The sequence below is a fragment of the Emys orbicularis genome, chromosome 14 (genome assembly GCF_028017835.1).
Source record: "Emys orbicularis isolate rEmyOrb1 chromosome 14, rEmyOrb1.hap1, whole genome shotgun sequence".
Classification (NCBI taxonomy): domain Eukaryota; kingdom Metazoa; phylum Chordata; order Testudines; family Emydidae; genus Emys; species Emys orbicularis.
In genome coordinates, this window is record NC_088696.1 from 8147666 (window position 1) to 8291844 (window position 144179).

The 144179-nt window shown below is 43.5% G+C and overlaps 2 protein-coding genes across 2 annotated transcripts; one reads left to right on the forward strand and one right to left on the reverse strand.

Moving 5' to 3' along the window:
• Positions 1-37942: 37942 nt before the first annotated feature.
• Positions 37943-59237, forward strand: ZDHHC7 (zinc finger DHHC-type palmitoyltransferase 7). The gene is made up of 7 exons (XM_065416723.1): positions 37943-37965; positions 42995-43317; positions 47312-47436; positions 50535-50631; positions 55812-55893; positions 56736-56866; positions 59061-59237. Exons 2-7 carry the CDS (start codon positions 43012-43014, stop codon positions 59235-59237), a joined length of 918 nt encoding a protein of 305 aa, XP_065272795.1. The 5' UTR covers positions 37943-37965; positions 42995-43011.
• A 12809-nt stretch (positions 59238-72046) lies between these two features.
• On the reverse strand, positions 72047-116246 carry LOC135888755 (hepatocyte nuclear factor 4-beta-like). Its single transcript, XM_065416534.1, has 10 exons — positions 116132-116246; positions 107448-107619; positions 104008-104102; positions 83882-83988; positions 82055-82210; positions 81328-81415; positions 78721-78873; positions 74877-75161; positions 74112-74225; positions 72047-72183 (listed from the first exon to the last, which is right to left on the reverse strand). The coding sequence occupies exons 1-10, from the start codon at positions 116244-116246 to the stop codon at positions 72047-72049; spliced, it is 1422 nt and encodes a 473-aa protein (XP_065272606.1).
• Between the last annotated feature and the right edge of the window lie 27933 nt (positions 116247-144179).

A 144179-nucleotide genomic window follows, 5' to 3' on the forward strand; every position in this document is an offset into this window, starting at 1 on the left:
CCCCTTAGCCAGACATTAACACCATTTCAGAGCTGTCAGCTGGCTCCGACTGTGGGGTTGGACAAAGAATGAGTCTTCAGTCTCTCAGATTGTCTCAGCCATATGGGCCATGGAGAGGGATGAAGTTTTAGGCACTCCCTCTGCTAGAGGAATGCGGCTGGGTGGTCACAAGACAGCTTGTTCTTCCAGCACAAGCTTTGTTTGGCATTTAAAGTGAGAAAGCATGAATGAGCTTGCAGTGGGAAGATTCTGATCATTGCATATCATAAATTCAGCTGCAAAACGTTTTTTTGTTAAACAATTTTAGATCTAATCATGAAACAGATCATTTTACGAGTCACACTTAAGAGTGATCATGCCGCAGTACTTAATAGCCAAAGTGATAACCTCTAAGTTGTCACGTAATTGAATCGTTCAGGATATTGTTACCATAAGAGTGGCTCCGAACACCTCTCAGAGAGACCTCTTTCTTCCCATGACCTTCAATTTCAATTTCTCCTATAGACTGGCCCCATTGTTCATAACGAGAATGTTGTTCCCCATCTCTGGAAAAAAAGGTGTGTGGGGGGGTAAAGATCATGCAGTTAAGAAACAAAGCTTCTTATTCAAACACACTCCCCAAACCCCAGTCAGAAAAGGGTTAATTCTGTTATGAAAGACACACAGATTTCAGAACATCTGGATCCCAGCTGCAAGTTGTCAGATATATTTTTGAGTTTTAAGAATATTGCTACGAACTGTTTAGCCTATAAACAGGTTAGACAAAAAGACACCCTGAGGCTATAAGACGTTCTTCCCCTCCTAAAATAATTGCCCTCTTTTTTTCCCTACAAAAGCGACAGTTCAGTAGTTGCCACTTAAAAGTCAGCATACGTCAACAACGATCTCACTGTTTTTCCCTGTACTTAGAATAAGAGAGACAGTTTTCTTAGGCCTATTCTTCTCTGCCTCATCTGCTATGTCTACGGTGTGAGCGAGGGTTGTGATTCCCCTGCTCATGTACACGTGCATGGGTATAAATACTGTGTAGCCACAGTAGCATGGGTAGCAGCAGCGGCGGCACGGCTGAGCAGAGCACCAGTTTCAGGCAAGTTTGTACTTGGCACGGCTCAGCCATGCTCCGCTGCCGCTCCCACGACTACATTGCTATTTATACTCTTCGGAGCTAGGGCGAGTGTGTGCACACGAGCAGGCGAATCACCCCCCCTAGCTCACGGTGTAGACATTGCCTCGGTGTAATGGTGTAGTAATTTATGCCTGCACAAAGTGGGTGCAAAACGCTGCCATGTCCGAAGAGACAGAGTAGCATTTTTTACTCATTTCACAGACACACACTTGCCTACACCAGGTGCCAGGCAGTCGAGAAAAAGGAGTCAAATCAGGATCAGAATCCCACTGTGCTAAATGTTGTAAAAAACACCAAGAATGAAATGGTCCCTGCCCCAAAGAACTTGCTGCCGAAGGCCCTGTTCTTACAAAGGGCAGATCCTGCACTCATATGAAGCCCCACTAAAGCCAATGGGATCCCAGGTGAGTGAGGTGCCTGCACAGAATGCATGCCAGGATCGGGGTCTAAATTATGTGCATAGCAACTGTTGGCAAATACTGACTCCTTACTGGCGTATTTTGCAATAAAAATGTACCTTATGTATTCATCTAGGCCAGGAGGTAGCTGTGAGGAGCAAAGTTCTTTAATGTACGGATTTAAATTAAATTATTCTTATAAAATAATAAAAAATACACACAACCTTCAGAACAATGGCGGAAACTTACACAGACGTTGACTGTATCTGATCAGCTCTATTATGAATTGGTCTGCGGCAAAACTAGCTGGCAATACTAGCTGGGCTAGTAAAACAAAAGTTACCATCAACCCCAGAAGAGTTAAAACTGTCTCTCACTCTTTGACTCTCCGGAAGAACTCTGCACTCCACTTTTCCAAAGCAAAGGCATGTGCAAACACTTTAGGGTGACTGTCAAGGTTAAAGTCGAATATATCTGAAAAGGAAGTCCAGCTACAAAAGAAGAGAAAGCAAAATCTCATCAGTTTTCAGTTTGTATTGAGTCAAACCCTGCAATCGTGACTCAGACAAAGCTTCAGTTTGTCTGCAGGATTTGTGCCTTCATATTTCTCATGCTTGGAATCGTCTGATTTTTACAATATTTCTAGATATTACAGTTCTCTAGGGAAATGAACAAGGGATCAATGGAGCAACCATGATGCAATTATTGCATAGCAGCACAGGACATGTCAGCTAATTACTCATCAAGTTGGATTGGCAGTGGGGATAGCAAAAGATTCTAATCTGCGATACTGCTGCCTCGTTTTCTCTCATTGTGATCTATTGTAACTTACACGCTCCATGTTGTAGCACAAATGCCATGTACTTTTGTCAGCAGAATATTAATTTGGATGGAAAGTGAGTAGCCACACCCTATAGATCAGGAGGAGTAGTGAACCACAAATCAAACACAGGCCAACTCTACACTACAAAAAGCCATGATGTCTGGGGTATGAAGACATACGATCCCTAATTGACATGTATGTGCTGGCAAAAGTCCATAGTGAAGATACAGTTATATCTGCCTATAGTTTCTGTGCTGTGGTCACTTCCTAGCAGCATATCAGAGCAGGCAGACAGTTACATGAAGAGTTGGCTCTGTGCACTATTTGAATGCACGTATAATCAAAGTCAGGGCCGGCTCCAGGCACCAGCCCAGCAATGCTTGGGGTGGCCAAGGGGAAGGGCCGGCACGTTGGGCTGTTCAGCGGCAATTCGGCGGCGGGTCCCTCTCAGAGGGAAGCACCTGCCGCTGAAGAAGAAAGCGGCGCGGTGGAGCTGCCGCCGGAGTGCCGCCGATCGCAATTGCAATCACGGCTTTTTTTTTTTTTTTTTTTCTTCACCGCTTGGGGCGGCAAAAACCCTGGAGCCAGTGCTGATCAAAGTACTCTGGAGAATACAGCCCTTAGAAAAAAATTGTTCTGAAAATATAATCTTAATTAGGGTGACCACATAGCAAGTGTGAAAAATCGAGACGGGGGTGGGGGGTAATAGGCACCTATATAAGAAAAAGCCCCAAATATCAGGACTGTCCCTATAAAATCAGGACATCTGGTCACCCTAATCTTAATAAACTAAAAAAATTCTAAATATTACTCAAGATCATTTTTAATAAGCTTGATTTTTCCCAGTTTACAGATTGCTTAAGGGAGATGGAAAGTTGTGGGTTTTTTTAAGGGATACTATAAAAATGCGCTTCTAATTCTAGATTAAAACATTCCATGCCCCACCAGTTTTGACCCTTGCTATGATGCAGACATTGGATTTGTTTCTTACACAATCCATCACGGAGCTCCTCAGTTTCATCCCTTGTGTATATATTTCTGTCATTGATGCAATGCGTCAAATCCCGCCCTTGGATATGCATGCAAAATTTCAAGTCCATAAATAGGCAAAAGCAGACTGTGGCTCTGTTAGTTCGCTTGTATTCTCTTTCCTAACTAGATGATTATAGCCACAACAGCCTTACTATAAACCAGGGGTTGGCAACGTTTGGCACGCGGCTCGCCAGGGTAAGCACCCTGGCGGGCCGGGCCAGTTTATTTACCTGCTGACGTGGCAGGTTCAGCCGATCGCGGCCCCCACAGGCCGCGGTTTGCCGTCCCAGGCCAATGGGGGCGGCGGAAAGCAGCGCGGGCGAGGGATGTGCTGGCCACGGCTTCCCGCCGCCCCCATTGGCCCAGGACGGCGAACCGCAGCCAGTGGGGGCCACGATCGGCCGAACCTGCCACGTCAGCAGGTAAATAAACAGGCCCGGCCTGCCAGGGTGCTTACCCTGGCGAGCCGCGTGCCGAACGTTGCCGACCCCTGCTATAAACTATGGTTCTTCATTACTCTTTTTTTTTTAACCCACCACTTTTGCACAAATACAGAAAATATATGAATAGTGGCACCTAGATGCCCTATGAGACTATAAAACTTTTTTAAGAAGGCCTAACTTTGACAATTAAGCATATGGCAGCTTTCCTTTAAATTAAAAGTTCCAAAATATAAGTAAAGTTTTTGCTGTAGTGAGTTAATAAAATGACAAATCACTTAACAGAACACTCAGGCAACGATTAGGTAATAGATTTGTATTTATCAGGCCAATCCTCAATAAATTATTTTAGTAATTTAAACGGGAATTTTTTTATACATACAGGAGAATATTCACCCTGAGTTCAAGGACAAAACAAGGTCCATGCACAACTTAAGCAGAATTAGAATGGGTCAAGATCTGGCCCACAACTTATTATTTGTACTCTTACAAAAAAAAAATGGATGCATGCATCAAACTGCCATGCTCTTACTGGAAAGAGAATTTAACGTGGACAAGTTCGCCCTCCTCTTCATTCCACTGATGCCGATACGGTCCTTTTCTGGAAGATCAGACGTGTTGTTATCTTTCCTTGTTTCTGTATCAGCAGCAGCATTTACCAACATTCCTTACATTTTTTTTCACTTCTCCCTTTTCATTTACTGAGCTGTTGTGTAACCCATATGCTTTTATATCACAACATTTAATTAGTTTAAGTCCAACGAACGGGAAAGCAACAATGGAGAGGGAAGAAGGACTTTGTTAAAATCACCTGTTTCTGTACGTGGGCAGGGCAGGTAAACCAGAAAAATCTAAAGAGAAGAGTTGTAGGTACTAAGCATGCTTGATAGCTTTCGTGAAGCCAACATAGGTAGCCAACTTTTATAGGCTGACACTTCTGCAAGTCATATCCTCATTGTGAGAGCTGAGCCAATCTGATCTTGTGGAGGATGGAGAATTATTTTATATAGTTGCTACAAGATGTTCTCAGGGGACTTGGCTAAATGATAGTGCAAAGCCAAAATATGTGTCTGGTGTTGTGGCTTGGAGTAAAATTTTCAAGAGCCCCTAAGTGACTTAGGAGCCTTAGCTCCATTTTCAAAAGTGATTTAGGTGTGTAGTCCATGAAAGTCAGACTCCTAGGCCCAGATCCTCACAGCTATTTGGGGGCCTAAAGATGCAAATAGGCAACTAACATGCTCAAGTGCATTTGTAAATTCCAGTAGGGGTCTAGCTACATCTTGAGGCACCTAAACACCCTGTGAAAACACCTCCAGGAGCCTACATCTCTTTCTAAAATGGAAGTCACTTACACACTTTTGAACATTTCAGCCATAGCCTCAAAACCTATAACATTTTAGCTACAGATTTCCCATCTGAAACACAATCTCGAGAGAGCAAGTCATGTGTCAACAAAGGACTGAGTACGGCTAGCAGAAGGATCTCCCCCAAACCACATTTTTTTCTGTTTCCTGGCTAGGCAGAAGTGTTTGGATATGGACAAGATAAGAAACACTTCAGTTCTTGCTGTTGCCTGAAATTTTTATCATTGACACTGTACATTTTAGATCACACCAGAAGTTATCTCTGAAGAAGATCAGAGGGGAAAGAATGAGTGTATGTGTGCTAAAGTAAAATGTCAATGTTAGGCTGAAACCCTTCATTGTGATGCAGATGTTACAAACTCTACTTGCATGATATCAACAGCAGAGTTTGTTAAAGTTGGTATCAGAAGACTTCACTGCTAGACTTATTACCTAATAGAAAATTATTTAAATATATTTCCAAGTACTGGTTAAAATGCTTGAGCTGTTTGTATTAAATGTAAACATTTGTACACTAAGCTACTGCGTGGTATGGTGCTGTCTTCGAATAGGATTTGAAGGTGATAATAAGAAATGGAATTCACTGTTTCGAACTTTGTGTTATGCTTTCTAAATTATCCTGATCAGACAGCACTCTAGCTTGTGCTTCAGCAGAATTTAGCTGAGGCTCGGGGAAAAGGCTACTGTAAGTGTTTGTACACAACCTGTCCTGAAACCTCTTTTGTAGTTGCATGATTCATCCCATGTAACCATTCTAACTAAACAGATCCAGGTCCTATTGTGCAGGGCACTTTCTGACCACGTAAGTAACTTACCTAAATAGATAATACAGACAAAAGGCGGTAAAAAATGATGCATTATCATCATCCCCATTTTACAGATGGGAACTGAGGCAGAAAGAGAGGAAATGACTTTTCCAAGGTGACACAGCAAGTCTCTGGTAGATCTGAGAACTGACCCAGTTTTCCTGAGTCAGAGTCCAGTGTCTTAGCAATCCTCTCCCCCCCCCCCACCAGAGGTGATATGATAATACCTGAGTCGTCCATTGAATTTTATTTTCCAGCGTCTGTATGGCTCTAAGCACTCAATCATCAGCCCTCTGCCACGCCAGCATTTTTCAGATTCATCACTCACCATCATGTCCGGATGTACTGGGTGCTAAGAGACAATTCAGTAAAACATTCATTGAATTAAAGTGTGGGGGTAAGGCAGAGGTGGGGTCATAATTTATTCATCTGTTGTGGGAGGAACATTGACAGCGATAGCTTTTTGATTCCACATATTTCACAGAGGAGAAAACTGCATGTAAAACACCCGAGTTGATGAATATCAAGTAATTACTGCAGACAGCACAAGTGGTAAATGGAATGAAATCATAAATTACTATTCTAGGACCTCATGATGCAAACACTGTCAAGAGTAACCGCAGGGCCGGTACTACCATTAAGGTGAACTAGGCGGTTGCCTAGGGCGCCAAGATAGAGCGGGGGGAGCTGCTGCGGAGGGGGGGGCCCTCAGGGCGGAGGGGGGCGGGGAGCTGCCGTAGGGCTGGGGTGGGGCGCAAGGTGGAAGTTTCACCTAGGGCGCAAAATTTCCTTGCACCGGCCCTGAGTAACCATTACTACCACACTGTTCTTAGGGTTTGTCTACATGGGAAAATTGACCGGCGTGATTATACCAGGATAAAACCACTTTTATTCCATCATCCATCCATCCATCCATCATTATTCCTATCATTCTGCCAGTCAGTTTCCCTATGTAGACTTCAATGGACTGCTCACAGTTGTAAACTTAATGGAGGAAATCCCTGGCCCCATTGAAGTCAATGGCAAAATAATAATACCTAGCTTTTGTATAGCGCTTTTCACCACTGGATCTCAAAGAATGTTACAAAAAACTCCTATTGATGTCAATGGAGAGATGATTTCACCCTATGCAGTTATTCTGCACAACTTTTTAAATGTAAACTGCATTATGAAAGGCTTTACGGGGTTAAATATATGACAGCATATATCATATAAGTTAGAGGAAGTAGTGCTGTAAAAAAGCAATAGATGGTGAATCCACTCTAATACATACACTCATACACGCATACACTCATGGGAGTTGATAATAGAGGGGTACAGAAAAATGAAATAGCATGGGAAAGGGAGAAAAATGTGTTTTATCATGAAATTTGGAAAGAGATGATATTACGACAGTGGTAAAGGAAGGGGAATGTTGCAGATGGCAGGAGCTGTAGAGGACCATGCAGCTGGTAAAGAAAGGTAAAGAAATTATTATTATTTGAAATTACTCATGCAGAACACATCAAACAGAATCCTTACCAACCCAGGGGCCTGATTCTGCAGTTACTGCACATTAGTAACACCTCTTGGTGTCAATGGGATTTGCATCTGTTGTGAGTCCCTCCCCTTGTCACTCTCTCTTGTAAAAATAGCTTTATATGCAATATTTTGGCAGAGCTTTGGTTTACGAAAGAATGGGGTTTCTGTCAATTGCATACATATGGTCCCAGCCACGAGCCAGTTTTGCCTACTCATTCTAATACTCAGCAGTTTTCAATCACTGTTTTAAGACTTCAGTTTCATCTGCCATAACGGAATCTGAAATACCATCCTGTTCAAATCACCAAGTATTTACTGCAGGTAATACTACCCAGGTAACAGATAATGAAACTGAACTGCCTAGCAACTGCTAAACTCAGAGCAGTGAGTCCAGGTTATACACACATCTCCCTAACTGCAGCTAGGCAAACAGTGGGAAAATATATCGGCATGTTTGCTAAATGTCACTTATGATTCAATTCAATTAAACTACTTAATCTCCCTCTGCCTCAATTCCAAATTTGCAAAATGGGGATGATAATACTTCCTTGCTCTCACCCTGTGTCCATCTCATCTATTTAGACCAGGGGTCGGCAACATTTGGCACGCGGCTCGCCAGGGTAAGCACCCTGGCAGGCCAGGCCAGTTTATTTACCTGCTGACGCGGCAGGTTCGGCCGATCGCAGCCCCCACTGGCCACGGTTCGCCGTCCCAGGCCAATGGGGGCGGCGGGAAGCCGCAGCCAGCACATCCCTTGCCCGCGCTGCTTCTCGTCGCCCCCATTGGCCCAGGACGGCAAACCGCAGCAAGTGTGGGCCGCGATCGGCAGAACCTGCCGCGTCAGCAAGTAAATAAACTGGCCCGGTCCGCTAGGGTGCTTACCCTGGCGAGCCGCGTGCCAAACGTTGCCGACCCCTGATTTAGACTGTAAGCTCTTCTAGCTTTTGGTGATTCTAGGTGTTACTATAATGAAAATAAGTGTATTTAGCTCCTAACTTGTTTTCTGCAAACATTTAGACTGTTGCTTTTTAGTCCCATTAATGTTTAGAGAAGAACTTTTATTCATGTGCATATAATTCTTTACCTGCAAATGACTGCATTTGTGCCAGAAGTACTCAAATTTACTCAAGAGAAACTAAAATATGTAGTCTACTAGACAGCCAAAAAATCTGTTATATTTTTCTCTATTCCACAGTCAGGAAAGAATCCATCCATTTACAAAACCAAAAACCAACCCCAAAACACACCTCAGAATAGATTTAATGGTTTTTAGCAAGAAATAAGTAGCCCTACATGTGTCTCCCTAAAATGCTCCTTGTCCTTGTCCTAAATATTCAACACCTTACGGATTTCTTGACGCACTTGTTTATAAAATGTAGGTTGTCCAATGACAGAACGGTAACCTTACCATGTCACTTAGGTGAGCAACCGCTCAGATTAAATAGGATCATGCAGCTCACAGCACAAATATGTTCCTAAGAATCTTACAAGCACAATTTTAAGTCACAATCAGTGTGTGGACAATTTGTGAACAGTAAAAAGGTCAAATCCACCAAAGACATTAGTTCAAACAGCTCTCACTAATCCAAAATCACACACTACTTCAGGGTCATGGCAACAGCTACATTCAGTGCAGGAACATGGAAAGAATGCATTTTCCTTGTCCTCCTGCATATTGCCCTACAGCTGAGTGAATCATTTATGACCCAGTAATGGATGAACTAGGATCACGATTGTCTTTTGCTTCACGCTGCTGCTGCCAGAGCCCTGGAAAAAGAGCTACTGTGGAGTAGAGGCATGTTGAGCTAGTAAGACCTCCTTTGCTGCTGAAAGATAATGGAGAAACAAGAGGATGGGGAAAGAGACTGAAACATGGTGAGGGGAAAGAAAGGGACAGACACGTTACCTGTAGGTTTCAGAGTAGCAGCAATTACGTTACCTGTAATTGACCTTCGTCATAGCACTGCGGTCTTGCACAGAATTCCAGATGTTGATGTTTATGAAGAGGCAGAAAACTTTAGTCTCTGCTTGAGTTACTTTGTATCCATTCTTTGAGCAGTCTCTCGGGGATCCATATTGGCCACTAAATCGACCATCACATTATTCACACTGCTTGTATGTTATACCCCATCTTTCACCCTGTGTCTGTCTTGTGTATTTAGATTGTCAACTTTTGGGGGCAAGGACTGTCTACTCTCCATTTGTCCAGTGTCTGGTACAATGGAGCCCCATTCTGGGTTGGTCATTAGGCATTACCATTGATAACAGAATAATAATCTTGGGGTCATACCTCAGTGTTAAATTTCAGATGGGTAATGAACATCACCCTTGAATGTTATCCCCAAACTCCAGCCACGTACTTTCCTCTCACCCTCCACTTACTTCAAACTCTCCAATTCCATCCACGCGGAGAAAGAGCCACATTTCACAGAGCCCATTCGGACGTCTTCCGAGACGTGTGATCACAAAAGTCTTGTCGGTTTCTGTAAACCCAGTGAAGTAAACTGAATCCAGGGCCTACAGAAAGGTAAAGGGAAAAAATGCTTTAGCATTGAGAGAGAGAACAAAGAACAAATGGGAAGTGAGGTGTGTGGGGAAGAGTGATTATGCATGTCAAAAATCATCAGGCCAGCTAAGTTTCCCCTCTATTCAAAGGATGTAGGATGTTCTTTCTTCCTAATGTGAGTCCTTTGTAGAATGACACTAGTGGACTTGATCCAGAGACTGCTTTTAGTCAACAACTGCAATCCCCACCCCCAAGTCCCTTCCAACCAAGCATCTCAAAGTGTTTTACAAATAGCAGTGTATTATATTAAGCCTCACAATACTTCAGGCAAGTATGTAAGTATTCTCATTTCTATTTATACAGGACTGCCAAGAGGTTAAAAGATTTGCCCAAGGTCATACTTGGTCAGTGGGTGCACTCCCAGTCCACTATTTTTAATCAGCTGTCAATACTTCTTCCTCTTTTAATATTTGTACGACCACATGTCTCTTTAAGAAATGGACAGAAAATAATCTCTTCATTCCACAGCAATGACTTTAACAACTGATCGTGCAATGGTTCCATTTATTTGCTCGTTAGGCTTTGATAATTTTTTTTTCCTGTTTGCTGACTTCGGAGTTGAGAAACAATGAGAGGAAGTTGTAGGAGAAGGAAAATATGATTGAAAACCCTGGCATTGTGGTCTGTTGGAACAAGCCTGATATTGTCCTAAATCAACCAGGTTGCTAGTTTTGCAATGAATAGTGTCACATCTCCCCCTAAAAGAAATGGGTATAACTAGAGTGCTTGACCCTGGGGAAACCCATTGATGTATTTCCTGCCCAGAGCATCCACAACCAAATTTTCATTCCTTTTAATATTGATCACTTCCATCTGGGAGCACCTGTGCCTTTCCTTTGATGTAGCCTGGTGAGTGGGGACTGGTCACCTAGAGCTGGCCAGAAGATGGAATTTATGACTCACAAAAAAACTTTACAATTTTGACATTTTGCTTTGTCCCAAACAGGGACAAAAAAAGACAAGTTTTCAAAAATTTTAACCAGATCAAAATGCTGGGAAAATTTTGTTTTAGAAACATCAAAACTTTTCGTTTTGGTGATTTTTGACACATTTCAAGTCCAAATGATTATTTATTGTATGTATTATTGTAGGCCTCGTCATGGGCCTTCTTGTGCTTCATGTGTTTTAGCATGCCTGATGTCCCCAGGCATTTGGAGTCACAATCCAGACTGACTTTACATCTGCCCAGCTGGCAAATAGCACTGCTCTTAGCCCCAGCATCCAGTGTGAAGTGGTTCCAAACCCAGGTGCTACACTTGTTACACCAGAGTCAAGCTGAGATAGTAGCTCAAAATTGTATGCAGAATATTCAGATTTACAGGGAAGATAGAATTTTATTTCAGTAAAATCCAATCACAGTCCTAATCAGCTAGTTAAGGGTCCAAATGATAAATGTTAATGCCTTTGTTATGTGCTTAGACCCAAATTTTCAAATTCAGCTGTCTACATGCACAAATTATGCAACCCCTCACCAGATGCAGTTTCAAAAATCAGGTTTGCACATGCATAACCTGACTTCTTTGTGCATTTTGGGTGTGGATAAATTCCTGCCTCTGAAAAATGTACTCAGAATAATGCTCAAAAATACTTACTTCAGGTGACTAAGTGCCCATCTAAGCACCTAAATATGCATATATGTGCCTGACTTGAGGTAGCCAAGTTTGATAATTGGGTCCTTTATTGAGCAAAGCAGAGTGCATTGGACTGTCAAAATAGATATTTGGAGAGAGAGTTTCAGGACCATTGTTGGGATTTTCTGGAAGCATTCTAGAAGAGGTGCTCCATTGCTCTCAGTTTGAAGAGGAAAAGGGTAACGCTGGGTGGCAGGTGAAGGTTACAGTTTGAACCACTTTTCAGACCACTCTGGTGTAGGAGTGTTGTCTGGTCATAGAGTGACTACAGTTTTGGAAGGTGATCTCTGTCCTTGCCACAGAAAGGGCTTTCAAAGAACTGGAATGGAAAAAACCACGAAGAGTTCTTCCAGCCCTACTTTAAGATGCACATCCAATATCACTTATTACAATTGTCATGACTTGCTTTGTGTCCCGGCTTTAAAAACAGCCTTTTATTTAAAAAATAAAACAAAACAAAACATAAAAATGGCCATACTGGGTCAGACCAAAGGTCCATCTAGCCCAGTATCCTGTCTTCCGACAGTGGCCAATGCCAGGTGCCCCAGAGGGAATGAACAGAATGGGTGGATCAAGTGATCCATCCCGTCGCCCATTCCCAGCTTCTGGCAAACAGAAGCTAGGGACACCATCCCTGTCCATCAAAACCACACACAACGCCAATGTGATGATAATCAGCTTGAAAAAGAGAGGAAATTCTGGATTCCTCAAAACCTTTAGAAAATGTCGCAAATTGGTAGGCATTTCACAAAAAATGACAGTAGGCCAAATCCTCAGCTGGTGTAAATCAACTTGACTTCAATGAAGCGATGCCCATTTACAGCAGATGAAGATGTGGCCCTATATCTTTAGCTATTTTGCATCTTCCGCCTTGCCCGCTTACCAGCACTTTCTCACCTCTAGCTTCTTGGCCCTGCAATGTTATTCTGGTTCAAGTTCCTGCAACAGTGGTTTTGTAAGTCGGGGAGCCCCAACTGAGATCAGATGCCCACTGCACAGACACACAGAAGCATCCCTGCCACGGGGAACTTACAAAGACAAGACAGGACAAGAGGGTAAAACAATCAGAAGGAAGAGGAGCAGGACTCAGGTAATGACCAACATGTTTTTGCATGAAATGGCTGTACCCAAAGCGAGATGGTTCATTTCTTTGCCCTAACCCGGCCAGCTTCTAGTGGGAAGCCCAGGTGTATAAATGGAGCTATGGGGCCTTACACGGTTACACGAGCCAAGAATCTGCCCCTAAGATCGCCACAAATCTGCCGGGAGGAGGCGCTGGTCCCAGTCCTGCTCATCTCCCTGATCCCCGGAGAGGTGCCGGGCTCCAGCCCCCTGGGGACACCCTAGCACTAGCAGGCGGGGATATAAGGGACGCACTCACATGGGCATCGCAGACCAGTCCCTGCAGCCGCTCCAGCTCCTCCGCCCCACGGCCGGGCTGCCCGCCCGGGGTAGCCGAGAATACCGCCTCCTTGCCGGCTCCTGTGTCCATCTGCTCCAACCGGGCGGCGGCGCTGCCGCGCTCTCTCCGGCGCCGGCGGAACGCGAAGGAGAGAATCCCGCACATGGCCCATTTCTTCAGCTGGAAGCAGCTCCCCGGCACCGAGTAGGGGCGGCAGCTGCCGCCCGGCCCGGCCGCGGGACAGCGCTGGTTCCGCAGCAGGCACCCGGCCAGGAAAAGGCACAGCGCGGCCAGCAGCAGGCTGAGGAGATCGGGCATTGTCCCGGGGATGCAGCGCTGGGTCCCTCCTCCTCCCGGGGCAGCTTCTGAGCCTGTGTGTGTGTGCACTATCCAGCCCCTGGCTACACACAAACACACACACACCCTCCTTCACAGCACGATCCAGCTCCTGTCTACACACACACTCCCCGCTACACAATCAAGCCCCTGGCTACACACACACACTCCCCGCTGCACGATCCAGCTACACCCCACTCCCCACTTCACTGCACGATCCAGCCCCTGGCTACATACACACAGTCCCCACTGCACGATCCAGCCCCTGGCTACATACACACAGTCCCCACTGCACGATCCAGCCCCTGGCTACAAACACAGTCCCCCTGCACTATCCAGCCACACCCCACTCCCCACTTCACTGCACGATCCAGCCCCTGGCTACATACACACAGTCCCCACTGCACGATCCAGCCCCTGGCTACAAACACAGTCCCCGCTGCAGGATCCAGCCACACCCCACTCCCCACTTCACTGCACGATCCAGGCCCTGGCTACACACACACACCCCATTGCAGGATCCAGCTACACACACACACACTTCACTGTAGGATCCAGCCCCTGGCTACACACACACACACACACACTTACTTCACTGCAGGATCCAGCCCCTGGATACTCACTAGTACCACCGCAAGCTCCTGGCTACACTCGTTGTGCCCTCAGCCCCTGGCTACACTTCACCCTCTTGCTACACACTTGGTCCCAATCTATAGTCTTTTGTCCCTTTTCCTTGCGCACATGCTGTGCAGAGTCCTCCAGCCCCTCGATGCCAAATCCTAGCTCACAACGTCCCTCTCTGCAGCTACTCACCACTACTAAGGAGTCCTGAAACCCAGCCCTGCCCACTCTTGGCAGCTTTTGGATTTGGATTGATTTCCCTGCTGGTTTCTCTTTTTTTTTTTACTTTCCTTAATGCTTGAAAAGCTACTTTCTCCTTCATGCCCCATTCTCCCCCCTTCCAAATTCTTAGGAGCTGGTATGAATAGGGGTCTACTCTCAACATTAACCCTAGTCTAGGATAACCATTGGTCTCCAGCCATAGCCTGGGTCCACCAGCTGGCCCCAACCTTAGCCCTAACCTGGGGCCACCATCCAGTCTGAATTGTAGTCCAGGGCTACCCACCAGCCCCACACATAAACCTAACTTGTGGGCACTAATAGGTTCCATCCCTAGCCTGATGTCACCAACTGCCCCTAAGCCTAACCTTATGTTGGGGCCACCAGCCACCCCAGACTCTAGCCTGGGGCTACCAACCAGCCCCAATCCTAACACTAGTCCATTCATGGTCAGCAGCTTTTCCTGAACTCTAGGTCCATCCTGGGGGCACCTACCAGAGGCACAAATTTCACATGTTTCAGAGGGGTAGCCGTGTTAGTCTGTATCAGCAAAAACAACGAGGAGTCCTTGTGGCACCTTAGAGACTAACAAATTTATTTGGGCATAAGCTTTCGTGGGCTAAAACCCACTTCATCAGATGCATGGAGTGAAAAATACAGTATTGAAATACATGATATTTTACTGTTTATTTTACTCATCTCCCTTATGGGGCTGTTTAGCTGTTTTATTTGTTCCCAGATGCTTGATTCAGTGTCAGAACTATTTTTCCTAAAGGAATTCTTCCCAGAAAGGATATGTATGCATATGCAGAAATTTAGAAGGGGAATTCCAGGCTTCTCTGGCTGCCTGGACGACAAACTTGATTTCCCAATGTCATAAGAGCTTCTCTGGCAGTTAAGTTGAAGCTGTCCTGGTTAGCTTTGCTGGTGCAATAGTACTATCTTGTTCTTGTGATATATAATACAGTGGACCCTGGGGCTGGTGGTGCTTGTGAAAGTGTCATTTGGAGGAGGTAGAGCAGAATTCCTCTAGTGCCTTCTTTATTGTCACAAAGCGGCTGGCTCTTTAAGGGGATATGAGTTTCAGCCTCACCTGTGACACAGCCAATCCCTCCTTCCCAAGTGGGAAAAATTAAGGTCATGTGACCCAATCAGGCTTCTGGTTGTAGATAAGACAGGCCTGGGGAAACCTGTAGATATAGAAGGGGTGGGAGTTGTTGCTTGGTAAAAAGTAGTAAAGTGGGTTTACTGATGGCTTCTCTGACACAGATAGGAAATGGCCCAAGGAAAGTTTTGGATCCTCTCCTGGGGGAAGAAAGGACTCTAGGTACTGGTAGGAAGGCCTGAGTGAGAGGGACTGATTGAAGAGTAGCTAGTATGGGTTGGGAGATGCTGCTTGATGAAGAGTGTTGATAAATTGTATAGTCAATTGCATGACCACATGTTGGTTTGTTGTTTGAGTATGTAATATACTCAAGAGACCAAATAACCGGTGTCAGTCAGGTGTATTAATATGGTACAAGGGAAAAAAAGTTCTACATGATACCAATCTCTGAAGAGCAGTCCTGTGCAGTGATGTTACATTCACCTTATCCAGAAGGTGTGCTCCCCAAGTTACACATTTCAGCTGGTATTATTTATATGATTTTACAAGTGATGCATTTCTTTACATGTCACTAAAATCTAATCTATCAGGTTGTTCTAGTTCCCTAACTTGTTCTGTTCCTCCTTATCTTTGTCTTGATACTAGCATTCCAGGTGCTGGTCCATGAAGCTACTTCCTCGTCTTCTATTAAGACATAGAATGAACGCATAAGCATAGTTTGACTTACTTGGGGGAGCAGTGCTAGTCAGGCCAATGGGGCTGTGGGGGGGGATTCTGCACCTGCTTGCAGTTTTGGGGGGGCAATGCCCCTCCTGTGCCCCACAAACTATGCCCATGATTCTTGATTATTATTTTTTGGCACGTTTCCTATCTGCTTATGCCAAATCCTTACTTGAGCAAATGCAAGGAGTTATGGAATACTTGGCATATGTGAACAGGATTATGGTATAGGCCATTTTAGGCTATATCACTTACAAGATTTGTACTCAAAGGTATTGGTGCTTGATGGTCACTAATGTATAGTATATCTATGGTGCAGATAATGCATGATATTAATATGGTCTATATTTATATGCTAGCCAACATATATTGCTCAACAGGAGCAGACTGGGACTGAAGAGGAGCCCCAGGATGTATTGAAGATGCCAGAGCTGACTATGAACTCCTGTGTTGTGTTGGAGTTCATTTTGGGACTTTGTGGATTGCTTTGAACTAGTTATGATAACAAACCAGCCCCAGGCAGTGGTGGTATTGGTAATAAGAGAGCCACTAGTGGAGTTTTCAAGGAACCTGAGGGGGAACTGAGGCAGGGTTGCTGCAGGACCAAACTAGGTCACAGTAGAACCCTGTTACCTTTCTTATAAACCTGGGAATGGTTTCAGTCACTACTAGTTCCATATATGGTGTTTACCTGGTCTATTGTATCTCTGATCTTTGAGCAGAGATAGGCAGAAGAGGCCATGCTTTATTTGTCTTATAAAGTCTCAGCAGCTGGATTTTTGCCTTTGGAAAACCCAAGTCAGTGGTGGTTGGGACGTGGATTCCATTTGATTGAAGCCACCGATGTTCAACAGGGTTCAAATGACAGATTCCAGTTTGGGCTTAGCTCTCTAGCTCCATTTCCAGGATGGACACCAGCAATGTCCTTCAAGACAACTCTTTTAGGAATGATAGCTCAAGGGGGCTGCTGTTTTTATTCTTTTCTAACCGGTAAGACTCAACTCCCTAAACAAACTAAACGTCTCATATCCATGAAGAATTTCTGTGCAACATGGAACATTTAACATTTCTGAAGGGTCTAGCTCCCCCTTCTTTTTTTCTGGATTATTTTCTTTTCTTAAATAACTATAATCATTTTTGAGGGGAGGTGGGGTGAAATTACTGCTGGTAAAGAGTGCTTGCCTATTGATGTTCTGGAAAGGTGGGCAGAGCCTATCTAAAATTAAAGGCCTGCCCCCTCACCTGACCACAGAAGCAGATACAACTAATTTCTTGGGACAGCAAATGGAAGGGAAAAAAACCAGAGATGGGAGTGAGGGTAAGAACCAGGGCACCGGATGGGGACACCAAGCAGAAAACCCCACACGGCACCCACTGCTCTATGAAGGAGTCAGTAGATGCCAGATTGAGGTTCTCTGTTGTACTAATCTGAAGATAAACAGAGAGCTGCCCCACCAACAGGCTTAAACCTTAACCTGAAAAGGGCCTTTAATACTTGTTTAATCTCCATTGCCCATTTAGTCCTTCATGAAATTGATAACTCATACTTACATGGCTTTAATAACCATAGTATCTGTACCTCACAATCTTTAATATACTAATCCACCTGCTTATGAGGTAGGGTAGTGCCATTATCCCTATGACTGTAAGAGGCTAAATGACTTAGTTTAGGTCACAGGCAAAAGTCTGTGGAGGAACAGAGAATTGAGCCCATATCTCGCAAGTCATAGGTTAATGCTGTAACCACTGGACCAACCTTTCTGCCACTGGTGAGAGTAACAAAGGTGCCAGTGGTGCTGGCCCTGTGATGTGGACAACTGTCCAATGGGCGCTGGGCTGAGACTACTAGATCAGTTCACATGGGATATGATAACAGAATTAGGCCTTTAAAGCTGTTATTTCTTACACTGATTTTACAGCAGTGTGACTCCATTGGCTTCAGTAGAATGACTCCTGTTTCTACACCTGTGTAAGTAAGAACAGAATCAGGCCCTTCATATCTTTCTTCACTAAACTTTCCCTCCTAAAAAATGAATGCAGCCACCCTTATCCGTATAAACATTGGGCAGGGTCTCAGCCCATGAAGGTATCACAGCCCAATGAACATTGATCTGCTACTGCCATAGCACTTTAAGACCCCACTGCAGAAGGTGTGAGAGAAGGATTGCCGATTCTTATTGGGATTAGAAAACTAGACAAATACTTAACACAACTTGCCCAGAAAAAGATCAGACTCTTAGTCACTGTTGAGATGGGGTCATAATTGGCAGCCTAGGAACAAAAAGCTCTCTGAGGCAAATCGTCAGTGGTGCCAAACTCACATTTCTAACAGAGGTAGGGGGAGATAGTAGCTCTGAGACCCCTTTCCACTTCCCTTAATCCTGGAGCTGTGGGGGCCAAAGTGGCCTCTGGCATAGCTTAGACCAGCCCTTAGGTTGCAGTTACCAGTGTGGGTCTGTTAATTGTTGTCATGGGCAGGGCCGGCTCTACCTTTTTTGCCGCCCCAAGTAGCGAAGGTGGGGGGGGGAGGGGGAAAGCTGCCGCCGTCATGCCGCCGCCGAGGGAACCGCCGGAGGAGCTGCCGCCGAAAGCTGCCACAGTGCTGCCCTAAGACCGCCCGGGAAGCCGCCCTTTCCCATTTGCCGCCCCAGGCGCATGCTTGCTAGGCTGGTGCCTAGAGCCGGCCCTGGACATGGGGCCACTTTACATCAGTTAGGCTGTTGCCCAAGAGCTGTAGGGCAAGGCTAGTTTCTTCTCCCTTCTCCCTCTGCCTCCCACATGAAATATCCCCATCACAGAGTGGCCCCCTGGGCCTGGAGGCATTTTGGAATGCTCTGGAGGAGTGTGGGAAAGGCCACAGCCAGAATGAAGCTGCAATTCTGCATCCCTTCAAAGCCCCAGAGGGCCCCTCACAGCAGGGAGCACAAGTTAAAGCCATTCTCAAGACTTATCTTGTCTGTGACAAAGCCCTGGCTGGGATGATTTAGTTGTGGTTGGTCGTGCTTTGAGCAGGGGTTTGGACTTGATGACTTCCTGAGGTCTCTTCCAACCCTAATCTTCTATAAGTCTATGATCAGGCACCCCCCCGGCCCTGAATAGGAGAACCACTATTTCCCCTCTGTCAACATGTAAGCTCCTGCAAGCAGCCAAGCAGGGATGAATGATCTCTTATTTCCAAATAAGTGAGCCTGGGAGTTTTGTTTGACCTTTTTGCTACAGAGTAGCAAATAAGGCAAAGCACAGTACCCAGTATATCGCCACTAATGAGAAGTGATTGCCACCTGCGAGGTCTTCTTTATTAGGGCCTGCTCCTGCTCAAGTCACTGATTGTCCTGCCATCCTCTTCACTAAGAGCTCCAGCAAGCCCTGACTGCATAATAATCCTCTGGCGCCCTTACAAATGGGAAGATGTGCATGGAATAGATCAAATCAAAGGTGAAAGGCCAGGAACTAAAGAGTAGTAAGAACAATTGAGTGTAAATGTGGGTTTAGAGCCTTTGCTAGTGTAAACTTCATTGCACCACGACTCCCTTCTGACAACAAAAATTACTACACAACCCCAGGAGGGGGGACTGAAGCCTGAGCCCACATGACCCCCACTGCCTGGGGGGGGGGGAACGACAAAGCCTGAGCCCCACCACTCCAGGCAGGGGGGCCAAAGCTGAAGCCCAAGGGTTTTGGCCCCAGGCAGGGGGCCTGTAACCTGAGCCCCGCTGCCCAGGACTGAAGCCCTCAAGCTTCTGCTTTGGCCCCCAAGTCTAAGCTAGTCCTGGCGACCCTATTTGGAGAACCACTGGCATAGCTCCATTAACAACAACGAAGCTGTACTGACTTGACTTTGAACCATACACTTGACATATGATGATTATATGTGGCGAGAGGGCAGCAGCACAAAGGTTGTTTTCTCACCTTCAGACTTGGCTAAAAAGAGAGTCTCTTCCAGGAAGTCAGACAATGAAATGATTCACGATTGTACCTTTCTGATATCCTGTATCAGAGCAGCCACGATTCACTACAGAAAAAAACCCTATAACTGAGAGCACTATGAATAACAGCTCTGATTATTTTTGTTCGTAGTTATGCACAAATCAATAGTAACCAGAAAAACATACATTCTGCTGTAACATACATTCTGGACTTCACAAACATATATAATTAAACTCTCAGTTACATTGAATTTCCACAGATATAAAGGTCTAAGAAATAAGGTCATGTTCCCTTAAAATGTTAATACAAACTTATTACCATTTGCCAAACCATTGATCCCTTTATATAAATTCAACACTATTCACTGATTTCCAGTTTCTAACAATTGCTCTTTTGTCACCATCACTACCCTAGGCCTGAATGCTTCACAAGTCTCATTGATCCCTGAAATGCTCTCTGTATCCCTTAGTCCCAAAAGTGTTGATTTCTATTAACTATCATATGCATGTATCAATACATCATAAAGATAGACACCAACCCTTGCTAGTATATTTAGACGTGCTGGAAACTGACAACAGAAATAATTGAACTGTTCTGCTTTATGCAGTGATGTTGGATATGTTTCTGGATTTCTTAGGTTGCTTGTTCCAGGAACTGAAGACATTGTTTCTGAATGATTTAGTTATCAATATGGTATCACATGAAAATCAGTTCCAACTAACAAGACTTGTCAGAGAATATAATCAAGGTCATGACACCACTGTTACTGCTTATAAAGAGGCAGAAGAATGGTATGTACACAAAGCCCAGCACACCAGGCACCAGTTCCAATAAAAAAGATTGTGCAACAGGCACTTTTATTACCACAGATGCTTCATTCTGAATTTGTGTGTTGCTATTTAAATATTAAATACTGTAACCTATCCCACTTGTGCCTGCAAGTTTTGTGAGTACATGAGATGTGGATTCTTAATGTTAGGTATCTAACTGCCTAACTTACACACCCAAACAGCTCTCATTAAAGTCCATGGAAAGACATTCATTAACCTTGGGGGAGGGATAGCTGAGTGGTTTGCGCATTAGCCTGCTAAATCCACGGTTATGAGTTCAATCCTTGAGAGGGCCACTTAGAGATCTCAGGCAAAATCAGTACTTGGTCCTGCTAGTGAAGGGAGGGGGCTGGACTCAATGACCTTCCAGCTCTATGAGATAGGTATATCTCCATAAGTGAAATTCATTGGGCAGGGCCTGAAGTGCCTCCACACTCAGGTCCATGTCTTCCGCCTCCAGGCCCTGCAGAGGCTCCTTGATGGTGCAGGTAGTCTGGCGTGGAGAGTACTGGCACGTGCCTTCCTGCACCGCTTCCGAGGGCTCCGATACGACCGGCAGCTCCTTTATCTCGATCCGAGAGGTCTTCCGCGAGACCTCTCCGGTCTGCCGGTCTTCTACCAGGACCTTCTCCGGACCTGGAAACTGTTCTCAGCAACCAGGTCTGTGGCGGCCACCGAGGGGGCTGATCTCCTCGCGGAGCCCCTGCTACACAATCCCCAGCTCCGTGTACAGGTGGCGGAGTCCCCCTCGGTGCACCAGAGGTTGGTCCTGATGGAAATCACCAGAGTCGGAGACCTCCTGGATTATGACTGGGGAGACTGGCTGGATCCCCTGACGCTTGCTTGGTGTATGGGGCTCTCCAGGCCTTGTACTCCCCAGCGCGTACTTCAGGAGGTGAGGGCCGCTTTGCTGCCCACTGCTCGGGCCCACCTCGACCGGGTCCTGCACGAGGGTGAGCCCCGCCCACCCTCCACCCCGGGCCCTCCGGACATTTTCATCGGGCCCCCTGCCCCTTCTCCGTGAGCCGGCTGCACGATTTGCAGCCAGACCGCTTCCAGACCGCGCCAAGGAAACACCTATACACGCTCATGCTCCACACCCTTCACTTCCTCACCCTCGTGCCCCGCCCCGACACAAAGTCTCTTCTCCCCCCCCACACACAGTGTTTGTACAGCACCTAGCATGGGGGGGGGGTACAAGTCTGTAGACTAGAGCTCTTAGGCACTATGATAATACAAATAATAACGTTTTGGGGCCTCCTGTTGATTCAGGTGTAAAGAAAATGTGAGGCAGATAGGCCTGCATATAAAAATTGAACACCTAAATAGTGTGTGTTTTTAAGGAGAAAAAGACTTTACTCTGACCACCCAGATTCAAAAAATGTGTGCCAAAAAATGCTGTTCAAAGTCTGCTGCTTAGTATTGAAATATAAAGGGGGAAGTTAAAAGCATCTGTCCTTAAAAGAGGAACTGTCCCTCTCTGTGCATGGCTGAATGCATGTATGATCAGCATCTTCATAGGATTTCCAACTTTTTGCTACCTTTAGGATGGTTGAGATAATGCCTTGGGACTGACCCATGACCTCAAATGTCTCAAACTACCTCCGGATCTACTGACCAAGTATATTTTTGGATCTATGGACTTTCTTACTCCAAATTTACTGGAGCAGGAAGGTTCTTCCTTTGTATAAAGGTGACCTAATCAGCCCCCATTTGATGATGCCAGTTGTCACAGTTGTTAACTGCACTTCTGAACCCTCCTGGGCAATTCAAGTACACCCCTTTCAGGTCTTGGGCCTCAAGCTGTCACCTCTCTTTTAGGATGGAATCACATGATTCTTCCACTCTGACCATGCCTTGGGCTGCAGAGCAGTCCCCTGTGATCAACCGTGATGACCTCATCAGGTCTGATTTATGTTCAGCACCTGCAGTCTTCCTGTCTTGAAGAGCAATGATGTTGGTATTCAGGAACCAAGCAGTCTTCTTAAAGCAATGTTTGATTTATTTTGGAACAAAAGCATTTAAGAGAAAACAGATCTTAAAAAATAAGCCAGTCTCTACTCATGCCTGCTTTTCCTTAAGCCTTACCGTTCCCTAGATCTGGGAAAGCCCAGCTTTTTCAGACTCCCTCTCCAGAGCCTCTGGCTATATCAGGAAGTCTCCTTGGACCGTTCTTGACAATTGACACCCCATCCACAAGTGTTTTTTTAAACAGTTTATAGTCTTTCATCTTAGTTCCCAGCACTGGCAGAACAGCTGTGTCACTTTGGCCTGGACCATGGAAGGATGCCATTGTCCTGTAACTGCTTCCCTGGTATTAGCTGAGAAGTTGCTTTTCAATAGCTATTGTGTTATTTTACTGCTTGTTTTTCCCATAGCCCCCTATAAAGCTAGGTCAATATGCTGATATACAACAACTTCACTTCACTGGCCAGGTCACATACAGTGTTTTCATAAAATTATCACATCTCCACATTGTTGGATTGTTACAGAGCATCTCCTCATCTGTCACACCAGCAACCTCAGAAGTGGAGTGACACGTTCTGATTTGCCTAGAACAGGGGTCGGCAACGTTTGGCATGCGGCTCGCCAGGGTAAGCACCCTAGCGGGCCGGGCCAGTTTATTTACCTGCTGACGTGGCAGGTTCGGCCGATCGCGGCCCCCACTGGCCGCGGTTCGCCGTCCCGGGCCAATGGGGGCGGCGGGAAGCGGCACGGGTGAGGGATGTGCTGGCCGCGGCTTCCCGCCACCCCCATTGGCCCGGGACAGCGAACCGCGGCCAGTGGGGGCCGCGATCGGCCGAACCTGCCACGTCAGCGGGTAAATAAACTGGCCCGGCCCGCTAGGGTGCTTACCCTGGCGAGCCGCGTGCCAAACGTTGCCGACCCCTGGCCTAGAAGCTCCTGAGAGAAGTTCCAAAAGGAGGAGCTAGCCAATACACTATCATCAAAAAGCTGAAGGAAAGGAAGAAGCCTTACTGTTGGCTTGCTTTTTTCCCCTGCACTAGCTGCTGCTGCAGCTATAGATTCATAGATTCATAGATTCTAGGACTGGAAGGGACCTCGAGAGGTCATCGAGTCCAGTCCCCTGCCCGCATGGCAGGACCAAATACTGTCTAGACCATCCCTGATAGACATTTATCTAACCTACTCTTAAATATCTCCAGAGATGGAGATTCCACAACCTCCCTAGGCAATTTATTCCAGTGTTTAACCACCCTGACAGTTAGGAACTTTTTCCTAATGTACAACCTAGACCTCCCTTGCTGCAGTTTAAGCCCATTGTTTCTTGTTCTATCCTTAGAGGCTAAGGTGAACAAGTTTTCTCCCTCCTCCTTATGACACCCTTTTAGATACCTGAAAACTGCTATCATGTCCCCTCTCAGTCTTCTCTTTTCCAAACTAAACAAACCCAATTCTTTCAGTCTTCCTTCATAGGTCATGTTCTCAAGACCTTTAATCATTCTTGTTGCTCTTCTCTGGACCCTTTCCAATTTCTCCACATCTTTCTTGAAATGCGGTGCCCAAAACTGGACACAATACTCCAGCTGAGGCCTAACCAGAGCAGAGTAGAGCGGAAGAATGACTTCTCGTGTCTTGCTCACAACACACCTGTTAATACATCCCAGAATCATGTTTGCTTTTTTTGCAACAGCATCACACTGTTGACTCATATTTAGCTTGTGGTCCACTATAACCCCTAGATCCCTTTCTGCCGTACTCCTTCCTAGACAGTCTCTTCCCATTCTGTATGAGTGAAACTGATTTTTTCTTCCTAAGTGGAGCACTTTGCATTTGTCTTTGTTAAACTTCATCCTGTTTAACTCAGACCATTTCTCCAATTTGTCCAGATCATTTTGAATTATGAACCTGTCCTCCAAAGCAGTTGCAATCCCTCCCAGTTTGGTATCATCCGCAAACTTAATAAGCGTACTTTCTATGCCAATATCTAAGTTGTTAATGAAGATATTGAACAGAGCCGGTCCCAAAACAGACCCCTGCGGAACCCCACTCGTTATGCCTTTCCAGCAGGATTGGGAACCATTAATAACAACTCTCTGAGTACGGTTATCCAGCCAGATATGCACCCACCTTATAGTAGCTCCATCTAAATTGTATTTGCCTAGTTTATCGATAAGAATATCATGCAAGACCGTATCAAATGCCTTACTAAAGTCTAGGTATTCCACAGCTTCTCCCTTATCCACAAAACTCGTTATCCTATCGAAGAAAGCTATCAGATTGGTTTGACATGATTTGTTCTTTACAAATCCATGCTGGCTGTTCCCTATCACCTTACCACCTTCCAAGTGTTTGCAGATGATTTCCTTAATTACTTGCTCCATTATCTTCCCTGGCACAGAAGTTAAACTAACTGGTCTGTAGTTTCCTGGGTTGTTTTTATTTCCCTTTTTATAGATGGGCACTATATTTGCCCTTTTCCAGTCTTCTGGAATCTCTCCCGTCTCCCATGATTTTCCAAAGATAATAGCTAGAGGCTCAGATACCTCCTCTATTAGCTCCTTGAGTATTCTAGGATGCATTTCATCAGGCCCTGGTGACTTGCAGGCATCTAACTTTTCTAAGTGATTTTTAACTTGTTCTTTTTTTATTTTATCTGCTAAACCTACCCCCTTCCCATTAGCATTCACTATGTTAGGCATTCCTTCAGACTTCTCGGTGAAGACCGAAACAAAGAAGTCATTAAGCATCTCTGCCATTTCCAAGTTTCCTGTTACTGTTTCTCCCTCTTCACTAAGCAGTGGGCCTACCCTGTCTTTGGTCTTCCTCTTCTAATGTATTGATAAAAAGTCTTCTTGTTTCCCTTTATTCCCGTAGCTAGTTTGAGCTTATTTTGTGCCTTTGCCTTTCTAATCTTGCCCCTGCATTCCTGTGTTGTTTGCCTATATTCATCCTTTGTAATCTGTCCTAGTTTCCATTTTTTATATGACTCCTTTTTATTTTTTAGATCATGCAAGATCTCGTGGTTAAGCCAAGGTGGTCTTTTGCCACATTTTCTATCTTTCCTAACCAGCGGAATAGCTTGCTTTTGGGCCCTTAATAGTGTCCCTTTGAAAAACTGCCAACTCTCCTCAGTTGTTTTTCCCCTCAGTCTTGATTCCCATGGGACCTTACCTATCAGCTCTCTGAGCTTACCTATCAGCTGCTGGTCTCTGGTTATGCAATGCCGCCATGCCTGGCAAATCAGTCTGTGCTTCCTACACAGTTCCCACTGGCCACTGAGGAATAGGAGTCCAGCAACAGGCAATATCTAAGATTTGACAGCTACAAGCAAGTAACTTTAACCAGCTAGCATGTTAGTTGATGCTAAACATCAGCAACATTAAGACCACCAGTTCATCTTTTCAACCCTGTACCAGCTTCCTGAAGCTGAATGAAACAACAGTGGTTGTGACAACCATCCTTCATAAATATCAACCGGTTTGGTTGGGTTCTGTTTTCCATTCTGTATTAGTAGAGGGACTCATCTATCTCAGCATTTTGCGCTTGATTTTAACTCCAGCAGCTGCCTTGTAGTGTGAATGGGTGGGAGTGCAGATGCTTGTGGCTAGAACCCACAGAATGTATTTGAGAATGGTACCTATAGATTAATACCTCAAATAGCTAAATGAGTCCTAATTTAAACAGCCTTTCTCTCTAAAAGATCACACATAAGCGTTGCATGTTAATCCTGAGAAATAATGTTTTCACTTAAATTTATCATTTGACCATTTAATGTAACAAGCTGTATCACCTTGTATTGTATTGGAATGTTTCATTGTAACGCTGTGATGGAAGAGGAAAAATAGCTGATAAAGTAATAGCCAATAATCTCTTAGTTGGCGTCAGAGGGGTAGTCTCGACATTACCTTCAGCAGGGGAATGATTTGGCTGGAACTGAAATGTGTCCATTGGCATTTAGATTGATAATGCTCTATTACTTTTGGGGGTGGGAGAAAAGAGACGGCAGGGGTTGCAGGAGCGGGGTATCTAGCACAACTCCTACCCCATGCCGTGAGTGCAGTGGAGAGGCACAGGGGTAGGGCACTGCCCATAGCTCTTGATAAGCAGTAGCGGCTCAGGCATTTGTACCTAGATCCAGCTGTTTAGACTGGGCAGCTGGGGCGCATGCGCAATGCCTAACTCTCGCCTATCGCGGCCTCAGGAGGCGCACACACGCCGCTTCCCAGCCAGCCAGGGGGCGCACGCGCACTTCCGAGACGCTGCTGGAAACCGGCCGCATTACGCATGCGTCTTCCCGTGAGCGCCGCGCGGCCGAGGCGCAGGCGCAATGCGGGGAATCTCGCTTCCGGCGCGGGGCAGCGCCGCCCTCTCTCCTCGTTTCCGGGATTCGCTGATCCTGTTGCTCAGATCCGCGCTGTCGCTGCCCGCAGAGCCAGGGGCGCCCGCCGGGATGGGCTCGGCCCTGGCGCGTGCCGCCCCGCGCCAGCAGGACCGGGGGGCCGGGCTCCGCGCTGCTCTCTGAGCCGCCGGGGGCCCGGCGCTGAGGGCCCGGCTGCGGTAAGTGCGGGGCCGGGGCGGTACCGCGCCCCGGGGCCTCCCCCACGGACCCTCCCGGCTTCCGTCCTGCCCACCTAGAGTCCCTCCCCCCGCCTTGCTCTGCCCCCCAGCTCAGCCTCCTGCCCCCGCCGCCTCCCTCTTCTCGCCCATCTGCCCCGGTCTTGTTCCGCTCCCTCGCCATCCGCTCCTCCTGCCCCCAACCCCCAGTCTGGGTTCCTTCTCCCGCTGCCCCCCCTTCTCCCGCTCCCTCAGCCCCTCCCCTTGTCCCCTCCCTGCTGTGCTCTGCTCCCCTTTACTCTGCTCCCCAACCCCTCCCTCTTGTTCCCTCCCTGCTGTGCTCTGCCCCCCAATCCTTCCTCTTGTTCCCTCCCTGCTGTGCTCTGCCCCCCAATCCTTCCTCTTGTTCCCTCCCTGCTGTGCTCTGCCCCCCCTTTGCTCTGCTCCCCCAGCCCCTTCTCTTGTCCCCTCCCTGCTGTGCTCTGCTCCCCCAGTCCCTTCTCTTGTTCCCTCCCTTTGTGCTCTGCTGTCGCAACCCCCCACCTATCAACCCCCCCTTGCTCTGCTCCCCCAGCCCCCCCTTTGTCCCCTCTTTGTTGTGCTCTGCCCCCCAATCCTTCCTCTTGTCTCCTCCCTGCTGTGCTCTGCCCCCCTTTACTCTGCTCCCCAATCCCTCCCTCTTGTTCCCTCCCTGGTGTGCTCTACCCCCCCTTTGCTCTGCTCCCTCAACCACCCCTCGTGTCTCCACCTTGTTCTGCTCCCCCCAATCCCCATTCTTGGTTCCTTCTCCCCCGGTCCCCCTTGCTCTGCTGCCCCAACCCCTTCTCTTGTCCTTTCCCTGCTGTGCTCTGCCTCCACCTTGCTCTGCTGCCCCAACCCTATCTGCCCCTGCCTTGCTGTCCTCCCTGTGTCACCTCCTTATTTTGCCTTCTGTTCCCGCTCCCCCACTCTGCCACCCCCATCTCTCCCTGCTATTTCCTTTCCCCACTTGCTTTTGGTCTCCATTTTGGGGGATTCCCAGCTTGCCCCCACAACACAAGTTTCTCCTCCTCTGGAGTCCTCTTCCCTGGTCGCTGGCCAGGGCTCTCCTATTGCTTCCCTTGTTGTGGGGGGAGGCTGGGATGTGCCTTGGCACTAGGCCCTCTCCCTCCCCATGGCCCAGCCCAGGGCAGTGTCTGCATCTCATTTGTTCAGAGGGTCAGACTGGGAGGGAGCTGAGTTTAATCAATAAAACATCAGACATAACCAACTTTTCCTTCCACCCCCACCCCCACATCCATTCCCAACATCCCATTATTGGTGACAATGAACAGAGTGTGAGTGTGTGTGTGTCAGAGGTGGGATTTGCTACTCTCTTTGGCTGGTTGAGTCTGCTGAATAAAATCAATTATTCTCAGTTTCTGCAGCCATTGAATAAGAAATTAGTTTCTGAGACTTTTAATCTCATGCTGGTGCTGCAGTCTAAATTGAAAAATAAAAGGACTTGAAGTAAACAGTGCTAGCATCACAGTTAATAAAAATGGCAACTTACTTCCCCTCAGCTTACTTACGTTGTAAGTAATAGAGATCTGAAACCTCTCTTAAGCAATGCACTAGTGCTGAAGTAGGTGAAGAAGTTGGTGCACCACACATTCTAGTCTACAGTTTCTCAAACTTGTCTGGGCAATGCTCACTGGTGGTCCACAGAGATCTAGCTTCTTAAATGGAGTTGCCTCTTTGTTTCCATCTGGGAGGAACAGAACACATAAAAAGGAGAGATTAAATTAAGAGCATGCAAATAAAGACATAATTCAAGTGGAAGTGAGGTATCCACAATAAAATCATAACGTGAGCTACACTATGAAGTTGGATAACCCCTGGGGTAGGATAACGCTGGGGTAGGATACTGTAATATGGTATCTAGACCCCAAGTCATGACGACTTCATTCTTCTGTGGTTTGCTGGAGATATGAATGTATAAGCATATGCCCTGATCCTGCAAATGCTTACGCGCGTGCTTCAAGCACATAAGTAGTCCAATTGACTTCAATGGGATTACTTATGTGCATTCATAACAGGCTTAGAAGATCTTCTGAAATATTGACTCAGTCAGGGGATGCTGTATCTAATTTGTCAGAGTTGTAGTAAAACACTGGGACCTAGTGACTCATGACTAGATAAAACGGATGTAAAATCCCTTCAGACTAGAGTTCAGAAGCTGACAACCCTTTGTATTGAAGTAGCGCATGTCAAATCATCTTACAGATCTGTCTCTATAACTTGCTTGCTTTGACTTTGATTTCAAATACTTTGTGCTGTGTGTATCTGAATAAAATAGTTCTTACCTGTGTTTTATGACGGCATTAACTGGGTTACTCCCAAGGGGAATAAATTAATAGTCTAACACAGCAATTAAGAAAGTGAGGTGCTGGTGAAGCATGGAAAAGAACTAGCAGATTTTGCATGTGTGGCATGCTCAGAAGACAAAATGGTTGATGTTTTTAAATAATAATAATACTTGTCATGCTGTTTTAGATTAATACTGAAAATGAATAACTTGACAGGCTTGTGAAAATAGTTCAGCTATGATCTGTGTTGACTTGTTGAGTCCTGAAAGGAAAGATCACTTCTGGGGCACATTAATTGACAGAAAAATGTGTTGCAAAGTACAGTCAATAAATATGGCAAACCACATTCAAATGATGGTAAGGATTTAGCTTAAATTGATAAACTTGGAAATGATAGAGCAGATATATTAAAACTTGTAATTTAGGATCTTAACACATCAACTCATTAGTAGCAAGTAGGAAATTTTTCCTGGCCATTGCTGCAGAACTTGCCCTTTTTAAAAAGGCAGTAGCTTTCTAGCCCACTGGAATGTGAACAGAGGAAGTCAGGTCTGCCTGAATCTGAAAAAATAGAGATCTGAACCATCTAAGGCCCAAATTCTACCACCAGTGCACAGCCCAGAGATGTAGTCTGTGCTGTGTTCTTCTCTATCTGGCTGCTCTGTCCTTTCTAATGTAACTCAACTACTTGAACCTCTACTATTTAGTGGATCTATGCAGAGGTAAATCTGCTACCGCTTCCGCCAAATCCCTGCTGTGATTGAGGTCCTATGGAGGAAGTTTTTTGCATGGGTTTTCCAACTCCAGCTGTGGAAGAGTGGACTGAAATTTTGCTAGAAATGTGAACTGCCTATTCGTTTCGGTGGGTTATCAATTCTGGGCCTGTTTCTCAACTGCCTTACACCTTGGCTAATACTTTTACCCGTGTAAAGTGCTACTAAATCAGAAAGGTAGCATATTACACCCACTTTCCGCTTACTTTACACAGGTGTAAAATTGCTATAAAAGATGCAAGGTAGTGGAGAATTGTGCCCTGTGTCTTAAACCTAGGCTGCTATAAGTGTGGAACTTCAGGAGTTTCAGCCAACCCAAATCCTGTGTTGACTTTGAGCACAGGCAGTGAGTAGGTCAGATCTTCTGGTTAATGCCTATTCGAAGATTTGACAATGGCAAATCTAAATTCTGAAAAAATGTGGGGGTAGATGGACTCAATGAAACAATATTTTTAGCATGATAATAAATGAATGTATCTCAGTGATAGCAATGTAACTTGAATGTATCTTTATAGAGATGCATTCTCAATACTTGTTTTTATGCAGGGTATCTCCGAGCTGTAGTTTATATAATGAGGGGTGACAACCTTGTGAACGTCTAATGGTAATCTTACAAAAAATGTTTTAATAGAAAAAAATCCAGATAGCTGTGTTAGTAAATAATACGTTTCCTTGGTAGTGAATTGTATTGTTTAGTATTCTTTATAAGGATGGACTGTTTTAGATTCAGAAGCAGGAGAAAGAACATAGTGGTTAGAAGAATACTGCTGTCAGCAGATTTTTGTCATTTCTAAATATAAAATATTTTCATTAGTAATACATTATGTCCTTTTCTCCATTGTACTGATAACTACAACACAGCCACATTTTACTCTTTCTTGTGAGGTGGTGGAAACATTTTCAACGTTTAAAAAAAAAAAAAAAAGTTAAAGGCCTAATCCTGTGATGTCCTGAGCTCCCTCAACTTTCATTGACTTCAGTAGGAGTTGAGGGGTTTTGTGCCCTTCTTTGCTGAGCTGATAACAGTTTTTTAACAATCATTTGTTTAGTACTTTATGTGCATGAAGACGCATTCCCTGCTCCAAATAAGTTAGTCTAATAAGACAAGGCAAATGCAGTACGCCAGGAAAACAGCTTAGTGAAGAAAATATTTATAAGGAGGAAGGAGAGATTGCCTGAAGTGGTTTAAGGTGGGAATAAGAGGAGACTGGGTAAGCCAAAGGGATCTAGGCCCTGATCCACAAAGGTATTTAGGCTCGTAACGTCTAATGAAATCAGTGGAAGTTAGGAACCTAAATACTTTTGTGAATCTGGGCCTAAGAGAGCATTGCGAGGAAAAGTGGAGTAGGGAGACAGAAGCAGAGAGAGAAACGAATGTTAGATTTTTATAGGACTCTGCTGTGAGAAGAGGATAAAGAGGTGGCATGTGGGGGAATGGATGCTGTGATCAGAGCGCAGGGAAATGGATGATGTCTGTAAGTGGCATTTGGACAGACTGGAAAAGTTGTGAGAGGCCAGAAAGGAAGAGGTTACAGTAATCAGTGCTTCAGGGAATGGTTAGGCTGGATGATATTCAGGAGAAGGAAGTTGACAGGTACTTGGGCAGGGCTTTGGATACGGAACAAGAGGAGGGAAAGGTAGGAGATGAGATGTTCATAGATTTAAAATCGCATCTTAAACTTACCACGGCATCTGCAGACCTGTGAAAAACTCAACTTGGGACTCCATGTTTCACCTGTATGTGTATTAATAGAAGCACACAATGAATTTTCTTCTTGTTGGGTAAGAGGAAGAGAAACTGACTTTAACTGTCTGGGGCAGGGAGGCTGTCGGGACTTCCTGATTCTTAAGCTATCCCTGCATACTCTATGCCACCTTTTCATTTCCTCTGTTTTGTCCAGGCCAGTGCCTACCTGAATCTTTGGTATATGTGAAAGCAGACTGGGGGCTACCCTAACTTCCACCTGTCATAACTCCTGGGTTGCTTTTACTATTTGTTTTGAGGCTGGATTTTGTGGTATCGGTGGCAGTGTACTCAGAAATCCCACATCCCTGCCGGCCAGAGCCAGTTTAATACAGTTCAAGGTACAGTGGAAGATGTATCTTAGGGCTTGTCTACATGATGCCTTAGTGCGCACCAGGAGGCGTGTAAATTCTAATGCACACCAGCATGTCATGCATGTCAGCGGGGCCCACACAGCCCAGTTAGTGCAATACAAGTTCCCTGGTGTATATTAATGTAGTACTGTTTTGAAATGAGACTACATTAACATGCAATAGGGAATTTTTAATACATGCAAGCAGAGTCCACGTGGGGCAGTTAATGCGTGACACACTAGTGTGCATTAGAATTTAAACCTTTGCTTGTGCACCATGTAGACAAGTCCTCTGTCAAGGATTTAACAGACTTCACTGAACCATTTCAGGGACAAGCTATGCAGAGATTTACATAAACTTAAAGCTAATTTTGTATTGTAAAGTTACCAGGTTTGTTGATGATAGTTGATATTTATAAATACCTAGGAAATGCTATATGATTTGATAATTCTAGCTTCATTTTGCTTAATTGTTTGTCCAGAATTCTTGATGGAATGTCTTAGTGGCATTTGTAGGGGGTTACCAACATAGAGGCATGTGCAGTCATGTGATGAAGCTTTCATTGATCTTGGCACAGCTGAAGTAGCCATTTTTTTAAGCAGCGATGTTTAACTATGTTGCTTTTTGGAAGGTTGAGGGGTGAGGAAGCATTTCCTTTTTAAAGGTAAAAGGGGAAACTTCCAATATTTCTTTCTCAAATGCATGTACCTGCCGTAGAATGAAATAATACAAAGTGGTGATAAGCAGAGACAGGCATAATAAGGGACTTTAGAATAGTTCTCTAAATTGTACCATGTAAATATATACTCCTACCAAAATTCACCTCTTGATCTCAGAGATGAGCCTTTATGTAAGGGTCACATGGGGAGGGGAGAGAGAATCCTTTTTGAAATTCAGTTGCAGAAAACCAAGTTATTCTGTTACTGCTTAGGCTGTTACAGCGTGACCTTGAATATTGGATACCTGGAGTAAATAATAGGTGAGTCATGTGCTGAACAGTAGCTAGAGCCAGCCAGAGCTGTCTTTTTTTTAACAAAGGGTCTTTCCTGGATCCTAGAGGTATAATGAAAAGTGACTTCTTATTCTACTAAAGTAGACACTGATTCTGTTTTAGTAACTTAACCTTTGTGCACAGAGAGATTTTATATGATGCCTTAGCTTTGTCTGACAGCTTGAGGATCAGGATCACGTGTGTACCATTGTGAAGGTGAGTTTTATCAATGTCAGACAGTTGCGATCTGCTGTCCATACCTCCCATGGAATTGTATGCAGTGTCATGTTCCTTCAGGTGTGAATTACTGCAGCATTTTAAACGTTGACCTTTCAAAGGCAATCTGTTGCTTTCAGTTAGCTAGAAGTCTGTTGCACCAATCCTGGGCTTTGTAGGTAACTTTGTCTTGAGACTCAGCTGGCTTTAAGTAAATCACATTTAAGCTTTAGAAATTGACCTGTCAGAGTCTTACTGTTGTATTCTAATACTGCATGCCCTGGCTTCTCTGCAGAGATCTATTGGTGGAGTTGTTAGCACCAACTATTAAGTAGAAATGTTGAAATAGAGGTTTTTCATTTGCAGCGCCACAACCACAGCATGAATTTTATTTAAAATAAAAACTGTTCACTGTGTAATATAAAAGGAAACCTAAAACAGAAAATATACTTTGATTGCTGAAGTATTTTTAATCTTATTTGTATATTGAGGTTTTTTTCCTGTTGTTGTAAGATACCAGTGAGGGGACTTTCCAGAACGATGCTATTTCTTATAAAAAAGATAGTCTTCCCTGCTATAGTTGGTCGTAAATCATGCTTTTTAAAAAATATATATATATATTTTTTTACTTTAGTGAATAACACATACACAGGTTGGGACATACTAGTTATCCCCTTTCCTTTTCCAAAAGACCCTTTCTACTCTTATTGGAAGAAAGTTCTTGAGGACTACCTTGATGCAGTATCTGATATTAAATAGTGCTGCAGTCTTGCAGATGCAGTGTGTGAGGGAGTAAAGGAGTTTGCCAGCAACTATTTGTATGTGAGGAAATTGGGGACCTGGCTCAGTGCTGTGGGAAAAGCTTAAGGTTTTTAAGTAGTTGGAATAGTCATTTGTGTAATACATTTTTTGTGATTATTAATTTTAAATGTTATTACATTGTGGCGTAATCTGCAGTAATGTTGATAAAGTAGCTTTTATTTTGTAATCCCTGTCTAAGCAGCCTGGTAGTCATTTGTCTTAATGTCGTCATTGTTATTCCAGTAATATGTCTGCAATTTGGGTTTACAGCATTTCACTAAACAAGGGACACAAATTATATGATAGATGGTATATTCCAAGGGAAAATCTCAGTTGTGCTAAGATTGGTAACCAAATTGGAATCAGGTTTCATAGAATACCAGGGTTGGAAGGGACCTCAGGAGGTCATCTAGTCCAACCCCCTGCTCAAAGCAGGACCAATCCCCAAACAGATTTTTGCCCCAGATCCCTAAATGGCCCCCTCAAGGATTGAACTCACAACCCTGGGTTTAGCAGGCCAATGCTCAAACCACTGAGCTATTCTCCTCCCCCCCCCCCATTAATTTTGATTAATCATTTGTGCAAATGGTTATCATAAATGGAACATACTGTGCATCTGTTATTTTCTGACACAAGATAAAGATTTTGAGGATTTTGGAGAAAAAATTCTTGATTGGACTAATGCTTAATTTTAGTTTAAAGCAGAATACTTAATTTCTTGAACTGTGTACTTAGCCAATGCTCTTCATACATTCTAACTGAAAATCACACATTGTGACAAACACATTGGGGTAAACAAATCTGTAGTCCTGGGCAAAGCTGCGGACAACTCTAGAAGAACCCTTAGCGCACTTTATATCTTCTGTGGCGGGAAGCGGTGGCCAGCACATCCCTCGGCCCGCACCACTTCCCGCAGTCCCCATTGGCCTGGAGCGGCGAACTGCGGCCAATGGGAGCCGCAATCGGCCGAACCGGAGGACACGGCAGGTAAACAAACTGGCCTGGCCCATCAAGGTGCTTACCCTGGCAGGCCGCGTGCCAAAGGTTGCTGATCCCTGATGTAAATGTTGATATAGCATTTTGACTTTTTAAATGTTTCACCCCCAAAGATTTGGGATGTGGCATCTTTTCACCAATGTCTATCTTTTTAGATTTATGAAAAACGGAAGTTTAGATTGATAATGTGAGTAACCTTAAATGATCATGTGATTCACTTTACCAGCATTCTCCTTATCAATATCTACTTACATTTACATTGCAGCAAGCTGATGGTCACAGTAATAACTAGTTTGCAGTGGTGTAACAGTGTTGGTCTCAGGATATGAGTGACACAAGGTAATTGTGGTAATATCTTTTCCCAGACCTGAAGAAGAGCTCTGTGTAGCTCAAAAGCTTATACCTTCCACCAACAGAAGTTGGTCCTGAAAGAGGTATTACCTCACCTATCTTGTCTCTTTCACACCAATTCATACTTAGTAAATATAAATCATGAGAATTAGTATAACAAATATAAAAAAATAAGTATATAGGCAAAACAAAAAATCCAGAAATCCCATACAGTTAAGCATCTGCTTAGCTTTCAGAGGAATACACAAACTTGTTAAGAAAGAGGGGTAGAACTTGAAAGCTGTCACTTCTTGTTTCTCCTGGAAATCTAGTGGCTTGTGTTTTCATTTTTAATAATACAAGAAAATATTGATGAAAATATGAGAAATTCTATGTAATGTGTTACAAAAACTGGCTTAATAAGGAATGGCTGTTTTGGAACAGGGGCTAGTTTTACTGGAGTTCTTTCACTGAATATAGGTGGTGGTTTAACATTTGATAAATTGGGGAATAGGTAGAATATTTGTTACTACTTAGACTTATGAAGCTGAAGCGTCCAAATTAAATGGTATAACTGCTGTGTCAGGAAGCTTAAAGTGGGTGCAGTGGACTAAACTGTTCAGAAATAAACTTAGTTGCTTGTCTAAACTTCTCAGATTTCTCTTGTCTGAACCCATACCGTAAGGATAAAGCAAAAATTAATTTAAGAATCCTGTTACTATATTAATAACCTTTCATGGTAAGCTAAAGGTGTTTAACTACAAGCCATATGTATGGTAATTGGTACTTGCACCCAACAGAGCTGAAGTTAAGGATGCTATAGATATTTTTACTCTGTCTCCTCACTGTTTTTATTGTATAGATTAACTATAAAAAGTAATACACTGCATTAGTATATCTTAAACTGGACCACTGGTGATCTGCAGTGCACTGTTAGTTAATAGTAGCACATAGCTTCAAAAAGCACCTAATACAGTCCATTTTCTTCTAACTGTCTTGCAACATGTACATTTAAACTCAAATCAAGCAGTGAAACCATTGAGATTTTGATTGCAATATTGATTTTTTTTGTCGAGCATATTTTGAATATTAAGATGCATATTTACCAATGTGGCAAATTACCATAGTTAAGATAATCTCTTTTGTTATTTAAATTTTCATTGGCATAGATTTTTGCATTTACATCTCTACCCTGATATAACGCGATCCGATATAACATGAATTTGGATATAACGCGGTAAAGCAGCGCTCCGGGGGGAGGGGGGGCTGCGCGCTCCGGTGGATCAAAGCAAGTTCGATATAACGCGGTTTCACCTATAACGCGGTAAGATTTTTTGGCTCCCGAGGACAGTGTTATATCGGGGTATAGGTGTATTAAACTGACTGCTTTGAATAAATAGGTTTGAATAATTTGTTTTATTTTCAGCTTAACCATAAGGGGGGCATTGATCATTAGAGTAGGAAATAGTTCTAAACTTACAAAGTAACTTAACCTTTGATAACGTAAAATAGAGAACATGCTTGCCTTACCCAGCTGTTACCAAATGCCTTATTGAGAGCTCCCTAACAAAAATGGATTGACTATTACTCTGGAGGCTGAGGCCCTTTAACACACTCTTATATTTTCACCAAACAAGAATAAAACTTGACAGATAAATGATGGCGGAATAGATCATGGTTAAAGTATGCCTATCTGGTCTGTCTAGAAAAATTTAAGAATTGCATAGCAGAACAGACTTCGTTAATTGTTTACTTCAGTTAGGTAATCAACACAGTTCCTGTTGTAGGGTTCTATATATTGATTCCATGACTGATCAGTCCTAAAATTACTTCATAATTGATATAGATTTGCATACTATACTTCTTACACTTCCAAAGTCCTTCAGTTGTAATAGATTATGCGTACTTAAAACTATTTCCCTGAAGCAACAATGCAGTTCTATCCAGTTTTTGACTGTCTTTTCAGATTACATCAGATATGACCATGTGCATATTAGAAGCCTGAAGGAAGGGCATGATGTCAGAATAACACACACAACATTTGTGAGGTATGTGGGTTTTTGTATTATGCTGAAACTTTAACCCAGGCTACATTTGTCTTTAATACAGTTGTTAAACATAAACAAAATACAGTTTTGTTGAAAATGAAAGGGTCTAAAGCTAAAGTAGTTAAAATATTAAAAGAATCAATCTCTAAAGTTCTCATTTGTCTTGAAGTACAATGGGCTGGGTGAACCCTTGGTTGGGGATGTTTTTGTTTGTTTTTGTTTATGATGATTTGTTTGATTTTTTTTTTTTATGCTGCTAAAGCCTGGCTCCGGCTGAAAGATCTTTATGGATTACTTCTCATTTTTGAGTCAACATGCTCGTTTACAAGCCCTTTGAGTTTTACTGACTTTTGCTACTTTAATTTGTGTGCAACAAGTTCCAAAAGCTGTTGCATCTCTAAGTCATTACTGATGGGTAAACTTCCTGACATAACACATTACGTTGTTATCCTGTTGGCGTCCTATAAAGTTTGTTTTGCCTTCTGTTCTTTGTGCCATGTTGAGATTCAACCCCCAAGTCTGAAAGCTTTGCTCCCTGCAAATTACATGTTACTTCCTTGTAATATATTCCTTTGTAAAAGTGCTTAAAAGGTGTATTTTCTTAAGTAATCCTTGTATAGTCTTCTTGCTTTCCAGGGAAGTCATTTTTGTTTTCTTAATTAACATAAATTCCAGTTATCGGTCATATAGTGTATTTAAAACTTCATATTACTGCTACAAAAGAGAGCTAAAAGCTTGATCCTGAGAAGCAATTCAGAGTCATAAACTCCTAGTGATGCTAGTGGGCATATGTGTACGGGGCTGCAGTATTAACTGTACAAAATTAAAAACATTTGTTTTTAATCTGGTTGCTCAAAGGTTAAGTCATTTGGAATTGTCACTGAATATTAAACACTAGAAAGAAATACACCTTTCCTAACCAGGTTCATTTAATCGTGAATTATATGGGAGAAATAAAGTTTGTTTTCTAGAATGCAACTATCTTTACTGTCATTTGTAACTAGGAACATTTTTAATGTATTGCATTCAAATGAGAGAGGACTTTTGTATAAAAGAGAATTTACTTGACCAATAGCTTCATGATTTACTGTTGCTATGATTTAAGAACATTTACTTTGATGGAATAAATTTAATTTAGCTAATCCAAATCATAGTTACAATATGTTAATAGTGTCTGTCCTGGGAAGGAGTGGGTCTTTGATTTAGCAATCTGACACTAGAGTCAGAGGAAGGGAGTAGATGGAACATTTTTAATTAGGGTAGCTAAGAATTAGCAATAAAGTCTAGAACAATGCTGAAAAATTTATGTAACTTCGTCTGACAGCTACCCCAAGTGTGAGTCCCTCAGAAATTAATTGGTAAATGTAGGCATTGTAGATTATAATTTTGAATTATCAAAGCAGTAAATATACTCAAGGTTTTGAGGTATGACCTAAAGTACCGTAAATCCCAGTGGTCATATGGAGGCTACCATTAGCGCAGAAAAAATACTGGAGACATCTGCTCAGCTGTCACCAATCAATATAATGCTTTCAAGTTTCTCTCAGATATGGCCTTTACTAGTACAGAATCAATAGCAATTTTAGGACTGAGTGTACTTCTAGGATTGCATGCTATTCTTGGAACTTTGTGTTCAGACTGTAATCTGTCTCCTGTTTGTTGATAAAACTTTGATTCTACCATTCCACACTGCTAGTTATAGGTGGCTGGAAAAAATTCTGTTTTACAAGAACTTTCACGTTTTTGAACTTTGTTTTCATTCTGAATTGGCATGAAAACAAAACCTTTGGAAGGTTTTCACAAAACAGGGCTGTATCAAAACATCCCTTTTCAGATTGAAACGGTCAGGTTTTTGATATTTCTCTCCAGAAAGTCCACACTGGACCTGAGAAACCATCCTGTCAAATTTCATCAGCAATATGATGACTCAGCAGGTTGTTGCTGTAGATTGTTAGTTCATTGGAGACAACAGCTGTATTTAATGGGGGCTTTGCCATACTGGTCAGAATTGAAAAGCAGGAGGCCCCATTTTAATGCAAGGAGAAGAATGATGTTTGGCAAGTCAACAAGACAAAAATATAGCCCGTATAAAAACCTCATATTTACCATTAAGGCTGTGATGCAACCAACAACTCTGAGGAAACGAAAGTTGGTTTGTCATCCATTTTTGCTTCATTGTGTGAAAATATTCTAGTCTACTAAGTACTGTTTTGAAAGACAAAAATAGGAAATGTGAATAGCAGGGAGAACATCTGTCTGCAAGATTAAATTGCTACTTAGAAAATTGCTGAGCATAATTCCTTACAGGGGTTTGATTTGCTTATAGCTGTTTGTGTGACTTGAGCAGCCCTTGGCCTTCCTGCTATCTTACTGTGTGAACTGATTGGAATTACTGCTGCATGGCTTATAGCAGTTTTTTCTTGGAAACACCATTTATACTGTGTAAGACTAAATCATCCCCTCCCCTGTTTTTTTTTCTTTTTACTAACACAGCTGCTAAAACATTTTTACACCATAGAGTCATACCTGTTAGTGCAGCATTGCGCCTTTAGTTATACCAATGCCATGTGCATGTAGACAAGCTCCAAGTCTGAATCTGTTCCTATGTCGACAATGATGCCTCAAGTATTGTCATCAGATGAAAACACTGCAGTCCTTCACATTCTGGAGTAGCCCACGCTCCCTGTGTAAATGATTTACCAGTACAGACTTAATCATTAACCTCTTTAAACTAAGAGCCCCTCCAAGGCACAAGCTAGAGGACCCGAAATAGCTTACCTGAACTAGGAAAAGGCAGAAAATGGTTTGAGGAGACTTTACAGGTCACTTCAATTTATTTTATTTCCCCTGGAATAACATTAAGTTTACATGGAATTTCAATACTGCAGTCTCCTCTCCTGTTTCAGAAACTTGGTGTATTTCAAGGCATCAAGAAGGAAGCAATAAACACACCTGTTATTTGACTGCTTATGGTAAACGATTATTCATTCTTAATGCTAACATTTCATAAGACATCAGGATATAAATGAGTATTAGGATTTGTTGTAGAATGTCACAATTTTAACTTTCTGGAATTGTGTAGATATGCGCTTTATTTTATTTAATCCTGTGAACAAGCAATGAAAACCTATTGGGTTCTCTGCTTAATAGATTGGCTTTTTCTGCAGAGTCTGCAGTCACTCGTTATGACTAAAAAAAGTACTTAAATTGGTTTGCAGTGATGACTTTAAGTACGACACAAAATTGCAGGAGAACTTTGATTTTCCTGTGCTCCAGAGCAGGAGAATCTGATTACACCTGCTCATGCCATGAAGTTTCACTTATATTTTTGAAAGTTAACAACTGTCACTGCTGGGAAAGGAATGTGAAACTGACCAGACAAGCATAGTGTTTCTGGTATCAGAGCAAAAAGGATATTCATAGGAATTACCATTCTGGGCCAGAACAATGGTCTATTTAATCCACTATGCCAGTGGTTCTCAAAGCCGGTCCGCCGCTTGTTCAGGGAAAGCCCCTGGCGGGCCAGGACAGTTTGTTTTCCTGCCGCGTCCGCAGGTTCAGCCGATCCCACTGGCTGCGGTTCGCCGCTCCAGGCCAATGGGGGCGGCGGGAAGCGGCGCGGGATGTGCTGGACGTCGCTTCCCGCCACCCCCATTGGCCTGGAGCGGCGAACCGCGGCCAGTGGGAGCCGCGATCGGCTGAACCTGCGGACGCAGCAGGTAAACAAACTGGCCCGGCCTGCCAGGGGCTTTCCCTGAACAAGCGGCGGACCGGCTTTGAGAATCACTGCACTATACTATCTCAGACAGTGGTCATGTTTCAGAGGAAGATATGAGGAAACCCTAAAGTGGGAGATTTTGGAATTATCTGCTTCTAGAGGAAGTTTCTTTCTAATCACCTTGGTTGATCAGGTTTATACCCTGAAGCATGAGGATTTATGTCCCTTCCAAGTTTTGGGGGTTTTAATCCACAGTAATGTATCACTGGATACACTGTATATGAACATGGGCAAGTTCATGCTTCCTGTAAGCTTGTAAGCTTTACTCTATTGTGGTAGTAAAGGCAGCAAAAAAGATAATGCATCTCTCTCCAACCCTTTTCTCACTATTTGCACAGGATGGGTGGCAGAAATCTCCTCATATTTAAAACCCTTCTGAAAAATATGGATTAAAAATTCCTCCTCAACTCAAACTTGCAGTGTTTCCAGAAAAATGAAATTAAAGTCAATATACTTCCCCTCCTTTTAAAGTAATGGGTTAAATAAGGGAATTGGTATTTTAAATTACTGATATTTTTAAATGGAAGGAAAATGCCTCAAAGAAAGCCAGCCTCACGATTTTACACACACAACTAGATTTTGCCACCAGAAAATATGACAAATTTCTACATAAATCTCCAGTCTCTGTATTTTCCTTAATTTTCCATGCATTTTGTTTTTAAATAGATGATATGGTTTCATCTTGGGCCAGTGTACTAAAATCAGCTTGTCCTCTTACCGTCCTTGTAGCATTCAGAATCTTAGTTCTACTTGTGATTTAACCTTAGTCCAAGTGACAGATTATCCATAAGGAATATTAAAGCTTCTTTTGATATTCATGCAAATTAAGAGACTCCTCCCTGAATTTTTTCTCTTTAGAAATGTGTGTATTACACAAGTGGCTCATACTGATTATACAAATCTCCTTATTCTTTTGTAAACAGCTGATTGCATATACCAGAAGTGTATATAGTCTGTCATCAATACTGACAGTGCATGAGGAGAGATGGGACTTGCAAAAATTACAGAAGTCTTGCAATTAGAGTAAATATTTTTAGAAATAATAAGTTTTCAATAAACAACTTACAAAATTGCAGCTAAGGACTTGTAAATGAGTGTCTTCAATTACTTACAGAACATTCCAGCTTGAAACAATCATAGAATGTGAATTCTTAATTGCTTGTTTTGCTTATTGTGTCATAACAATAAAAGTTGACATCTATTTTTCATGGCTTATTTGTGCATAAACATAGTCTCTCCATCTTTCTTCAGGGCAAGTCCAGAAAACCATGCAGTCATCGGGGCACAGATTCCGGGACATTGAGCACCATCCCCTCCTTGCTGAAAATGACAGCTATGATTCTTCTTCATCGGAAGCCGATATGGCAGACAGGGTTTGGTTCATCCGTGATGGCTGTGGCATGGTCTGTGCTGTGATGACGTGGTTTCTGGTTGTCTATGCAGACTTTGTAGTGACTTTTGTCATGTTGCTGCCTTCCAAAGACTTTTGGTACTCTGTGATCAATGGTGTTCTTTTTAACTGTTTGGCAGTGCTAGCTCTGTCGTCTCATCTGAGAACTATGCTAACTGATCCTGTAAGTATATGATTATCTCTTGAAATTGGGTCATTCTCTCATGTTTAGTCAGTTGCAGAGAATAAAGTAAGCAACTCTGAGTTCTCTTTTATAGATAGGTAGGGTCTATCTCCTGCTGCTAGGATAATTCTTTTGGTTGCAAATCTTGAAACTGATTGAAGCAGAGGTTGGTCTCAATCTCCAGCGTTTTGTTCTTTTATGGTATCATAAACAAGTCTTGAGCTGAGTGGAAAAACAAAGCAGAAACTGTTGAAAACTGCAAGGGAAAGGAAGACACATGGGAAGTGTAGGGTCACTTGTTAAATATTTACTATTCAAGTCCATTATAGAAGATCATTAAAATGCCTCTTTTGTTTTGTAACTTTGTTTGTTTCATAGTTATATTATCAAATCTAGATAACTTTATAAAAGTTGTTTGATTCCAGGTGATGTGGTAAGAAAATCTTCTGCTTTTAATGAATAGAAAAAGTTAAAGATTTTCAAAAGTATCTATGCCACTCTTGAAAATCTGACTCCTCATTAAGACTTGTTGATATAAACTGATAGGCAATAACATTTACCAGAGTTTGTTGACCTGACAGTTAAAATATGGAATAAGTTGATCAATGTAGAGGGGAGACTTAGGACCAGGGCTCACTTGACATTATGGATATTTTTCTCTCAATATATCTAAGCTTGAAATGATATGAATATTTTTATGTTATTGAATAAATTAATGAGATTAGCAGAAAGATTAAATTATTAGTGTTCTAATAAGACTGAACGTAGCTTTCCCCAGTTTTTAATAGGAAACAAACATTTGGAAAAATTAGTTATCACTTCCTGTAAAAAGTATAATTCAGTTAAACTAAAAGCTTTCATCACAGTATGACTACTTACAACTTTAAAATATATAGTTTGTATACAAAGTACATACAAAAATCTAAAATTACTTTGGAAATCTTGCTATGAAAACTAAATTAAGCAGTTACATCTTCACAATCTTAAAATGTTTTTGATGTAGTTAAGTGGCATTTACTGGTAAATAAGTCTGTTCCTTGCTACCGAAAATGGTTCTGCAAGGTAAAAATTACAAATTGCCACAGTTTTACTGCCACACAAAATTTGAATTAACATATGCGAATACATTTTAGAATACATTTCTGTCAACATGCCTAGTAATAGCTTTATGGCAGCCTAAATGGTGTATTTTCAACTGTTGCTATAACAATGTACCCATTTCCAGTTCAATAGCAGTTGTGCTTATAACTAGTTGTCTAAAATTATATTCTTCAGTTTCTGGGTTAACTCTTGTATGGTGGAACTGGTGGCAAGATAGCGTTTAGTATAAAATGTCATCCTTAGAAATAGTAGTGAGCATCTTGCTATAAAAGCCTTGACACTAACATCTAAACGGTGAATTTGGTGGAGTCTCAGCTCTATATTGAAGCCTGTGGGATTTGCAGTGTCATGGGAAATCTCACTGTTTAACTACTGGAGCATGGTGAATGAGTGGACTTTGAAGTGTTTAAGTTGAGATTATAATGCTCCTCACCAGTTCAGGTCTTTGCAGCTTTTTATCATTCTTTATAGCAAGTATTCACTGCTCAGTTTTAAAACACACTTAATTTCCAAAGTTCTGTTAGTAAGCAAGCCCAGTCTACATAAAACTAAAATTTTGAATTGGTATTGTAAACTATAAACTGATTGGATTGGATTTGTTAGAGATCATATACAAAAAAAAGTTTTTATTGGGGTGCGGGGGGTGGGAGACACACCTATGGTGCTCCAAGAAGTGATTTTGGCAATTCAGTAAAGGGTGCTAGTGCCTGAGTAGTTCTGAGCCCACACCCAGTGATGAAAGATTCTTTCTTGAAGCCAATGCATTAAACAAGGCCTTCTTGAAGAACCAGTTAGTGTGTTTATGGGTGTGTTAAGCACCGATTATTAAAAATACCTAAGACCTTGAGACCCAAGGTATTGTTTATAGACAACGTATGTCTTAATCTGTTTCACTTAATGTACTTCCCATATTACCAACAAAAAAAAAAAAAAAGCTGTGTAGTAGAAACTGTTGACTGTTAAATAAGAGTAAAGGAAAATTAGAATGAAGTGTCTCTCAAAATTCATAAGAAGTATAACATTACATTTGAAGACAAATAGATTTTATTATCTTATAACCATGAGAATGTCGTCAAAAGTAAACTGGCTACAGTTTTGAGATTATAAAAGTCATAATCTTTCCAATGTTTGTAACTGGAATCAAGTATCATTGTCTTTATTTGTGATTACTTGTTAATTCGGCAAAATGGCAAAGACATGAGATCAAGTACACCTTGATAGTTACGCTTATGAATGAATGAAATTAGTGGAAAAGAGGTGGAAGGTTTTTTTTTTTCTTTTTTTCTTACAAATTTTAATCCCTCTAGAACGAACTAAATCATCTCTTAGGTTTTGTCTTCAGTGTAGTGTTAATTCCATTTTGCCTAACTTGAATGAGAATGATCACACTCATAAACGATGTTTGAGCAGCAGAGAGTTGAGGAGTCCGCTCTGCATTACTAGCTCCAGCATCAACATGCCCCCTGATGGGCCAGTTAGCTCAAGTGTACAGAATCACTTACATACAAAAAGCTCTAGCTCAAGTTAACCAAGTCTGGTTAGGAGCAACACTAAGGGCTGGTCTTCACTGTGGGGAAATCGGGAGATCAGTGCTGCTGCAATCAATGCAGCAGGGGTCAATTTAGTGGATCTAGTGAAGACCCACTAAATCGACGGCAGAGCACTCTCCAGTTGACCCCGGTACACCCCTCTCTGAGAAGAGTAAGGTAAGTCAGCCGGAGAGTGCCTCCCATCGATGCAGCACAGTGAAGACACCGGGGTAAGTAGACCTAAGCTACGTTATTCACGTAGCTAGAGTAGCGTAATGTAGGTCAACTTACCCCAGTAGTGAAGGCAAGCCCTAAGTTATACCTTGAGTTAATACTGTAGTGAAGAGAAGCCATAGAATGTGAAACATTGGGGTGTGGACATAGGTTGACAAAACATTCTGCTTCAGTGGAAATTCCCTCCTACTGAACAGGAGGGAAATACCCATTCCTGTGTTAAGATCTGGCAAAGCTCGGTTTTCTCTCCAGAAGAGCTTCCTTAAATCATTTAAGTAACCTGTTCTTTTTACTAGATTGTGTAAATGAGAATCACATCACAAACATTGCAAAGACTGACAATAACAGGCTCCAAATACAACTACTCTTTTCCTGATACTTCTCCACCATCACCCAGAAAATCAGCCTTGCATTAGTGTGTTCTGAGTGTAGAAAAAACAAGCAGCACATTCCCCGTTTTTAGAAAATGCGTTGGGTGGAGCCTGAGTGAATTTTTACCATGTAACACCTTCGCCCTTGTCACACACTCCACACTTCCTTCATATAAATCCTTTTGATTTCATTCTAGCAGTTTGACTAAACCCTTAAAGGCAAGACAATCCAAAGCAAAAGCTTTCAAACTGTTCTTGGTTCACTCTGGGCCTCTTAGTAATGTCAATAGCTGATTGCCCTAGCTTTTGGGCCTCAGAATAGTTAACCTACTATATATACGTAAAAGAAGGCATGTCCCTTTCCTGATTTGCTCGCTTACAACAAATCTTTTCAACCCTAAGCAAAGATTCTGACTGCAGTTTTGACATTTGTAGGTAAAGATCATGGATTCTATCCAAGTTTGTGGTAGTTCAGTTGAAACTGAACTGGGACTAATGGGTCATGGTTTCTCTGGATGACGTTCAGCCTTATGCTAGGCCTGTTTTGATCAAACTGATTTAGGAAATTTTGCTGAGTGCAGGTTCCTATAAGAGGAAAATAATGTCTGTACTAAAATGGGCTTAGTGTGAAAAACATTTTATATTTAATACACTCCGTATTAATGTTGAATAGTCAAACCTGTTCAAATCTGCTGTTAAAAAGTGTTATCTTTCCTAATTTAAGAGGATTTCTTCTCTCACTCCATTTTAAATATTTAGGGGGCTGTACCAAAAGGAAATGCCACTAAAGAATACATGGAGAGTTTGCAGCTGAAACCAGGGGAAGTGATCTACAAATGTCCAAAATGCTGTAGTATCAAACCAGAACGTGCACATCATTGCAGGTATATCATTATTTTCTTTAAAGTAAACATTCATAAAGATATTTGAAAGTGAAATTCTAAAAAAAGTGTAAAGTAGCTAATGAACATGTCTGCAGGTTTCTTGCTTTGATTTAATGAAAGTTTTGCAGACTTTGTACTACAAAACTGTGTATATTTGTCTAAACTTCAGGTGGAGCAGGGAAGAAGCCTAAAAGTTTTAAAGGCTTTCATTGCTACTTGGTAAATTTTGTTGTAGAACAGAAAGTTTTTCCTCTTATCATTTACTCCTTTAGCTAAAACCTTAAAAAAAAATATATATATATATCTTTTATATACTGGTCTTACTTTGATATTGGATTCTGGAGTTATTGTTCCGGTTACAAGAGTCATTTTAAATGAAGAAATAAATTTCAAGTACATTTGAAATGGCCACCTCAATGTGTGCTCTTCCTGAAACTTCAAAAAGGTCTGTTCAAAATGACACGTTCCTGAGCATGTGGATTGACTATTCGGTTGTTGTTTTTTTCCTAGGCAGCATGCATAAACAGTTTGTTAAACCAATTAAATATTCTTCAGTTCATTGGAGAATGTTCTGAGTAATGAAAGACGTGATTATCATAATCTTGATTAGGATGTTGTATAAAGTATAGTAAATCTATCTACTTAAAAGTCACTCTGTTCCTGTTACATAGAGACAGACATATTTAAGTTAATCTTTCCAGTGGTTGAACATTACAGGTACATCTAAAATATGCCTTCAAGCTAACTAAGAGACTTGTAAATATTTGTATACTATGTATGCATGTTTATATACACAGAGCTACATATGTGTAATGTTTTTAATAGAACCTCTCTGTATAGAGTAAGGCATATCCAGCTGTGTAATATATTGACAGTTTCTGCTCACCTAAAGGATGCGAGTGAACTTTTGTTGGAACTCTAAAATGCAAATCATTATGGAAATAACTGTAAAAAAAAAATCTGCAGTTGATATAAATGATCTGTTTTGTCACTCTAGTTGTGGTAAGGTTATGGTTGAGAAGTCACTTCCATTATAAGCTGTCTGTCTTGGAGCTGAAATCTTGTTCTTATCTTAGATGTGAATTTTGTTTTAGTATGTAGAGTGGGGAGGAAAAGTTCCATGTAAATATGTAATCATTGTTAAATTATCTAACCGTGATAGGGGGAGAGTCTCTTCAGTTGAGACTTCATACATGTTCTTTATACACAGAACTCAAATGCTTTTTGTTTTTAAACCTAACAAGGACTTAGCCTGTAAGGAATGGTGCTTGTGAGGATCAGAGCCTTTGATGATTTCAATTTTAAGTGTTTTCGTTAAGCAATATGATTGTATTATTTTCAGAAGGTTACAATTTTACTTTCCCGCACTTTTGCAAGCTCATAGGTCAGATGTTCCAGATAGACACAAGCATTGTTTAGTCATCAGACAGTAGAACAGGAGCCAAGAAGTGCATCTCCTAGCCTGGTTCCTGGAAATCTGTCTCCCAAGTTCCTCTGTAACTGGCTCTTTATTGGACTTAATCTCTGCCTTAGCCTACCTATTAAATAGATTGTAATGGTAAAGCACTTTTTAGACCTTCGATTGAAAGGTACTCATCACTATTTTGGTGTCTCTAGGAGTCTTTTTTTGAGTCTTTTTTTACATGCAAAAAATGCTATGGAAATGCTATGATAGCATTAAGATTGAAAATTTAATTGCACAGATCAGGAAAACAACTTTCAAAGCATCCATAACTTGAGGTGGATATGTAGGTTAACACTATATAGGAATGGAAAATGCTCTTGTTAAAAAGGGCAAGCAAGCTTACTTTTGGGAATCATAACTGAGATTGTAATCACATAATAGAGAAAAGTTTCTAACATTGCATTATTTTTCTAAATTCAAGTCTTTAGTGAGTGTTGTTACTTTGGTTGCTTCCCTGGGATGGTTTTAAAATAAACCTATCATAAACATCCATTGTTTTTATTAATCTATCTGAATATATTTATTGATAATACACCAGAACTATTCATTTATTACTGTTGAAGTTGAAGAGATTTAATTAGGAAAATGAAAAATATTTATTACTTAAATGGGCAGTTTGGGGAAAGACAGCAACAAAAGTAGCAGCTGTTTTATTTTGCACTGTAGAATGTTGAGATTTTGATTGGATTCTTTTGCAACTAACTTCAAGAGAAATGTTGGTTGATAGCCCTTAGGTCTAACAAAGAGATGTGGTGAGAGATTTCTGGAATTTGTCCAACAGACAAAGCCACACACACAAAAAGCAGATATAATTTGAAGGCATGCGTTGAACAGCCCATTGGTACTGGTCCAGCAGTGGAAAAGATGATACTACATCTGAATGTATGTTATATATCATATGCTGCTCCTGATTGAATCTTTTGTAATTTAATGATATAGATAGATTTTTATTTCTGAGAAATGAGAGGGAATTGACAATTTACAAATGAAGTTTAGACTGTTCTCTGAAGCATTTTGCCTGTGCGCACATGTTCAGTATATTTGATGGAGCTGTGTGGGTAGTAAAACAGCTGTGAAAATTTCTGGGGGGATTGAAAATCTCCCTTTTTGCAGATATTAGGTCAACTTTTCTATATTCTGAACCAGATTTACAGTTTGGATATCTGTAAGATGAACTAGGTACTTTGTGCCAAATTTTGCTTCTGGCTGGTTTTTTACCTTGAATCTGGAAAGGATTGAAGCTCTACTTACATGGTGTACTCATAGCTACAGGGTTATTAAAAAATAAAAAATACACACAATTGGATGTACACATTTATCCTTTTTGGAGCATGGCAATATTCATTTTAGTGGGTATGAAACAAGTCTTTTCTATAAAGTCATTTACACTCTCAGAAGTCATGGCATAAATTTTTTTGAAGAAAACATATTGCTCTAAATTGGTAAACCACAACAGACAAAACTAGTTAAGACCTTTGCTTTTTTCCCTTCAGCTTTCATTAAATTCTGCACATTAATTTTTGGCTGAGACATACTACGTGTTCTTTCCTACAGTGAAATTTAAGATCCTTTTAAAAAAAAAAAAAATAAATAAAATAAGTGCCTATTTCTCTCTCCCCCTCCCCCCTCCAAGTATTTGCAAGCGATGTATTCGAAAGATGGATCATCACTGCCCCTGGGTGAATAATTGTGTAGGAGAGAAAAACCAGAGGTTTTTCGTGCTGTTTACGGTGAGTACAGATTACCAACAAATTGTTCTAAATATGAAAATTGTTAACTATAGGTAACAATTTTTCACATACTTACCCCAGGATTAAATTGCTCGCTATTTAGCCATACCCTTACTTTTGGGGGAATTCCGCACCAAAAAATTAAATATACACAATTTTTATTTGACAAAATAACACAATATAATCAAGCCAGTTTCAATTATTTTGGTAATTTATTTCAAAATACCTGTTAACAAGTATGTCTCTAACAATATAGACAACAAAAAAAGATTCAGGAAATGTTTTTTGACAAGTAGATTCCTTACTAAGCATATTAATACAGAATTTTGAATAATCAGTCATATGAACTACAATACAGAACTGTATTTCCCACACCCTCAGAAGCAGTACAGAGGCTTGAAGCAATCCAGGGTTACGAAGGAGCTGAGGGAGAGGGAAGTAATTGCTGGGAAGAAGCCTAGGAATGAACCTGGAGGGTTGTTGGGTGTGGGTGGGAGAAGTATGGAACAGTTTTGTACCCAACGGAAAGGGGCAGCACGTCCGGCTCTTCGGTGGCAATTCGGCGGTGGGTCCCTCAGTCCCTTTCGGAGGGAAGGACCTGCCGCCGAATTGCCGCCAAAGAATGAAGCGGCGGCGGTAGAGCTGCTGCCGAAGTGCTGATCGCGCCTTTTTTTTTTTTTTTTTTTTTTTTGCCACTTGGGGCGGCAAAAACGCTGGAGCCGGGCCTGGGCAGGGCTCTGTGAGGAGCGCAGCTTCTGCTCTCTCCCTGTCAGCTGCTGACCACTAGGCAGGTGAGCAGTCAGCTGGCTGCCTCCGTTCTGGTGCCACAGCAGCCCCTGGTGGGCGACAGGCATAACTGCAGAGCCTCTCCAGCAGAATCTATTTTCTGCAGAGAAAAAAAAATTTTTGTGGGACATATGTATTCTGTGCGGGCATCGTGGTGCAGAATTCCCTCAAGAATACATACCCTGGATGTGCAGCATTATACCATTTCACTGTTTGCAGTATCTGGTATTATACAACATAGTATGTTACTAGTTTTTAAAGTTTACAATGTGACATAATTATATGCCTGGGGGCAGGACTTGGACCAGGCTGATATAATATGCTGGGACTTCGCTCAAGCTGCAGTCTTCTTCTGCGGAATCTTAATTTTCATTTTAAAAAGTCTGTTTAGGGTGGCAAAGAAAACCTCAAATGTGAACTGATTGTGATAGCTACAAGAGTCTGAAGTAAGCCTTGAACAATAGCTCTGAGGTGCCCGGTGGTGATTTTAAATGTCATGGTTAACAATTTAATTCCTCATGTAAGAAAGGAGAGGGAGCATACCTATGTCTGCACCATTCACAGTGAGTGACTTCTCCTTTTGGTGCCACAAGTGAGTGTTGCTTAGGAGAGGGCAGCACTTTCCTTCACACAAGAAGGAGCCTGGTAGAGCCCAGTTGGGATTCTGAGACCCACTGAGGGGGACATAAGTCCAAGGCGCTAAGGAATTGAGGTCAGAATGCAACCATATTTTGAGCATCTGCACAACAGGCTGAATGGCAACTCACATGGGCAGACCTTGGAAGAGTACCACTGCCCTTCTTCTTCCCCTAATTTCTCCCCTGCCTTGGAGAGGCTATTAGTAGATATTAGCCATGCTTGTTTTAATCAGTGTTTGAGTCCAGTTTTTCAATGACTCAAAATCCATTAGTTCTTCTTCGAGTGCTTGCTCATGTCCATTCCATGTTAGATGTGTGTACGCCGTGTGCACCATTGCCGGAGATTTTTACCTCAGTGGTATCTGTCGGGCCAGCTCTAGCGCTCTCTGGACCCGCGCGCTTATGCACCGGTATATGAGCGCCACCAACACCGCACCCTCCTCAGTTCCTTCTTACGGCCTGAGACAGTTGCTGGAACAACTCTTGCTTCGGCAAGGCATTCTTCTCAGTGGTTTCTTACACTGTTTCATAGTTTGTCTTAAGTATAGTTGTAGTGTATATATTGTAAATAGCATTAGTGTAAATAGTTAGAACTCCAGTCTCCTTATCATCAAGGGGCTTTCTTCGTCCCTGGGGCCAGGCATGCCCGGTCCACGGGTTTCAAACCCGGTGCCTCTAGTGGCAAGCCTATGTCCATGAGCAACCCACACTCCAATTGTCTGAAGAGTTTGGGAGACTCTCCTGTCCGCCACCAGTCTCTGGACCCTCGGCATCGAATGGAGGCTGAGAGGGTACCGCTCCGCCATGGTCACTTCAGGAGGGTTCTTCATCTGAGTCTGAGGTAGAACCATACGTCCAGCCTAAGGGCCACCACACCGGCACCCATCCTGTGTACCACCCGACCTTGGTATGGGTCCTCCCACCGGTGCATGGCCAAGTGAACAGTGGCCTATGCAATGGTCATACTGGAATCCTTGGGGGTTTCCCCCAGTACTGGGTCCACCTTCCCGCCGATCTTACTCAGTTGCTTCTGAGAGGTGGGGTCCCGCTCCATCCTGCTCGGCATCGAACCCCAATTCCGGTACCAACCCCAATACCCATATTCAGGATGTAGTCCCCATGGATGTTGTTGAGGCTGAGGAAGAGAAAAAAACCTCCTCCCTCTGGTACAAGCGTCTTCCTCCTCCTCCTCCTCAGATGAGGCCGTCTCAGGGCTGAATATCTTGCTTCCACAAGCTGACTTCAGGACTCATCAGGAGCTTCTAAAGCAGATAGCAGCTATCCTGGGGCTAGAGATTGAGGAACTCAAAGAACCATCCCACATCCTTGTTGACATTCTGGCTGCAGCAGCTCCTTCTGAGGTTGCCCTGTCCATTAATGAGGCTGTAATGGGTATGGTCAGGGCCCTGTGGCAAACCTCTTCTTCTCTGCCCTCCACCTCTAGTCTTGGATGCTTCCAACCTAGGCTGGGGAGTCCACCTAGTGTTCCTCCCACAGATCCCAGGAAAGGTAGTGCAGATACTGATGGACAACACCATGGCTGTGTTCTACATCAACAAACGGAGGAGCCCGATCCTCTGCATTGTGTCAGAAGGCCGTCTGTCTATGGGAATTCTGCGTGAAGTACTCCACGCACCTCAAGGCTTCACATCTTCCGGGAGCCTGTAGAACACCCTGGTGGATCACCTCAGCAGATCCTTCTTCTTTCACCACAAATGGTCCCTTTACCCAGCGGTCACCAGGTTCATCTTCCAAAGAGAGGGGGACCTCCCCAGGTAGACCTGTTCGCAACCAAGCAGAATAGAAAATGCCAACAGTTTTGCTTGTTGCGTGGGCACAGTCCGGGCTCCCTCTCCGTTGTTTTCCTGCTTCCATGGACAGAGCTACTATTCTGCATATTTTTTCCAGTTCCTCTGGTTCACAAGGTCCTCCTAAAGATCAAGCTTGACGGGGCAAGAGTTATTCTTATAGCCCCGGTGTGACCGTGCCAGCACTGGCTTGGCACGCTGCTCCCGCTCCTCCCACACCTGATCTCATAAGACCACGGTTGGTTACTCCACCTGAACCTCAGCTCCCTTCACCTAACTGCATGGAAGTTGCATGGCTAAACCGAGAGGAGCAGGCCTGTTCGGAATAAGTTCAACAGGTCTTGCTGGGCAGTAGGAAGCCATCCACTAGGGCTACCTACTTCGCCAAATGGAAGCGGTTCTTGATATGGTCATCCCATCGAGGTGTCTCTCCGACTCAGTCTTCCCTTGCGTCCACCCTGTACTACTTGCTCCATCTAAAGCAACAGGGTCTGGCTCCCGCATCTAGGAGCAATTTTGGCCTTCCACCCACCAGTGGGCGGAAGATCAGTGTTCTCTCACGAGATGACACTGCTTTCTTAAGGGATTGTACCCACAGGTTCACTAGCTGATTCCCCTGTGGGTCTTAAACTTGGTCCTTTTGAGACTCATGGGTCCTCCCTTTGAGACGCTAACATCGTGCCCTCTGCTGCTACTTTCCTGTAAGGTTGCCTTCCTGGTAGTGATCACCTCAGCCAGAAGGGTCTCTGAAATCAAGGCCCTTGCGTCAGAGCCTCTATACACCATGTTCTTCAAGGGCAGAGTCCAGCTGTGCCCCCACCTGGCCTTCTTGCCAAAGGTGGTTTCACAATCTCATAGCAACCAGGCCATTTTTTCTGCCAGTCTTTTCCCCAAAGCCTCACCAGAATTCAGAAGAGTGGCAGCTTCTCTCATTGGATGTTAAGCGTGCCCTCACCTTCTATAGCAAGTGGACTAAATTCTTTCACAAATCCATACAACTCTTTGTAGCAGTAGCAGAAAGGATGAAAGGACTTCCAGTGTCAGCTCAGAGGATCTCATCCTGGATAACCTCCTGTATTCAGGCATGCTACGAACAGGCGAATGTCCCATCTCCGGCGACCCTAATCACTCACTCCAGAAGAGCTCAGTCCTCTTCAGAGGCATTCTTCCTGCAGGTTCCAATCCAAGACCTCTGAAGGGCTGCAACTTGGTCATTGGTTCGTGCCTTTGCATCCCATTATGCCATCACCCAAAAGGCTTGAGATGACTCCAGGTTTGGAAGAGCAGTGTTGCAGTCAGCATGTCCCTGAACTCTGAGCCCGCTTCTTGAGGTACTGCTTGTGAGTCACCTAACATGGAATGGACATGAGCAAGCACTCAAAGAAGAAAAAATGGTTACTATCCTTTCCGTAACTGTTCTTCGAGATGTATCTCTCATGTCCATTCCACGACCCACCTTCCTATTCCTCTGTTGGAGTTGGCCAATAAGAAAGAAGTGAGAGGATGTGGGACCGGTGGCGCCCCTTATACTGGTGCATATGTGCACTGCTCCAGAGAGCGCTAGAGCCAGCCTGACTGATACCACTGAGGAGGAAATCTCCAGCAGTGGCAGACTTGGCATGCATATATACCTAATATGGAATGGACGTGAGCAACACATCTCAAAGAACAACAGTTACAGAAAGGTTAGTAACCCTTTTTTTCCACTTTATAACATTTGTAATTGTAATGTGATCCAAAGAGTAATAAATTAGTGTACATCGTTGTACTTGCTGAGATTTTTTTATTTGAACTTTGCTGGAGTTGGTTTTACTCCATTTTATCCAATTAATAAATGATACTGCACCCAAGCATGTAATTTCCTAACGATAAAAATTGGCTGCAAGGAATGTCTGCTTTACTGACTGACAAAATGATCAAGACTAAGCAAATTTCTATTTATTTCCAGATGTATATAGCCCTAATTTCAGCTCATGCACTCATTCTGTGTGGGTTTCAGTTTTTCTCTTGTGTCCGAGGACAGTGGACTGGTAAGCATGCGTTTACTTCTACCACCATAACGAAGCAGTGTTTATAAATAAAAAATCATAAAATGTTTGCAAGTGTTTCAACTGTTTAACACAAAGTGCCATGAATATTCTCTTGCCATCTTATTTTCTTGTGTGGTGCATAGCTAAAATTAGCTAATTCCTCCATGCTTTCTTGTGCTTATTAGTATTTCAAGGCAATGTTTTGGTGCACCAGAGCTCGCTGGGCTGTCAAGATCATGGGGAGAGTTATATGGCTGAAGGAATATCAGGGTCCTTAATGCAAGGGGATGGAGGATCATTGCTGTAAATACCAGGGAAGGCATGTGGATGAGGGGCTCAAGAGTCACCTTGAATAATAACAACTAGGGATGGGCTCCAGAGCATAGGTGGGGCAGCATTTCATAAGGGTCTCAATACTGGGGGAAGTCCTAGGACCAAGTAAGGGGCTTAGTTCATTGAGTCCTGGGTGAGGGTATTCAAACATAAAATGCCTTACTTCAGTCTTTCATACACACATCTCTTTATTTCATTTTTTGCATAGTATAATGCAGTTTGGAATGTGCACGGCTCATCTTTAGGGGAACCTGTCCAGGCAGGACTGCAGTTACTTTCGAATTAGCATTTACTTGTCTAATAAACTGAGTTGTCTAGAACTGTACAGCCTATGGGATGGAAAGTAAAAGATTTGCAAAATCTGGGGTTGAGCTGATTTAGCCACTGTAAAATAAATACAAACTTATTTTATCACTTTGTGTTGAAGAGGAGGCACACTGCTCTGGAGTTGCTATTTGCATGGGTTCTTGGTGTGATTTTTTTCATAATTAAGTTTATTCTTTTCACAGAATGCAGTGACTTCTCCCCGCCTGTAACTGTGATCCTGATGGTCTTTTTGTGCCTTGAGGGTTTTCTGTTTCTCACTTTCACTGCTGTTATGTTTGGCACCCAAATCCACTCAATATGCAATGATGAAACGGTAAAACCTACTTCCCTTGCTTGGTGTAATAATTCTAATATAAGACTTGACTAGATATAGCTACGATAGAGGGGCTTTTATGATGGTGAAAATATTCAAATTGTAAACACATATCTATTATTTTCCCTGCTACTGGGAGAATCAGAAATAATTATTTGTTTTTGCTAAAGAGCAGATGTGTAACAAATGTGTTCTCCTTAAGGCCTGGTCTACACTAGGGGCGGGAGATCGATCTAAGATACGCAACTTCAGCTACGAGAATAGCGTAGCTGAAGTCGACGTATCTTAGATCGGCTTAGAATCACTTATTTCGCGTCCTCGCGGCACAGGATCGACGACTGCTGCTGCCCCATCGACTTTGCTTCCGCCTCTCGCCAAGCTGGAGTTCAGCAGTTGACGGGAGAGCGATCGGGGATTGATTTATCGCATCTACATTACACGCGATAAATCGATCCCCGATAGATCGATAGCTACCCGCCGATCCAGCGGGTAGTGTAGTCGTACCCTTAGTACTGACTTCCCCTACATGGTGCGGTAGGGTGAGACTTTCAAAGGCTTTTAGAACAAGTTGCATTGTCTTTCAGTGGGGCTTGCGCTGCTAAATTACTTCGACACTTATGGGTGGGATTTTCATAATTCTTAGATTGTCACCAAAAGTGTACATGATGTGCCTAATCTGGGATTAGCAATGTGCTTTTTTTTGCACCTTTTTTACTGCACTGAAATAATGTACTGGCCGATACTTGGTGTTAATTCATTTTCCTCCCCAAATCCCAGTGTAAACATTGGAAGAATGTCATCCACTGTGAGTCATTGACTGAAGATGTAAGGGAGTTGAGTTCACAATGGCATTCTGAATTTTCTCAGCTGATGCTGCTTTGCAAAAGGGAAAACAAATGGTAAATGTTCCGCTGGCCTTAGTGGGAAGTGAGGACTGTAAATGATCTGATTTGAGTTGAGATTCTCAATGGCCGTTTTATTTCATTTTTGATAGATTCAATAATTGTAGTTAACAGCTTCTTATTAGTACAGCTCCCTAGCATGCGGTGCCGTTAGTGTTCATTTTAGCTTTTTGTGGTGCTTAGTGTTTCGCTTCTCATGGAATACTGTTGCAGAAACATATTTACTAAATATGCAATGCATTCAGCAAGCTTTAAATACTTACTTTGTGCCGCATTCCCCCACAGTTCAATGAATCATTCTGATTTCTTTCTTAGGCCTGGTCCACACTAACCCCCCACTTCGAACTAAGATACGCAACTTCAGCTACGTGAATAACGTAGCTGAAGTCGAAGTACCTTAGTTCGAACTTACCGCGGGTCCAGATGCGGCAGGCAGGCTCCCCCGTCGACTCCACGTACTCCTCTCGCGGAGCAGGAGTACTGGCGTCGACGGCGAGCACTTCCGGGATCGATCCCAGAAGATCGATTGCTTACCGCCGGACCCGGAGGTAAGTATCGACGTACCCTTAGAAAAAAATAGCACTAATTTGTTTCACACACACCAGTTTGGTGCCTGATTGCATTGCTGCACAGGGTTTGTCACTATTTCTAGTTTAGACCCCACTTCTCTCTTTGAAGGGGGACAGGAAAAAGTCTTGTGGGATCCCCCAATTCTGGCCATTCCGTAGTGGGGAGGGTTGGATGGAGTTGTTTCTTCAGATCATGGTGCTGGTCTTCCATTCAGCTTTAGAGGTTTGCTGGAGAGTAATGCAAGACACTTAGTCCTTGCAGGTCTTGGCTAACAGCATCTTCACTTGTACCCCTTAATATAGAAGTGCACTGTACTGTTACTAGACATCCAGATGTAACGTTTCGACTGCCGGAATTTGAGTTGTTCATACTCTGAATCTGATATTTGTACAGTAATGATGCTCCCTTTTAATCCAAAACTTTGTTTAACCAGATATTCCATGTTGCCATTCAATTTGCTTAAGATTTTTTAATGTTCTATAGTGACCAGGGGTGTGCATGTATCAGGTTAGTCTGCATGTATACATCATGCATACATAATTGAAGATCTTCGTAGTCTGAGTGGTACTAATGAGAATTAACCTTTCTTTAGGAAAATAAAGTATAGATGCAAAACACTATTAAAATTGATGATTTAAATCTGGGTTTCCTATGTCTTGATTTAAATCAATCCACCCTGCTGGCTGTTAAGTGTATAACTGTTTGTTTTAATTTATGTGCAGGAGATTGAGAGGCTTAAAAGTGAAAAGCCAACATGGGAGAGGAGACTACGTTGGGAAGGGATGAAATCTGTCTTTGGGGGCCAACCTTCACTCCTGTGGATCAATCCTTTTGCAGGATTTCGAATCAGGCAACTTTTGCTAAGAGCAAAGAAAGGGGGACCTGAGTTTTCTGTGTGAGCCTGCCTAATCATACTTGAACTTGCAAGAATCCTATATAAATATTTATTTGGGGCCAGAAATGGCTGTCTACATATAATCTGTGACCAACTGAAACAAACAAGACATTTGCTTGTAGCAAGCAGAGTTTTATAGGCACAGACATCTCATTAACTTTCAGAAACGTAAACTGGATGCTGTAGCGATCTTTCAGCAGGATAACAAAAGAAAGGTGTGTAACCACACTAAAGAAGCCAAAATGTCGTCATACTACTGTAACTTATTGTTTAATGGGATTAATTTTGCATTTTTGTTGAACTGTTTATTTGATAAATGTTTTGGGAATTACCTGTTTGTTTTATAAAATTATGAGCCGAGGTGCAGTTTTCAATCATGAGATCAAGTAGTTAAGTTGGAAGCCCATTTTAAATGGCATCAAGCTTTCTAAATCCATTAGTTTTCAGGGAATAATGACTTAGTCAGTCCTTTAATTTTATTTATATTTTCATTTGTCCTGATAGTCAAAATTATACTGTTACGTCCCACTTCAGACATGCAGTCCTTGCATACTAGTAATTCGAGATTTGTGCGCGTGGTAACATAAACATGTCAGATGCACTCCTCCAGCCCTGCCAAATGTCTTCCGTGATTCACAATAGCATGTCTTGTATTTGGCAGCATTAATCTTAAATGGCATTTAGGTAAATTCTAAATGTGCAGTAATCAAATATTTTTAACTTTAGCTATGGGTCAATTCTGCCCTGCGATACTTGTCTTCAGTTCTCAGTGCATTGACTTTAAAGGAACTCGTGTGTGGGTATCTGAGGGACCAGTGACAAGATCCTCCTGTAGGATTAAAAATGAATGTATTGCAGATTGGTATAACTTTGATCCAAAGAACAATCATTATTGTAAGGTCCTGAGCCGCCCCCCCCCCCCCCCTTTTGTGTGTGTGTGTGTAGATTTTACACGCCTTCAGAAACTAGTAAATAGTTCACCAGTCACTTAAATAGAGCCCATCCCTGAAAGGAGGGAGACTTCCTTCAGAGTTAGGGAATGTAATCCCAGTCTCCTTTGTGCAAGTACAAGAAATCTGAGTGTAAAATGGAAAATGTGTATACAGTATATAAAGGGGGGAAATTTCCATTTCACCATTTTCCAACCAAAACTGCTTGAAAACAAAAGAAATGAACAGTGTAGAAATGTAACTTTTTGTGCGTCTGACAAATAACAGTAGTTCTAAGATGTGTTCCTAGATCTGTAAGTAATGACACAATCTGCAAGTGATGAAATACAGCTGAAAATGGATTATCTTAAACACTACAGATAGAAGAATTTTTGTATTTATCATTACTTTGTTGTCTTTGAATTATCCAATGCACAAAGGATAAAACAGGAGCCTTGATGCATAGCTTGAACTGTGCCTGGAAAGTAAACAGCTCCCTGTTCTGGGACTTGCCTTAAACTTGTCCAGTTTTTGTTTTTGCTTTACCATTAGCATCAACAAGTTTATTCCACCTCAAGCAGTATGATATGCTCAAGGATCTCCCATTAGTAAGTTTACATTCACAGACTGAAAATATACTTTCTTTTCTTAGTGACTTGTTTCTCCATTTCTGTGCAACTCTTTGGAATCTTAATTCTTAATCATACTGATTCTTCATCACATTTATGTCCTAGTATGTGTCAGTTTACTAAGGGATCCATTCAATATACCATGGTCCAATGAACAAAACTGTGCAATACTTCGGAAGATGTATACAGTGCTTAGGGAGTAGGTATGTAATATGGAGAATTGCCAGATGAACACATCCAATAAAGCCACAGACAGATGAACAAAAATACATGTATCATGTAAATGAGGGGGAAGGTTGGAAGTTGGACAAGAATCTTCGAATATTCAGTTCAACATCCCCCATAAATATGGGAGAAAAATGTATCTGGCTTTGTCATGAGGCTTTTAGTATGTATATTGTTTAATAAAATATACTGATGAAAATCAGAAAATATCATTTAAAGCAGTTGAAACCTGTGACTTTGTGCGTGTGTGTGAAATCAAGTTGACTTGGCTTTTCAAACCCTTGTTACATTGTAATTTTTTAATGTAAAAATAAAGTAATGAATAAGTCTTAAAGTTAATTAACTTCCACTCCCTATCTCGGTCATTATCTTACCTGTGCTTATTTAGACTGGAAGCTCTTTAGTTCAAGGACCATGTCTCTTTGCCTTTTAGATTTACAAATACACTTACTAAATTTATCAGTGCATGTGAGAAATATCATAGGTTACAGACTACAAAACCAGAAGGGACCTGCTGTGATAATCCAGACTGACCTCAACCACACACACTAAATATTGACCCTGTGTCATGCTTAAGGATACAATCCATTTTAAGGGCATTCAATAAAATGGCCATCTGGTATTGTTCAGCTTCATGGCCACTCTGTGTTGGCAATCAAAGGGCGAAGCTACTGCTGCAGGATGCTCTGGACTAATTAGTATTGGTTGGGTAACAGCCATCTATAAAACAGTGACTGTCCATGAATACGGAACGAACCCCCCCCACCTCCACAAAGTCAGATTATTCTCACTGAATTCTTCCGTTCAGGAGATTTCATTTCTGTAAAACACTGCATCTGTTTGTATAGATGGTGTTTAGTCTGGAAAAAAGACTGAGAGGGGACATAATAGTTTTCAAGTACATAAAAGGTTGTTACAAGGAGGAGGAAGAAAAAATATTGTTCTTAACCGCTGAGGATAGGACAAGAAGCAATGGGGTTAAATTGCAGCAAGGGCGGTTTAGGTTGAACATTAGGAAAAACGTCCTAAGTGTCAGAGTGGTTAGGCACTGGGATTAAAATGTCTAGGGAGGTTGTGGAATCTCCATCATTGGGGATTTTTAAGAGCAGGTTGGACAAACACCTGTTAGGGATGGTCTAGATCAGGGGTGGGCAAACTTTTTGGCCCGAGGGCCACATCTGGGTATGGAAATTGTATGGGGGGCCATGAATGCTCTTGAAACAGGGAGTTGGGATGCGGGAGGGGGTGTGGGCTCTGGGGTTGGGCCAGAAATAAGTTCAGGGTATGGGAAGGGGCTCCTGGGTTGGGGTGTATGTGTGGGGTCTCCGGCTGGGGGTGCAGATGAGGGGTTAGGGGTGCAGGAGGTTGCTCCGGGCTGGGACCGAGGGGTTTGGAGGGGGATCACGGCTGGGGCAGGGAGTTGGGGCACAGGAGGGGGTCAGGGGTGCAGTCTCCGGGCGGCACTTACCTCAAGCAGCTCCCAGAAACAATGGCATGTCCCCCCTCCATTTCCTATGTGGAGGCGCAGCCAGGCGGCTCTACGCGCTGCCCTATCTGCAGCCCCCTCCCCCCGCAGCTCCTATTGGCCGTGGTTCCCGGCCAATGGGAGCTGCAGGGGTGGCGTCTGCGGGTGGGGCTGTGTGCAGAGCCACCTGGCCGCGCCTCCAAATAGGAGACGGAAAGGGGACATGCCGCTGCTTCTGGGAGCCGCGCGGAGTGGGACAAGCCACCAACCCCGCTCCCCGGCTGGAGCACCGGAGCGGGGCAAGCCCCAGACTCTACTTCCTGACGGGAGCTCGAGGGCCGGATTAAAACATCTGAAGGGCTGGATACGGCCCCTGGGCTGTAGTTTGCCCACCTCTGGTCTAGATAATACTTAGTCCTGTCTTGAGTGCTAGGGGACTGGACTAGATGACCTCTCGAGGTCCCTTCCAGTTCTATGATCACATGGTTGTGGTAATCTGTATTTCTTGATAAAATGTATCCTTACCTCTTCCTAGCCATGCAATACATACAATTAAAAATGTAAGGTAAGTGACAGGTGGAGGTCGGGGGGTGCAGGGTGCATGGATAACTTTAAATAGTGTGGGATACTTAGGGAATAATATTTTGCGTTCTTGTAAATTGTATATCTGAGTATAGATTGCATATTATCTCTTCTCACTTCAAAGTATACTGGGTTGGCAAAGATGTGCACTAATGTCTGTTCACTAGTACTTTGTAACCTGTTTTAAAACCTCTTCTGGGATTAAAAATCCATTTTTGTTAATGACTTTGCACAAATTGGCATATTGAAATATTGCTCACCTTTGCCTACTTCCTTTCCACCAATCAGGATGGGAAAGTAAGGTACCAAACTGCAACTGACTCAAACAGGCCAAAAATTAACTTGTCCTCTCAGATGTTGCCAATTCATTTGGCTTTTTTTCCCTAAATAGGGGGTGTGGGGTAGATGTATTCTGGATCGGCAGCTGCCTTGGCATATCGTTTCAGACAATAGCTGTAATTCTGCCATTCCCAAGAAGCTGTGTACAATGTGTTCCAGGTGACCATTCCAAACACTAGCATCAGGAGTGGGAGGCTGGCCAGCAAGAAGAAAAGTTTTCTGCCTTATAGAAGGAAAGGGTAGAAGAAGAGAATGATGAGCCACTTGAAGAAGGGAAAGAGATGAGGGACCCATTTTGGTGGGCATGGGAGGAACCAAACTGCTCTCTACTGGGAGCACCAATACATCTGGGGTTGGCTCTTTCCATACATGAGACTCTTTGAACTATTCTTTAAACTCATAGACTCATAGACTTTAAGGTCAGAAGGGACCATTATGATCATCTAGTCTGACCTCCCGCATGATGCAGGCCACAAAATCTGACCCACCCACTCCTGGAATAATTCTCTCCCTTGACTCAGCTGTTGAAGTCCCCAAATCATGATTTAAAGACTTTAAGTCGCAGAGAATACTCCAGCAAGCGACCCCTGCCCCATGCTGCGGAGGAAGGCGAAAAACCTCCAGGGCCTCTGCCAATCTATCCTGGAGGAAAATTCCTTCCCGACCCCAAATATGGCGATCAGCAGAACCCCAAGCATGCGGGCAAGATTCTCCAGCCAGACCCACATTGACCTTTGATACTAATTACGAGCGATGGCACGTTATTGACTTATTGACTAAAATCACATTATCCCATCAAACCATCCCCTCCATAAACTTATCAAGCTTAATCTTAAAGCCAGTGAGGTCTTTCGCCCCCACCGTTTCCCTCGGAAGGCTATTCCAGAACTTCACCCCTCTGACGGTTAGAAACCGTCGTCTAATTTCAAGCCTAAACTTCCCGACGGCCAGTTTATATCCATTTGTTCTCGTGTCCACATTAGTACTAAGCTGAAATAATTCCTCTCCCTCCCTGGTATTTATCCCTCTGATATATTTAAAGAGAGCAATCATATCCCCCCTCAGCCTCCTTTTGGGTAGGGTAAACAAACCGAGCTCCTCGAGTCTCCTTTCATACGACAGGTTTTCCATTCCTCTAATCATCCTAGTGGCCCTTCTCTGTACCCGTTCCAGTTTGAGCTCATCCTTTTTAAACATGGGAGACCAGAACTGCACACAGTACTCCAAATGAGGTCTCACCAGCGCCTTGTATAACGGAAGCAGCACCTCCTTATCCCTACTAGAAATACCTCGCCTAATGCAGCCCAAGACCGCATTAGCTTTTTTCACGGCCATGTCACATTGCCGACTCATAGTCATCCTGCGATCAACCAGGACTCCGAGGTCCTTCTCCTCCTCCGTTACTTCCAACCGATACGTCCCCAGCTTATAACTAAAATTCTTGTTAGTCATCCCTAAATGCATCACCTTACACTTCTCACTATTAAATTTCATCCTATTACTATTACTCCAATTTACAAGGTCATCCAAGTCTCCCTGCAGGATATCCCGATCCTTCTCCGAATTGGCAATACCTCCCAACTTTGTGTCATCCGCAAACTTTATCAGCCCACTTCTACATTCGGTTCCGAGGTCAGTAATAAATAGATTAAATAAAATCGGACCCAAAACCGAACCTTGAGGAACTCCACTGGTCACCTCCCTCCAACCTGACAGTTCACCTTTCAGTACGACCCGCTGCAGTCTCCCCTTTAACCAGTTCTTTATCCACCCCTGGATTTTCATATCGATCCCCATCTTTTCCAATTTAACCAATAATTCCTCATGCGGTACCGTATCAAACGCTTTACTGAAATCGAGGTATATTAGATCCACCGCATTATCTTTATCTAAAAAATCTGTTACTTTCTCAAAGAAGGAGCTCAGGTTGGTTTGGCACGATCTGCCTTTTGTAAAACCATCTTGTAATTTGTCCCAATTGCCATTGACCTCAAGGTCCTTAACCACTTTCTCCTTCAAATTTTTTTCCAAGACCTTGCATATTACAGATGTTAAACTAACAGGCCTGTAGTTACCCGGGTCACTTTTTTCCCCCTTCTTGAAAATAGGAACCACATTAGCTATTCTCCAGTCCAACGGTACCACCCCCGAGTTTACAGATTCATTAAAAATTATCGCTAACGGGCTTGCAATTTCTCGCGCCAGTTCCTTTAATATTCTCGGATGAAGATCATCCGGTCCGCCCGATTTAGTCCCGTTAAGCTGTTCGAGTTTTGCTTCTACCTCGGGGACTGTAATGTCAACCCCCCCTCCTTTATTCCCCTCTGTCACGCTGCCTCTATTCCTAAACCCTTCATTAGCCTCATTAAAGACCGATGCAAAATATTCGTTTAGACATTGTGCCATGCCTAGATTATCCTTAATCTCCACTCCATCTACAGTCTTCAGCGGTCCCACTTCTTCTTTCTTTGTTTTCTTCCTATTTATATGGCTATAAAACCTCTTACTATTGGTTTTAATTCCCCTCGCAAGGTCCAACTCTACACGGCTTTTGGCCTTTCTCACTCCATCTCTACATGCTCTGACCTCAATCAGGTAGGTTTCTTTGCTGATCCCTCCCCTCTTCCACTCTTTGTACGCTTTCTGCTTTTTCTTAATCACCCCTCTGAGACGCTCGTTCATCCAGCTTGGTCTAGATCTCCTGCCTACGATCCGTTTTCCCTTTCTCGGGATACAGGCCTCCGACAGCTCCTGCAACTTCAACTTGAAATAATCCCAGGTGCCTTCCGCCTTTAGATCCATAAATATGTTAGTCCAATCCACTTCCCTAATTAGTCATCTTAATTTATTAAAGTTAGCCCTTTTGAAATCGTAAACCCTAGTCTCCGATTTAATTCTGTTAATCCTTCCATTTAGTTTAAACCGAATTAGCTCATGATCACTCGAGCCAAGGTTGTCCCCTACAACTATTTCCTCAACGAGGTCCTCACTACTCACCAAAACCAAGTCTAAAATGGCATCCCCCCTCGTCGGTTCAGCAACTACTTGATGAAGGAATTCATCAGCTATCACGTCTAGGAAAATCTGAGCCCTATTATTGTTACTAGCATTTGTTTCCCAATCTATATCCGGGAAGTTAAAGTCTCCCATGATTACACAGTTCCTATTAGTATTTACTTCCCTAAAAACATTAAAGAGTTCCCTGTCCATATCCAGGGTAGATCCCGGCGGTCTATAGCACACCCCAAGCACTATCCCAGGGGAGGCTCTAGTAGTTTTTTTACCCAATGTGAGTATTGCCCAGACAGACTCCGTCTTATCCATTCCATCACTTATTATTTCTTTACAGTTTACCTCATTATTGACATACAATGCTACTCCCCCACCTTTACCTTTGTTCCGGTCGTTCCTAAACAGCACATACCCTTCCATACCTGTACTCCAGTCATGACTACCGTTCCACCACGTTTCAGTTATTCCTACGATATCTGGTCTCATTTCTCGGACCAGGAGCTCCAATTCCTCCATTTTGTTACCTAGGCTTCTCGCATTGGTGTATAAACTGCAACCTACCTTTTCCGTTTATATTGAAGACCATATAAGATGGTCTTTAGTATAGACTTAATGATAGGGGAGGAATAAAAGATGGGGAGGAGGCAAAAGCTCTTGAGAGTGCAGAGGGGGGGAAATCTTACCTTAAGGTAAGACAAACTACCATTTGATATTTTACCTGTGGCTTCCTGGAGAAGGCTTTAAAACCAGTACCAGTTAATACTGTAACTGTCCCTTTGAAGCATCATAAAACAAGCTTTGAAAATCAAGTAGTGGCTTTTCTTTAACATGAATACTTTGATAATTGGGATATTTCAGTAAACTCTTGAAAACTAGGCACTAAAGAAGACTCATTGCAAGACTTCTGCTTGGCGTACTTTTGTTCAGGTTTCAGATGTCTGCTAAAATGGCTTCTGAGGCAAAACCTGCCTCCTGGTTTGCTAATCGGTAATTAAAACCTTATCCAAACCAATGCAGCCTCTTCCTTTGCACTAGCTGACTCAAGTCTCTGGTTTATTTACAAAGCTGTGAAGGCTCCCATCATTTGATCCTTTCTTCATTCATGGCAGCTTGTATAGAAAATGACCTTAAATGCATTTATATAAACTTGTGCGAACACTTTTTAATTGTATTTTGTAGCACGTTTTAACAATTTCTGATTTTGAGAAGTTCATACACGAGTAGTTAAGCCGTACTGTAGTCACGTTTGTCTATAAAGGTATGTCTATGTCTACACTGCAGCTGGGAGCGAGTCTTCCAGCCCGTTTAGACAGGCTTGAGCTAGTACACACAAAATAGCAACGTGGATGTTCTAGCTCAGGCTTTCAAGCCTAGGAGGTTGGGTGGACTTGAGAGCCTGAACTTCTGGCTGAGCTGAAATGTCGGCAGTGCTATTTGTAGTGCTCTACCTCAAGCCCTGTTAGCGTGTCTGCCCGGGTCATGTGTCCTCCTTCAGCTGAAATAGAAACTCCATAGCTGGAACTAGCCAATTTATCCTTTGCTGGTTTAATTTAGATCAGGGGTTCTCAAACTTTGTTGTACTGCGACCCCCTTCTGACCACAAAAATTACTACATGACCCCAGGAAGGGGGACTGAAGCCTAAGTGCCCCACCCCCCAAGCTGTGCTGCCCTGGGTGGGAGGGGCCAAAGCCTGAGGCCCCTCCACCCTGGGTGGGGGGGCCAAAGCCAAATCCCAAGGGGGCCTATAACCTGAAGACCTCAGGTTTGTCCTCAGGTCCAGGCCCCAGCAAGGCTAACGCCAGCCCTGGTGATCCCATTAAAACAGGGTTGTGACCCACAGTTTGAGAACCTGTTTGAGAACTGATTTAGAAGTAATGTGGTCTATTTCATACTCCTTTTCTGAAATCTTGAACTGCGGCTGAGACTAGTGTCAGTTTGTCCAAAAACATCTTTCCATATCCTAGAGGAAGCTGTCATGTATTCATTTAAATACCTTCTCCATTAGTTTCTCAGTGCTGTCATAATGCTCAACTGTCTTCAGGGCTGATGATTACTTCAGCAGAGGAAAAATGTTCTAGAACTGTGCGCACTGAAAATGTTCTTAATACGTTACCTGAATGTGGCTAATTAAGGTAGAAATTAAACACGGTAGATGGAGTCTCTTAATAAGTGAGCACATGAACATATTGATGATCACCTGTTCTGCATTCACATTTTTTCATTCTGTATGTTGCCATGTGCCTCAAGTGGCAATTAAACTTCTTTGCAATGCAAATAGAATATGATGAAAAAGACTCCTGCTTTTTATTTTGAAAATGTGTCTTGGGCTGAAATGTCTATATTCAGGTCTAGCTTTCTGGTTATGTTCTGAATTTCTTATAGAAATAGGTACTGCTAGTAGCAGTCCTTTCAACATTTTCCAGCAGTCCCACAGTAGCAAATCAGAGTAACTTGTATTGCAACGGTATTTAGTACCAAAATAACAAAGTGGATGGTCACCACCACACATCACAGTTGCATAGTCTAGTCATTAATATAAGTGAAAACTTACTGTGTACTGAATATTTCAATAGTTTCCCTTGGGTCTATAATATAGTAAGAAGTTGAAGTATACACAAGACTGTACCTTAATATTTTCCACATGCTTTGATCTGTTATGTAAAAGACAAAAATAAAACATGAAAGAAGAGGTAACACTGTGCTTTCTAGGACATCTGTTTCTTTCAGTAAAGCAGTAGACATGCTGTCAAAGTATAGGAAGGTCTCAAAATTCATTCTTGCACCTTTATTTAAAAAAGAAAATCCAGAAATCTGGTACAGCACGTGCTATAACAACTTCCAAAGCATATTTGAATACACCTTAACAAATACATTAGATTTTTTCTTTTTGAAAGGCCTGTGCTCTTGGTAGGTGGGGGGAAGGGGGTGTGTGGAAAGGCCCAAGAGGGTGTTTCCTTGTGAAAAATCATTCCAACCCTGAGCAGTGTGGTTTTTTTTTAACAGATAAGAACACAGTGTTTTTAGTAATGAGATGCTAACAACCAATTTGCAAAGATTTAATGTGATATCTTCTTTAAATGTATTTACAAGATCAAATATCAGTATGTTGCCATAGCAAAATATTTCCCCCCATCCTATTGAGCCATAAAGTGCTAATTACACAATGCTTATAAGCTATAGCGTGGCTTTGTGGCTATGTCCAATTAAACAGGTTGGCATATATTACTTGCATGCTTACCAACATCAGTTTGTTTTTCTAACCTTTATATGCTTTGGGTGAAAATCTTTAGAGAAAGCATATGCTCAGGAAAATCAGTGCAGAAACTTGAGCAACTTGCTACTAAAATGATTCGCAAAAACAAAGTAAATCAGAATGTGGAGCCTTTCCATCTGAGCTTTGTTTATACCAGGGGTCGGCAACGTTTGGCATGCAGCTTGCCAGGGTAAGCACCCTGGCGGGCCGTGCCAGTTTATTTACCTGCTGATGCGGCAGGTTCGGCCGATCGCGGCCCCCACTCGCCGCGGTTCGCCGTCCTGGGCCAATGGGGGCAGCGAGAAGCGGCGCGGGCGAGGGATGTGCTGGCCGCGGCTTCCCGTCACCCCCATTGGCCCGGGACGGCGAACCGCGGCCAGTGGGGGCCGCGATCGGCCGAACCTGCCGCATCAGCAGGTAAATAAACTGGCCCGGCCCGCTAGGGTGCTTACCCTGGCAAGCTGCATGCCAAACGTTGCCGACCCCTGGTTTATACATTACCATATTAACAATCTTCAAAGAATGGAACTTGCTCACTTGATAGATTTATATTTAGCTACATTTCATTCATTACCAATACATGAGCTTTGTGTACATGAGGGAAGAGAGGGGAATGGAAGTACATAATGCTATGTTTGTACACAATGCACCTTTTATACTGAAAGGTTGGTTGTTGATGCACAAACTAAAATCAAAATATTCTTCTAGCTTATTGGCATCGAAGGCAATTTCACAGAGTGCAAATTTGAGGAACAAAAAGTACATATACTGTTATATTACAAATTGGGTTCATAGCAGAAATTCAACCCTTGAGTATCCGTCTTTGTGCAACACTGGAAAAGACTCACAAATCATTAAAGTGGGGGAACTAGCTGCTGTTGGAAGACAGCAGTATTAATAACAAGTTCATTCTTTTCAACTGTGAGCTTATTCCTATTCCTCCAAAAGCATGTTAAAAGTTCAGTGAACTTTTGTCTATGTAAAAAACAAAAAAAGGGTTGCGGTTAGTGGTCTTTAATGTACTGTTGATCAATGTAGGCAGCCAACTAAGGTGGTGTTTGGCTGCTTTTTAAGAATACTTTTGTTGTATACATTGGTTATTTGAAGTAGTTGGAGCCTGGCTAACTTAGGAATTACACATTAAGTACAGTGATACCCCATGATGTAAAAGCACAGAATAACATTTTTTCAAATATATAGTTCAGTGACAGATCCTTGGGAGAGCTGCTTATATATATATATATATAAGTCTATAATTCAGGGCTGTGAAGTTTTTTTTGTTTTGTTTTGTTTTTTGTTTTTAAAGGATGTTTGCATACTGTCTGCTCCATGAAGCTACAGCAAAACTATATCTACATGCTAGGGAAAGGATCTTCATGTTTTAAGACTCACTTTTTTCCAGATATGGTATGAAGCCAAGATGTTTGCATGTGCATAGTACAAGCAAATACTTTGGCAAGCCTATTTTGTTGGTTCCTTACACTTATTAGCAGTTGCATTGTTCCCAAGTATTACCTACAATGTCATGATCAGCTCTCCTACCAACACATTAGATTTATAAAAGACCTAATGGAAGTATCGAAATGCAGTAGCTGGGTTCCAGATGTATAAACAAATACTGCCTCCTGCATAGTACAGCAAGTTTGTTAGAATCAGAATAAAGAACACTCCTTCCCGGGATGTTTAGCACAGACCAAATATGGGCTTCAGCTATTAAAATATAACAGTTCTTGAAACCTGAACAGCCCTAAGCACAGGTTAATCTAAATTTAAGGTCCGTGACTCATAATCCACAGCATTATATGGTAGTAAATAACAGCATAAAAATCTTGTACAATACCAGGTCTGTGTGGCATAAGGAAGCCATAATCTCCTGTAGGTTATAAAGAGCATCTCTGATCTATGCTTCAGACAGGCTTTCTAGATTTAGCTTGAAGGACAGCAGGAGTGATGGGCATGTACTTCAACTTTTAATAGGCAGTGTGAGAAGGTCTGTTTCTATTTGAGGTATAGCATGCTCATTAGCAATCAACAATAGCTATATGAGATACTTATTTATATTTCTGTAGTCAGGGCCCCCCCAGTGCTGTACAAACATGAAGTAAGAAGTCCCTGCTCCAACGAGCTTACAGCCTTGGTGGTTCTAAAATGAACAACAGCTTCAAGTCCGGGCTGCTCCAGTAAAGAGGGTGATGATAGAGAACATTGGTGAGCCACAGTCTAATGACAGTGCCATTTTAATCACTGACAGGAAAGGGTGTCATCATCAGATCTCGTTATAAGTAGGCAATTGCTGGGCATTGCCATGGCAGAAAGCAGGGATGGTTTAACTTTACATAGGGACATTGGGTATTGCTGTTGGCTTCTTTTCCTGTCCCTTATAAAATCTCTTGCTTGGGTACGATGGTCTGAGGCAGTATTTTCACAACGGCCTCTGGCCCTGCGGTTGGGCCTAGTTTGTAGTCTTCGCTTCCTGTGCTGGTAGACGGAGAAGGAAGGGATGTTTCTGGAGATGCTGCAAGGGAGAAAAATAAAAACAAAGAATTAAAACATATTGGGAGACAATGTTTTTAATAGCACGGTACCTGGTTAAAGACACCAAAGTAGAGTCGCAAGAATCAAGATGGTGGGGTAGATGCAAGTTCATGAATAGCACTAAATGTAGTACATAAGCATAGTTTCTTGACTATCTTGAGTTGCCTTTATGAAATAACTGAAGATGTGCTAGCTTTAATACCTTTTTTCATAACAAAATTTAAAAAAAAAATTATTAGATCATTGTATTTAGGAAATGACTCTTTGGTAGTGGGGACCATGTAAGTTCCTAAGTGTCTGAGCCCCTCAGTCTTTAACACATTTATTCTCACAATACCTCTGCAAGGTAGGGAAGTGCTAATAGCCTCATTTTAATAACCTGTTCTTAGTGTTCTTCAGCAACCACTCTCAACACACTGCATAAGGGAGGTAAGTCTTATCATCCCCATTTCACAGATGGGGGAACTGAGGCATCGAGAGACTAAATGAGTTGTCCGGAGTGCCACATGCGATCTGAGGAACTGAATCCAGCTCTCGACTCGCAGCAAAACACTTGGGAGGACAGGTGGTACCAAAATGGGGTGGTAGCCTGTTGTGAATGCAGGTAGCCTCTTCCCCCTTTCACTTTATGATCAGGGACTTGGTGGAGGGTGGGTTATTAGGAGTTTCACCAAGCAACGTACTGCATTGTCTTATAAATAGTACTTGGGAAACTGTGTTCCCACTTCAAAGTGCTGATCTCTAATTAGAGCAGTGGCTCTCATATTGTGCTCTGTGAACCAGTGGTAAGCTGCAGAGTGCTAACTGGTCACATGATGCTGGCTCTCCTTGTTGTGCCTAGCTGTTAAATAGCATCGAAAATTGAGCTAAACTATCTTCCAGACATTATTGCTAATTAGTTTTCCATCCACACATTTGCTGTCGTTGCTACGAGACAGGAAATGTGAGTATGAGCGGAAGAGGTGGTTTGTGGGAATGGGGAGGGCCAGTTGTCCACAGCGTTTCTATTAAGTTGCAGTCCGTGCTATGGAAAAAATGTAAGCGGGACAGAATTAGGGCCATTTGCCAATTCAGTGAATACCAACCTTAAGCTACCATGAAAGGAATAATAAAATCAGTTGCCTAATAATGGGCTTTCTTAAAAAACCTCAACAAAAGTTTACTGGAAGCTTTAAAGATTCTACACCTAGGAACTGGCCTTTCGCGCAGGATGAATGGTATAATTTCTATTTTGCTGACAATTTACTTTGCATGTAATAAAACAGATCGCACTGGCTGCTGTGTGCCCTACTTTCTGAATGTTTACACTTCTACCTTTGCGCATATAAAATAGCGTTGCCCATGCTCCTGCTTTTTATTGAGAGTCTCGTGCTATTTGGTGGTCTTAAAATCCCTGCTCCTGGATTCAGCTTTCATGTATAAAAAGTAAGTTTCTTGTCCTCGTGGTTGTGGAAGAAACCTGGGAATGTGTAACCTAAAGGTGCAAAAACTAGAAGGCAAATAAAAAGGACTTGGAATGTATTTTTAAAATCTCATAATTTGGAGGGATAGGGTGGGGGGTGACTCATGATTTTTGAATGCTTGGGGTGTTGATTGTGAATATTCTCTTAAATTATAAGTGGAATGATGACACTGTCATAACAGGGCATAGTGAGATGTAAGGCCCAGTGCATCTTGGACCTATGTCTAAAGTTCTCCCCTTGCCTTCAGTGGCAGTTTTGCCAGGAAGGATCCTGAGGTTTGGACCCCTATTTTGTCTCCTGCTGCTGGATCTAACACGACAGGTCCCATTTAGCCCCACAAAGTCTAAGCGTGATGCTTAAAAAATCAAACTAAGCTTATAGGCCCAGCAGCTTCCTACCCAATCCCCGCACTATGCCTGCCAATAGCATAAAGATGGACACCTACGGTTTGGAACTGTGTGAATCACAGAACTCATGTTTGTTAAAGCTGCGTGTCCTGACAGAGGCTCCAGGTCGAGGTTGGAAGGTCCTGATTGGTACTGTACATCAAGAGTGGTTCCTGCATAGGAGCATGGAAAAGAAGTCATTCTCCCCATCGTTATTAAACTAAAAACCAGCAGAAGCATTCCGATGACCCGAGGCATGTCACATATTTGTACAGGGAGTGGAAGAATTGCTTGTAGCGGGATGACCAGGAGAACTATATCCCCAATTTCCTCAGTTCCCTGTGTCCCCTCCTCCTGCTCCCCTCTCTCCTGGGGCACCCCACCATTTCCAACTATGCCACTGTCTGCTTAGTTACCTAAAAGAACTTGATTTCTGCTGCTCCCAGCTCCAGCATTTTGGCTACTCATCCGTGGCAATGGCTGACCACACTGTTTGCAGGTGCCCCCAGTTCAGCCCTGAATATGATGTTCTCACAAGGTTACAATTTACTTTTTGTATTAATACAAAATGTTGTACCCTTGGAGGTGTGTGTGTGTGTGTGGGGGGGGGTCAGTTCCATCCATGCGCTAATGAAAAAAGGTCAGATCCTCAGCTAGTATGAATCACCATAGCTCCACCACCTTCAATACAGCTATGCCAATTTATATCAACCTCTGATCTGGCTCCAAAGTCTCTTTAATTTGATCAATCTGAAAAGTTCCTGGGGCATCCCTAAATATGGCATTGGTGCTAGGACTGTTGTTAAGGCCTTTGAAATACTCACGGTTTTCAAGGCATGCAGGTAAGAAAGAGGGTCTCAGTGGGGTCGTACCTCCCAGAAGCATTTCTTGCAGCAAGCTGTCAATCCTCGCCACGCCAAAGAGTTTCATGAATTGGACCTGCTCTATCATTTGCCAGGTGATGCTCTGGAGTGGCGGCAGGAGGAGAAGAATGTCGCTGAACCGCCCTCGAGAGTCGTACTGCCGGTCATTGATGTAATCCTCCAGGTTGACCTGCACCTGGAATCGCATGTTCTTCACCTTCCCAGGCTCGCTCAGGCCTTTACAGTCTGGGAGGTAGAAAGATGCAAACAATTTACACCCATCCACACACACACAAGCTGGAACAGCTCTGTCAATCATCCAGACTCTAGAAGAAAAGATTAAATATACCTCTATGGCAAGTGACTTTTTAAAAAAAATATTTCTCCTTTAGCCTAGAAGTTGGAATGTCTCCAGAGTAACGTGGCAGCTCAATGTTAGTCTGTCAATAGTTCACATCCCACAGAGAGCAGAGCAATGTCTAAAGGGAATGGTAGGAAAATAGGAGTTTGGTTCCTGCGGGTAGGATGATTAACAAGCATGGGGGGCGGGTATCAGAGGCCAGGGGAGGCTAAGCCTCCCCTAACCCAGGCCTATGGCCCCTCCCACACACTGTCCCGCCATCCCTCTCCCCTGAAGATGTCAGGGTGGCCTGGAGCTCAGGGCTCGGGCCCACCAGCAGCCGGCCCACCAGGGGCAGCTCAGGCTGGAGCTGGCCAGTAGCCTGGTGCTGGGGCCGGCCTGGGGGTTGGGCTGGCCAGCACGGCTGGAGCAGGCCGGCCAGTGGCTTGGGGTGGCTGGGGCAGGCCAGCCGGGGTGCCTCCGGCTGCAGGAGCAGGGGCTCTGGGCTCCTCCGGCCATGGGGGTTGTGGCCTCAGGTGGAAGGGATGGGGCTGGTGGGCTAGCCTCCCTGAAGGGGGGGTTCACCTGCCACCCATGTTAGCAAGCAAAGGCAAAGATAGGAAAAACAGGAGCTTAAAATTATTTATGCCCCAAAAGAAGTGGGCGAAGTGCTGAGGACCCAGCCACTGCCATTGAATTTAGTGCATGCTCGGCCTTTCTGAAAAACCAGGCCACTTCCTTTGGGGCATAAATATGAATGTAGGGGCCTGTCTTTTATTTTTCAAAATCATGGCCAGGATTTTTAGGTAAAACAAAGGGTGTTCCTTGGGGTGGAGAGGCCTGTGGGGAAATAGATTGTGAAGATGGAGCTGAGAAACAGCTGTTGTATGAATGCCTCGTGTAAATGTACAGATTTTCAATAGATTCCCCGTAGATTTTCTAGTTAAATTCAGAATCTTTCCCCCTATCTTCAAAGCACTCCACAGCCTGGGCACAGGAAATCTGAAAGATTGTTTTAAAGCTTCAGGATAAAAACTGCAGTTGACAACTCCCCTCCTTTGGCACAATGGAACTCTCAACAATAAGAATAAAGCTCATCTGTGTGGGGGAGACACAACTTTCTCGGGGGGGCTGGTCTGAGACTGCGGCATGAACTCCCCCAGTAACTAAAGACCTTCCCACACCGTACCAATTTCCATTTCTGCTGCAAAGCACATTTCTTTGACCTGCCTTCTTTAACAGCAAAACAAAGCAACAACTATATTTATAGTTTAAAAAAAAAAACGAAGACACCCCCACTGTACAAGCTTCTCACCTCGGGAGAGGCTGAGAGAACAAACAACGTGTGACAGCTGTGTAGTCACATTTCTTAATGCAATACTGGCAGGTGCTCAGATACTACAGTGATGAGCTCAGTATAAAAACCTATGTAGAATAGTAAAGGGAAATCGGGATCAAAAACTATCTATCCTACGTAGTGAAAATAATCCTGAATGGATTTTGGAGCCATCCAGTGCATGCTTCATGAGAGACCATCCTATCGTCCTAGGGGACTTCAACTGTGCAAATATCTTTGTGGGAATGGCACAGTAACCTGAAAGGGCTAACTGCGGGATCACACAAGAAAAGATGATGCTCAGGGCACCTCAAACCACAGACTGGGTCTGAAATACACTGCCCTGCTGGACCAGGAAAGAGGCTTTGTATACTGTAACTAATGGAGATGGTACTTCTGGTATCTGCCTTAGCTTTTGCAGCGTATAAGTCTAGATGTGATATGCAGCGCATTTCTATTATTTTAATTGGATTTTCTCTGTATGTTCCTAACAAATCTTTTCTTACTCCAATCCAGGTGGTTTTAGGCTGTTTGGAAATTTCATACAGACTGTCCCAAAGAATTGAAGCAACTTCCAATGTTTAAGGAGAGGTAGGTAGGGCTGCGTGCCTGCAGTTTAGTCTGTTCAGGACAGTCATGAAGAGTATGGACTAAGGAGACCTCTTCCATTAGGTATGTTGCTTCAAGGCTGCAGCCCTCCAGATACACAGGAAACGGCTCAGGGCCAGGATGAGAAATGAGTTGAAGACACATACGGTGACAGGTAAGTGCCAATAGAAGAATGTCTCATTTGGCGTTGGCCTAGGTTCAGTTCTCCAGCTGTAAAATGGGGATAAAAGCACTTCTCTGACTCAGAGGAGTGTTGTGAAGGGCTCAGATAGTACAGTAATGGGGGCCATGTGAGTAAAAGATAGGTGTGGGGGAAGGGACAGAAGGATGGATGGATCGCACTCAGCAAGGGGTTATAGTAAAAACACAACTGTTCAAGACCATGTGAGCTAGGAAAGCAGCAGGTCTCTAAAGTTCTACTGCAGGCCATGCCTTTGATGTGCACTCCTCTTTTCTTGTACGCGAGGTGGCCCCATCCTATCCCCTTCATTCATGGCTTGCTCTTTGTATTATTCCCCCTGTTGAGTCTAGCCCAGCGTTCAGCAACTTTTGGTCAAACAACTCAACTCTAATCAGTGATAAGACACCAAACGAGTGTTATTTTTTAGAGCCCCGCCCATTTGTAATGCTCTCACAAACCGTGGAATGTGTCTTCATTTGTCTCACTTGGAGCCTACTCCAAAGCCACTGAAGGCAGCGGAAAGACTCCCATTCGTTCTGACGGGCTTCAGACCAGGCCCTAATTTCCCGGTCTCTTTTCCCCAAATCTTTTCTTTATTCTGTCATTTTGTACTCTGAGCGTGAGACGTTGCAGCATCCTTCCTGATGTTGACGGAAACTGCAGGCAATCAACACTTCTCATGGCCTAACCATTTGTGAATTTTATGCTCCCTCCCAGCCCCGATTTAATCCCCATTCTGTTGCTTGGTTAATTCACAGAAAAATTAAATATAGGCATGCATGTCCTCATTTTCTATTGATATACATCACTAAGTGAGGCCAAACTCTGGAAGGAGCTCAGTTCCTGCAGGTTCTGTAAGGTTTTGCATGTCTCTCGGGCTGGAGCTAATGCTTTGCAAAGAATAGAGATGTCTGCAGGAAAAGGCCAGTTTTCGCTTGCCTGCTAATGCACTGCTAAGCATTACTCCTTTACAGCTGAGAGCCAACTGAAAAGCATAACTGCAGCCTGGGCGCTGTCATTAGTAGCCAAGATAGAATACAGATTCTGGGATTCCTAATCCTTGACCTAATGACAAATCCCATCATTTCTGCTTTAATACTTACAAACCTTGCAATTAGGCTTCTTAGGGGAGATGAGGGAATGGAGCACCACAAAATGGAGGAGGATCAACAATACTGGCATTTTCAAGAAATGCCATAAATGATCCATTTTTTTTCTCCCCAGACCGGACCCCTCACTCCACCCATTTATGTGCCATTTTATTTCTCTCAAGATTCTTCTCTTGGAATCCCACGATCTGCCACTGATGATAGTGGTTTGGTAAATCTGAGACACTTACCTGGGTCAAAAAATATGATTGCTTTGAGGCACGCATACTCATTGTCATCAACCTGGATGTCACGTAAGGGCTTTACCAACTCATCCAGGATTCGAATGGCTACGCGAGCAATTTCCAGTTCTGGGCAGTGCATTGGAATGATGAAATCATTTCCTGAGGAGATGAAAAACCATCAGTATCAGCCATTTACACCAGTTCTTTGGACATGGTGCATTACAAAATCACCCATTTCTTCAGATACCGACAGCCATATTTGCAGAATGCAGCACATGATTATGGATAATCTTGCCTGTTTTTAGATGATAGAAGAAAACACCATCTTAAATTACAAGGAAATATCTATCTAATCTAAATTTGTTCTAATCTCTCTTTAGTATTTCTAAGGGACCTATCACCTTAATTTCTAGGCATCAGTGTCTAAGGGGATGTCTACATCACAAAGTGACAGGGTGATGGTAGCATGGTATGCATACCTGTGTCAGCTGTAATTTAGCTAGCACAGGTAACAATAGCAGTGTAGATGTGGCGGCACATGTTAGCAAGCAAAGTACTTATCCAGGGACCTCAGGGGGCTTGGATTCTGGTTGCTAGCCTGTGCTGAAACTGGTGCCACCACGTCTACACTGCTATTGTTACTCATGCTAGCTAGATTAAAGCTGACATGGGTATGCCTACCCACGCTGCAATCACACCTTCCCTTTGCAGTGTGGACAGAGCCAAAATGCTGAGTAGAACAGTGAGCATTCACTATGCATTAGCAGAGGTAACATTTACATGCTGTCTCTAACTAAAGCATCATTTTAATTTTCTGACTATTCCAGCTCCAGCACAAATACATTGAACCAAAACTCAAGGCCTCCAAGACCCATGTATGAGTCTCCCCACCTGGTCTGGAGATAAGGAGTGATCTCTTGTCTCTGCGGTATTTCTCCCCTTGCTTTTTCCTTGAGCCAGTACCAAGCTATCCATGAGTCTGGGGATCTATGCAGTGGGAGTTCTATGGGGCCGAGAGGATGCATCTCTCCACTGGCTCTGTGGCATTTCCCTGGCAGGACAGCACAGCCCTGGGCAGTAACGATCCTCCTTAAAGAGGGCTCCTATGGAAACTACTGACTGTGGAAGTCCTATCAGAGCTGCTCTCTTGGAGCACCAATGCTGTTAGGCAGCATAGGGTAGCTGGGCTCCTGCTGATCCTTCAGTATCTGTGCAGATCCTGGTAATACCTGGGGTCTGGGAACCAGCCTCATGACCTGTTTGTTCCCCCCTCAATGGACCATGGGGAAGAAAGCACCTCACAGAGAATCTCATGGAGATTTTCTCGCCCTTAGTCCTATGGGTTTTTCCTTGGGATGCAAAGATAAGGCCCTGAATTTAAGGGGTGACAATTACAGTCTTTAAGTACGTACTTGGGGAACAAATATTTAATAATGGGCTCTTCAATCTATCAGAGAAAGGTATATCAGGATCCAAGGGCTGGAAGTTGAAGTTAGACAAATTCAGACTGAAAATAAGGCATACATTTTGAACAGTGACCGTAATTAATCATTGGAACAATTTACCAAGGATCATAGTGGATTCTCCATCACTGACAATTTTTAAATCAAGATTGGATGTGTTTCTAAAAGCTCTGCTTTAGGAATTATTTTGGGGAAGTTCTATGGCCTGTGTTATACAGGAGGTCAGACTAGATGATCACAATGGTCCCTTCTGGCTATGGAATCTATAATAATATATGGAGATATACCTATCTCATAGAACTAGAAGGGACCTTGAAAGGTCATTGAGTCCAGCCCCCTGCCTTCACTAGGCAGGACTAAGTACTGATTTTGCCCCCGATCCCTAAGTGGCCTGCTCAAGGATTGAACTCACAACCCTGAGTTTAGCAGGCTAATGCTCAAACCACTGAGCTATCCCTCCCCCTTGTGGCAAATGTGGAACAATAATTTATTGTACAAGTCAATTAGATACTCAGAGGCATAAACCTAACAGAGAGCAAAGCATGCAGGTTTCTTCCTCCAAACTCATTGTAAGTCTGCCCTCCAGTGTTCCAAAGCTGGGTTGCCACAAGGCTTATTGTGCCTAAATTTAAACCTGGAGGGAAGCAAAATCGAGTAGCTTTATATCGACATTCTAGCAGTGCTATAGAAGCAGAGGGGTGGAAGGTGCATGTTTGCATGTAATTTGGTGTCATTCTGTAACTGAAGTTATCATGTCAGTGGGCCACAGTTTAGTTTGTATTTATTTATTTTTCTTAGTCATAACAAAAAAATTTCATCCTAGCAGCCTAAATTATCAATACAGTTTGTTGGCTAAAATACAATGATGATCTTGCCTATTTATATATTGTCTGACATCCAGAAAGTTCCCCAAACTCTTTGGTTTACAAACAGATGTACAAGCTCTATGGAGAGAGGACTTTATCCACCATGGCAGTGCGGCCACCTCTGGAGAAAAGTAGCAACAATTTAACACCATAAAGCATAACAGGTGAAATATATCTTAGCTAGCTGAATGCAAGGGGAATTGCAGATGGGTAGGATACATAATAATTATCCAGCATGTAAATCTGTGCAAACTTCAAAGCAAGAATGAATTATATTATTTTACCTAATAATAGAAAATCTGTATACGGTATTGACCGTTTAGCAACTCCCAGGAGTAGGTGCTCTCCTGCATGGGCTCTTAGCAAGACAACCTGCAGATTACAGGAAAGAAACAGAGCGTATTACACTTCAACAGCAGACAGAGGAACAGTCGGGTGATTGATGTGTAGAGAATGGGGGAAATTCTGCTTTCATTTAAATCAGTGCAAATCTGGAATAGCTCCACTGTAGTCAATGGAATTACTCCTGGGATAATTGAGAGCAAAATCTGACACTAACTTGACTATACTTTGACTCTTTAGCTGTTAGAAGCATTACATTTACAAAACATTACAGCAAAACTCATTTTGCAAAGCAAGAACAAAGGAGAACATGTTTTATTTGATATTGCCCTGGAAACAGTGGCTCTTGGACCCTTCTACCAGCAGATGATGGTAGAAAAAATACAACCTCCCTTTTGACCCATCATTCCCAGTGCTGGCTCAGCTGATCATATGCAATATTTTTCTTGTCTTCAGTGGGTGGCAATCATTTCTAATTAATTAGTAATAACAAAAGCCTGGCCCTTTAAAATTCCACCTCTCCTGCAAGGAATTTCTTGCTGTACATGGTGAATTCTATTGAATATCACCCAATTTGATGTTAAAGGGCAGGGACTATGTGTTTATATTAAATAAATATATTAAATATAAATGGCTTGAGGGAGTGACAGAGACAGAGCCCTATTTCACCTGGTCATCCAGTGGAAGTTCACAGAATGCTGGGATATATTTCGCCCATTCGACAAGGGCTAAAAGCTGCTGTTTCATGGACTCACACACATCATTGATGGTTGCAACCTTCTTCATCGCAATATCAGCACTGTGCACTGGACTCAGAGCTGAGTACTGGAAGAAAAACAAAGCAGAATTTGTATGTAGAACAGGCTTAAGTGTTGCTTTGTTGAACAAAATGTCTGGTCAAGAAGAGTCTAATAAGTGTTTCCTACATATCACGGGATTTATGGTTAACATGGGGTTTCTATAAAGCCATTAATTTTGTCCTATTTCAAATATAACGTTTGACATTCACAATGATTTGAAGAGAGCTGTATGTTTGATCCAGTGTTGAACATCAATGACGCAAGAATGTTTGCAGTCTCCACCGGGTGGCGCTGCGTCACAACAGAGGCATAGTGACTTGAGCAGCTAATTGTCAGTGTGTTTTACAACCGACTCCTCTGACTTGACGAAGGGATTTTCTTTCTTTTGAGCAAAAGCACAGGATCTGAGCGCCCTGCTAATTATTTAATATGGCAGACCCAAAGAAGCAGCTCAATCAGCTCACCCAGCCTCCCAAGCAGCAGCTTGTTATAAAATACAAACACCCCCATGCATTAATCTCCCTACCTCTTTTACAAGGTCAGTGGCGACAAATGGGCCCAGCAGTGTTAACTAAGGACTTGTTTGGGCCTCGCAAACCCAGGTGTGAATCTGCAATGTGCTAGCGTGCCATCCAGAAACGTCATTTGTGGGCACTGCTGCAGCACACTAAAACGTCCATAGGGCCCTTTGATGAATACGTTATTGCACTTCAGATTCACGCCCGGGCCCCCACGTCCTCTGTAGACAAGCCCTGAAAGGCGAAGCTCTCTAATGCATGTTGTGAATGCAGCAATTCTTGAAGAAGTGAAAACATTTTTGTATGTGAAGAAAATCTGCACCAGGTGTGTGGAAGAAAAGGACCATTTGTATTGGAAATTAAAAGGATGCCCTTAGTTGTTTGTTGTTGTTTTCTTAACTCAAACTGGAGCATGTGGTAAGGGAAGAGGAAGGAAGGAAGGAGAAGATGATAGGCTTCCCTCAGTATAAATGCAAGATCTGCAAATGTAAGAGCATTATTAGGGTAACAATTGTAGAAGAGCAAAGAGCTAATAAACTGGGATTTAAACCCAACGCTCCTAAATTCCTAACAAGTTATATACTGTACCTACAGGAATTTCTTCATGCATCATTGAAATGCAGCCACCTCTGGGGTGAAACAAAGCAAATGAAGTGGACAGCAAGGCAATGCAGCAATTTAGGATAAGAAACGAAGAAGACTACCGTATCCTACTGGACCGCCATGGGGAATTGGTAGGCGGAATGTAATTGCTCAGACCTGTAGCCAGGATGTAGATGCTAGGGTCCAGATCCTCAAAGCAATTTAGGCTTCCTGATTTCAGCGAAAGTTAGGAGCCTAACTACCTTTGTGGATCTGACCCTAGTTGCCCAACTCTTGCAATAGTTGTGATGGGATCTTTAATGTCTTCTAGTTGGCAGGAATTCAGTTTTGTGTCTCAGCTGAAATATGGCACCTCCAGTAGTACAACACCCCCTATAAGGATGCTTGGGCTCTGGTTCAGCAGTGACCCAGAGAGAACATGAGAAAATCATTAATATTGCTTCCTGTTGCAATGAGTTGTTCCATTTAAGTGCCATCCAAGGACTGAGTAGACTCATCCTTGCTTAGTTGGACAAGTTGACAGTCCGAAGTGGCTATAAAACACTTCTAATAATGCTTGTCAATGTGTTTCATACCTGCTGTGCCATAGCCTCAGCCTGGGTCAGTACAGTGATTGACAGGGATCCATTGTCCTCGTAGCTACTCCTGCGAATGCTAATCCTGTCCCGTTCATTCTGCACAGCTTCAAAGAGAGAAAGAATGACAGTCACGTGATGCATTAGAGATTGCCTTTCCCTGCCATCACTGGTGGTGGCTATTTACTATCATCGAGAACTCTGCAATTTGCTAGTCGTTTTATGACTCAATAAAGACATACTATTCAAACTGTCAACAGTTTAAGTAGAGAGACATGGTGGGTGAGCAAATATCTTTTATTGGACCACTCTCTCATCGACAAACAGTATTACATCACTCACCTTGTCTCTCTAATATCCTGGGATCAACGTGGCTACCACAGCACTGCATACAGCAATTTAAATAGTTATTTTAATGTTAGTAACAATTTTATGAGTATGTTGCATAGGGGGCAAAAAGATTACCGGCTGCAATGGCTTCTCTAATGAGTGTTCCAGCATGTCCTACCTGTAGGAGAGCACATGTGTGACATGCCCTTCAGTTTCAGGGCCTACTTCTGCTACTAAATCCATATGGACAGACCCTTGCACCCACATGGAGTAGTTCCAGTGGTATTTATTATTTGTATTATGGTAGAACCTAGAGTCTCCCACTGAGATTGGAGCCCCATTGTAACCCACAGTAAGAGACAACCCCCTGCCTTAAAGAGCTCTCAATCTAAATAGATACTAGAAAATAGTCAAGGATGGAAGGGAAAATAGGGGTATAGAGAGATGACGTGACTTCCCCAAGATCACCCTGCAGGTTAGTGGAAGAGTCAGGAATATAAACTTGTGTGCCTGGGTCCCACTGTCTCCAAACTATCCCCAAAGTGTTTCACAAAGTCAACCATTTGTCTCTCTCACCAGCAGAAGCTGGTCCAATAAAAGATATTGCCTCTCCCACCTTGTCTCATACAAATCGGAGCAGAAGTGGGTGGGAAATCAGAGCCAGGGAGAAAAAATGAGGCCAAGAGTTGACAACATGAAGTAATACAGGCAGGCGGGTCCAGATGCCAAGAGCTGCAGAAGAGGCGACTCATGAAGTAAGAGTGGCGAGCAAGAGTAAGAGAGGATGGTGCAAGATGAGCAGAGCAAGCTGGCAAGGGTGTAGAGAGAGAGATTAAGAGCCTCATCCAAAGGCTGAAGAAATCAATGGGAATCTTTTCGTTGATTTCAATGGTCTGTAGATCAGGCTCTAAGCCCATGAGATTTGATGCAGAAACGCCATGGAACATTTGAAAATCTGGGAAGAGACTTCTGAATGGGACCCTGAAATGAATAGGAAGTTGTTTGAGGTTTGCGTGATGTGGTCCCATTTCTCAGTGGTTTGTGTCCCCTATTGCCACACCCTATTGTTAGTCTCTAAGGTGCCACAAGTACTCCTGTTCTTTTTGCGGATTCAGACTAACACGGCTGCTACTCTGAAACCATCACCCCATTTGCCGCACTCACACCACTGGGAGAAATGTTGTGTGATGTGCCTATGGAGGGTTACTTTATTTCTGTCCTGTTCTATACACAGTCTTATCCACACTCATCACCGTAGTATCTGAGCTCCTTCCAGCAGCGCATTAAGAAACGTGGCTACATCTCTGCCACATGTTGTTTGTTTTCTCATCCTCTCCCCAGAGTGAGAAGCATGTGCAGTGGAGTATCTTGTTTTGGTAGGTGTTTTGTTGTTGTTGTTGTTTTAATGCATAGATGTGGTGCTCTGTGTTTGGTAGAGAAGGCAAGGTCAAAGAAGTGTGCCTTGCTCTTGGAGCAGAAAGCAGTGAGGTCTGTGATGGTCCTTAAAGGGTAAGAACTTGGCCATGTTCCTCTAGTTGCACATGTGACAATGGAAAATCCAGTCTGGGCCTCTGTATCAGGAGAACCCAGCAACGATTGTACTGTATTTCCTGGTACTGGGACTCGGTCTCCAGGATGATTTCCCAGTGATGGGGTTGGGGTGAGGAAGAGCAGCAATCATCTCTATGATCACTGCATTAAAGAAACCCATGGATTCTGTAACCCTCCCCGTAAAAGACCAGCAGACTTGTACATGATGCTGATCGTTCCGTAGAAGAGATCACTCCTACTCAATGGACTATCTACCAAACGAGGATGCTGGTGCATAACTAAGGACGTAAATAAAGAAAAGATTTATTTCAAATTCTGGTTGAGGGACACACACAAATGATCGCTGCAAGAACATTTCAAAGTGTCCCATTAATAACAGCAACATAACTCCCCTTTGGAAACATTCTTCCCTTCGTACACAAGGGGAAACAATTCCCAGATCATAAATTGTCAGACATTCAGCAACTTGTTCAGACACTTGCGAAAGTTTCTCAGTTGAGAAAGTATCACACTGTCTGCCAGGATTTTCTTTCTAGACAGACAGACAAACCCACTCTCATCTGCTGGATACAATTGCACTGACCTTTCAGCTCTGGGCTCTACCACTCAGTGTGCTGCAAAAGAAAATGAATGGACTGATACCTGGCTTTACAATCGAAAGCAGTAAGAAAATCACAACTGGCCTTGGATGGGGTTCTTTGGTTCATAGAGTGTTCTGCTATCACTGGGTTTATCGCAGCCTCACAGCTTTGGGTCCCCACTGTTTAATAGTGACAGAACAAGGAGTAATGGTCTCAAGTTGCAGTGGGGGAGGTTTAGGTTTAGGAAAAACTTTTTCACTAGGAGGGTGGTGAAGCACGGGTTACCTAGGGAGGTGGTGGAATCTTCTTCCTTAGAGGTTTTTAAAGTCAGGCTTGACAAAGCCCTGGCTGGGATGATTTAGTTGGGGATTGGTCCTGCTTCGAGCAGGGGGTTGGACTAGATGACCTCCTGAGGTCCCTTCCAACCCTGATATTCTATGATTCTAAGCACCAAATCTCTAATGGGAAGAGCTACTGCCTTCTATGACAGCAGCCAAACACCACAGAGGAATCCTGTTTATAATGCTGAGCGCCATACTCTGCTCACACAGAGAAACCCAAGTGCTTGCTTGGCTGACGTTTTGTCATCCCAGGTGAGTGCTCAAACTACTGGGCTAGAGTCAGTATCTTTTGCTCTGGCCTACTGAATATTTAATTATTTATGCAAAGAGAAATAACTCCAACAGGAGCACTTGAGAAAGCCTGAGGCTATAGCCCGATGGGTAGGGTGCTCCTCTGGAACGTGGGAGACCTGAGTGCAAGTCTTTGCAGATGAGACATTTGTGTTTAGATCTTCCACTCGCCAGGTGAGTTGGCCCTTCTGGGGGGGTCTCATGTTTTTTCATGAAAAATTTCCAACGGGCTCGGTCCCTTCCAGTGAGGAAGGACATCAAATTCTGAAACTTCAACATTTTTCATGTAATGGAATTTTTCTGACCAGCCCTAGATTCAGTTGAAAATTGCCATTCTTGTTTTCAAAATGGAATTTTCACCCTCTGGCAGCTGGTTCATAAGGCTCATTTGCCGAACCAGGGGGAACTTCTTTGAAATAAATTATTTGCAAATACATTTTTTCCCATGGCTCAACCAGACTGAGCAACTCTTGACCCTTGAACTTTGTTAAGTACATTGGGATACAATTTGTTTGCAGGATGCTCTGCAAAATAAAATGCTCTAACTGTAGGGTATTTGACTATTGAATAAAAGCCCAGCCAATGAAAAAAAAAATCTCCCCTTTGTTTGCAAACAGAAACTAGCTGTGAAAACGGTCTGTTCTGCTCTGAGCACAGAAAGCAGGTAAAGTAATAACAGAGTAACAAGTAGCTTTGCTGAGAATTACAGCTCCCTTTAATTTCTGCATCAGTTTAGCCTGCGGAACACTGTTCCCACACTATGGACTCGCTGCAGCAACGAATGATCAGTGCAATAAGCATACGCGAGGAAAGATCCTGAGCAAAGAGACAACAGTATCCTGACAGTTCATACATTTTGGCACAGTACGGCTCAGAAATTCAATCCATGGTTTCTTAAAGCTCAGGGAGCAGCAAGGTTTAGCACGTAACAATAGTACAGTACATCTCTACCTACTCCTACGGACATGTTTGAAATCAAAACTCCCTTTGGTTACATACCGGGATGACGCAGATGGGCAGACTAGGTTTAACTCTAGCAAGCAAGGGTTCTGCTGCCATTCTTGATATAATATATTAACCCCCTTGGACGTTGCAAGTCTATATTATATAACTGTATGTTGTAAACTCCCTGGGACAGGCTCTTTTTTGTCATATGTATGGACAGTGGCTAGCACAATAGGAATGTTCTTTAGGACTCCCAGGAGTTGCTGCAATGCAAATATTAAATAATAATATTGTACCCAACCATGTTCTCCAAATTATCCCTTTAACCATCAGTTTAAAAGATACCAGTATTCTAAGGATTAGCTGGATGGCGCTTGAATAAAAAAGCAGAATCCATGAAGATGTTTCATTAGCCTATGGAAAGAGTTGTGCTTTCCTATTTGTCTTATTTACTTCCTTGTCTTCTTTTTTTTTTTTTTTTTTTTGGCATTTCAAAAGGTTTTGCTTAAAAGCCACTCATGTCCTTAAAATGCCAGACGGTTTAGGAGCAGCTAGCTGTAGATGCTATCAGAGTGGGTGAGTGGCAATGAGTGACAAGCCTTTGAAATGTATTTAGGTGCCTAACTCCCATTGGCACCTTTGAGGATCTGGGCCATAGTGACCAAATGTTACCCTCCGTTCGGCAGCCTGAGTAAAACGAGTGTGGGGGTTTCTTCCTTTTAGGCAGAAAAATGACGGGTGCTCTTATGGGGGTCTCAATGAAAAGACCGAAGACCAGGGCTGGCCTTTGAGGTGGGCGATACGGGTCCCCGCCCAGGGCAGCCCGCCCAAGTGGGGGCCGTGCGCAGGGTTTCCCACCTGATCTGCTGCCGAGAGGCCAGCTGGGCTGATGGAGGCGTGGGGGAGTGGGAGAGACGACCAGCCTTGGAGCCAGGTGACTCCTCCGGAGCAGGGGTTCCCCTCTTCTGCTCTGCTCCACATGTACAGCCGCTGCTGTTCCTGTGTTCCCCCACCCTGCCTTCTTCCTGGAGTCGCCCCGGCCACTCCGGACTGGGAGCGTCCTCCTGTCCACTCTGCGGAGGGGGGCTGATGGCGGGGTGTCCCCCTCCCCTGCACCCATGTACCCAATTTCCACTAAGCTGGGGTGACAGGACAGGGGGAATCTGTATGTGCTGCTGCCTCTCTGGGTCCAGCACTGCTGGCAGCTGCTTGTGTCTGAATAAGCCTAGTTCAGGCTCCTGACCCTCAGTGCTTTCTGAAAGAGACAGCGCACTCCCCCACTCAGGCACACACACACTCCCCTCAACACAACACACTCCTTCACCCAGTCCCCCCAACACACACACCAGGGCTCCCTGTATCCAGGGCACTTCCCACCTGGGCTGTGCTGAAGCATCAGGAGCTGCTGCTCTCCTGCCGCAGGGAGAGTGACCTGGATGCAAGAAGCCCTGACATCGCTCCTTGCTTCCCCCACTCTCACATCCCCCTAGGGCTGCACGGGGTGGAGGAGCAGCAGTCCAGTGTAGGAACGAGCAGCAATGCCAGTTGCTTTGTGCATCCTGGTCAGGTTCCCCACGTGAGTGCAGGAGGGGGATGCAAGGTTTAGGGGAAAAGGGGTCACAGTGCAGGGATTAGGGGCTCAGAGGGGAGGTGCAGGGGGTAGGAGTAAAAGGGGCACAGTGCAGGGGGTAGGGGCACAGGTGGGGACAGGTGTTGGGGTGCAGAGGCAGGGGGTTAGGTCAAGGGGGTATGCACAGTGCAGGAGTTAGGGGCACAGGAGGGGCAGGGGTTGGGGTGAAGGGGGCACAGTGCAGGGGTTAGGGACTCAGGGGGGAGGTGCAGGAGGTAGGAGTGAAGGGGGCACAGTGCAGGGGGTAGGAGTGAAGGGGTCACAGTGCAGGGGTTAGGGGCTCATGGGGGAGGTGCAGGGGTAGCAGTGAAGGGGGCACAGTGCAGGGGTTAGGGACTCAGGAGGGGACAGGTGTTGGGGTGCAGGGGCAGGGGGTTGGGTCAAGGGGGTATGCACAGTGCAGGAGTTAGGGGCACAGGAGGGGCAGGGGTTGGGGTGAAGGGGGCACAGTGCAGGGGGCAGGAGTGAAGGGGGCATAGTGCAGAGGTTAGGGGCTCAGGGGGGAGGTGCAGGAGGTAGGAGTGAAGGGGGCACAGTGCAGGGGGTAGGAGTGAAGGGGGCACAGTGCAGAGGTTAGGGGCTCAGGGGGGAGGTGCAGGAGGTAGGAGTGAAGGGGGCACAGTGCAAGGGTTAGGGTCTCAGGGGGGAGGTGCAGGGGTAGGAGTGAAGGGGGCACAGTGCAGAGGGTATGAGTAAAGGGGGCACAGTGCGGGGTGTAGGGGCACAGGTGGGGACAGGTGTTGGGGTGCAGGGGCAGGGGTTTGGGTGAAGGGGGTATGCACAGTGTAGGAGTTAGGGGCACAGGAGGGGTAGGGGTTGGGGTGAAGGGGGCACAGTGCAGGGGTTAGGGACTCAGGGGGGAGGTGTAGGTGGTAGGAGTGAAGGGGGCACAGTGCAGGGGGTAGGAGTGAAGGGGGCACAGTGCAGGGGTTAGGGGCTCAGGGGGGAGGTGCAGGAGGTAGGAGTGAAGGGGGCACAGTGCAGGGGGTAGGAGTGAAGGGGGCACAGTGCAGAAGTTAGGGGCTCAGGGGGGAGGTGCAGGAGGTAGGAGTGAAGGGGGCACAGTGCAGGGGGTAGGAGTGAAGGGGGCACAGTGCAGAGGTTAGGGGCTCAGGGGGGAGGTGCAGGAGGTAGGAGTGAAGGGGGCACAGTGCAGGGGGTAGGAGTGAAGGGGGCACAGTGCAAGGGTTAGGGTCTCAGGGGGGAGGTGCAGGGGTAGGAGTGAAGGGGGCACAGTGCAGAGGGTAGGAGTAAAGGGGGCACAGTGCGGGGTGTAGGGGCACAGGTGGGGACAGGTGTTGGGGTGCAGGGGCAGGGGTTTGGGTGAAGGGGGTATGCACAGTGCAGGAGTTAGGGGCACAGGAGGGGTTGGGGTGAAGGGGGCACAGTGCAGGGGTTAGGGACTCAGGGGGGAGGTGCAGGAGGTAAGAGTGAAGGGGGCACAGTGTAGGGGGTAGGAGTGAAGGGGGCACAGTGCAGGGGTTAGGGGCTCAGGGGGGAGGTGCAGGAGTTAGGAGTGAAGGGGGCACAGTGCAGGGGGTAGGAGTGAAGGGGGCACAGTGGAGGGTGTAGGGGCACAGGTGGGGACAGGTGTTGGGTACAGGAGGGGGCAGAGGTTGGGAGTGAAGGGGGTGTAGCGATTAGGGGTGCAGGAGAGGGAGCAGGCATTGGGGTGAAGGGGGCACAATGCAGGGGATAGGGAGGAAGGCAGGATGGGGCACATGGGAAGCCCTTGGGGGCCAGGGGCAATGGGGGGGTGCCATGTCCACGGAGGCCAGGGGCACCAAAATGCAAGTGCGCCTAGGGTGCCATTTTCCCTAAGGCCGGCCCTGCCAAAGACTGAAAAGATGTGGAGACCGAACTCCCTTGGAGGTGGCTAAAGTACTTTGGTGGCGAGGAAGCGCAGGCTGCCCAAGATGTACCTGGGCTGTAGAGAAGTCTTCAGGCTCCAGGGCACATTTCACAGACAGTAAATTCATGTTAAGGAAAATATTATCCTATGAAAAGAAACAGTATCTCCCTCCAGACCCTCCTCGATGTGGAAGAAAGCTGCTGTTACTGGTAGTTTTCCAGCCTTGTCATGAGACTGGAGATTCCAGAGTTCACACCAGTTTCTTACTGCCAAGTGGAAACTGGGTACATCTTGAAGGCCTTGCATCAGGGCTTAAATTCAGCTGGAACTGTCCAGAGCAGAGCTCCAGTAAATATTGTCAAACCCGGGGGAGCCCTGGCATGCCCCAGGGGCTAAAGCCCCAAATCCCATTGCACCCCACAGGGCGAAAGCCCTGAGGCTCCGGGAGGTACTGGGGGAGAATTTAAGCCCTGCCTTGCAGCATTTGTCAGGACAGAGAGACGATGGGGCGCTCGATAGAACCACTTGCCTGCCCTCCTGACCCAACTATATTAAGAGCCAAGAAGGTGAAAGGAGCCAATCAGTGACAGGATAAATATTTTCTGTTATCTACCCTGTTCAGAAATACAGTATTTGGCTCTAGAGAATTTGAGTTTGCTATGTAGGTCTTCCCTCTTTTGGGGGGCAGGGGATAACAGCGTACACTGCATGATTCCCATACAAAAGAGTCACTGGAATATTGTGTAATGCTTAGGTACTGTGTGTACACATCCCTTCTAAGACCTGGGCCGCCCCTCAGTAACACGGGGAGCACCTTCTCTTTTAAAAAAATGATAATGCCTATTTCTTAGATGGGGCTTTTCATCAGTTGATCTCCGCAATCTTTAACGCATTTCTCCTCACAACCCCCTTGGGAGGGAGGGAAGCATATTATCCCCATTGTACAGATCAGGGACTGAGGCCCAGAGGGGCTAAGTGTCCCAAGGTCACACAGAACATCCATGGGAGAGTAGAGGATTGAGCCCAAGTCCTTCACATCCCAAACCCGTGCCCAACCACTGGGCCATTCTTTTCCCTTAAAAGACTACCGTATTCTACCATAGGGGGTTGGCGCCATTTCTGTACAACCCTGGGCTGTTCTTATCTAAAGGCAGATGTGAAAAGATCCGATGCTCCAAAGCCTGGCTTTCATAATTTTATTGCAGCTGTAGTATACCTACACTTGAGTTACATGCTAAACGTTATCGCCCATTCACAGGTGTATCAGGAAAAGTCAGCACTGATTGCAGCATGCAGAAGAAATCTCACTATCCACCGTCTTAGAAAGCCAGTCACGAAATCAACTAGAAACAAGCTTTGCTGAATTTTACACTACAATCGGTAAGGAACTTTTTGCAGCAATCAAACTTGGGGCTTGAGCCTGGAAATCCAACTCACCCACGTAGCCCTGTTGTGTTGAATGGACCTTCTCATGTGAGTAATGATTACACATGTGAGGAGGGTTGGAGGAATGGGCTATATAACCAAACCCCACCACTTATTTTATAGAGGTCCCATAAAGCTAAATAAACCCATTAATATTCCCATAATGATCAGCTCCCTTTAAAAGAACTGAATTGTTCCTTGTTTATCTCACACAAGTTTCCAATATAGATTTTATGGCACATATTTCAGTACTTCCCGCACACACTGATAAGGTCTATCTTCTAGTGTAAGTGGATGGTACAGAATGACTTTCTCAAGGTGATTTTGTTGTTATCACTAAAAGTACCTAAGAAGCCATCGCATAACACATCTAACGTAGTTAATATTTTACATACTATGAAATCAAGCGATTGCTACATGGTAACTGCATTGCAATATTTATTATGCTTGTAAAAATAGGGGAGAGGTCAATCTGAAATGCTGCACGTGGCTGTGATGGCTGAAAGGCTGGTACTCCAAAAAATGGATGGCCCCAGCAACCCAAACATCATGCTTGGAATTTGCATTGGAGTTGGCAGACTTGTACAAAGGGCCAAATCCAGTGCAGTATCCCACAGCCACCTGTAGCCTACTCTTTCCAGGAGACGTTTGTTCCACAATTAGGGCAAGACTCAGATACTCCAAGACCACACATTTACTTGCCCCTTGAATAGTTGCTCAAGACATGTTTCAAATATTGGCAGAACCTGAAATTGCATCAAATTGTCCTCTCTGGGGTGAGTGCCTAAGGGCAATTGAATGCGTGGCAAGCCAGAGTGTGACTCCACAACGCACTAGCCTTCTGGGCATGAAGGGCACATCTACACAGCAAAAAACGGCCTGTGGCAGCCAGTTGCAGAGCCCAGGTCAACTGATTGCAGTGTGGACGTTTGGGCTTGGATTTGAGCCCAGGCTCTGAAAGTTGGCGAGGGGCAGGTTCTCCAGCCTGAGCCCGAACATCTACACTGTTAGTTTTAGCCCCGTACCAAAAGCCAGAGTCCGTTGACCTAGCCTCAGACTTACTGCCGCAGGTTTTATTTTGCTGTATTGACGTAGCGGGAGTCACTGTGTGGAGCCTGCTACAGCCCACACGAAGTTCCCTAGCGTGCGTTGACACACATCTGTAGCAACATCCACACCATGACTAAAACATGACAAGCTCCTGTGCTGTGGATTCACACCCTGGCTTGCTGTGCACTAAGTCACCATGTAGACAAGCCCATAGTCACAGGACTAGGGCCATGAGGGGATGTTACTGGTCTACGTGCACTGAGATTTTCCGGGTTGCTGTCAGTGTTGATAGCGTGGAGGAACATCCTTTACCTGTAGGGCTCTATGCTTGGCATTATTCGCAAAGGGCAGCAGAATACCTGAGGCTCAGAATACCTGAGGCAGGAGATCTGGGTTCCAATTCTAGATCTGCCACTAATGTGCTGAATAGCCTTTGTCGAGTAGCTTTCGTTGCCATTGAAACACCACCTTTCCACAAAAAAACCTTTTGTCAAAATAACTCTGACCAGCTGTAATCATTTCCCAACCAGCTAGAGGAATGGAAAAAGCATAAGAGCAGAGCAGATGTGAAGAGAGACCTCAGCTGAGTCATAGACAGACCTCCTGACCTAAATGAGAAATGCAATTCCCTCAAGGCCCCCGATACACTTCCTACCGAGGGGAAATCCACAGCTCAGGCCCGGTGGTTGAACAATGCCTGCCCCAGACCGTTCCTGATTAATATAATGACTGACACTGCAGCAGACCAACCTATGCTGACTCTAACAGCTGAGCAGGAATATGGGGCGAGGTCTCTATATTGTGTGTTGTTGGTGTCTGAACCCACGTTGTCACACTCAGCCTGTGAAAGCTTTACTCCCCTTCAGACTTTACTAGCCTCTCTCATTAATCCCGGTCTATCACCCTGCAATTATAATATCAACCAACCCAGAGGCGAAGTGATAGGGTGGAATAGACAACTCTTGTTTTACAGCCAAAGAACAAAGGAATAGTGCATTGGGGAATGGGCAAAGCTGTAGTCTCATTTGGGTTTCCTTCAGCCCACTACCCATCCAAAAGAGCTCTGCCACCTATGCTTGCCCCTGTCAGAGTCCGTCAGTGCACACAGTGCTGTCTGGAGTGGAAGTCAGTGCTGCAGACACAGCAGAAAGAGAAGCCAACCTTCTGATGGCAGCAGCTGCTGGGTGATGAAAGGAAGGGTATGCCCAGAACTTTTCAATAATGAGGCAGGAGGGAAGGAACCTTGCCATGGGATCCTGATTACTGCTTAAGCCTGTGTCCCTGAAGAGACAAACAGGGAATTTGTTATAGCTACAACCAACATGCCCTGGCATGTTTGAACTATCCTGACTGTGGAAAGCACAAATCAAACTAAATACGTTCTCCATCTGACACACAGAAGAGAGAGCTTAAATCGTTAGAGCCGGCCTGGACCTTTCTTCCATCAGGAGCGCATTGAATATGCTAGCCAATCAGAATCCAGGCAGATTGCAAAGCACTGCACCTATTGGGCTCCTGAATAAATAGTGCTGTGTTCGTCATCCATGTAGTGGAATTGCAACAAACAGACCTTATTTCCCAAACCTTTCTGTCCTTGCTCCATTGCCACACAGGCTAGAACGGGGAACAGAACACATGAGTCATGAGTGTGCACCAACCTGAAATCCAATAAATAAAAGTGTCAACATTGATTCCACCTCAGCAGCAGCAAACCCATCACTTTCCATAGAAGTTTAGGCAAAAACTCCCGTTTAATAACCATCCGTCCAAGTTAATTGTTCTATAACAGTCAGCGTCCTCATTTAGCTTTGCCATTCTTGGAATGATCTCAATAAGCCAACTGGAGGTCCTGAAGCAAGTGCGTGTGTGTGGGTGCAGATTGACAACTATGAGTTACACAATAATGAATCTGGCAAGGAGATCTGGTGACATCTGGTGAGCTTTCACAATCTTCTGATCCACAGTAACAAATTGACCCTTTCTGTTGCCTGGCCTGAGCAGAAGAGTCTGATGTTTCAAAAGGCCTGAACCCGACTTCTGATGTTGTAGGTGTGATTTTGCACCTGCAACTAAACTGCACTATCCAGTATTTGGTCCTGCCATGCGGGCAGGGGACTGGACTCGATGACCTCTCGAGGTCCCTTCCAGTCCTAGAATCTATGAATCTATGAATCTATGAATCCATGTAACTGCCTGCTTTCTGAGTACAGTGAGGTATAGAAGACACATGAATGCATTCAGCTGTGTCTGCAATCACTTGTGGGAGCCAAATTATGGCCATAGAATCTGAACTTTTTGTTTCAAAATCAGGCAGAAAAGATGTGAAAACTACAGCTAAGACCCAAGTTATGAATGTTTTGAACCACTAAGCAAGAAAGCCCTGGATACCTGCCTAGAAAAAGAAATTGAAGTGAATAATAATAATAATATAAATATAATCCTTTCTACTTCTGCACATGCCCTTTATCAGAGGAACCCAAGGAATTTTACAAACATTAATGCTTTCCCTCAAAGGGGTATTGAGGGCTTAAATATTAACTCTATTTACAGATTGGTAAACTGAGTCCCACAAAATTCAAAGCTGGGATTTTCAAAGGAGTTGAAAGGAGTTAGACTCTTATTGACATTTAGGGCTTGTCTACACTTCTGCTTAAGTCGATGTAACTACCGCTAAAGTCGATGTAAGTTACATTGACTTACAGACTTACAGCGGTGCCTACACCACGCTGTGATGCTCTTCCGCCAACAGAGCTTCCGCCTCTCATCGAGGTGGAGTAATTACGTCGATGGGAAAGCGCTCTCCCACCGACATAGCGCGTCTTCACTAGACGCGCTACATCAGCACAGCTGCATCGACGCAGCATGGTAGTGAAGACAAGCCCTCAGGGCGATATGGGCACTTTACTCTCTACACTTAAACACACTTACTCTACACTTCAAATGTATATTGACCTAGCTATGTCACACCCCGGAGCACCATAGTTAAGCCAATCTCACCCTGGTGCAGACGTGGCTAGGATGGTCAATGGAACAATTCTTCCATTAACCTAGCTACTGCCACTCGAGGAGATGGAGTTCCCATAGTGACAGAAAAAAACCCTTCTATCCATGTAGGAAGCGCCTATGCTACAGTGGCACAGCTACGGCTCTGGAACTATACTGCTGATGTGCTTGTAGTGTAGACAAGCCCTTGGCCTTCTTTGAAAATTCCAGCCAATATAAATGGATGCAAGGTTACACCAAGTCAGTGCCAGGGCTAAAAACAGCCCCCAGTGTCCTGATTCCTAAGCATTAGATACACTTCCTCCTTTAGTGTAAGGTAAAGTGTACAGTGGTAGAAAACTTACATGGAAGCATTGTGGAAGGAAACAGGAATCAAAGCTTTGCCTACCCAAAGCTGTTACATCAGGAATGAGAACGAATGTGAAAATTACAGTAGGGTATATTCATTTGATCTCAACACCTAATCACATCCCATTCTCCTGTGTAAATTCCATCAGTGACCTAAGAACCCTTTCCCTCTGTCAGCAACCTCAGAGCAATTCTCCACTACAGACATTCAACTAGTGTCCTGAGAACCTCTAAGCACGCTCTGTTCTCCTTTCTGTCACTTCGATCTGCAGCCTGAAAACTTCTAGTCACATTCTGTTATCTCCAGCCAATTCTACCAATGAACTAAGAATATTTAATGCCTTTCAACTAACCATCCCTTTCAACTAACCAATCTATATATCCTGCTGCATTCTCCTAAGCGAGTTCAACCAGCAACCTGAGAATGTCTGGTCACATTTTAGTCTCCCACATCAGTTCCTTGACTGACTTGAAACTTGTAATCTCTCCAAAACCGCTCAGGAACACGTTCACAGCCCCAACTCTCAGGAATCAAAATTAACAGAAGAGGTAGACTCTTGGCTTCAGGGTTAAAGGCCCTTTAAATAAAAAGTGAACATTTAGGAAACAACAAAAGGATGGTTAAAGGTAAGGAAAAATGGTTATATCCCAGTGCCTTTGCCCCACAATTTCAGATGCTGCTTACTCTATGGTCATTAAAGTGTGTTATTAAAATGTACTTCATATTATACAGGTTTTTAAAATAGTGCTCTATTGTCAGAGATTCTACACTAGGATTTTCAGAAGTGCTCAATTTTTGGCCTAATTTTGCTCTGTTTGAAGTCAATGAGACTTTTACCATTTACTAATTCTTTAAGCCAAATTCTTTAGTTTGAAGTATACACTCATTTTGGGCGTCATTCAGATGAGATGTAAAACCAAGATCAGAAATCCAATGACACTTTTCACAAAAACAGGTGGCAGCCTTAGGCTCTGGCAAATGCCAGTTTGGATAACAACATCCTGGTTCCCTAAATCCCAAAATTCCAGTTTGTCAAAACCAGATCTGCTTGGGAAATAAGACTGGGTTCGATGAATTTCTCAACTTCTTAAAATGTCAAGAAATACCGTTTTGAAATTTTCAGAATATTTCATGTTGACATTTTTAAAATGTCAAATTCCAGTTTTTGTGGTTTGAAATGACTTTTAAATTAAAAATTTAATCTAATTAGTCCAGAAAAAGTTGAACTCAAACACTCGTTACATTTTACATGTAGCGGGGTGTTCACCCCACTCCTGCCCTGAGGGGGTTAAAGCAGCCCTGGAGAGGGCTGTGGCGGAGAAATGCTAGGCTGATTGGGGGAAGCAGCCACAGGTGGGGCCACAACCCAGTCAGGCCACAGCTGTCCCTATAAGAGGGCTGAGGGCCAGAGACTGAAAAAGGCATTCTCTCTCTAGCTTTGTGAGAGAGAAGGACCTGGCTGCCTGGGAAGCTGAGGAGGGTACCTAGGGTGGAGCAGTGCTGGGAACAGGGCCGGCTCCAGGTTTTTTGCAGCCCGAAGCAAAAAAAAAAAAAAAAAAAGGGCCGGAGTGCCGCCCCTTGAAAAGTGCTGCCCCAAGCACATGCTTGGGACGCTAGTGCCTAGCAAAGCCCCAGCTGCAGGCCTGGTTAAGGGCCCACAAAGGGGTACTGGGGCTGCAGAGAGGCAGCCCAGAGATAGGCAGAGGCAGCTGGTCCAACCCCCCTTGCCAATGATGAGTGGTTTATAGACTGCAGTCCACCCGAGGGAGCGGGGGCTAGATGGTGACTGGCAGTAGCCACTGAGGCAAGGTGGGGATAGAGGGTTGGGGGTTCCCCTGGGTGGGGAGACCCAGAGTGTGGGTTACTGCCAGGGCAGAACCCTGACATAGAGGGGCACTGGGGTCCAGGAGGGACACGGGGGCCAGCAGCAGGCGAGACACCAGCCTGCAGAGGGTGCTCAGCGCTGGAAGAGCTAATTCCCTGGATGACCAGCAGGAGGCGCCGCAGTGGTGAGTCGTCCCCTTGCCACATTACAGATAAACAAAAAACATTTTGAAATTATTGAAACTAAACATTTCAATTGACTCAAACCAAAGAAAATAGATATATGTGTTGGTTCATGAATATTTTTGAGATTTTGACTTTTATGTCTGATTTTAGACAGGGAAAAATTTCTGAACTCAAAAATGTTTTGCAGGATGGAAAAACCAGTTCCCACCCAGCTCCAGACCCAACATGCCAGGTTATTGGTGAGTTTCGTCAAGATGAAAACATTTTAGGAACACAAAGTTTCCAAGCTTGTGCCTGAACATATTCAGCAGCAGGTGTGGCAGTGGTGATCATACTCTGTAGTGATGATGATACAGCCTCGTAATACCACACCCAAGGCACGTTCTGAGTCTGAATAATAAATATCTCAGATCTCTTCCATGTACTGTGAGAAGACAGTGTTATTGCCACATCCTGGAAAGCCTGGTTGCTATTACAAATAAGCTTGCTAAAATATAGTGATGAAGAATGTGCCAAATTCCACAGAGTTGTGTCTAACTGTCTCAGTGTGTTATGGTGAAATAGTGGGTGCAAGGGCAATGCACAAATGTTTCCACTATCACCCTAGCTATTGAACAATCAGAAGACAAGTTTTTCTAATGCTTCTTCATAAAGCTTAATATTACCTAGAATTACTCAGAGACAAGAACTAGATTCGAATTTTTGTGCACACCACCATGCAAGAAAATGATGCACACTTTTTGCATTCAGTATGGTGTGCAGTCAATCAAGAAACTGCTCTAGGTCCATCAAAATATTTCCTACCGGTTTGCAAAAAAATCAAAATCAAAATCACAAAATCAGCAGTGTTCTCATAAGTTGAACTTCAAATAATTTGATTATGTGGAACTTACAGAGAGTCACCAAGCTGCAGTCAATATTAAATGAGTAAGCCAAAGCTTTACAACCGTTATTTTAAAATCTATTTTTAAAAATGAAGCTACAAACCAAGTAATGGTGCTGATCAACTAGATTTCAATATTTCCAGGCCATGAAACGTGTAACCACTCCATCCACTATATGCTAACATTTAAGTTATATTTTATTGAAGGAATCTTTTTTCAAACATTATATTCGCTGTTCTCTAAAAATAAAACAGTTGGCATTCTTGCTGCTTCCTATCACAAAACAATTCCTATGCCAAATTTTAGCACACTCATTTTGTCCAGGGAAGACACAGTCAAAAGTCTGGCAAGAGATTTGATCTCAGTGGGTAAAGTCCTGGCTCCACTGAAGTCAATGGCAAAATTCCCACTGAGATCAGTGAAGCCAGGATTTCACCCAGTGTTCTTAATGTTCCCAAACTTGTTCCGCCGCTTGTGCAGGAAAAGCCCCTGGCAGGCTGGGCTGGTTTGTTTACCTGCCGCATCCGCAGGTTCGGCCAATCACGGCTCCCAGTGGCTGTGGTTCGCTGCTCCAGGCCAATGGGAGCTGCAGGAAGCGGCGCGGGCCGAGGTAAAAGTGAGAGCGGAAATCAATCAGAGCTAAAAGACAGCCCTTGCCCAATAGCTTACAATCTAGGTACAGAAGTATCACCAGCAATGGTCCATCAAGCAGGTGATAGATGATCACGTGTCAGAGATACCATAGTAAATAGCAAGGCAGAGTTTTTCATAGTGTAACTCAGGTAAAGTAGCTGTTCAAGGCTTTCAAGCAGCATCTCAGCTGAAGCATTTTCCTAATCTATGACAGCATTTTGGTACAAAGGTCTTTCCTGCCAACTGATGCTGCTTAGACGCATCATAATACCCCAGTTATCTCTTCACTTGTGAACCAGTTGGAAATGTCAGAGTGCATCTGATCATATTTGATAGAACAAGCTGGAGTTAAATGGGCAGTCTACAACCAGAGGCTGAGCATGACAGCAATACTAATGAAGGCCTTCGTCCTGTTCCAATACAGTCAATAGCAGTTTCACCAGCAATTTCAATGGGAGCATGATCAAGACCTAATTGTTGTGAGAGCTATGAGGGACGTGTTGGTGCTGCACATAAACAGGAGCAGTCCTGGACCTATACTAGATAATACTTAGTCCTGCCATGAGGGCAGGTGACTGGACTAGATGACCTCTCGAGGTCCCTTCCAGTCCTATGATTCTCCAGCTCTCCTGATTCCAGATTAATACAGGGCTAGTATCACAATCATAGAGTCATAGTTACAGACCAAAAGGGACCACCAGCTCATCAGTCAATTAAATCTCAAAACAGTCCTCTGAATCAGGCAAGTATTTTTGTCGGAAAATGCTGATTCATTGAAAGCAAAATTCTTCATGAAACAGTGTCAGGTTTGACGAAACACCAGACTCAAGACTATTTTGGTTAAAATGGTTTCATAATTGTTGAAACATCCCGTTTGGAGAATCTTGAACCAGACAGACAAGTGGGCGAGGTCATATCTTCTATTGAAACAACTTCTGTGGGTGAAAGAGCTTTCAAGCTACTCAGAGCTCTTTTCCACTTCTGAGAAAGGTGCTCAGAGTGTCACAGCTAAAGCCAAGATGGAACAGATTATCTAGCATAAGTAGTTAACACATATTGCAGGAGACCATTCAAGGTGAAGTGGCCAATTAACGCCTCTCCAGTCATAGGACAAAAAAGGGGGATTTGAGGGGTACAGATTGGTGTAATAAACTATAAATCTAGTAAAAAGAACGAGGAGTGCTTGTGGCACCTTAAAGACGAACACATTTATTTGGGCATAAGCTTTCGTGGGCTTCATCGGATGAAGTGGGTTTTAGCCCACGAAAGCTTATGCCCAAATAAATTTGTTAGCCTCTAAGGTGCCACAAGTACTCCTGTTCTTTTTGCTGATACAGACTAACACGGCTACCACTCTGAAACATATAAATCTAGTGTCTTTATGAAGACCATGAATTTGAGTGTCTAGCAAAGCTGAAAAAAGCAACAAAGAGTCCTGTGGCACCTTATAGACTAACAGATGTATTGGAGCATAAGCTTTCGTGGGTGAATACCCACTTCGTCAGACTCATGTAATGGAAAATTTCCAGAGGCGGGTATAAATATGCAGGCAAGAATCAGTCTGGAGATAACGAGGTTAGTTCAATCAGGGTGAGGCCCTCTTCTAGCAGTTGAGGTGTGAACACCAAGGGAGGAGAAACTGCTTTTGTAGTAGGCTAGTCATTCACAGTCTTTGTTTAATCCTGAGCTGATGGTGTCAAATTTGCAAATGAACTGAAGCTCAGCAGTTTCTCTTTGAAGTCTGGTCCTGAAGTTTTTTTGCTGTAGGATGGCTACCTTAAAATCTACTATTGTGTGGCCAGAAAATTTTTCATCAAAACTACTTTTTGACAGGAAATTGGGTTTTCCACTAACTAAAAAATTTCATGAAAAAAATCTGGTTTCTACTGAAAATTTTGATGACAAACTAAATGCCTAAAAAATGAAAAGCTTGTGGTTTCCAGTACTACTACTACTATTGTGTTCTCCTATAGCTGTGAATTTTAACTCCCAGACTCATCTTTTGAAGATGTTGTGCAGGTTTCCTTTGATGAGCAGGACAGAGATCATATATGGGGTGATCGTTTTGTGAAAAGTGTTTGTCCACTGGTGGTCTGATGTCACCCACCTTGTCTCTCTAATATCCTAGGACCAAAACAGCTAAAACAATACAGTCAACAATATTGAACCAGGAAGTTTCTTTTTTTTTCTTTTTTTCTTTTTTTTTTTTTTGAGTCAAAATGGCTTTTTGTTTCTAAACGTTTTGGAAATTAATCTTAAAAAATTTTTTAAAGGAAAAATGGTTGAAATCAACATGAAATGTTTCAAAATAATTATCAGAATGAAACATTTTGATTGATCCAAAATGAATTTTTTTTCCAGATTTTTGGTTCACAATCATTTTCAAGATTTTGATTCTTTATCTGATTTGGGATGTGAAAATTTTTGAAATGTCAGCAATTCTCTCAGGATGGGAAAACTGTTTCCCACCCAGTCCTAAAGAGAGCCACATTGTGGTAGATGCAGAGGAAGAGAATCACTGCCCTGAGGAGCCTTTAGTCTTGATAGATAAGATGAAAGGTGGGATGGGAAATAGAGGCTCAGGTGTGGAAATGTCTTGCCCAAAGTCACAGTGGTACAACCAGGGATAGACTCCAAGCACGCTCTGCTTTGCAGGCTCTTTCCTTGACCACAAGACTACACTCCTGCTGTAGTGTGTTATGGAGGATGCCCTGCAAAGTTCATATGATTCTGTACTGTACAGTGAATTAACTGTAAAGAAGCAAAGGGTCTATACATGCATTTAGAAAAATAGATACTAAATGGACTTTCTGCTTCAAGAAAAGGGTCATGGGTCTACATTAAATTCTTTTTTTTTTTTTTAATGGAGATATACCTATCTCAGAGAGCTGGAAGGGACCAAGGTTATTGAGTCCAGTCCCCTGCCTTCACAGAAGGACCAAGTACTGTCCCGGACAGGTTTTTGCCCCAGATCCCTAAATGGCCCCCTCAAGGATTGAGCTCCCAATGCTGGGTTTAGCAGGTCAATGCTCAAACCACTGAGCTATCCCTCCCCCCAGCTGCTGAAATAAATAATGGGCTTTCTGCAGTGAGAGAGCAATAAATGGCTCACTGTGATTCATGGGGAACCGTCTGCTTCTGCTCTGTAAATGGAAACGTAATTGTGACATTTGCTGCTGCGGGGATAGGGTGGGAGACAGGCAGCACATAGCTTTGAAATGATAGAGGACACAAAACCTTACAGCACCTACCTTCTTTCTTCATCCCGGCCCTGAAACACTTCTTCAGCCGGCAGTACCTGCACTGGTTTCTCTTGTCTTTGTCTATCACGCACTGTCTGCTGAACCTGAAGAAAGCAGGGCAAACTTTGAGGAGAGTCCTGTAAATTATTATTAGGTGTATTACAGTAGCACTTAGAAGCCCCAGAATCTCATTGTGCTTCAAGCTGTAGTGAAATACAGCCCCTGTCCTGAAGAGTTTACAATCGAAGGGCGAGCCTACACTACAGTGCTACATCGATGAAGCTGCACCAATGCATTGTGCTGCCGTAGTGCATCTGGTGAAGACACTATGCTGATGGGAGAGTGCTTTCCTTTCGGCATAATTACTCCACATCAGCAAGAAGCAGAAGCTACGTCTGCGGGAGACATAGTGCCCGTGTGGACAGCATGAAACTTGCATCGTTTTGGGCGGAGGGGGAAATGGGACTTTTTCACACCCCTGAGCAACATAAATGATATTGACTTAGGCTGTAGTGTAGACTTGCCCTAAGTAGACAAGGCAGACAGACAATGAGTGAGAGGGGAAACAGTGACCTCCGGTAGGTAGCTTCCCCTCTAGCAGAGTCCTAGGCTACTGTCCTAGCCACTGGACCATAAATAAACAGGGCAGCAGGTTGAAAATTTGAGTTATTGACCTACAATCAGCATAGAAGGGGTAGGCAGTCACTCTCTCTACCACAGAATTGTAGCCTGAAATTAAAGCACAACAGTAACGCCATCATTCCTACATGGAACTCGACTTCTTTCGTAGGTAGTGCTGGTCAGAAATTTTATGACCGCGCGGTTTGGGGAGAGGGGGGGCTTGGAAAATGCTGATGCATCGAAAGTGAAATATTTAATGGAAACGTGCTGATTTTGACAAAATTTCATTTTGGGGAAAAAAATGGAATCCAGCTTTCTGATAAGATTGAGATGTTCCGTTTCGACTTTTTTGGAATGGAATGTTTCAATTTTTCCTTCTTGAAACGACTCTTTGTGTCAAAGTTTTCTTTTATATGATATAATACAACAGCTTTTTCTTCTGCTGAAAATTTTGGCAAAAATAAAAGCTCTGCAGTCTTTTACCATGTCCCTTGTTCTGTCCTGTCTATAGATGGTCTTGGTGATGAAGTGTATGCTAGGAGTTCCTTCCCACAGTGCACCATGGGAGATATAGTCTTGCCAGGGAGCCTGGCTATATGGGAGAATGGGAATCAGGAAGTCATAGAGTTTAAGGCCAGAAGGGACCGTCAGATCATCTAGTCTATAAAATACAGGAAAGTCAGGCCTCCAACACCTGCACACTAAACCCAACAATTGAAATTAGACCACAGTATTACAGCCCACAGGAGACACAGACAATATTAAGTGCCACAGGCAAAGAATAGGAGGGACTGAGGTGCACCTAATGTCTGAGGCCCCCCACAATGGCAGGGAAATGATTAAGTGAGATATACCCAAATAATCCTAGTAAGTGACCCACACCCGCAGGCCTCAGACAAAGGGTAAAACCCCTCCAGTGACAACTCTCATATAGCACCGTGATGCCTTTAAGAATAGAAATACTGGGGTTTGGTCAAAATGTGTGGTTGGGGTTTTTTTGTTTTTGTTTTTTTTACTGGAAACCACAAGCTTTTCATTTTTTAGGCATTTAGTTTGTCATCAAAATTTTCAGTAGAAAGCAGATTTTTTTCATGAAATTTTTTAGTTAGTGGAAAACCCAATTTCCTGTCAAAAAGTAGTTTTGATGAAAAATTTTCAACCAGCCCTAGTTTAGACTTGACACACATTGACAGGGCAATGTGACTCCATGCCACCCCTGCTGTACCTGTTCTGTGGCTAGACAAAGCATTTTCAGCCTCCAGAAACCACAACCTGGTACGTTTCATGAGCAGAAAGTACACATGACAACTTTTAAAAAGTGAGAACAATGGAGCAGGAATCTACCATAGGAAAAAGCTGTACTCCCATATGGTCAAAAAACATCCATTGGTTTCACAGAATGGCACAGCAGCCTGATTAACAACCCAAGAACTCTCTGAGGAATTGGCATCTGTGATAAACAATGTTGCTCTGAGCGAAGCTAAGGACAGAATGGCCCAAATAGCGATTCAGAGGATGCTTGGAGGGTGCTTGTCATTGAGTTGGATTTGAATCAGAAGCTCTTCCCTAAGATGCTAAGTATCACACTGTGATTCATAAATAAAAATAAATTAACGGAGATATCTTATCTCCTAGAGCTGGAAGGGACCTTGAAAAGTCATTGAGTCCAGCCCCCTGCCTTCACTAGCAGGACCAAGTACTGATTTTGCCCCAGATCCCTAAGTGGCTCCTTCAAGAATTAAACTCACAACTCTGGGTTTAGCAGGCCAATGCTCAAACCACTGAGCTATCCCTCCTCCCAATTCATGGATTCTAAAGGGATAATACAGTGAAATAACTACTTTAATCTTGGGAAGACGGGAGCAGCAGCTCTGAGAAATCAGAAGAGATTTCCATTTTCCTGCTGAGATTAAATATATTTGGTGGGGGGAAGTGCAATCCATCAACCCATTGTCTTTTGTGGACGGAGTATTCTGGAGTGATAAGTGCCTTATATGCAGGTTCATCTAAAACAAACAGGGAGGCAAGTGTTTTACAAGGTTGGAACTCCTTTAACTGAGGAATATCGCTGCAGCAGAATGAAACTTCTCAAGTTCCAGTTCTATATGAATAATCCTCTATACTTTTTCCCCTTCTTTTAAGTAAACATCATCTTTCTAAGGTCAACCAAGATAACTGCTGTATAATTTATGGCCCATTCCTAGCAAATAATCCTCCTGAGTATACTTTTGCGTGCCAGAATGTAGATGAATCATAGCTGCCCCATTTTTGTAGAATAATCAATATATGGCAATATGCAAGCCTTTATGTGTTTTTAAAAAACAAAATGAAAAAAGAGCTTTGGAAACCTGCAGATTTAAATTGTAATTAACACAGAGAAAATGCAATAATCCCCCTGTTTGGAAACCAGGCTGTGGAACTTTGACTTCCTGCCACTATGGCATTCGCTAAGATCGTTGGGTTACCCAGTGAGAACCTGATAATAGTACTTAGTGCTTTACATACATTAACCAATCCTCACAAGTTCCCTGGGGATATAATTGTCCCCTATTTTACAGGTGGGGAAAGTGAGAAACAGAAACATCAAGTGGATTATTTCAGGTAACAGAAGGAATCAAGGTCAGAGATGGAACCAGAATTCAGGAATTCCCGGCTCCCAATCCTGTGCTCAGAAAACCAGATTTCATTATTATTATGTATATTACAGTACCGCCTGTGGCCCAAACTGAGGTAGAGGCCCCATTGTGCCAGGCACTGTACAGAGACATAGTAAGAGATGGTCTCTGCCCAAAGAGCTTACAATGTCAAAGCCCGGAAGTGTTGAATACCTGCACGAATAGACATGATTCTTGCGGACACTTCTTCGGAAGAACCCTTTGCAGCCATCGCAGCTGGAAGCCCCGTAATGTTTCCCAGTGGCTCGATCCCCACAGATGGAGCACAAGGAGCTGATGCCATTGGCAAGCAGGCTGGCATTTGTCGACTCTGCTGGTATGGCTTCTGCAGACCGGACACAGAGTCAGTTAGGCCTTTTCAGCAGGAAACAGGGTGAAATGAAAGCATTGAAATATGCACATAATTGTACAACCCCGCCCTCCACCCTAAACATATGTACACACACCACCCCTACGCCATTGCTTCTAGGCAGAGCAGGAATCCATACCATTTTCAGCACCCTCGAAGTACTAACAAGGATGTGCACAGGGCCATTTTGTTGAAAACAACTTCTAAATTTCTTCCAACAAGCCCAGAAGCCACATCTACCACTGCCTCCTATCAAGGTTAATGAATGTCTTTCCATGGACTTTAATGAGAGCTGTTTGGGTGTGTAAGTTAGGCAGTTAGATACCTAACATTAAGAATCCACATCTCATGCACTCACAAAACTTGCAGGCACAAGTTTTAGAGGATGAAATTGACACCACTGTGAAAATTTGGCCCTTACAATTTACACATTTTTGAAAATTCTGCACTGACTTTAACCACAAGACCAGCCTTCCTCTTAATCCTTACAATTGTGGTGCAGTTTGGAAATGAGACACTTTTGAAAAGAGCCAGATGACGCAGATCGCTTCTTCAGGGGTGCTCAGGTGGAAGGTTTGTGTTAGCATTAGTCAGGACCGTGTTTTTCAGTATATAGGGACTGACTCTGTGATGTCGTGAGATCATCATCAAAGTCAATAGCAGTGTTTCTCAACCTGGGGTCGCTGCTTGTGCAGGGAAAGCCCCTGGCGGGCCGGGCCGGTTTGTTTACCTGCCCCGTCCGCAGGTCCGGCTGATCGCGGCTCCCACTGGCTGCGGTTCGCTGCTCCAGGCCAATGGGAGCTGCTGGAAGCGGCGCAGGCCGAGGGACTTACTGGCTGCCGCTTCCAGCAGCTCCCATTGACCTGCAGCGGCGAACTGCAGCCAGTGGGAGCCGTGATCGGCCGGATCTGCGGACGGGGCAGGTAAACAAACCAGCCTGGCCTGCCAGGGGCTTTCCCTGAACAAGTGTCGACCCGAGTTTGAGAAACACTGAAATAGCAAGCCCAAACAGGAAGAGGTAACACAGGACCCCGAAGGACACTCAGAATTAAAACTCTGAGAATGTTCTTCCCAGTTAGAATGGGTGGCCATCAGAGGTGGTCAGAAAATGCTAATTGTTTTATAAGGGAAATTTCAAAAAGAAATTTGCTTCATTTCATTTTCATCAAAATTTCACAAGAGAAAAAAAAGGTTTTTCCCATGAAAACCTAAAAGTCTTTGGTTTTCAAAAAATGAACATTTTTACCCAAAAAGTGACATTTGTTTTTGATGAAACGCTATATTTTTGTTGAAGATACTTTTTCAACCAAAAAATGTCTACCAATTCTAGTGACTTCTTCATTAATGATTAATTATTATTATTATTATTATTATTGTGGTAGTGCCTAGTGAGCAAGCCGATCCGGGTCCCGGTGTGCTAGGCATTGTACAAACATAAAAAGTAACAGCCCTGGCCCCCAAATGCTTATACACTAAATGACAAGGTGTAACAGGTGGATGAGGCAAACAAGTAAGCCATACGTATGGGATAGGGGACAAAAGGTAGCATAATAAAATAAATAAATAATAATTAATAATAAGTGCATAATTCTTAGCCAATAATATGTGCAGGAATCACAATTTGCTACTTTTCAAATTCTCTGGGGTGCGGTGCCCCCAGCTTTCACTGATGTCAATGAGTGGTGAGTGGTCAGCCCTTTGGAAAAGGTGCTCAATATCTCACGAGTTAAAGCCATAGGCAGCAGATAACCCAAGTTTACACTGATCTTGCCAGTCTTACATTTGTGACGGTTAAGCATAGAATGGACTCTATTGGAACAATATCTCCAGTGTACTGTATTGTGTCAATATCAGCTGCAGCTTCTTGATCCACCTATTTCTTTTCTGAACAAGCATATGGTTATCCTGGCCACAATGAACAAAGTCTCACTGGTTATTTGATTTTGAGTTCCAGTAAAAAAAAAAATGGCACTACAAAAATTATCAATAAGGAGGTCAATTCTCTCAGTTACGTCTATGCAACCCACATTGACTTCAGTGGAGATGGGCCAAGGCAACTCAGGACAGAATTTGGATCCAGTGGGCTTTTCATTTTTCAATAGAGCCCAGTTCTGATGGGCAAATATCCCAGCAAAGGGCCAGACTGTGAAACTCTGGGTGAGTAACTGCTCACAACATCAGTGAGGGCTTCCCTACCTGGTCCTAAGTCAATGGGAGTTTTGCTTGAGCAAAGGCTGCAGGCTTCAGCTCCAGACTTTTGGGAACCAGTTCTGCTAGCCTTTCTCACACCAAGTAGTAGCTCACCTCAGCGGCAGTCCCACTGATTTTCAGTGAGCAAGGCATTACTCAGTGAGTAAGTGGGGCTAATCTGGCCCTTTATTAAAACACTGGTAGCTCATTGTATCTAAGTACACCCATAATGTTGACGATCATTAGAGCCGGTCGAAAAAATTTAAATGAAACATTTTCTCATCAGAAGAGGTTTCATCAAAATTTTCTCTGAGAAAAGATCAGTTGGGAGAATGTTCCAATGGGAAAATGAGAAATAAACATTTAATTTTGTTTCAAGTTGGCATTAATCTCTGCATCTGCCTAGTGGGAGTTGTAGTTCTGGGTTCCCGTCCTCCTCTATGGACCCAGTTCTGGCCAGACTACACCTCCCATGATGCACCACAGTTTCTCCCTGTGGCTGAGACACCATGGTGCATCATAGGAGTCTCATGATCTCTTTGAAGTTAAGGACCAATTCTGCTCTAATTTACACCCATGAAAATGTCACTGACTTCAGTGGAATTGTATAGCTGTAAAATTAGGCCAGGATTCATTAACCCAGTGCAGCGTAAATCAGTCCAAAGTTCAGGCCACCGTGTGCACTGACGTGTCCTTTTCAGAAGATGATAGTGATATGGTTGGCAGTAGTTAGCAGCTCAGCCAGTGTGCGTACAAATGTCAAATCACTATTTATACCCCTGTCACAGACTACTGACTGACTCCGAATAAGGAAGAGCAAATGAATAACATGAAAAAATCCTGTTTTCATGAAAATGTCACTAGACACGTGCTCAAGTGGCAAATGTCGGATCTGGATTTCCAACCTACACAAAATTTGGGGGTGTTTGCGGGTGGACTGAGCTCTACTAAGAAAGGCAGAGCTACATAGTCACTAGAGGACATATACTTAGTCCAACACAAAAACACAGCATTGTGTAACAGTTACAGTTGCTCGTCCCCATAATATAACAGAACTGTCTTTAAACAGAACCTTTCCTAAAACTTTTCCTGTGAGACGTCTGTTGGTCTTTTGCTAGAAGGATGCATCTGGTGGCGTTCTTTCCAACAGAGACCAGTCATTAGATACAGTCTGAAAAGCTGATCTTAGTCCTGGATGGTTTCTGGACAGAATAGAATTGTCATTGCAGTGAAAATATCAGTCTACTCCCTGGGAGTATCACTGAGGCATATTTGCTGCCAAAATTCTCTGGCAGAAAAATTACTCTTGAAATCCAAGACTTGCCTGAGTTTCAGAAGTGATGTATCATCAACATAAAATCTGGGAATTTATAGCCTAGCCTGATAGCTAAAAATTATATGAAAACCTCTGTCAAACTCAGGAAAGTTCAGATGTAGACGGGAGACCAGAAATTATCTCTGGTATATACTGTGTATAAGCATAGCATAGCATGGCTGAAATGAAATTATGCAATTACAGCAAATGAGAGAAAGGGTGGTTTTGTGGTTGAGACTGAAGAGCAAAGTCTGTCTTATATGGCTCACCATGCTGACATGATTAGGCATGTCTGTTTCCGCAGCCAACAGTACACAACGGACTGATGCAGCTACCATCATGTCTAACCAACTTTGACTTCCCTAACCTTATGGAACAGGTACCCATTCTGCAGCTAGGTGAGCAGGAGGTAACCTTTCAGTGTGAGACTGAGCAAGACAAATCCATGACTGCTGTGATGGCAGTCGAGTGCCTTAACCAGTCAGCTACCGCTCCTTGTGAAATTTATGCTACCTGGGTTTAATTCTCAGCTTAATTATTGAACTTGCCCTTGGACAGTCACCTCTCTTTCCCCTCCAACCTTTTTGTTTTGTTTATTTAGATTGGGGCCCTGATCTTGGTGGAGTCTACTAGATACTACTGCAATACAAACAATATATAAGAAGAGAAAATGGGCCTTAATCAACACCCAAGATTTGAATGCCCCAAAATTTGGACTAGGGCTCAGAATTCACTTCAGATCTGAATTTTGCTTTTCAGATCTACCTCCAGTAATGATAAAGTCTTTAGTGGATATCTGTAGAGGGATGATAGAGCCTTCCATCCATGCCCCAGACTGACCTATTATATCTTTGCAGTAATCTAAGTCCTCATTTTAAAAAATTGTTTATGCACCTAAAGTGATATAGCAAAAGGGGCATATGGGGTGCATATAGTGTTCAGTTACCAATTTTGAACGCACTAAAACTTGATTTAAATGTGCCAGATTTTCAGTTTTTGTTTGTAAATCTAAATTGGGGGGGGGGGCACAAAAATGTGAGTGGTATTGTCAGCTCCAAAATGGCAGCATGCAAATTCAGAGGCAGGATTGCAGTCCACTTTGAAACGTGGCGCTGATGCAATTCAAATACATTATAAATCAGTTTTCCAACCCCCAACAATCCGAGGTGAGGTATTTTAAAGATCAAAATCAAAACCAGCCTAGATTAACTGTTCCTAAACTCACACAGTAACTGACCTATCAGAGAGCTATCAGCATGCTTGATACCTTGTGGAATATTCAGGCATTCACACCCTCTTACTGGCAGAACATTTCTTATTGCTTTAAAATTATCTTCATTAGCTGGACTTGTCCTTAACTATGACTGTACAAGGGTCAGATTGCAGCTTGGCTGAGAGTGAGTTTTTAAAAGGGTCACGTTAAACTCTTCAGACTCAGTTTGGCGGTTGAATGCTATGGAAGGTAAAGGAATCACCAAAGATGGGAGCTTTATTTATACTGCAATTGGCCAAGTGATTAATGTAAATTTACAGAAAAAATGATAACTGTGATGAAATATGTGATGAGCACCACATAAAGAACTAAGTAACAAGATAGATGCAATTGTAGCCAAGATCAAATAAAACAAGATTGTACCAAGCAGGAATATTTCTCCAGTTAATAACACGGTATAAGGGAAAGAAAAGACTAACATTGATTTTCCCTCTTTTTTTTTTTTTTTTGGCCACTCTTTCTGTCTGAAATAGACAAAATTGTAATGCCCTCTTCCACTCCCGCAATGGATTCCTTTATTCATTTCTGAATTAACCATTGCTACATTAACCACATTTGCCAATTGTATATAAAGTACAAAGAAGCTTGAAGATTCGGAATTAATTCATAGGCTTCCCTCATGTAAAAAGAAAATTATAATAGCTAACAAAAAAGTAGGGTTAACTCAAGAGTTGGTTGAAATTGTTCGATTAATGGCAAATTTTGATGACAAATGGTATTTCAAAGAAAGCAAAAATGTTTTACAAAACAACACTAGTTTCCTTGAAATTTCCTATTTTTGACAAAAGTTTTAATTTTCATTGGGAAAAATACTTTCTCTTGCTTTTTTACTTCTCCTCCCAGTTTCCAAAGGAGAATAGAAGAAAAGCAAGAGAAAATAGTTTTTTTTCCCTCATGAAAATAAAAAAATACAATTCTTGAAAAAATTCCAAATAGTTCATTTTGAAATTGTTCATTAAAAATCATGTAAACCTTTGAAATAAATGAAAAATGTTCATTTCCTTTGAAATTTTTCATGACATATACTCACCTTTTGGCTAACTAGCTCCACTTAACTTATTGCCCACTTATTATTAGTTTGTGGGTACAACTTATCTTTGATAAGCTGTATAAAGGAAATACTAATTTTACGGGAAAGCCAAATTTCAAGAGGTGCTTCTGATATTGCCACAGTATTTGACAAGTGTCCAATTCTACTAGCTTAACCCAGAAGAACCGACAATTTCACTGAGCTCCTTTGAACATAACCTTTTATCCATAGCTACCGTAATTATACAAACACAAAACTATGATTATTTTAAATTTTAAGGAAACATTTAGACTAACACCCTCTACCACTGCCATACTGGAACAGACCAATCTTCCTGCTAGTCTGGTATCCTCTCTCTTAGAATCACTAATGTTATATATTTCAAAGGAAAGTGTACGCCACCCAAATATAGTGCATTAATATACTCCACAAAGGAAATAAGTTCCTGTTCTCAGCTCATGATCATTTTATGCCTTGAAATTTGAGGACTGAGAGCCCTTAGCTAGGATTTTAAAAAAAAGATAAGTATAATTACACATTCCATTTTTAAATATACCTTTATATCTTACTTATATTTTAAAATAAACCCGTAATCACTATTGGCTTCTATAATATCTTGCAGTAGTGAGTTCCACAGGTTAATTATAAATCACAAAAAGACCTAGAATTTCCTGTTCTCCATTTTAAATTTGCTGCCATTTAATTTCATTAAGTGATGCATAGATTTTAGAAAGAGGCTTAAGGGCCTGATTCTGCTTTCATTTACCCCAGGGTAAATCAGGAGTGACTCCACTGAAGTCACTGGATTTATACCAGTGTAAGGATGATCAGACTCTTGTAAACTCAGAATAAGGCCCTAAATTCATTAGAATATATATATTGAAGACCTGCTCCTGCTCCAACTAAAGTGTAGAGCCAAATTTCCATTGGTTTCAGTGGGGCAAACTAGGGTCCTAAAAAAATGTATATAGATTTAATTTGAACTAATTCCCTGTTTTTTATAAACACTATCTAAAGTGAGAATATTTCTTTATTTTAATACTTCGTAAAAATATTGCTAAAACAGATTGGGAAGTCATGCATCCTGAATGCTGTTGGTTTAGAATACATTTTCATGCATAGAGATTTCACCTCTCTTTTTAAAACTATTCTTACAAACAGTAGAAGAGGCTACTTACCAAAGACAAACAAGCTAATTTCAAAACAGCTAGTTCCCGAGAGAGCCAGTTACTTATTAACAATAAGGCAAATAGCCCAATACCAACCTAGATAGCCTTCGCCTTTAGAAAAAACTGAGCCTGTAATTTTTACCTAATGAAACACCACAACAATACAGGGTTTTATGTCACAATTACAATGGATTTGGGGACAATTTGTACAATAGATAAAAAATGTATCTTGTTGTTCAAGAAAGCGAGTGCCAGGGCTAAACATGTTTACTGACGACATAGTATCAAATGGAAACCGTTCAGTGAAAATAATATGAAATCTGATATACTCAATTTTGAGCTGCCAAACTTTTCAAAAGTTCTTTTCCAAAGGATGAACTTTTCTTGAGACCAGTTGACAATTCTAATTTTCTTTGGGCCTTTTCATTTTCTTTTGAACATAAGCTCTGAAATCCTTTGTGTCCCACATAAGCATGCATAATAACTTTGAGTTGCTGGCAAAACACATTTCAAAAGCTGTTGTTCCTGATTTCCTTTTGATGAAACCACTAATGAGCAAGTATAAGTGATGCAGTAAGAAATTAATCTTAACTAGAATAAACCTCTTGACATTTCACTTACTTAGACTATCCAGGCAGGCTGGACTATTCCCAATTTTATTTATGATGTTGGCCTTACATTGCATAATTTATAGTGTCCTTCACCTCACATTTCAGGCGATGGACGATTAGTGTTTCTAGAAGAGTGTTTACTATTTAAAATGACATCAAACAAACTTCTGAATGCTCTAGTCCCAAATGCTGCTGTGCAACTTTCCTGGAGTTCTCTGGACAAGGCAGATATTTGCTAGGGTCAAGCGCACATTACAGTCATGTTCCTTGTGTGTTGAAAAGACTTGGGTCAAGCTTAGTAAATGAGCTGTAATTCCCAGGTAGGTGATCAGAACATTTGGATATTTACTTTACTAGCTAAAAACCTTCGAATAAGTGACCCCAGCTCACAGTGTATTTTGTGAGTAACAACACAGATGGCACTTATAAGGATTAAATTGCTCAAACCATGTATATACACACTTGTCTTTTTTCCCTATAAGTATCGCCATACATTTGTGTCTATGTCATTTTAGGAGAACATTTTTTTCTTTGTGTGCGAAGTAATTTCCCTGCTCCTTAGATACAAAACAGAATGCATATTACAGAGCACCAGAGATATTGAAACTGTTCGTAACAGGTTGCAAGCTCTTCTGGGCAGGGTCTTTACTTGCATCATACCTAGCACACTAGGGGGCTGAATAAATTATTAAAAACAACCCCATGCATTTCAGTTTTGAAGGGAATGATCATACTCTGGCCTGAACACAACCACAGCCACAACAAAGGCGGATAGTTCCTCGCCTTAAATATTACACCTTCCACCCTTTGCCCTGCACCTCCTATCTATCTTTTCTAGACGTCCAACTTTTTCAATAAGGTAACCGGGGTTATTTAAGAGGAATTGAGCAGAAATCTCACCCGTGTTAGTTGGCAGCACCCGCAGGTTTTCAAACTCCAGCATGGTGTAAGAGGAGTCCAGGGATTCGACATAATCTGGCATATCCATATCCATTATGGCTTGACAAAGCTTCATTATTACTTGTCAACAGCAACGGAACAGGCCAAAACAGCCCTGCTGTCAATCATGGCCAAGGTTTCCTTTGCAGAGAGACAACCCCAAGACCTTGGAGTGACAAATCATTACCTAGCTCCCCCACAGTCCCCTCCCAGTGCCAAGAGAAGGCTGGAGGGGAAGAGGTCCAGTCTTTACCTCTCTCTTTCTCTCTCTCTACCTGCGTGTCTGTGTCCTGTATCATGATTATATGACGCAGATAAGGCCTGGGCTAAATCAGCTTGGATTGCATCCTAGGTTCAACACCATGTGGTTTATGGCAATCCCTGTGTAAACATTTTGAAAAGTGTAGCAGTGAGGCATTCACACACTGAACTGTTCTTTCAGGACAAAGCTCTGGGTCATGTCACTTAGCACTCGGGTCACTTCAATGATACTTTTCTCTGCCATTTGCCATCTGCCCTTGTAAAAATGCCAGGTGGAGTCACTTGAGCCAGTGGAGGTGGGGGGCGAGAAGGGGGAGGGGGGAGAATCAGTCCCACAGATGGCCAGAACACACAAGGCTTCACATGTGTGTAGTACTTGCTTCCTAATCCAAAACTCAATGAAGCTAATGGGGAGGAGGGATAGCTCAGTGGTTTGATCATTGGCCTGCTAAACCCAGGGTTATGAGTTCAATCCTTGAGGGGGCCACTTAGGGATCTGGGACAAAAATCAGTACTTGGTCCTGCTAGTGAAGGCAGGGGGCTGGACTCAATGACCTTTCAAGGTCCCTTCCAGCTCTATGAGATAGGTATATCTCCATATATTAAAAGACTTCCATTGACCTCAATGAGCTTTCAAACCTCTCTAGACAGGTGAGTACTGCAAAATAAATAAAAACAAACAGAACTCTCAGACTTTCATTCTAACCCCACCCACAAAGTCACATCTGTGATATTCACAATCTGTTTGCCACAAACATTTATATAGCCCCCATTACCACAGTATCTGAGCAGTGCCATACAGTCTTTCATGTATTTATACTCACATCACCCCTGTGAGGTAGAAGGAACCTTTTATAGATGCTACATTTGACAGATGGGGAACTGAGACAGAGAGACTAAGGCCCAGATCCTCAAAAGGTAGTTAGTTGCCTAACTCCCATTGATTTCAATGCAAATTAGACATATAAATACTTTTGAGGATTTGGACCTATGTGACTTGCCCAAGCTCACACAGGAAATCCACAGCAGCAGTCCCAGGCTAGTGCCCGAACCATTGAACCATCCTTCCTTCCCATTCATGAATATTCATGGAGGTGATTTATTCTTGTTTGGAAGGATGTCTGCAGAAAATGAAGTCTTGCAAATACTCATGCATATATGTGTTTGCATGAAGAGTCACGCCAGAAGTCATCACACAGAAAGCTTGAAATCACCTTAATTTCCCCCTTCCTTTTTAATAAAAGTTTCATTTATCCAATTAGGTATTACAAACAACACTATGCGAGATTTAGCTGACCAATCACACACCAGGAATAACAAAGCGCAAGCCATGAAGAAGTGTCGTGGATGCAAATAGTTTGCAAACAAACCTAAGACAGGGAGAGCTGTTCATATACAATATTTGAACAATGAGCAAATTCATAATAATCTAAGTCTGTTCATGGATAACTTGCAAACAGAAGAAAGGACTAAATTCATTGAATATATTAGGCGTTTTGTCCATTTCTAATTGCAACTTGCATCCAAATGCTGTCCCACAAATTATAGCCCTAAACCTGCCATCAGTAATAGAAATGTTGCCAATATAAAAAGAGCAGGATCAGGAGATGTTGTGTACAATTGCATATATGGAACTTGACCCACCACTGAAGTGCTGCCAGCTCTGAGGTAACCATGGCAACTAATTAACAGTAGACAGCTCAGTTTAGAATGGGAGTGAAGATGAGCCCTGCTCCCAGTTGAAACTACAGAGGACTTCAAGTATCAGAGGGGTAGCCGTGTTAGTCTGGATCTGTAAAAAGCGACAAAGAGTCCTGTGGCACCTTATAGACTAACAGACGTATTGGAGCATAAGCTTTCGTGGGCGAATACCCACTTAGTCAGACACAAAGCTTATGCTCCAATATGTCTGTTAGTCTATAAGGTGCCACAGGACTCTTTGTCACTTTTTACAGCGGACTTGTAAGGTCGGCAGATGTAATTAACCAATTCAGAATTTGGGCAGGACACTGGAGTTGATATCACTAGTCTTGTGCCAGGGGATAATTAATGTCCACAAGTGCATTGATAAATGAAACCCGTGATAGAAAAATGAACAACACTGACAATAGTCAAGACCTTAGTTTTAATTCTCATCCAATACTTCTGTCATCATATTGCCCCTAACAACATGGAGGCATTGGTTCAGTACTGACCCAATGGGAGACGGTTACATCTCCTGAATCACCAACATCTGCTACCTACAGCATCTCTGTTCTTCTCCCACCTATTGTCCAGGCTCAATCTTTCAGTGTTCATAAGACCATGGTCTAAGTTGTTGTTGATAAAGGCCCAGATGGCAGAAGGTACCAGTCAAAGTGAAGTGTTGAAACTATTAAAATAGTTGGAAGCGGCATGCCAGTGTTCTGTACAGTCTTTTGATATTGCATTTGTTGTTTGGTTATGGACAGTTCAAAATCATGCCAATATAAACATTTGCTTCTCAATAACAGTCTGTGTTTTGAAGTCAGGCAATATTCCAATTTCTCCTGTCGAGTTCCAAGTGCTCCATATTTTCTTTTCTTTTTATTTCAGAGTTTTGCATAGAATCTCAAGATTTTTCGTTATTAAGATTGAGGAGTTGGGAGCAAGAAGACTGGAAATGAAACTCTCACGTGCAGTGGTGTCTCTTACTAATGCAGTATATACCTTTATATGTTTGGAATGCAGGAGCCTTGACATCTTCCCTCACTTTACAACTCCATCCTCAAGGACATTGGGGGGGGAGGGAGAGCTCAGTGGTTTGAGCATTGGCCTGCTAAACCCAGGGTTATGAGCTCAATCCTTGAAGGGGCCATCTGGGGCAAAAATCAGTACTTGGTCCTGCTAGTGAAGGCAGGGGGCTGGACTCAATGACCTTTCAAGGTCCCTTCCAGTTCTATGAGATAGGTATATCTCAATATATCATATTATTGCTTGTGTTTCAGAGACTCCTTCCTACACAGGCATTCTACGGGATCCAGTTTGACATCCTGTTGAATTTGGAGGAGAGAAGGGTCTTGAGGAACAGGCAGAGGCTTTTCCAAAAGGAAGACTCGTGGCCAAGATTAGAGGTTGCCAAATAGTCTGAACTCTGAATGAACCCATAATTAGTGGAGCACAATGTAATCTAGCAAACCGTGTAATACAACTGACAAGAAAGGTGCCAAAATCAGGTTTTGAAAAATCTTAGATTCACTCTCTTTGACCTCATTTACTCAAGTCAAATTTACCTTTCAGGCAGCAAGGATTTCCCCCATGTATCAGGGAGGTATCGTAGACTTTGCAAAGTGTTAACCGTAGATGGGATTTTCCTAGATTTCTAACTCTTTCTCTTTTTCTCTCTCTCTCTCTTTTTTTTTTTTTTTTTAAGAATACGTTGTAACTAATCCCACACAAATGACTCCCCGCTTAGATAAGATTTATTTTTTTATCCTTGGACTGTGCCCCAAGGCGCAAAGTAATGCCAACATCAGCTAAATTAGCATCTGATTAGTCATTCTTGCATCTTACTCAAAACCAGCCTTGACTAGTTCTATTAATCTGGCACATCTTTGTAAGATGCAGGCTGGACCCAATCCTGCAAGGTTCTGAGCACCCCTTTCAAGGAGAGCCAAGCGTACACAGCATCTCTCTGGGACCCCTCAGCACCTTGCAGGATCAGGCTATATTAGAAGGTCAATAACAGAAGATTAGCCTGGCTCCGAAAAGCATTCAGGGAAGGAAATAGATCTTACTAATCTCATTTTATTTGCTTCATAAAAGCAAAACTCACAGATATGGGAGGGGACTATGGGGCTGTTATGTTGATGACCCCTTTTTTTATATGATTTTATGAGAAAATATTTGTTGTAGACATGCAAGTTCTCAGAGCAGAAACAAGCTTCGCCCGCCCCCTCCACCTCCCAGGACATCACTGTTTTATTTCTTATATAGGAGTTCAGTCTTTAAAACAAGACTGGCTCAAATTAGTAACCATGGCAGAAAACTCCTAGTGTGCACTGGTTGTTTGGTAGCCCACAGGAGACAAGTGAGGGATGTCAGCCTGATTCCTACTGCCCGGTGTTCCACCCCACTGAAAAGCACCATGAGAGTCGCCACCCTTGTTGATAGTTATGACGGAGATAGAACGAGCATGGAGAGTGTACCCTGGCAGCCCTAAGTCAGGGCTGAGGCTCATTCACAAGGGGAAACGGGAAGTAACAGGCGTGCTCTCACATTTACTATTCTGTGACATTTTCTACACTGGGGGGGGATCGATCCAAGATATGCAACTTCAGCTACGCGAATAGCGTAGCTGAAGTTGAAGTATCTTGGATCGAATTACCTGGGGTCCAGACGGCGCAGGATCGACGGCCGCGGCTCCACCGTCGACTGCGCTACCGCCGCTCGCTCTGGTGGAGTTCCGGAGTCTACGGTGAGCGCGTTCGGGGATCGATTGCTACCCGCCGATACGGCGGGTAGTGAAGACGTACCCAAAGAGAGATTCAGGGTCAGTTTGTCACTTTTCACCATCACTCTTGACCTGAACAGCCAATGGCTCAGGCCCAACCTGTCAACACCTTTTCCATGCGGGTGAGCAGCTATTCACTGGAAACGTCCCACTGATTTGTCATTGTTTTCCCACCTCCTCTCTACTGTGCTGTTACTGCCCCTTGTTGCGTCACAGCTGCCATTAGATTTTTAAGTTCTTCAGCGTGGGCAACAAGTCTTCTTATCGGCACTGGAAGGGGCCTGCCTCACTTTTAGGCACCATAATACATAACAAATACTGCCATAGTAGTAAAGCAAAAGTCTGTCCTAGTAGAGACCAGGAGGATCTGTAACTGCTTTCCCAGTTACCTTCTCAAGAATCCCACCTGAAGAAGCAGACTAGAAAGATTGGACAGAAATCTGAGGGAGATTTATAAAGGCACTAATGGGCAGAATAGGCATTTAACTGCCATTTACTTTGAACAGGAGTTAGATGGCAATTAGACACCTTTGCCCTTGAATGAGAGCAAAGGACAGGCTGTGTGGCTAAGTCTGAAAGCTATTCACTTCCTACTATGGCCAGCATCTCCCACTGCTTTCTATACCCCAAGTACCTGCCCTGGTGGCCATCAGTTGAAACCACAGGTAGTAAAAGCCAGCCGCATGACAAGCATAGCCATATGAACTCTAGGGAGAGGCGAAATCTCAAGGCATTTATGCTGCGGGACACTGGTGAGGAAGGAATCTGTAAGTAGAAAGGGCTGGGTAATATTTGGATCTCTTCCCTTCCATTATCTCAGAGAGTTTACTTTGTGTACAGAGGATGTACAGGAAAAGTAACTCTAGGGTGAGCCCAGTGATTTGAACTCTGGCCTGTAAGGCTTACAGAGTTGTAATAAACCATCTGGGAAAGTGTTGCTAGCCTCTCTCTTCCATTAAAAGAAACAGAACCCCGGGCCTGCTGATGGTTCTGAAGTACACTGACCAAAGATGGGTAAAGCACAGTTGACACCTCGCTCAGCCCCTATATACATTGTGATCTTCTCTAAAGAAGGCCCCTTTTGTACCAGCTGTTTTAAAATCCCTAAACACAATGGGCTCAAGTGTCCATAGGGTGAAATTTACCCCTCTGCAGGGGACTAACCCAAGGCCTATCCACCACTTAAATTCTACCTAAGCCTTATTTTTAAAGACTTATGTGAGCCTTAAGTGGTACCTAGGCCATTATTGGCCCTCTGCGCAGGGTAACTTTCACCCTTAAAAAAAGCTAAGAAACAGAAATAACCCACCAGAGCAGGCCTCACTGTGAGGGCAAGCGGCCTACTCCATGATGACAATGCATCTCTTGCCATGGCTGTCACATTGTAGCTGCACAACCTGTGGCTGAGTGCACCATGGCCCAATATCTCAGGAGCTCCGATTCCAGCCTCTCTCGTTGGGGTGGAAGGCCAGGACAAGATCCCCTCCAGTTACCTTGAGTTGGCTGCCTTGGTGACATTATCCCCATGCTTCTTCTTTAGCGCTGGATTTGAAACAGACTGTGAAGGAATGAAATGTTTTCACTGTACTGCAGCAAAACTATTTCCAGTGTCATGAGCCACCAACATAGGGCGGCAGGCGGCTCTTGGGTTTCTTTAAGCTCCAGCCAAAGTCAAGTGTCAGAGAAAGGGAGCCAAATGTTTCAAGTGGACCGATGCATGAAATCCGCTGCATCAAGTGGATATTATCACTCCCTGCTGGTGTGTAAATACCATAAACCTTTACTTGTTGAATTGTTAAGAGATACTGGGGTGGGAGGCAGCATGTCCAAAGAGGAAAACACTCTTAATTCAACTTTAATTTTTTTTGTTTCATTGTAATTGTTCCCTGAAACAGTAGAGTCCACCCATTCGAGTTCTTCCTTTCCCATGTTTACTGTGGAGTGAAAGATTTTCCCAGCGGATTTCTGATTTATCTTTCCATGGAAAATTCAGTGGGGTGGAGTGTTCATCATCCCTTCTCTCATTAGCTGTGGGAAGGGAACACCCAGGCATGGTTTCTGTGTAATCAGTTCAATGGAGCCATTAAATATAGAGGGGGGGAAATAATTAATTATAGACGTCAATTGTTCCATCTCATGCATCATAGGGGGATGTGCCTCAGCAGATTCATGCAAGGGGTCAGACTAGATTGTTGCAATGGTCCTTCTGGCCAAAGGGGATCATTGTGATCATCTAATCTCACTTCTTGCATAACTTTGACCATAGAATTTCACCCAATATTTCCTGCACCACATCTTGTGGCTGGGCTAGAGTATATTTTTTTAGAAAGACATGCAATCCTGATTTGAGTGATGGAGAATCCACCCCCCATCCCTGGGTAAGCTGTGAACTGGATGATTGTCAAGCCTGACCTCCTGCATATCACAGGCCAGAGAATTTCAACAAGTGATTCCTGCATCAGGTCCATATCTCCTGGCTGAGCGGCAGCATAGCTTTTAGAAAGACATCTGATCTTCATTTAAGACTTCAAATGATGAAGAATACACAAGATCCCTTAAGCAAATTTTTACAGTCCTTAATTACCCTCATTGTTAAACATTTGAATCTTATTTATAGTTTGAATTTTTCTAGCTTCAGCTTCCAGCCATTGGATCTTATTATGCCCTTATGTGCTAGCTGAAAGAGCCTCTATTATCAGAAATCTTCTCCCCATCTAGGTACCTATAGACCAGGGGTCGGCAACCTTTCAGAAGTGGTGTGCCGAGTCTTCATTGATTCACTCTGATTTAAGATTTCACGTGCCAGTAATACATTTTAACGTTTTTAGAAGGTCTCTTTCTATAAGTCTATAATATATAACTAAACTATTGTTGTATGTAAAGTAAATAAGGTTTTTTAAATGTTTAAGAAGCTTCATTTAAAATTAAATTAAAATGCAGAACCCCCCAAACCAATGGCCAGGACCCGGGCAGTGTGAGTGCCACTGAAAATCAGCTCGCGTGCCGCCTTCGGCACGTGTGCCATAGGTTGCCTACCCCTGCTATAGACTGTGATCAAGTCACATCTTAACCTTCTCTTGAATGCACTAAATAGATTGACCTTCCTTAGCCTTTCATGGTAAGGCAGGTTTTGCAGACCGCAAATCATTCTTGTAGCTCTTTTTTGATCCTTTTTTAAAGTGTGACCACCAGAAATGTAGAATGTCATATACAGTGGTTCTAACACCTCCCGTGCTCAGTAGTACCCTGATTATACATCCTAGGATTGCATCTGCTCTCTTAAGCAAACTACAGAATAGAAACTTTCTTATAGCACCATCTTCCTTCCGACAAATACAGCTTTCTACAGTACATGATTAAAGACAGAGCAAATATTTTATTAGCTATCTGTAGATAGGTCTGGTAATAGTATAGACAGTTCTCATCTGCGCTGGTCATGGGGAAGTCATTTTATCCTGTCCAAACAATCACATTTAAATCTTTTTTTCTTTTTTTTTTGTTCCCTGTTCTTCTAGCTCATTTGTGAAATAGAAGAAAAGGGAAAGGAAAAAACATCTACTTCTATCCAAACTTTTCTGTGTCACTGTGTTGTTGCGGTTGTGAGAAGGCAGCAGCCCAGCTGTTGAACACATGAAAATCTCCTCTAGGGACAAGAGCAAATCTTTTCCATTGTGTAAATATGTCATTTGTGCAAGAAAAACTGTGATGGCCTAAGTTTTATCCAGCAACCACTACTGTGTGTCTACTGGAGTCTTGAGATTTGAACTGTGAATGCTGTGCTCTGCCTCTCCCAGCACATAAATGTGTTACCTGTGTCCTTCCCTGCCATCTGGGAAGGATGAAGAAACTGCCTTACAAGGGAGGGGGAAATGAAGGATTAAAAGTACCCACTCAGGGGTGCAGCAGTTAATGCAATGCCTCTATTTTTTACCCCTGGATATGATGGGGAAAACTTTTAATTTTCTTCAATAAGGATTGCCCCATTTTCAAAGTGGGCTGGCTGTGTAGTTTATGGCACCCTGTTCCGTATTTGGGGCTCAGAGAACTTGGTGTCTAAGCAGCTAGTGCAGGGGTCAGCAACGTTTGGCACGCGGCTCGCCAGGGTAAGCACCCTAGCGGGCCGGGCCAGTTTATTTACCTGCTGGCGCAGCAGGTTCAGCCAATCACGGCCCCCACTGGCCGCGGTTCGCCGTCCTGGGCCAATGGGGGCGGCGGGAAGCCGCGGCCAGCACATTCCTCGCCCGCGCCGCTTCCCGCCGCCCCGATTGGCCCGGGACGGCGAACCGCGGCCAGTGGGGGCCGTGATCGGCCTAACCTGCCGCGTCAGCAGGTAAATAAACTGGCCCGGCCCGCCAGGGTGCATACCCTGGCGAGCCGCATGCCAAACGTTGCCGACCCCTGAGCTAGTGTATGGATGTAGGTTCTTTGTACAGTAGCCACAAGTCAAATTGAATGGCATAATATAGGCACACAAATTTTCAAATTGATGTCAGGCCTCTTGAATATAAACATAAATAAAAGCAGCCCGGAATAGAATTATTTTCTTAATACTGCCCATTTGCAGCATTGAAGAATTGGGGAGAACGTGTTGGAGAAACAAGAATTTTCAAAGCAGTGCTCTCGTAATAGGTCAATCTGGTTTCTTATATATCTAAAGAGAACACAGAATGAGAACAATGATGAGCACATGGTTTCAATGAGAGGACACACTTATGCCTAGAAACTAAGAGGATAGTTTTGGACAAACAAAAGATAATAAATCTTTGATGAATTAAGACAGGTTACTGACTTCAGAGAGATCTTAGTTTGATGCAAAACTCAAATTGTTTTGGCTAAGCAACTGTCTGGAGAAGATGTTTTCAGACTTCAGTGTTTCTATATTGATCAGTGTGATCTATTTTTAAATACAAATGAGGCTGTACTGTATGCAGAGGTAGAACACTGAGACGGTTATTGATTCAGACATTTAAGTAATTAGTGGAGAAAGCAAAATGATGCTAAAAATATTAAAATTTGGTATAGAGATGATACTGTAAATTTTCCATCGCTCATAAACCACAATGCATATCTATATACACTTAAGAGAGTTTAATAGTATCACAGAACGTGAGATAAACCTCTCCTTCCTTGGAGGTTTTTAAGGCCCGGCTTGACAAAGCCCTGGCTGGGATGATTTAGTTGGGAATTGGTCCTGCTTTGAGCAGGGGGTTGGACTAGATGACCTCTTGAGGTCCCTTCCAACCCTGATATTCTATGATTCTATGATTCTATAATGAAGGACATTCAAAGATAAAGCCAGAATTCCATCCTGAGCTAGAACTGTGTATAAAGGATAGGGCAAAATCAGGCTTCAACTTAAATTTTCCTCCATTCATCAGCTAATATGCCAGTGTAACCAACAAACATTCTGGCTGTGGTGCTGTGTCCCATCTAGTGGCACCGAGACCACTTAGAGATTAATGAGTCTGCTCTACAGCCTTATCTAAGGGCCACGTGGCTTTTAGCTCATGCATTTAGCTCCAGAGGTTCAATCCTTCCCGTCAATAACCAGGGTCCGTTGGTGTTACACCAGTACCACCATAATATTATTTAATAATAATAATATTATCTAATACTTCATCATATTTTATATCCCTACATCTCCACATGCTTCAAAAAAATGTGGGGATTTACCCCCATTTTACAGATGGGAAAACTGAGGCTCTGAAAGGTTAAGTGGCATGACCAAGCCTCATGACCAAGTATTTTGATTTCAATGGAGGTTAGGAGCCTAAGTAGCTTAGATCTGGGCCTTAGTGTCTGTGCCTCATCTCCCCATCTGTAAAATAAGGGTAATAGCACTGCCCTGCCCCACAGAGATGTTGAGAGGATAAATACATTCAAGATTGTGAGGTGCTCAGATTCTGTGGTGACAGGGGCTATATAAGCGCCTAAAATAGATAGATAAAGTTAGGCTCCTAAACCTATATTAAGATAACTAAGTATAGCTTTTTTTAGTTTCTTAAATATAGAATTAAAAGCCTAACTTTAGGTATGTAGGATTGAATATTTTGGCCAAAATGTCAGTTCCAGCGTGCCCCAGCTCTCCAGCCACGAAGTGGGAATAATAATCTTTCCCTGCCTAAAAAGCGTTTTGTGAGGATAAAATTATTGTGCATGATGTCCTCAGACACTACAAGTGATGGGGGCCATATAATTACCCACTTAGAGAGGTGGTCTCTAGGTAAGCGCCATAGCCAAAACACAGAAACCAGCAAACCATTTATTTTGGGGGAACGTACAATTAGGAACAGTGCACTGCTGAAATAATAAGCAGTGTGAAATCAAATCATTAGTGGATAATTTTATGGCTGCAGACATACATTTACCAAGACCAGATGGCTGTAAAATCAGTCCCCTTGTTTCTACAGTGTAATTTTTTACTGCTTGTGTTGTATTTAAGGTTGAATAGATTCCTAGGGTGTATTTAGCAGCCAAACTCTGTTGCTCTTGTAAGTTATTTCCCTTGACTACAAATGCTGCTATTCCACTTGAACAGTGCCGTGCCATTTATTGTATAGTAAGTGGCCATTTGATTTTTTGATATCTATTGATAAGTATGCTATCTGTCTCTATTTGGCAGAATTATTAAAACATAACAAAAAAGTATTAAAACAACCCTATGGTTAATAGTATTCTGCCATCCTAAAAGGTATAAAGATTGTATCTGTATTATAATGTATCATATTTTAATTTGAATTTGAATTTGATTTGGGGGGAGGGATAGCTCAGTGGTTTGAGCATTGGTCTGCTAAACCCAGGGTTGTGAGTTTAATCCTTGAGGGGGCCATTTAGGGATCTAGGGCAAAAACAGTACTTGGTCCTGCTAGTGAAGGCAGGGGGCTGGACTCAATGACCTTTCAAGGTCTCTTCCAGTTCTATGAGATAGGTATATCTCCATATATATTTTAATAGGCAGCAGGTTTAAAACAAATACAAGGAAGTTCTTCTTCACGCAGCGCACAGTCAACTTGTGGAACTCCTTACTTGAGGAGGTTGTGAAGGCTAGGACTATAACAGCGTTTAAAAGAGACCTGGATAAATTCATGGTGGTTAAGTCCATTAATGGCTATTAGCCAGGATGGGTAAGGAATGGTGTCCCTAGTCTCTGTTTGTCAGAGGATGGAGATGGATGGCAGGAGAGAGATCACTTGATCATTGCCTGTTAGGTCCACTCCCTCTGGGGCACCTGGCATTGGCCACTGTCCGTAGACAGGATACTGGGCTAGATGGACCTTTGGTCTGACCCGGTACGGATGTTCTTATGTATATGGTGCAATCCTTAAGCATCTAGATGAAAACTTACACAAGCAGTCACACACAAGATTTCATTAGCAATATGCACCAAAGATCACTATTGTTAATTTTTTTAATAGACGGGGAAGAATTAGTCTTTATTATATACTGTATCTATGGTGTAACAATTGCATAATATTCTGTATCCCAACCAGTTTCACCATTAAGTCAAGGTGAGCAGTCTTGCACTTCTTATTGGTGCATGCTCAGTTCCTGGCATATATGTTTCTTTCTACCTACCAGTTAAGTTACTGGGCTAACCCCTACTGAATGTAGGGAAAGAAGATTCATACATTCTGTCCTCTGAGATCTCTGGGGCAGAGACTGTATTTATTTTTTATTTCTGGATCATGCTGAGTATACAGTCAGTGCTAACAGAATAAATTATCATCAACAACTGATATTTTTGTAGAAGCAAACTGTTCTACAGCGTATGCTCCCACTTCTCTGAGCGTATTAAAGAGGTAAATTTGAGAAACCTTCAAAGTGAAGAGTATGAGCTGAAACTTAAAAACTACAGTATTTATTTTATGTCCATATATGCTGATAATAGAGGCATTCAGCTTAGGCATTAACTAATCTAATTTATAAATTAATTGCGATGTTTTGATTTTTTTAAACAAACATGAATTCACAAAATGTTTCAATGTCACAAAATCTGGACTTTTTTCACCACCCTACCCACAAAAAAGTTTTGGATGAAATTTTTTTGCCCAGCTCTATCCAAATCCCATAAGCAGCTTTTGAAAACCTCAGCCCAAAGTTCAACCCTGCAGCTCTCTTTCAGCACTGTCAGAAATGAGACTAAGAGCAGAAATGTTACTGTTTGGCAGATATTTCTTTCTCCAGGGCTTTAGCCTGCTTTCATTGAAGTCAATGTCAAATTTCCCATTGATTTCAATGGGAACAGGTCTCTGTTCTGCAGCTAGTTATCAATGATTTGCTGTAACTGGCATTAAAAAGGCCAGACATAGCAGAAGCATGGTGCAAAATTCCAGATCATTATTGTTACTTTTTTTTTTAAACAGACAGGGAAAGTTATTCAAGATGAAATACTTATCTTTACACAGTATATCTATGATGGCAATAATTGTGCAGTAAACTGTACCCGAGTCAGAATCCATTATTTTCAAAGTCATAAAGTCCTTATGTACACTGATCTGATGTAGCTTTTAAGGTCAGCAGATACTAATGATGGGTGCATCTCAAATAGTTGTTTGGATAACTATCCAGAATATTAAATGAATACCCACGCTTCTCTGAACCTCCTTTGTATTAAAGCTAAGCTGGAAATCTTGTGAGATCATTTCCTGGCCTGAAATTTTCTGCACTTCCTGATTGCATATAAGCTAATAAGGAGAGAGCATATCCTGCTGTTTCCTAGTACACCTCTACCTTGATATAACGCTGTCCTCGGGAGCCAAAAAATCTTACCGCGTTATAGGTGAAACTGCGTTATATTGAACTTGCTTTGATCCACCTGAGTGCGCAGCCCCGCCCCCCCGGAGTGCTGCTTTACCGCGTTATATCCTAATTCATGTTATATCTGGTAGCGTTATATCGAGGTAGAGGTGTATCATTGCTTCCTGTCCTGGCCAGAACTAGTACAGCCTATGAAGAGGACATACAAACAAAGGGCTAAATCCTCTGGTTCTAATACAGCAAAACTCCCATTGACTTCAATGGGAGGCTTGCTCCACTGAAGACTGCAGAATTTCATCCAAAGAGAGGACAAAATCCAGCAGCTTTTACTCAGTCCCCATTCAGCAGTTGATTGTGCCGTTTGGGCACAGTTCAGAGTAAAGAACAGCACATATCCCGAGGGAGTCCTGGGAGGCATTCTGTCTCAAAAGGTTAAAATGCCTGTTGGAGCTCCTGGCTGGATGGAAATGGCCTCCTTTGTGGGGCGTGGTTGATCTGCTTAGCAGGCCGGAGCATAGCATGGCAGAGTCATGTTCTTTCTTTTCCTTTCCCTCTTTGTGGCACCAGATGCCTCTGGGAAGAAGGGGAAAAAGCAGCTATTCCCAAGCACAGGGGCTGTGATTCCACTTTTCTGTTTGTTGGGCTACTAAAATGGGGGTACCCCATTTGCCCTTCACACTGTGGATAGGGGACAGCAAGAATTTGTCCTACGATAATAACATTCACATTGAAGGCAGTGGACATTTTGACTGGCTAAAGACTTGGCCTAAGGAAGAGCTAGCCAAATCTTTTTCCAAACCTCAAATAAATCTTGGGTCTGGTTTGGTGAGAGTTTTGGGTTGCCTCTTGTTTCAGCTCCCATAAGAAACTCAGAGCACAAACAGTGGCTCCTCACTTTCCAAACATCCCCCTCTAGAGTCTAAATCCACCAGCTATAGGGCTTCTCATAGGGGCTCAACGTGTCTGGAGCACAGCCCACAATCAGGGCCAGGGAGTCACAATCTGAGGGAGGGGCCAAATAAAATCTAAGGACCTCAGGATTTGGTCTAATAGCTCTCCTTGTTGATTCCTTACCAAAAAGTGGCACCACAAAGGTCAAATACAGACAACATACCACACCAGCCATCCCATTGCTACAACTGCCACCAAGGGTTTCCTCTGGACCTACTGCACCTACAGTGGTGATGGCATTAAACATGCACCCTCTTTCACATCCCAATTATTGTTATATCTTAGGGTATGTCTACACCCAGCCGCTAGTTTGGCGGCTGGGAATCGAAGTTCTGGTTCGACTTATCGCGTCTTGTCTGGACGCGATAAGTCGAACCAGGAAGTGATCACCGTCGACTGCGGTACTCCAGCTAGACGAGAGGAGTACTGCGGCGTCGACGGGGGAACCGCGGCGTCGACGGGGGAGCCTGCCTGCCGCGTGTGGACCGAGGTAAATTCGAACTAAGGTACTTCGAACTTCAGCTACGTTATTCACGTAGCTGAAGTTGCGTACCTTAGTTCGAATTGGGGGGTAAGTGTAGACCAAGCCTTAGTATCTCCTATTCTCAATATAGGAAGATACCTTGTTTGCTGGAAATACAAGGGGCAATGAAATTGGTGTATTTAATGGTATTTGTTCTACGGGGGTGTGGAAAACCCAATAACCTGGGAATGCTATTTAAATTCACAGAGAAAACTTCAATTCACAAAGGAAGATAACTCAAGGGTATTTCTTGTCTTCTTCTGATATTGAGTTTGTGAACCTCTCATCTGTGTCCAGAATAGACTAAGCCAACACATTCCTTTCTAGTGAAACATCTTTCAAAGCTTGAAATGCTCATGATTGGGGCACTACTACTGCATGCAAATATGTTCCGGATTTCTATGCTTGCGTCATTTTGATGCACTAAGTCAATCATATGGGGGTATCTTTTTGGTTTAACTGATTTCTTTTGCTGAACACATTTGGAAGTTTGTACCAGAAAGATTACTATTAGGGGTGAAATTCACCTCTGTGCAGAGGAAACACACAGGGATTAGGCATTCTCTAAATAGTGCTTAAGTGGGAATTAATGGTGTAAAGTCATTATCCTCTGCACTGAGGTGAATTTTGTCCAGAATGACCTGTTCGCAGCCAACCACAGAGTATAAAACAACTCACAACAAATTAATTTAATATTACTGCTAGAGTCAGGCATTACTCAGCATGAGTAAGGGTGCAATACTAAGTTAACTCAGTTTTAGTTATAATTCAAGTAATAATTAATTTGCCCCTAACAAATCCTGTTCACACACAAGAAAAACTTAACTCAAGTGTGGTAGTCAGGGCCGGCTCCAGCATTTCTGCCGCCCCAAGCAAAAAAAAATAAAAAAAGCCACGATCGGCGGCGGCAGTTCAGCGGCAGGTCCTTCGCTCCCAGAGAGAGTGAGAGACCTGCCGCCCCCGAATTGCCGCACGTGCCGCCCCTCTCCCTTGGCCGCCCCAAGCACCTGTTTGTTAAGCTGGTGCCTGGAGCCGGCCCTGGTGGTAGTCTTTTCAAATCAAGTTGGCTGGCCTACTGGGGCTAAAGGCTACTGCTAGCTTGAGCACAACTCCTCGGCTGTTAACACAATCACTCTGTCGTGTGGATGCAGGCTAACTTCACTGCCAGTCCTTCCATGCCTTCCCACAGTTCCTCCCCTGGGCCCAGAAAGCACAGACAAATCCTTCCAGAATTCACTGGGAAACAGATCCTAGAACAGCTCCATTTACTGCAGAGTAAAGAACCATGGGCTGTGACAAGAAGTTTTAGGGCCACACTGAGTGAATCCAGCACCAGGGTGGACACAACAGTGTGAGTGTTTCTTCACAGTGTGGCTGCTCTCACTTGACCTAGGCTAGCTCACATTTAGACAATGAGAGTTGTCTGCAGTGAGGACATACCCTCAGACACTGAGCCTCCAGGATTTTTGAGGCTACATAGGAAAACCAAAATATGTGTCTAGTAGGTCACTTCCTTCATTTTTCTATTTTAAAAGCCTCTTTTGCTTTGTTGCTGTCAGACAGATTCAGTGAATTAATTGTTTTGCTTTTAAATCAGTTCAAAGTTGAAGCTTCAATTCTAGCACCCAGGGGAAAATAGAAACAGCAAGGCAAGCTCTGGTCATGCTGATGAGCAAATTCCATTAGTGTGAAAACTATTTTTCTAACTTCTTTTTGCCTTTGAGTGCTTCTGACATCAGGCTTAAATGATGGATTCTAGTACTTTCAAGTAGCCAAGTGCAGATCACACAAGGACGCTGGTGTCAGCCAAGATTTAAAATTAATGAATTCAGCATTCAAATTCCCAGTAATTTCAGCACTGTTCTAATTGTTCAGCTGAGGAGCAATATGGATTGTATTTTGGGAATGAAACTAAGATGTTTTGCATTCCTGCAGTGACCTGCTGTTCACCTGAAGATTTGCCCTTTGTGAGTTCTTTTAACTTACATTCCCTGACTCTGGTGCTATAATTACAATATATTGTTTCAGGGCCAGATTTCCAAAAGAGCTCAGCTCCCATTTAGGCATCTAAATGGAACAGTCTGATTTTCAAAATGCTGAGAACCCAGGAGAACACGGGGCAGGTTTTTCAAAAGGGTCCCATGTTTTGAAAATATGTCCTCTAAAGCCCTGTAACCCGACCCAAACCTGATGAGACCTGACTTCAAGTGTCAAGTTCAGGCATGAAAACAACCCAACCTGCTCAGGTCAGGTCGGTTCTGATGACCTTTTCCTGCCCAAGGGTCAGCACATCGGCTGCTGTGTGTCCTGCTTCTGCTGACCACCGCCACCTCGCCGCGCTGTGTGGGCTGGAGAGTTGCAGCAACTCTGGCTCCGCAGTACACACACGGTGCAGCAGGGGGCCATGGCCAGCTGGCAATGGGCATGCAGTTGCCCCCACACTGACTCCTCAGGCAAGAGGCAGCCTTGGTGGCAGCGTGGACTCAGGTTCGGGAAGAAGCATCGGGATTGGGTCCAAAAATAACTCAACCTGCTTAAGTCAGGTTGGGTGGGCTTGGGTCCGACTGGGCTTAAAAATTAGGCCAAGCAAACCTCTAATATCTGCTACTTTTAGGTGCCTCAATGGGACCTGAGCTCTTTTGCAAATCCTGCCTCTTATTTAGGGACCTATATGGAGGCTCCTGGGTTCTTAGCTCTTTAGAAAATTTGGCTGAGTGTCACCTTTTAGCTAGAGCTGAGCGACTTCTGAAAAAAATTATTCCCAGACGGTGCTTTGGATGAAAGCAAGGTATTTGCTTCAATTCATCACAAGCTCTTTTATTTGCTCTCTATAAACAACATTTTGTTAGTAAGAATAAGAGTTCAGCAGGAGGAAGTAGCACAAATTATCTTGCCACCATGTGTCATGTCCACACCAGAACCACCATAAATACTTCTGTTAATTCAAGCTGGCTGGGGAGTTGTCATCTCATCATTTTTTCCACCAAAAAATGCTGATTATTCAAAATGGAAACTGTTCATGAAACAAGGTCAGTTTTGAGGAAGCGTCTGGCTTGAATTTTAAAAAAATAAATAAATAAATAAAAAAGGTTTAACATGGTAAAAAATAACCCATTTTGAAAAATCAAAAAAAATGTGTGTTTTTTTCTTTTCAAAAGACATCTTTTCATTTAGAAATTGTAATTAATTCACACTAGAAAAGGATTTAAGAGGAGAGCGAAAAGTCAAAATCAGAACAAAGCATTTCAAAATTATTGAAATGGAACATCTGAGTTGACCTGCTCCAAACAAATTTTCAGATTTTTGGTTTGTGAAAATTTTTGAGATATCGACTTTTTGTCCCAATTTGGGACACTAAACATTTTTGATATCTCAAAAAACAACAAACAAACAAAACCAGGAAACCCATTTCCTTCCCTGGGCTGCTGTTTATGTACGTTCCCACCAAAAGTGATTTGTTCAAGCCTTCCTCCTGTTTATAAAACTTCTCATTAAACAATCAAGGAGCTGATGACTGGTAAATAATAGTGCAAATAGTGACCTATGAAGAGAGAATTGAAAAGGCAAGGTCAGCTCCCTTTCAGAGCCACCTGACTAAGCATAGTGGAGAATCAAGCCCAATTTATCTGCCACAAATGGCTAAAAAAAAAGGATAGTCCAAATCTGAGTCTGGGTTCCTGACATGGGTTTCATAACCAGCCTGCCCTTCCTCTTCTGCTAAATGGGATCCTGGCTAGTTCCCTGCTAGATGGGAGGGGAATTCTCAGCAGAAAACACTGTGCGAGGGCAAAGTGATTTTCAGGGAAATAGGTGGGGATATAATTTAGAAGTCAATGAGATGTCTGCATGGTGCCCTGTGAGGAACATAAAGTGACAGAGAAGTGACGGTCAGTATACAAGAGGACTCTGAAGTCAGTGACAGGCTCCTATAATGCAGTGAGACAGGAAAATGACTGAAGGGATACACAGCAGCTGCAAATCAGTGACAGACTCACTGATTCACTCTGATCAAAAGCGAAGGAAGGGTCACACTGCAATGTCAGTAGGGAATTACTGTCAAGGTCCAAGCCATGCTTGACAATGGCAGAAAATACCATAATCAGGCTGCAGCTAAATGCTGGTGCTGTGATGTTCTTCTGAAAGGGTTTTTTCACTGGCTGGCTAGTGACACTGCCCCTAGCAACTGGAGAGGAGAACCATGGTCTAGACCAGTGGATTTCAAATTTTTTAGGCTGTGTACCCCTTTCCAAATAATATAGTTTATCACATACCCCCATCTGAGATAGGGTCATAATATACCTATGATTAGATTGCCAAGTCTTACTAAATAAAATGCATCATCTGCCATTACAGGATTTTTCTCATGTATCCCCTGACGAGAGCTCGCGTACCCCAGTTTGAAAACCACTGTCCTAGACACATTTTGTGACCTATTATTGATGCTCCATGAGCTGTGAGCAGTGTAGGATCTATGTAGGATCTACAGTGGTTCTCAAACTTTTGTATTGGTGACCCATTTCACACAGGAAGGAGTGCAACCCCCCTTATAAATTAAAAACACTTTTTAATATATTTAACACCATTATAAATGCTGGATGCAAAGTGGGGTTTGGGATGGAGGCTGACAGCTTGCAACCCCCCATATAATAACCTCATGACCCCCAGTTTGAGAACCCCTGGTCTATGACAAACAGTTGAGCAGTTTTGATTCCATCCAGGAGATGGTGAACACACACAAGCTCATTACCATATTAAGATTAGCAGATTTGCTAAACTCTAGCTCATTCGCCAACAATAATCTGTAGATATTTTAATCATTGATATTTTTGCTTTTACCCATGGATTCATAGCTGCTCTAACCCTTTGGTGATGGGTCACACTGTTTCTACTAACATTCCTCCTTTTTGCTTTCCATCTGAGCAGTTCTTCCTCTGAGCTTACCCGGAGAAATCCACAATCAAAGAAATCACAAGAGTTTGGGCTAAACACTGCTCTTTGTTAGAACAACCCCCACCTCCCCCAAATTATTAAAATAATCTACGTTGGTAAAATAAGCTTTAAAAGGCTTTAAAGTTAAAGTTAAAGCATCGTGAAGAGACGGGGACTTGGCTGGCATTCCTGGAGCAACCAACAGGAATTTGGGGCTTGATGCAGCTTTTACTGGGTAAAGTGCTATGGCCTATCCTCTGCATGAGGCCGGACCAGCTGATCACAATGGTCCCTTCTGATCTTAAAATGCATGAATCCAGGTGTGCAAGTAGGCAGGATCAGACCCTGAAGAGACAAATCCCAGAAAAGAAGAATGTCCTCTCACAGAGAGAGTTTATTCTCCTCTCACTCACCCGGATATAAGAACATAAGAATGGCTATTCTGGGTCAGACCAGTGGTCCATCTAGCCCTGTCTTCTGATAGTGGTCAGTGCCAGATGTCTCAGAGGGAATGAATTGAACAGGGCAGTTGTTGAGTGATCCATCCCCTGTCGTCCAGTCCCAGCTTCTGACTGTCAGAGGTTTAGGGACACCCAGAGCATGGGGGTTGCATCCTTGACTTATCGCCCTTGTTGGACTTATCCTCCATGAGCTTAAATTCTTTTTTTGAACCAGTTATACTTTTGGCCTCATCCCCTGGCAATGAGCTCCACAGGTTGTCTGTGCATTGTGTGAAAAAGTACTTCCTTTTGTTTGTTTTAAACCTGCTGCCTATTAATTTCATTGGGTGATCCTTGGTTCTTGTGTTATGTGAAGAGGGCCACTTTCTCCACACCATTCATGATTTTACAGACCTCAATCATATCCCCCCCCTTCATTGTCACTAAATGAAACGTGTTGCAGTCAAGGGGAGTTCTGCCACTCACGTCAATGGGACCAGGATTTCACCCTGTAACTCCACTATCATCAATGGATTCCCCAGTGTGAGAAGAGCATCAGGCGCTTGCTATCTAGTACATGATCAACTTCTTGGTCTTTAAAAAGTTTCCTGCCAATAACATCCATCCTTTCTCCCCCAGCTATATAGAACGGCATGAAATTACCCAGGGGAACTATACATTATTTTTTTCTCTTAATAACCACATAAAATCAATTTTCCATGCCCCATCAAAGCTGACGGTGGTACATCCGCCTTCCAGTGTCAAGTAACACATTGGCCAGCACATGCCAAAATAATTAAAATACATTTCCACTTGGGCTTTGACAAATTGAGAGCCAACGGATATATCCTGTGTAACATGCCAAAGCTGGCTCCAGCCACATTCCCCAGGCTCTTTATAATCCCTCTGAAAAATTTGAAAGCAAATATTTGAATATGTAAAATACAGTTTATTGGAACAGCACACGGGCCAACAAAATAGTCGCTTCAAAGTTAATAAATATAAAGGAGTTCTGAGAACAAAAAGAAAGCTATAAAATACTTAAATAAACATGATTTCAAAGTTGGCTTGCGTTTGTTTGTAATGCTTGTCAGTCTTAATCAGCAGACGCAGTTATATATTTAACAAAGTAACTTTACTAGGGGTGGGGCAAAATATCAAAGCTGATTGGGAGATTTCAAGAGGTCACGGACCTAGGGAAAATGTGTTCCACTTTCTGAAACGCTGCATTATTTCCGCCTGATCAGTTCTGTTCCTGATTTTGGGGAGGGGGGGAGAATTAGAAAGGCAAGACAGTGAGGGGTCTGGCACAAAAACACAAGTCTGCTTTTGCTGTAGCCTACAGGAGTTTTGCCATTGAATTCAATAGGAACCAAGATCGGGCCCTTTAAGAACCCTGGCTGAGAGTCTAAGCCAGGGGTCGGCAACGTTTGGCTCGCGGCTCACCAGGGTAAGCACCCTAGCGGGCCGGGCCAGTTTATTTACCTGCTGACGCGGCAGGTTCGGCCAATCGCGGCCCCCACTGGCCACGGTTCACCGTCCCGGGCCAATGGGGGCGGCAGGAAGCCACGGCCAGCACATCCCTCGCCTGTGCCGCTTCTTGCCGCCCCCATTGGCCCAGTGGGGGCCGCGATCGGCCGAACCTGCCGCGTCAGCAGGTAAATAAACTGGCCCGGCCCGCTAGGGTGCTTACCCTGGCGAGCCGCGTGCCAAACGTTGCCGACCCCTGTTCTAAGCTGTACCTCTGGCTGGCACAGGAAAGAACTCTCAGTTCCAGGGGATGGAGAGGAAAGGTGGCATGATGCCACTTTCGTGCCAGCCCTGTTCTGGATTGTTTCCAGCCCCTGGTATAACTTAAGCAAAGTGTGCGGAGGTTGGGAGGGTGGGGGGGAAATGCCCACAGCTCCCTTCTGATGGGGAGATGCTCTGTGCCATCCTCAACACAGCGTGTGTCTTTATTTGCCGCCGTTCATTCTTCCTTGACGGGATACTAGATCATGTACCAAGGAAATCACATCAAAGTGTTAAACATAGAAACCAGATTATCCGTCTCTCTCTTTTTCCAGGAGAACGGCCTGTCCTATCAGTGTTCATTTAAAAAACACACCAAAGGAAGGGGGAAATCTTTGATTATTTGGCTGGTTTTAGTTGCTTCTAAATTCACCCCAAATCTTGGATACATTTTGTGATAGGCACACCCTGTTCTTAGATTAATTGTAGAATATTTTGCAGCCTAGCTTTTCGATGAACACTGAACGAAGTATTCCAAGGCAATGCAATATTCCAGTATACGCTATATACACCTTTAAGAAAACCAGATGAAGTTTTTTTCTGAGCAGAATGTATATAATTATATAGAGATATCAATTTGGGCCTGATCCTGAATCCTCACTGAAATCAATGGGAGTTTGGGTTGCACAAAGAATGAAGGAATGGGTCCTAGTTCATAACTTATAATGAACCGTTTGCTTTCCAGCAGTAATAACCGAGGAGCACTCTAGAACAGTGGTTCTCAAACTAGGGCCGCCGCTTGTCCAGGGAAAGTCCCTGGTGGGCCGGGCCGGTTTGTTTATCTGCCGCGTCCGCAGCTTCAGCCGATCGCGGCTCCCTCTGGCCGCAGTTCGCCACTCCAGGCCAATGAGGGCTGCAGAAAGCGGCACAGGCCGAGGGACATGCTGGCCACCCTTCCTGCAGCCCCCATTGGCATAGAGCGGTGAACCGCGGCCAGTGGGAGCCGCGATCGGCCGAACCTGCGGACGCTGCAGGTAAACAAACTGGCCTGGCCCGCCAGGGGTTTTCCCTGAACGAGCGGCAGCCCTAGTTTGAGAACCACTGCTCTAGAAAACAACTTCTTCCCTATTTCTTCAGTATATCCAAAAAGCAGAAACATTATTACATTTAAGAAAATATTAATGTTATTATTATTGCTTCTGTATAAAGTTAAAAATGGCATGATTTTTGGAGATGAAGTATTGTCTTCAATGGATAAAAGCCCAAAAGAATAATAAGGAAACCATTAACAGAAGAAAGCACAGCACAGGAAAATAGAATACAAACCTGTTTTCTATTTTATCTGCTTTTAAAACAGAAAGAGGGGAAAATATAACTTTCCCTAAGATCCACTGCCTCCCTCTCCTGCACAACCATGCATTCCGTAATAGTCTTTAGAATTTAGCCACCTCAGCCCTGCATGAAACAATCAGAGATGAGTAATTATGTCAGCAATTATTTAATTTGGTAAAGTCACCAACAGTCTTATGTCTACACTGCAATTAAACTCCCACGGCTGGCCTGTGTCTCTTGACTCTGGCTCGCAGAACTCGGGCTTAGGGGCTGTAAAACTGCAGAGTAATGAAAATCAGAGTGTGGTCTTTGAGAAGACTGCAGCATTGGGTGCTAGAAGGAACACATGATATTGGTTAGCATGTTTAGAACGTCAAAAATCATTCGTGGCATGCTGTAGATTGAATATAGTTGATTTTTAAGGAACTACAGTTCACAGATTGATGAAGGTTTATCTCTTACCCTTATTTTTAGCAGATATGTCAACTTTCAAAAAAAATGCTTTACCAACAATGAAGAAATCACATACAATGTAGAGGTTCAATAACTTCTAGGTGCCAAGAATTGATTGATTTATCGAGTGAAAACCAGATGTATTTTCCTGGAATATCAGCATTATTTCGTAACTCCATAAGTAGATTCTGATTATATTATCCAGATTGACTAAGTACTTCACACACAATTCAGACCAATTTTCTTTCTGGAGTATTTTCTCATACAAAATTATAAACAAATGTAGTATAGTGATGAAAGATGCTTTTTTCCCCCCAGATATGTTGGCGAGATTATTGTAAACATCCCTATATTTTCCCCTGTGTGAGCTGCTTTTTGAACAGTTTTCTCTCTCTCTCTGCCTCTTTTACTTATAACTACTGTCCCCCTGGAGTACTGAATGTGGTAAATAAAAGTGCCTGTTTACTGAGTGACAAGTATATAGCCAAGGCTCCTAGTCTTTCAGATGTTTGCAGCAAACTACAATCCTCGATAAATCTTTACAGACCACTACGATGAATAATATTTATGGATGCATTTTTGAGGCTAGTGAAATGGGGGGAGAGGGGAACTGTGGCTGCTGGAGGCGCCATTCACATGGAGAAAAACATGTTTTCCTTATGTGTGTCCTACAGCCTGATATTTTGCACACGTGTCCCAAATTGGCATGATTTTCTATCTCAAACGAACATACGGCATTGAATGAGATACACTGAAATCCCAGGAAACCTACTTATGGCTTACTCCACTGAGAAAATTTATGGTGCTTTACCTCAGCGCTGAGTCTTCCCCTAGGCCCTCTGCACAATTTCAGCCCTGCATTAGGGTTGAATTCCACCATCTAAGGGCCAGATTCTGAGCCCTTTATTCATATTACTCCACTAAGAGTTACACTGGGCCAAATTCTTTCCTGATGTCACTTCCCTGAAGTCAGTGGGGTTTTGCCACTGAGAGAATTTGGCCCATCAAGTTCAATGGAGTTATTTGCATGCAGGAATATCCAAACGTGGCTCCCATGGAAGTTCTGGAATAGCAAACTGCACTAAGCAATGGATTGAAAAAAAAACCTCAGGGCAGGGCTACACTTAAAAAGCTGCAGCGGCACAGCTTCTCACGTCGGTGTAGTTAATCCACCTCTGCCAGGGGGTAGCTTCGTCAACGGAAGGAGCCCTCCTGCCAACATAGCGCTGTCTACACTGGAGGTTAGGTCAGTATAAGTGTGCCACTCAGGAGTGTGGATTTTTCATACCCTGGAATGAACATAACATAAGAATGGCCATGCGGGATCAGACCAAAGGTCCATCTAGCCCAGTATCCTGTCTTCCAACAGTGGCCAGTGCCAGGTGTCCCAGCGGAAATAAACACAACAGGTAATCATCATGTGATCTATTCCCTGTCACCCATTCCCAGCTTCTGGCAAACAGAGGCTAGCGACACCATCCCTGCCCATCCTGGCTAATAGCCATTAATGGACCTTCCTCCATGAATTTATCTAGTTCTTTTTTGAACCCTGTTATACGTCTTGGTCTTCACAACATCCTGTGGCAAAGAGTTCCACAGGTTGATTTTGCATTGTGTGAAGAAATACTTCATTTTGTTTGTTTTAAACCTGCTGCCTATTAATTTCATTTGGTGGCCCCTAGTTCTTGTGTTATGAGAAGGAGTAAAGAACATTTTCCAAGCTGAAAAGTCCCAATCTTATTAATCTCTCTGTGACAGGGTGGACCCCCTGGGAAGTCACCTGATGTGCTGAGATCCCACTGAGTCTACCTGGTTCTGCCAGCATGGGCCCCCTTTAACCTGTCTTGCTGAGCCAGGCTCTTAAAACCTCCTCCAACACACACACACAGGCAGGGCCACACCCAGCTGCAGATCAGCTCTGGGAAGACTAAGGGACTTGCTCCAGCACTCAGATGTCCACCTCCCTTGGAGTACAGACCCAAAGATATATTATAGTCCCCTCTTCCCTCAGTGGTGAAGAGGGTATGCACAATGTCTCCCCCCCTCCCCCTCCAGTTAGAAATCACATAAACTGGGTTGTATTATAAACCAGAAATAAATATATTAACTGTAACAGGTGTATTTTAAGTAGTTAAGGTGGTAGCAGACAGAACAGGGCAGATTACTATGAAAATAAAACAGAGCATGCAAATGAAGCTTAATACACTAAAGAAACTGGTTACATGCGAGTTCTCACCCTAAATGTGGTTCTAATAATCTTCTTCCCAGGCCAGATGCCCTTCCAGGCTGGGCCCAGTTCTTTCCCCCGTTCAGTCTTAATTGTTTCCAGCAGTCTTCTTGGGTGGAGTAGCAGGGGAGAACTGACAATCTGGATTATCTCACTCCCAGGGCCGGTGCAAGGATATTTTGCGCCCTACGCAAAACTTCCACCTTGCGCCCCCACCCCCAGGCACATCGGTTCATTGAGGGGCAAATCCCAACGAGCCTTTATAGACCCCAGGGGCCAGCCTGCTCAGGGACCAGCCGTGCCCAGGGGCTGCTCCCCAGACCAGGTTCCCCCCTCCCCGCCCCCTGAACTCCCCTGGAGGGTGCACAGCCCCCCCATGAGCCCTCCCCACCCCACTCCACCCCGGCAGCCCTCGCCCCAAGTCTACTCACTGGCTTTGCCAGGCTTGGGCCGCTGCAGCAGCTTGGCAGGGAGGAGCTGCCTTCTGGGGGTTCCTGCAGCAGATGCAAGCAGGCAGAGGCCCCCGTGCGCCCCCCCGGCTCCCCCCTTGCCACGCTCAGGCTCTGCTGCTCCCGGGAGTGTGAGCCGCCGCCACCCCTCCTGGAGCAGGCTCAGGGCCCCGCACCCCGGTGGTGGCTCACATGCCCGGGAGCTGCAGAGCCCAAGTGTGGTGAGGGGGAAGCTGGGGGGTGCACGGGGGCTATGCCCGTATGCATCTGCTGCAGCCTGCAGGAGCTCCCCGGGGGGGCGCCAGGCCGCAGCCTGGGCAAGAGGGGCAAGGGGCGCGGCTGCGCCACGTTAGTAGTGCCGCCACCTTTGCAGGGCTCCTGCCCCCCACCGGCTCCTCCATGGCTGGGGCTCACCACCCCTGCAAGCCGACGCTCTGGCTCTCCGGTGCATCCGGAAGGCGGCTCCTCCCTGCCAAGCCAGGGCACCGCTTTTTGGCACCCCCAGGGCCGTCCTTAGGATTTATGGGGCCCTATGCAGTATTATTAAACTGGTGCCCCTCTGCCCCACGGTAGCCTGAGCTTGCAGCCCGGCCGGGGGGGGGGGGTGGAGGGACAAGGCAGAAAGAATAACAAGATGCCCGGCCCGCCTCACGGTGGCGGAGAGTCACAGTTCCCCGCAGAGACCCCTGTATCCTCTCCCTCATGCAGAATGGACATGCAGAAGGTACCTAATTAAAAGCACTAAACTTGGGAATAAAAAATGTCAGTCACAAGTTTTTTGATATGCCCTGAAGTTTGTCAGACATTTATTTGGAAATACTTTGTAGTAAGGGCGAGTCAGCTGTCTTGCTGAATACAATATTAAATATTATGGAATACATGATGCAGCTCTTCTCTGTTTTACATTTTCTTAATCAGTATTTCTAAGCTGATTTTATATTTTAAATGTACTCTTAAGCCTTCATAAAGTAATCATTCCAGATTACTACATATTTAACTCACTGAAACAGACATTATTTTAAATTAATCAGTCACAGAGGTTTAGTGTGTTCATAACAATGTTCATTGCTTTTAGAAAAAGGGAACACTAATTTACTGTGTGTGATCTTCATAACAATACACATGTTTATGAAATTTCACCAACTTTAAAAAATATGTTTCCAAAGCTTTTAGGCATAACAAAGGATTTTATATCTTACTAAGGTACTGATTTTGCTTAAAACTAGTTCATCAGATAGTCAGAAGTAAAGAAAGGGAAACTCTTTGTCCAGCTATCTGGAAGAAAAGGGCTGTTGCTTCCTTCAATGGGCGGGGAAGGGGTGTGTGTGAAGGGAGAAATGCATGGACAGAAAGGACAGGAAGACTTTGGAAGTAAGTTTTTTTACTATAGTAATTAAAATGTGTATTTTAGATAAGGGTGGTCTTTTGAAGAATTTATTTAAAAAACCGTATGTCTGAAGATCCAAGCATTTAAGGCTAAAGATG

Excerpts from the sequence above, each read along its gene's own strand:
- ZDHHC7 (XM_065416723.1), top strand. The coding sequence starts at position 43,012 with ATGCAGTCATCGGGGCACAGATTCCGGGACATTGAGCACCATCCCCTC. Across the intron at positions 43,318-47,311 it reads GAACTATGCTAACTGATCCT|GGGGCTGTACCAAAAGGAAA; the intron begins GTAAGTATATGA and ends TTAAATATTTAG. Across the intron at positions 56,867-59,060 it reads CAATATGCAATGATGAAACG|GAGATTGAGAGGCTTAAAAG; the intron begins GTAAAACCTACT and ends ATTTATGTGCAG.
- LOC135888755 (XM_065416534.1), bottom strand. The coding sequence starts at position 116,246 with ATGAAGCTTTGTCAAGCCATAATGGATATGGATATGCCAGATTATGTC. Across the intron at positions 78,874-81,327 it reads TACAGATTTTCTATTATTAG|GAAATGATTTCATCATTCCA; the intron begins GTAAAATAATAT and ends TCATCTCCTCAG. Across the intron at positions 75,162-78,720 it reads AATCATATTTTTTGACCCAG|ACTGTAAAGGCCTGAGCGAG; the intron begins GTAAGTGTCTCA and ends TCTACCTCCCAG.